The 138,863-nt window shown below is 49.4% G+C and overlaps 10 protein-coding genes across 10 annotated transcripts; all 10 read right to left on the bottom strand.

Moving 5' to 3' along the window:
- Nucleotides 1–39,390: 39,390 nt before the first annotated feature.
- Nucleotides 39,391–78,516, bottom strand: MUC12 (mucin 12, cell surface associated). The gene is made up of 14 exons (XM_054994579.1): nt 77,253–78,516; nt 75,573–75,601; nt 75,333–75,481; nt 75,089–75,301; nt 58,445–58,555; nt 56,674–56,792; nt 56,509–56,567; nt 55,883–56,034; nt 54,646–54,708; nt 54,220–54,382; nt 50,461–50,622; nt 50,101–50,198; nt 49,462–49,523; nt 39,391–40,034 (listed from the first exon to the last, which is right to left on the bottom strand). Exons 1-14 carry the CDS (start codon nt 78,459–78,461, stop codon nt 39,999–40,001), a joined length of 2,625 nt encoding a protein of 874 aa, XP_054850554.1. The 5' UTR covers nt 78,462–78,516; the 3' UTR covers nt 39,391–39,998.
- Nucleotides 78,517–78,693: 177 nt separating this feature from the next.
- On the bottom strand, nt 78,694–80,657 carry LOC129340034 (mucin-2-like). The gene is made up of 2 exons (XM_054994578.1): nt 79,252–80,657; nt 78,694–78,721 (listed from the first exon to the last, which is right to left on the bottom strand). The coding sequence occupies exons 1-2, from the start codon at nt 80,625–80,627 to the stop codon at nt 78,694–78,696; spliced, it is 1,404 nt and encodes a 467-aa protein (XP_054850553.1). The 5' UTR covers nt 80,628–80,657.
- Nucleotides 80,658–84,209: 3,552 nt separating this feature from the next.
- Nucleotides 84,210–85,152, bottom strand: LOC129338349 (mucin-2-like; the record flags this gene model as incomplete). The annotated part of the gene is made up of 1 exon (XM_054992499.1): nt 84,210–85,152. A coding segment is annotated over exon 1 (708 nt), but the record flags the coding sequence as incomplete, so codon positions are not given.
- A 1,467-nt stretch (nt 85,153–86,619) lies between these two features.
- On the bottom strand, nt 86,620–96,761 carry LOC129340033 (mucin-2-like). Its single transcript, XM_054994577.1, has 3 exons — nt 96,524–96,761; nt 95,755–96,421; nt 86,620–86,731 (listed from the first exon to the last, which is right to left on the bottom strand). Exons 1-3 carry the CDS (start codon nt 96,699–96,701, stop codon nt 86,620–86,622), a joined length of 957 nt encoding a protein of 318 aa, XP_054850552.1. The 5' UTR covers nt 96,702–96,761.
- A 249-nt stretch (nt 96,762–97,010) lies between these two features.
- On the bottom strand, nt 97,011–100,507 carry LOC129340032 (mucin-2-like; the record flags this gene model as incomplete). Its single annotated transcript, XM_054994575.1, has 3 exons — nt 100,087–100,507; nt 98,268–99,759; nt 97,011–97,940 (listed from the first exon to the last, which is right to left on the bottom strand). Coding segments are annotated over exons 1-3 (2,784 nt in total), but the record flags the coding sequence as incomplete, so codon positions are not given.
- Nucleotides 100,508–100,677: 170 nt separating this feature from the next.
- On the bottom strand, nt 100,678–105,700 carry LOC129340031 (mucin-2-like). Its single transcript, XM_054994574.1, has 2 exons — nt 104,488–105,700; nt 100,678–100,705 (listed from the first exon to the last, which is right to left on the bottom strand). The coding sequence occupies exons 1-2, from the start codon at nt 105,663–105,665 to the stop codon at nt 100,678–100,680; spliced, it is 1,206 nt and encodes a 401-aa protein (XP_054850549.1). The 5' UTR covers nt 105,666–105,700.
- A 6,896-nt stretch (nt 105,701–112,596) lies between these two features.
- On the bottom strand, nt 112,597–115,730 carry LOC129340030 (mucin-2-like). The gene is made up of 3 exons (XM_054994573.1): nt 115,727–115,730; nt 113,269–114,817; nt 112,597–112,600 (listed from the first exon to the last, which is right to left on the bottom strand). Exons 1-3 carry the CDS (start codon nt 115,728–115,730, stop codon nt 112,597–112,599), a joined length of 1,557 nt encoding a protein of 518 aa, XP_054850548.1.
- A 1,087-nt stretch (nt 115,731–116,817) lies between these two features.
- LOC129340028 (mucin-2-like) lies at nt 116,818–120,194 on the bottom strand. The gene is made up of 3 exons (XM_054994572.1): nt 119,442–120,194; nt 117,276–119,132; nt 116,818–116,850 (listed from the first exon to the last, which is right to left on the bottom strand). The coding sequence occupies exons 1-3, from the start codon at nt 120,108–120,110 to the stop codon at nt 116,818–116,820; spliced, it is 2,559 nt and encodes an 852-aa protein (XP_054850547.1). The 5' UTR covers nt 120,111–120,194.
- Nucleotides 120,195–120,689: 495 nt separating this feature from the next.
- On the bottom strand, nt 120,690–121,568 carry LOC129340027 (uncharacterized; the record flags this gene model as incomplete). The annotated part of the gene is made up of 3 exons (XM_054994571.1): nt 120,690–120,882; nt 121,060–121,332; nt 121,450–121,568. Coding segments are annotated over 3 exons (585 nt in total), but the record flags the coding sequence as incomplete, so codon positions are not given.
- Nucleotides 121,569–121,613: 45 nt separating this feature from the next.
- Nucleotides 121,614–123,800, bottom strand: LOC129340026 (mucin-2-like; the record flags this gene model as incomplete). Its single annotated transcript, XM_054994570.1, has 2 exons — nt 121,614–122,802; nt 122,851–123,800. Coding segments are annotated over 2 exons (2,139 nt in total), but the record flags the coding sequence as incomplete, so codon positions are not given.
- Nucleotides 123,801–138,863: the final 15,063 nt, after the last annotated feature.

Genomic DNA, 138,863 nt, shown 5'->3' with positions numbered 1-138,863 from the left:
TTGTTGCTGTTTTTTAGGGCTTTCTGCTGCCTTTGGTTTTCTATAGCCAAACCTTGGTAACTGACTTCTAAATGTTTAGCCTTCATAAAAGATGTTTTCGTAAGCTCTAGACTTTTCTGAAGCTGTTGTTTCTCACTTTCCAGTTCTTTGTTTTCAAATTGTAACTGAGCCATCTTGAGGTTCATACTCTTCAAAGATTCAACTGTTCCGAGTTCTAAATTCTCTTCCTCAATTTGTGTATTCTCTTTCTCTAAGGACTCTAGTTGAAATCTGAGGTTTCTCTGGCTAGTTAGAGTCTTTTTCGGCATTCTGTTTTCTATACTCAGATAAGAGTTTTCTTGCTGTGACGTATCTATTTTTTCACAGATTAGCTTCAGGTTAGTAACCCTTTTCTGTAACAACTCATTTTCCCATGCAAAAATGTTTGTTTCTGCATTCATCTCATTCTGCCTGGCCTCCTCTCTTATGTGCTTTAACTCAGGATCCTTCATAATTTTCTTTTTAAACTCCTCAGAGTTTTTATTTATGCCTCCTGCTTTTTCTTGGGACATTTCAGCAGTAACACTAACAGGAGTTTGTCTCTTTCTCTTTCCCTCCCGCAATGTATCAATTGTGTCTGTTGCTAGGATACCGAGGGGCTTGTCTTCTGCTCCCCTGGCTTCAGCTTGTAGCAAATCATTGGAGTCAGTGCATATTTGAATCCTTGCCTTTGTTCCCATTACATCTCTTCCCAATACTACCGGTATTTTCTGTTCTTTAATAACTGCTACAGGAAAATCTTCTTCTTTTCCTCTCCATTTAATTTTTAGCTGTGCTAGTGGCACTCTTTTAGAATTTCCCCACACACCTTGCAAGGATATTTGTTTGTCTGGAATCAGGTTTTTCTTATCAACAAAATCCTCCCTGACCGGTGTTACTGAGGCTCCTGTGTCTAGAATGGCTAAAGTATCTCTCCCATTTATTTGTACCACCTCTCTCAGTTCAGTATCCTGAGCAACCTTATCTGTCTTTACCCCACACAAGTAGACTGTTTCTTCAGTGTTTTTACTGGGAGTTTCATTTGGGTTTGTTGAGCCTTTGGAGTTTCTAGCATCTTCATCACTCTGATCATCTGAGTCAGTTCTAGTGACCCTCCTTACATGCTCAAGCGTTGTTTGCTTGGGTTGGTTCTTTCGACATTTGTAAGCTAAATGCCCTTTCAGACCACATACAAAACATCTTTTATCATTCCAGTATCCATCTTGGTTTCTTTCTATATTTTTATCCTGACTTTTTATAATCTCAGCTCTCTCAGATGTTCCTTTCCTTTCTCCCTCTTGTCTTTTACTTGATTTAAACTCTGATTTATAAGAATAGTCTTTCTTTTCATGGCAATCCCATCCTCCTCTATTAAGTGTTAATCTATCTGCCCATTCTGATGCTTGGTTGATATTCTCTGGAAGTTTATCTTTAACCAGAAGTCTAATCTCTGAAGGAAGGTGAAATAAAAACTGATCCAAAATCATTAGATCCCTTATTCCCTCTTTAGAGTTAGTTTTGGCAGATGAAATCCATTTATCAAAATAGTCTGTCAGTTTGGCACTAAAAGACTTAAATGACTTCTCTTTCTGAGGCACTAGGCTTCTGAACTTCTTTCTGAAGTAATCAGCACCTAGCCTAAATCTGTCATATACTGACTGCCTCTTTGTATTCGGCATAAACAACAGGCTTATCTGAGGGAAATGTGTTGTAGATCTCAGCCAATTCCCCTCTAATTAAGCTGGATAAATACTTCATATATTGTGTCTCTGGTATTTCCCAGTTCTGAGCAGCTCTCTCAAAAGTGGACAGGAAAATTTGTGGATCTTCTCCTGACACATACACCATAAAATCTTTTGGGGTAACTCGGGGTAAATCAGCTCTGGGCTCAGAGTTTCCCTCCTTTTTGTCCCCATTCTTAAATCTCTTTCTAATTGTAATCTTTCTGCTTCCAAACTGGTGTGTCTTTCCATCTCTTGAACTCTAAGTTCCATTTCAGCTTTCCACTTTTCCCTCTCAAACTGCTTTTGTTCTGCATCAACTTTCAGCTTTTCCCATTCAAGCTGTTTTTGTTCTGCATCAACTTTCAGCTTTTCCTTCTCAAGCTCGTTTTTTTCTCTTAGAAACTCTAAATATTCTGGACTAGGATTATATATTCCCTCAGGGTTTCTCTCAGATGCAGTACTCCTAGGCTCCACACTGCTTTGTATCAGTATAACTCTCAGTTCTTCTACACTTTTCCCCTCATGAGGTAAATTTAACTCACTGCACTTCTGAATGAGAGCCTCCTTTTTCATTCCCATAAACTCTGCCATTTTTCTCTTTTACTTGTAATTCCTTCTACAATTTTACTAAACTTCACCAGATTATGTTCTCTCTTATAAATCCTACTAGTTCTCTGTGTGTCTTTCCTTTATAACAGTTCTATATTCCTCATAGGATTTAACTGAACACTCTCTCTCTCTTTGGCTTTCTGTCCCCTCAGAATGCCTTTCCCTCGGAATGTTCCCTCCTCCCAGGCTATTATATCCCCCTTAAAATATTTTCTTCTCCTCAGGATCTTTGAGATCCCACCGCTATGCCTCCACTTGTTATGACCTTCACTTTCTTTGGGGTAGATTTTTCTTTTAATCTTTCCTTTACACCCTCTGGGTAGTTTGCTGCCACCAGGAATATATTATTCCAAAATATTTTATTCAAATTTCCCCTTTGGTAACGTGTTTAAGCGTCAGGCTCCTTCGTGGTTCTATGTGGCCCTGAGGATAGGAATGGGGTATAGCAATGACAGCTACTCTGGGACACAACAAAACGAAATGTTTATTTTTCAAGAAGCGTATTGGTTTCATAAAAGTAGTTCTTAGTTCTTAATGTTACTTCATTTAAACTCATTCACACAGATCTCTTCTAAGGCTTCACACACAGTTAGCCTCTTTCTCTAACTCAATATTTCTCTCACAGAAATATTAAACCTGCTCAGGGCACACACAGCCAGCCTCCCTTTCCCTGACTGAGTGTCCTTTCACAAACATGCTCAGTTCAGGGTCCACACAGGTCATATTTCTCTCATAAACACTTCAACATACTCAGGCAGCCCACAGCCAGCCTGCTTTCCTCTGACTGAAACCTTTCTCTCTTCCAGTTTAAACTACATTCACTCCGCCCACAATCTCAGTCAACCAATCATATCGCTCACTCATTCCTCTCTTTCACCCCCCACTCTTCACCTATCCCACACCAAGCATTTAAAGACACATGCACACATTTACTTGGAATCATTACAGTATCCTTTATTTTTCTCTAATAAATTACTAAAATACATATTTAAACAATACACAATAAATAACTACACAATGGCAGAAACCTTACAAAGCAAGAAGGAGGGAGTCGGGCCATCCTAGGCACGGCCCAGGAACCAGAAGTCTTGCGGCCCTTTTCTTTCCAAAGGACTAGAACTGCGTCTCATTCAGGACTTTTCCGGGTCCTCCTCCAACATCCCAGTGCTGAATTCCTCAGCAGGCTCCACAGGCAAGACCCAATTCCAAAGAGCTCTGAGGTCACGTGGATTTCCAAGGTGCAAGGTATGGTGATATTATTTTTAAAAGGTTTTGATATCAGCAGTGTTAGGCATCTTATTCTTCATTTTTCATTTCTAGTTTTCTAGTGGACCATTTCTAATACATCATTGGTCCACAGGACAGGCGAAGTTCCTTCAGGAAACAGGTCCCAAAGGAATCTAGTAAGGTTTGGATAGGGCGGCGCCATCCGTGCCCCTTCGCCCTATTTCCTTCTTCCCATAGCGTGTGTGGGACTCCTGCCGCTAAAGCGAAATTTCCAGAGTGGGTTTCATGGCAGGGCCCTCAGTTGCTCGCTACCCTCGGCTTCGGGAACTGCACCTGCAAAGAGAAGGGCAAGGTGAGGTGTGCTGGGCAGGCTCAGCAAAAGCGAGCTCCCACAGCAAGCAGAAATGGCTCAGTTGCAGCCCAGGAATCCTTCCCTTCCCACAAGAGACTTGCCAAAGCCAGCGTTGAGAGACTTCTCCAAAATGCTTGGCAAATAGGAGCTGGTTTTCAGGGCTGGACTGAGACTTGGATTGCTGGGTCAGGAAGCCGAGACAGCTGCATTCGGGGCAAAGTCACCAGAATTCTCTGTCTTTTTTGATTGGCACATGCATATGTGCTCTTATATGAATTTACCAAGCAAGAGCCCCAGCCCAAACAACAAAGAGAATATAGGGCAAAGGCAAGTCACCGGGATGGCCAAAGGGAACCAGCAGCGCTCCTCTTACATTCTTCAGCCTGGACTGCCATTATGAAATCCAGCTGAAATCTGCTCCTTTCCAGATGTTTCATCTCCCCTACTTGACCCTCCTTGATCAGACTCTTGTGTGAATAACGAGAGCCAGAAAGTAGATGCGAAACCCACAGCTTTGGGATTCCCACTTACTTGCACAGGGACTGGATAGAGTTTTGGCCCTAATAAGAAGAGACCTTGAAATGCCAGATGGGTTATCTTTGAATCTGATGCAACGCCCATCTCTTCACCCGCCACTCTGGGCATTTAACCTTCAGCCCCTTTTCTTTGTAGCAAATATCTCTATTTTCTTACTGTCCCAGTTTATTGACCGTAGATTTCTCTGGACAAAGTCAGTGCTCTGCTCATTGCAAAGCTATTTGTAAGATCTTTTAATACTCTGCATAAACAAAAGTTCTGCCCCGGGCTTCCAGAACTCGGGAAAACATCCAACATTTCTCCTTTCCTTCTGGGCTTTAGATTGAACTGAGGACATCTTCGGTGTCTTCTCCAAGTCACTCTAGAGATTGCCTTCTTCTTAAGCATGTCTCAGGCAATGATGAATCGCCAAATATCTATCTCGGGTCTTGCTTTCTTAGTGCTTTGTTATTTTTAATTTTAGAGATTATAGGGGAGTTTAATTCTGAGGATTTGGGTTTTATATTTTATTCTATTCTATTTAAAATTCTTTATTTTTTTTATACAATTTTCTTTGGTCGAAAAGTCTATGTCTTATATAGACCTGCCTGTTAATAAATACTTGGCAATGAACTGCGCAAAAGAAGTGGATTAAAATGCCTCCCACGTGGCTGCCACGTCTGTATGCATTTGTATTATGCTCATTTATCCTGTAGCCCTTGTCTTCACCACTGGAGTTTGTATTCCCTGTTGCTATTTATGTATTGGGAAAAAGAATTAAAAGATGCTTTAAAGAGAAAATGGAAGGCCTCTTGGAGAACAGGTGATGTGCCCGAAGACTAGAGGAGGGCAAATGTCATCCTGATCTTCAAGAAAGGAAGAAAGGACGATCCTGGGAACTACAGGCCAGTCAGCCTGACCCCTGTCCCAGGGCATCAATCTGCAGCAAAAGGCGTCAATCTGCAAATATCTAATGGACTACACGGTGCTATGGGGAACTCGGCAAGGATTTGTCCCCAACAGGTCCTGCCAGACCAACCTCATCTCCTTCTATGATTGAGTGAAAAGCTTACTGGATTGCGGAAATGTGGTTGTTGTAGTTTATCTGGATTTCAGTTGTTTCACACTCTTTAACATCACACAAGACTCACAGAACGAGGGCGCCTTCATGGCATGATTTCTGACGTCATCCCGTCATGATTCCATTTTCGTGGTGTGATGATGTCAGAAATCGTGCCATGAAGACGCCCTCGTTCCGTGAATTTTGCACAATGTTAAAGATTGTGAAAACGACCCAGTAAAGCTTCTCATGATGTTCTGATGAGTAAACTGGAGGACTGTGGACTGGACTCTAAAATGGTGAGATGGATAGGGAACTGGCCAGATAACCACACACACAGAGTAGTTGTCAATGGCGTCACGTCTGATTGGAGGGAGGTGCCCAGGGGAGTGCCACAGGGCTCGGTCCTGGGCCCAGGGCTAATCAATATTTTTATAAATGATCTGGATGAGGGTGTGAATGGATTACTCATTAAATTTGCAGATGACACCAAACTGGGAGGAGTAACAAACATCCTTGAAGACAAGCAAAGAATTCAGCAAGATATGAACACATTGGAAAAGTGGACAGATTTGAATAAGATGCAATTTTACATGGATAAGTGCCAGGTTCTCCCCCGTAGGTAGCCAAAATGCAAAGCATGCATATTTGATGAGTGATACACTTCTGGGTAGCAGTGTGTGTGAACAAGATCTTGGGATATGGGTGGATGGGAAGCTAAACATGAATATTCAGTGTGATGCAGCAGCAAAAAAGGCAAACACGATTCGGTTTCGTTTTCCCGGCCATGTCGGACGCTCCTCTCTGCAGGTCCAGGAGGAAGCGTCTGAGCACCCTGACCGGGCGGTTAACCTGCGAAGGCTAACCCGCAGGATCCTCAGTCAGAGGGTCAGGGTCCAGAGCACCGCGGGAAGAGCCCCCTGAAAACGATGCAGGGGGTAAATTGCCCGTTTGCTCCTACGGAGGCCGGCAGACATGCGCAGCACATTCCGTGCTGCCGGGCCATGGAGAACGGCAACAAGCAGATTTAATTTGAAAGTCTCTAAATAAGCGAATCCCTTCTGTTATTTCAAGGAGAGGGAAGGATTGGAGGAAACTGAAGCTTAATAGGGTTCGGATAAGTTCCCCTTCATTGAGTTTTGGAACTTAATTGGCGATCCCCCCCCCCCCCAAGATGGCAACGAAAAAGCAGAGTCCCGCTGTGGGAAAGTCGGTTTTGGCTGTGCTGCAGGGGAAGGGAGAAAATCTTGAAGAGGCTGTCAAACGGTCTGTTGCTGAAGCTATGAAGCCCTTTATTGATATGTTAAGTGAAATCGGAAAAAGGGTTGGCTCAGCTGAAAGCGAGGTGAAAACCATTAAAGACGCAGCGCTCGAGGCGGAGGAATCGGCTCGGGAGAATGCAACGCTCATGAGAACCGCAACTAAAGAAATAAAGCTTTTGGAAAATCAGCTAATCGGGTTGCAGGTGGACCGGGCTCAGATGACATTGCGTTTACAAAATGTTAAAGAGGAAGAAAGTGAAAATTTAAAGGATCTGGTGTTGGAGCTTTTGGCGGCATTCGCAGAGGCAACTAAAGAAGAGCTGAGAAGCGATATTGCAGAGGTCCATCGGACATCTTCAAAATATACGACGAAGCGTCAGCTGCCTCGCGAGATTTTTATCGTCTTCTCATCTAAGAAGATTCGGGACACCATCCTATATAATTCGATTAATGTGGACTTGGACTTTCTGGGTAATAAGGTAAAGATTTTGAAGGATATTCCATTTTTGGCTCGGAGAAGAAGATTTAAATATAAAAGGTTTGCGGCTCTTCTGAGAAAAAGTGATATAAAATATAAATGGTTATTTCCGGAAGGCATCTGGTTTAGATACAAAGACCAAACCCATAAGATAATATCTGAAGCACAATTGAGGAACTTTATACTTGATCATCAGGAGTTTGACCAAGAAGAAGATTTGAAGCCTGAAGGGGGGAGGGAGGAGGAGGAAGCGAGCACAGCTATTGTAGCTGCGCAAAGAGTATTGAGACCGAGATGCAAGCGGGGGAAGGAGACCTGAGCGTGATTGTACTTTGTGTTTTATAAGCTCTACCAATCTAATACTATACTAGAAAGTTTAACTTTGAATAATTGTAGCCTGAAGGGATGTCATAAATTGTAGTGTGTAGTATGTGATTATGTTGTTTTTTATTCTTTCCCCCTTTGTATTGTCAAAGGCTTTCACGGCCGGAGAACGATGGTTGTTGGGGGTTTTCCGGGCTGTATTGCCGTGGTCTTGGCATTGTAGTTCCTGACGTTTCGCCAGCAGCTGTGGCTGGCATCTTCAGAGGTGTAGCACCAAAAGACAGAGATCTCTCAGTGTCACAGTGTGGAAAAGATGTAGGTCATTTGTATCTACTCAGGAGGGGTGGGGTTGAGCTGAGTCACTCTGTAAGAGTTTCCCAGGGTGTGGAATGCTAATGGCGGGAGGCTTCACTGAGTCATTCTGTAAGAGTTTCCCAGGGTGTGGAATGCTAATGGCGGGAGGCTTCACTGTATCCTGAGGAGGTTCTTTTGCATATGGATTGGTGCTTGATGTGCTAATCTTCTCTGCAGGGCTATTGTCGGGTGTGGAGTGTTTTGTTGGCCTGGTGTTTTTCAGAACTGGAGCCCATGCTCTGTTCATTCTTAAGGTTTCTTCTTTCCTGTTGAAGTTTTGCTTATGCTTGTGAATTTCAATGGCTTCCCTGTGCAGTCTGACAAAGTAGTTGGAAGTGTTGTCCAGTATTTTGGTGTCCTGGAATAAGATACTGTGCCCTGTTTGAGTTAGGCTATGTTCAGCCACTGCTGATTTTTCAGGCTGTCCAAGTCTGCAGTGTCTTTCATGTTCTTTTATTCTTGTCTGGATGCTACGCTTTGTGGTCCCGATGTAAACTTGTCCACAGCTGCAGGGTATACGGTATACTCCTGCAGAGGTGAGGGGGTCTCTGCTGTCTTTTGCTGATCGTAGCATCTGTTGTATTTTTCGGGTGGGTCTGAATACTGCTTGAAGGTTATGCTTTTTCATAAGCTTTCCCATCTGATCAGTAATTCCTTTGATATATGGCAAAAACACTTTTCCTGTAGGTGACTGTTTATCCTTGGTTGTTTGATTCATCCTGGGTTTGATTGCTCTTCGGATTTCATTTCTGGAGTAGCCATTTGCCTGAAGTGCGTGGTTTAGATGATTAATTTCCTCATTGAGAAAGCGCGGCTCACATATCCATCTTGCACGATCCACTAATGTTTTCATTATGCCTCTTTTCTGTCGGGGGTGGTGATTGGAGTTTTTGTGTAAGTACCGATCAGTGTGAGTTGGTTTCCTGTAGACCTTGTGACCTAACTGAGAGTTTGCTTTGCGGATGACCAAGGTATCCAGGAATGAGAGTTTCCCCTCATTTTCTTTCTCCATTGTGAATTGTATGTTCAGGTGGATGTTGTTGAGATGATTCAAAAACTCCATCAATTCTTCCTCCCCATGGCTCCAAATGATGAATGTATCATCCACAAACCGGAACCATACACTGGGTTTGTGGGGTGCTGATTCTAGAGCTGTTTTTTCAAAATGTTCCATGTAGAAGTTTGCTATAACTGGGCTGAGTGGGCTCCCCATGGCCACCCCATCCATCTGTTCATAGAATTCGTTGTCCCATTGGAAGTAACTGGTTGTCAGACAATGATGGAATAAGGCTGTTACATCCTCTGGGAAAATCTGATTAATCAGTGCAATAGTGTCTTTTACTGGAACCTTGGTAAACAGGGATACAACATCAAAACTGACAAGTATGTCTTGTGGATTGAGTTTCAGAGAACTGATTTTGTTGATGAAATCTGCTGAATCTTTGATGTAAGACGAGGTTTTCCCGATGTGGTCCTGCAGGAGATCTGCCAACTTGTCAGTTTTGATGTTGTATCCCTGTTTACCAAGGTTCCAGTAAAAGACACTATTGCACTGATTAATCAGATTTTCCCAGAGGACGTAACAGCCTTATTCCATCATTGTCTGACAACCAGTTACTTCCAATGGGACAACGAATTCTATGAACAGATGGATGGGGTGGCCATGGGGAGCCCACTCAGCCCAGTTATAGCAAACTTCTACATGGAACATTTTGAAAAAACAGCTCTAGAATCAGCACCCCACAAACCCAGTGTATGGTTCCGGTTTGTGGATGATACATTCATCATTTGGAGCCATGGGGAGGAAGAATTGATGGAGTTTTTGAATCATCTCAACAACATCCACCTGAACATACAATTCACAATGGAGAAAGAAAGTGAGGGAAAACTCTCATTCCTGGATACCTTGGTCATCCGCAAAGCAAACTCTCAGTTAGGTCACAAGGTCTACAGGAAACCAACTCACACTGATCGGTACTTACACAAAAACTCCAATCACCACCCCCGACAGAAAAGAGGCATAATGAAAACATTAGTGGATCGTGCAAGACGGATATGTGAGCCGCGCTTTCTCAATGAGGAAATTAATCATCTAAACCACGCACTTCAGGCAAATGGCTACTCCAGAAATGAAATCCGAAGAGCAATCAAACCCAGGATGAATCAAACAACCAAGGAAAAACAGTCACCTACAGGAAAAGTGTTTTTGCCATATATCAAAGGAATTACTGATCAGATGGGAAAGCTTATGAAAAAGCATAACCTTCAAGCAGTATTCAGACCCACCCGAAAAATACAACAGATGCTACGATCAGCAAAAGACAGCAGAGACCCCCTCACCTCTGCAGGAGTATACCGTATACCCTGCAGCTGTGGACAAGTTTACATCGGGACCACAAAGCGTAGCATCCAGACAAGAATAAAAGAACATGAAAGACACTGCAGACTTGGACAGCCTGAAAAATCAGCAGTGGCTGAACATAGCCTAACTCAAACAGGGCACAGTATCTTATTCCAGGACACCAAAATACTGGACAACACTTCCAACTACTTTGTCAGACTGCACAGGGAAGCCATTGAAATTCACAAGCATAAGCAAAACTTCAACAGGAAAGAAGAAACCTTAAGAATGAACAGAGCATGGGCTCCAGTTCTGAAAAACACCAGGCCAACAAAACACTCCACACCCGACAATAGCCCTGCAGAGAAGATTAGCACATCAAGCACCAATCCATATGCAAAAGAACCTCCTCAGGATACAGTGAAGCCTCCCGCCATTAGCATTCCACACCCTGGGAAACTCTTACAGAATGACTCAGTGAAGCCTCCCGCCATTAGCATTCCACACCCTGGGAAACTCTTACAGAGTGACTCAGCTCAACCCCACCCCTCCTGAGTAGATACAAATGACCTACATCTTTTCCACACTGTGACACTGAGAGATCTCTGTCTTTTGGTGCTACACCTCTGAAGATGCCAGCCACAGCTGCTGGCGAAACGTCAGGAACTTTCCCCCTTTGTTCCCTTTTTCCTTGTTTTAATGTAGTGTCTTTTAGTAATTAAAAAATAATAATAAAAATTTTTTTAAAGGCAAACACAATCTTGGGGTGTATTAACAAAGACATCAAATCCAAATTGTAGGATGTCATTATCCCTCTATATACCACCTTGGTCTGGCCCCACCTGGAGTATTGTGTGCAGGTCTACAGACCTCACTTCATATAGGATGTGTACAAACTGGAACAGGTGCAGAGGAGAGCAACCTGGATGATCCAGGGCCCTGGAGACCCAGCCCTACCAGGAAAGATTGAGGGACCTGGGAATGTTCAGTTGGGAGAAGAGGAGGCTGAGGGGAGACAGGATCGCTCTCTTGAAGTATTTAAAAGGCTGTCCCTTAGGGGAGGGGAGGGGGCTGTTCCTGTGGGCAGCAGAGGGTAGGACTCGAAACAAGGGGTTTAGACTGCAGGAGGGAAGGTAACCGCTGGACATGAGGAAAGGCTTCTTCCCCTTAAGAGTAGCTCAGCAGTGGGATGGGCTGCCTGGGGCTGTGGTGGGTTCCCCCTCCTTGGCGGTCTTCAGGGAGCGGCTGGAGGAAGACGTGTCGGGGATGCCCGAGGCTGTTCCTGAAGCCTTGCAACTGTGAGGCCCCGTCCAACCCTCTGGCTCTATGAGGACGAGGACTAGAAGAAGAAATGGCAGCCGGAGAACAGGCAGAGCCCACGGTGGCCAGGCGCCTCCTCCCCTGGGACTCGTTTTTACCTCTGCTGGGCATCCCCTCCCCCCAAGGTCTCCCCTCACTCAGTAACTCCAGCGCTCCAGCGGGCCGCCTGCCTGCCCCCCTCCCACCCAGCCCCCAAGAGCTGAAGCCAGCTTGGCTCCCAGGGGACTGTTACATGAGTGGGTCTGCCCCAAGGCCTCCGGCACCCCTGGCCATACGCACCTTGATGGAGGAGTCCACTGCATCCAGCGATGGCCTGAAAACCTTGCTGCTGCTCTGACGTCCTGAGAACGAGAGAAGGCCCAAAGGCAGTAAAGATCAGTGGCCGCAGCAGAGCGAGGGAGCCTGGCTCATGCAGGGGAGGGGCTGGGCTCACTGGGAAAGTGCCGCGCAGTCTTTGGTGGCCCCTCCCCTTAAAAGGGTGGTCTCTGGCCGTAGGAGACCTGAAAGACCTCCTCCACTGGGGCCCCTTTGGGTCCTGCAAGGCCAGGTGGGGCTCTCGCTCCTCCTTCGCTTCGGAGCTACTGGGCCCGGGGCCGGCTGCATTGCGGGTGTAGAAAAAGCCCAGCCCACTGGCCTCTCCCCAGGCCTCTACTTTAGAGGGCAGCAGTCCCCTCTCTTCCTAGGTGGCTCAGGTTGCTGCCATTTGCTCGCTTTGGGCCTTCACAGCACTCTTCAGGAGGCAGAGAGGGAGAGAAGGGAAAGCAAGGGTCTCCATGCAAAGCCGCCCACGCCTGAAGCGGCTAACCACCTTGCATGCAGCTTGGCCCTGGGTCCTGCGGCAGAGGACTTGGGGAGACAGTGGCCTACACAAGCACAGCCCCCACCGCTGCCCCCCTTCAGGACCCTGAGTGCACTCACCGCCCCACAAGTCCGCGTCTTCATTCCGGAAGCTCAGAGCGCCAGAGGGCGTCCATTCGTCCCCCTCCTCGTACCAGGCCTCGGTGTCATCAGCCCAACTGCAAGAGCAACACAGTGAAGTTCCCACCAGGACCCAAAGCAGAGAGGAGGCGAACCCAGGGGCAGCCTGCTTCCACGCTTGTGGGGCCCATGCTGTGATTCCCGGCTCACCTCTGCCCCACCGCACCTCTGGGAGGGCCCAGGAACACAGCCCCGATCCCATCCCCTCAGAGGCCCCCGGGCTCCCTCCAAACCGCCCGCCAGGAGCAGGGTTTCGGCACCCCCCCTTGCCCCCAATTCTTACTGGCCTTCTTACTTAGATTGGGACTTCTTCCGCTTGGCCCTGAAGAGGAAGACGACCAGGAGGATGCTGATGGCTGCTAAGGCGGCCAGCCCCAGCCCCAGGCCCACCTCTGACTTCTGGACGCGTGACTGGCAGCGATGGTCCAGGTACCAAAAGGTGTCCAAATCATTGCAGCTGTGGGAGAAGGGCGGAGAGGAAGGTGAGAGAGCAAGAGGAAGGCCCCAGGGGGCTCAGAGAGAGGCCAAGTCAAGGAAGGGGGGGGCTACTTGGCACGCCTGCTGTTCAAGGGATGCCAAGCAGAGGCAGCGGAGCTGGAGAAAAGGCCCGGAGAAGGGTGGCTGTAGAGCCAGTGCCAGGCAGAGCAGCCAGGGCTTCCGGGAAGACCCGGCTCCAAACTAGGCAGCCTCGGAGGTTCAAGGACTCCCCTCCCCTCCACGGCCTCCCGCCCTCCCAGCCATGTCAAGAACCTCAGAGAGAAGGGAGCAAGGTGAAGACTGGGGGCCTCCCGTGACAGCGGTTACAGGTCTGGCCCAGGCACAGCCCTGCCCTGTCAGACCCAGCATGTGACTGAAGTCCTGTGCTCAGATTTAATCCTGAGGTTTGTGTCTGTGGGCCCAGTTTGGATCAGGCCTCAGGGAGCTGCTGTATTTATCTGTATTTGATGGAGGAATCAATTGTTATATTGTGATTTGAATGTGTATATGAATTATTTGATTTGCACTGAGCATTGAATGTAAAAAGATTTATTTAGTATATTTATAATCCTTTAGTACAGTTTCAGAGGAGTTAGCCGTGTTAGTCTGTGGTAGCAAAATCAAAAAGGGTCCAGTAGCACCTTTAAGACTAACCAATTTTATTGTAGCATAAGCTTTCGAGAACCACAGCACTCTTCATCAGATGCATGATACAGAGACTGGTCAAATATAGAAGAGGAGGGGGGAGGAGAGGAGGAGAGAGAAGATGCAGTTAGGGGGGGAGAGGGAGGGTGCAACCAAAACATTCCTTTGCTAGTAAATGTAAACATCTCCTTTTGGTGTGGAGATTAGTTGGCTTGTGTGAGGCTTCAAAGGAGTTTGCCGTGTTGGTTTGTAGCAGCAAAACAGCTAGACCATCCAATTCCAATGTAGTATAAGCCTTCGATAACCACAGCTCTCCCCGTCAGATGCATCTGACAAAGAGAACTGTGGTCCCCGAAAGCCCACGCCAGGTGCCACTGGGCTCCCCCAGATCCCGCCTCTGTAAAGGAAATCTGTTATCTGTGATAATGTGATAACCATTCATTGGGACCCATGGGAAGGAAGCCCTTGAGAGATTTCATGAGGACTTCAATAACTTTCACCCTACTATCAACCTAAGCCTGGATCACTCTACACAACAGGTACACTTCCTGGACACCACTGTACAACTACATAATGGACGAATAAATACCACCTTATACCGGAAACCAACAGACCGATACTCATATCTACATGCCTCCAGCTACCACCCTAAACATACCACTCGGTCTATTGTCTACAGCCAAGCCTTACGTTACAACCGTATCTGCTCCAATGCTCTCGACCGAGACTTAGAGCCAAAACACACGTTAAGAAAAACCTAGGTTCAGCACGTGTTCTCTTACCTCAAGGTTTGCCGGGATCTGTAGGAGTCCTGGAAGCTTAAAGTAGGCGTCCTGGAAGCTTAAAGATCTGTAGGGGTCCTGGAAGCTTAAAGTCCTGGAAGCTTAAAGGATCTGTAAGCGTCCTGGAAGCTTAAAGGCGTCCTGGAAGCTTAAAGCTTAAAATACAGGCGCCTGTATTTCCCTTTCCCTTTTTGCTGCTCTGTAAATGCTAAACTTTAAGCTTCCAGGACTCCTACAGATCCCGGCAAACCTTGAGGTAAGAGAACACGTGCTGAACCTAGGTTTTTCTTAACGTGTGTTTTGGCTCTTACACTTAAGAGATTTACAACAAGCATTTTTGGGACTACAGTACCCACCAAATGAAGTGAAGAAACAAATCAACAGGGCCAGACTAGTACCCAGAAACAGCCTACTCCAGGACAAACCTAAAGGAACTAACAACAGAACACCACTGGTTGTCACCTATAGCTCCCAGCTCAAACCCATCCAACGTATCATCAGTGAGCTACAACCCATCCTGGAAAATGATACCTCTCTCTCAGAAGCCCTGGGTGGAAGACCTTTCCTTGCCTACAGACAGCCCCCCAACCTTAAACGACTTCTCACTCACAACCATGAATCAGCCAGCAGAGTCACCAGCACAGGTACCAGGCCCTGCAACAGACCCAGATGCCAGCTCTGCCCCTATATCTACCCAGGGAATACAAGTACAGGACCCAATGGCATCAACTACACTGTCTCTGGCTCTTACAGCTGCTCATCCTCCAATCTGATATATGCCCTCATGTGCCAGCAATGTCCTTCTGCTCTGTACATTGGACAAACCAGCCAACCTCTACGCAAAAGAATAAATGGACACAAATCTGACATTAGAAATGGAAACGTCCAGAAACCAGTGGGAGAACACTTCAATCTACCAGGACATTCCATCAAAGACTTAAAGGTCGCTGTAGTTCAACAGAAACCTTTCAAAAACAAAATCCAACGGGAGGCTGCTGAATTGAAATTCATATGCAAATTTGACTCTGTCAAGCTGGGACTGGATAGTGACTATGAATGGTTATCACATTATCACAGGTAACAGATTTCCTTTACAGAGGTGAGGTCTGGGGGAGCCCAGTGGCACCTGGCGTGGGCTTTCAGGGACCACAGTTCTCTTTGTCAGATGCATCTGACGGGGAGAGCTGTGATTATCGAAGGCTTATACTACATTGGAATTGGATGGTCTAGCTGTTTTGCTGCTACAAACTAACACGGCAAACTCCTTTGAAGCCTCAGCCAACTGATCTCCACACCAAAAGGAGATGTTTACATTTACTAGCAAAGGAATGTTTTGGTTGCACCCTCCCCTTTCCCCCCCTAATTGCATCTTCTCTCTCCTCCCCTCCTCCCCCCTCCTCTTCTATATTTGACCAGTTTATGTACCATGCATCTGACGAAGAGAACTTGATTCCCGAAAGCTTATGCTACAATAAAATTGGTTAGTCTTAAAGGTGCTACTGGACTCTTTTTGATTTTAGTACAGTTTGTAATCCCCAAGAGTTTTTTGGTTGCTTCCGGTTTTTTCTTGGGGACGCCGCTTTGTATTTTTCCCGATCAAGGGATAGCAAGCAGAGGCTCAGCCCTGCCCTGTCAAACCCAGCATGTGACTGAAGTCCTGTGTTCAGATTTAATCCTGAGGTTTGTGTTTGTGGCCCAGGTTGGATCAGGCCTCAGGGAGCTGCTGTTTGCCCTGTTGGGGGAACTTGTGTGTACTGATCAGCATTTATTGATCAGTGTGTACTGATCAGCAGTTATCCCTTCGGGACAAACGGTGGCTCCCCGGGGACATGTCAGGTTGGGGGAAAGGCTACAGTTACCTGATGGGGTTGAGAATTATACCGGACCCTGGGGAGAGGGGTGTGTGTGCCACCAACCTTTTTTAAATTTAATATTTGCTTGCAGCACTCACGCTCTCCCATCTGGCGCAATGGCATCACTCCCAGAAGTGACGTCATTTGCCGACCCACTTCCAGGCACCCCGGGCTGGCCAGCCACTCCTGGGCGGTGCCGTGAAGCTTCAGGAGGCTGGCCTGGCCCCTGGACTGGCAGCCACTTCCCCAGGCCAGCGCCAGCAGCGTGCGGCCGCAGGAGGCTGGGTGGCCGGACTGGGCAATTGAAGGAGGGGGGCCAGGCCAGGAGTCCAGTATTTGGGGGACATTTTCCCCTGGATAATCCTCCGAAATACTGGACTGTGCAGATGAAAACCAGACACCTGGCAACCCTGGGAAAGGCACGGGGGGAACCTTAACACCTCCCCTCCGTCTCCAGGTGCCACCATCCTGACCCAAATTGGGCCTCTGTATGCTTCAGCATGAAGTTTATACAAGAACTCCCAACACAGCTGGGTGGGGGGGACCCAGAAACAGCCCAGTGTGCCCTCGGGCCCTTAGCGGGCCTGCCTGCTCCAGGTGAACTCCACCACGTGTTGCACAGGAAGTGTGCGTGCATTCCCTCAGGCACCGCCATTGCTGCTTGTGTGTGAGGCCACAGCCCAACCAAAGAAGCACTGCAGGGTCCAGTGGGGGGTGGGGGTGGGCATCTGTTTGGTTTTTGCAAATGTCATTCCCTTCAGTCATCTTTTGTGTTTAGCTGGAGCCAACTAGTTTGCATGAGGCCAGTTAGATGTCCAGTTGTTCTTCCTGCTAGGGTAAAAGGGGAGTTGCATGCTTAATGAACAGCGCTAGGGTTGATTATTGGCAGCCAGTTTTATTGGGGGGCAATTGACATTCTCTCCTCTTCTCAGGACGCTGTTGTTCTCCGATTAGTTAGACCATTACTTTTAGATCATCAGGATGTAAGGATGTGTGTACACTATTTCCCCCTATTTATTTCAGAAGCTAAAACACACACGTCTGTGATTCTTCATCCTCTGTGCATAACATGAAGAAAAGGGGCTGGGGGGGGGTCAGTCAGGCGCCTGAGTTCAAACCCCTCTGATGCCCCTGAGCCTCTAAGCTGCTTTCCATGGGAAATTAATGGTACAGCCTGCCCCCCCCACAGCCTGTACCACTTCAGGGGGCAGGAGGGAGTTTAATGACTCCCCCCAGGAAGGGAGCCTGCAGCAGAGAAATGCTGTAGTCTAGCCCTCCCGTGATGTGCTACGCTTTTCCAATATGCAGAGGGATTGTGACCCAGGTGGGCATTCAAATTTGTCATGCACTAAAACAAGGGGATGCCTGGTGTTCTCCCATGAAAAGCTGCAGTTACATTTCAAGCCGAAGGCCTGAGTCCAGGGACTCCTCTGTTGCATGCCCCCCCCCGCCCAATGAGTCACTTACTTGCACTGGGGGCCTCCTCCTGTGATGTGGCAAACTCCATGATTGCAGTGGATGGAGGCCGGACTGTCCTTGCTGCAGTCGGTGATGCAGCTCAAGGCACCCCCCACCACTTGGGGGTAATAGAAGTCTGCCCATTGAGGGTCAACCATAGTTTTGCAATACTCTGCAGAAGAGAAAATGATCACAGTGCATAAAATTAGGGAGAAAGAGTAGGGAAACCACATGTCTCTCTCACATGTATTTATTTATTAAAATATTTATACCCCACCTTTCCTCTTGGGGCAGCGTGGCACATAAATTCACGGCCACACGCTCGATGATGGCTCCGTCCTGGCACAAAGGACGTGCGTAGAGGTATAGGAGAATAGGGTTGCCAGGTGTCCAGTTTTCACCCAAACAATCTGATATTTCGGCGGACTGTCCCGGGGAAACGTTCACCGAATACCAGACATCTGGCCCCTCCCCCAGCAGCTCCATTGCCCAGACCGGGCGTCTGGCTGGCCTCCTGCAGCTGCACAGTGCCCAGAAGTGGGGTCAGCATGATGAGTGCTGCTCCCCTCCCCGAGGTCCAGTATGATTCCGACCCCATCTGGCAATCCTCTATGGGGATGAAATTTCTGCTGTTGGGCACTGGGGTGGCCCTACCTGGGTTCAGAGGCAGGAGTCTTCTGAAACCGAGGCTGCTAAGCCACACGCAGTACTCAAGCTTTCAACTTCCTTCACCAAGCAGGGGTTGAGCTAGATGGCCTCTAAGGCCTCTCCCAGCTCTTGAAACCTCTTACTCTGGTGTGGATTCCAAGTGAGCAGATTCCAGGCAGCTGCTCTCTCTGCCAAGGGGCCAGCCCTCTAGAGGGACCCTCCCGGCGGATTCAGTAGAGTCCGTCCCACCATGACAAGTTCCACTTGCCTGGGAATTATGTATTTATTTCTATTTTATTTTACTGCATTAATACCCCACCTTTCATCCCAACTGGGACACTAATCAGCTTAAATCATTCTCCTCTACTCCGTTTTATACTCACAACAACCCTGTGAGGTAGGTTGGGATGAGAGACTATGACTGGCCCAAGGTCACTCAGTGAGCTTTTGTGACAGAGTGGGGAATTAAACCTGGGTCACCCAGCCAGGAGTCAAGCCCCTACACCGTTCTTGCACTCAGTTGGGGTGTCACCTGGACTTTTTGGTGCTCACTTGTCTCCCCTTTGCAGAAGACAGAATAGGGAGCCAAGAGTGCAAATGGGGAACCTAAACGAGGGGCAAGAAGGACCCTCCCATTCCCAGGTCTTGGTCTCACCTTCTGCCGAAAAGGTGGAGCTTGAGTTGAGGACTGGGTTTGGCGGAACAGTGAAGCAAAGCTCTGGAAAGAGAAAGACGTGGCTGCTTGCATCGTGCTGCTGTAGGGGCTGAAAATGGTCCCTTGTATTTTCATCCCCAAACAATTTCTTTGCACCCCACAGAAGGATGGTGTTTAAGGAGACTTGCGGGGCCCCAAAAGGAAGATCACCCCTTCTCAGGATGGGACAAACGGATGCTAACAGGGAAGCCGTTCCAAGCTCCCATTGCTGAAGAGCAAAGCTGGGCTCGCCCCAATTGCGCAGGGAGAAAAGGCATCTTTGGGCTGGCCTGCCCGGATTTCGGGGTCCTCACGGGGGCTGCTGCTGGGACGTGCTTCTTGTTCTGCAAAGGGCTGGGGGAGCATTCCAGGGCTGCAATCCGGCAGCTCCTTCGGCGCCTTTCCTCACAGGAGCCCCACTGAGAGAAGAGGAAGGGGGGGTGCTCCTATGTGAGCCCAGGAATGATTGCTCCAGGGGTCAGAAGGGGCCGCAGACATAACCATGGGGAAACTCCGCATGCTTCCCACGCAGGGACGATGAAGAGCTCTGTGGGACTAGAAAGCCTGCGCTGGACAGCCGAAGCTGCTCCAATCAGCCTTGTACCCAAGTGCTCCCGATCCTCCTCGTATGAGTTCTGGGACAAGCGCCCGCATTTGACCCCTCTCCGGGTTCAAGGCACCCAGCATACGGCTGCAGGGGGCGCTTGCTCTGCTCTGAGTTCTGCACCTGCCTGGCTTTGCGGGTTGCAAGCACAAGGGAGGGGGCATCTCTCTCTGGTAGCCCCTCACTGGGACATCTAGGGGTTTAACCTTCTTCTCACAGTGCCGTGTTGGGATCAGAAATGAAAATGTGTAAAGACAAAATCCCTGCAGACCCTCAGATCTGACGGCAGATCTGCCCTCCTCCTGGCCCTTTTCCATGGATTTGTTCCAAGAGGGAAGAAAGAGCCGTACCAGGACCCTCTTCCGCCTCTGAACAGACAGTGAGGTGCCCAGAGAACTGACTGCTGTAAGGGCTGTGGAGTTAAACCAACCCTCTTCCGATCGCCCCAGAGAGTGTGGGGCATGGAAGGGAGGCAGTGGGATGAGAGACAGCGTGGGCATCCGTCATTTCCAGGACTCCTGGCTTCCATCTCCAGGGCACTTAAATGTTCAGAGATCTCCTGCAGTCCCAACGCCGTGGCAGACTATGGCTTACGCTGGGTGCAGTTCTTCTCGGTGGCGTTTGCGATCTGCAGCTGCTCTCGCACGGCCTCCGTCACATTGTGGACAGTCACTTCGATGAGGTTCAGGTTATTGCTCATACTGGTGTCAACGATGACTTGGTGGTCCACAACGATGCTGCCGGGCCTAACAAAGCAAGGAAGAGAAAGCTCAGCCTTTCCATTGCCACACCCGGGATTTTCAGGGGGGGGGGCGTTGTACTTGATGCCAAGGGCATGGGTGGAAGAATGTAAAGCACAAGGGGGAGCCTTGGGGAGGGGGCTCGGGATCCTCCCCATGGAGGAGGAAGCTCAGCTGACTCTCTGCTGAGGACGGAGCTCTGACTGGTTTCTGAATAAGGACACGCGGCAACATAGGAGTCCCGCAGCTACGGCACCAGGCCTCAGCCTCCCAGCCTAACCCTGAGAGCCCCACTGCGCTGATCAGCTCTCCAGCCAGTGGGCCCTTCCTCAGCCCTTGAACACCCTGGACTCCCTTCTTCTAAGAAACACAAAGTCGAAGCAGACCCCAGGGCAGGGGGCTAGCGGTGCCACACTGGAAGGGGCCGGCCGGGGGCCAGGGGGGCCCTTGGATGGGATTGGCATCTGCCTGGGGCACCCACCGCAGGCTCAGGATCACCGTCTCACGATAGCCAGGGACATCCTTATAGATTATGTCCATCTACAAGGCAGAGGAAAACATACAACGTAAAAGAAAGAAAGAAGATCCGTCATAAGGGAGGCGGGGTGGGGGTAGGGCGAGAGGGAGATGCCCTCGGGGGCTGCGGCTACCTCTTCCTTAAAGTTCTTCTCGAGGGCTTTGTAACCTGCTGAGCTGGTATCCTCGAGCTCCTCTGTGTAGACCCTGTTGGAGATCCTCACTTGGGCTTCAACTGTCACTGGGACCTTTACTGAAAGGGAGAAGGAGAATGATGGAGACCTGCAGAGCAGAAGCGCTCAGCCACCTCCCTGGGGAGGGGTACCAAAGGCACGGCAGACCCCCATCGGAGAAGCACCTGGACCAGCTGGGGGACGCCTTTTTCTCTTGTTTTCTAAAAGTTTTAAAATTTCAGAGACCTTTAGCTGAAGAATCCCTGCAAACACCGTGAGAGTCTGCCGATCGAATAAATCCCTCCTTAACGTTTCTCTTCTGGCCTGCTCTTTTCTTAGTTGATCCGTTTTGCGCTCGGGGTAGTTTTGTCTTGGAGGACTGTTTTTGCTTCGTTCTCAGGTGGCGGTGGGTTTTGTTTATGCTCAGTGTAGTGATATATGTATGTACCTGCAATCTGGGAGCAACCAACTTGTGTCGACCCCATCCAAGGAGCTTTCAAGACAAGCGAGGAGCAGCAGCGCAGTGGTGCATGTGGCTTAATAATGCTTCAAGCAGCATGTAGGGGGAGAGTATATCGCAACCAGTGTCTGCTACTTTGGAGGTGCTGTGCATTCTCCCAAATAAGAAGCCGGGGCCAGATGAACAAGGTGTCAGGTTCAGAATGCTTTCCTTTATGTTATGACCAAAGAGACTCCATTTTAATTCTTTTAGTGTTCTGAGTGCTCTATTCACAGGTGCCAAGACGTTCCCTAGCAGCTATCTCACAGAAGAGGGATGTTTTGACTACAGCTATTCCAGCCTTGGGAAACTTTCACTTTCTCAGCTTCAAAGGGATTGTTTTGAGAACTATGGGGGGAGGCTGGGCCTGCTGGGGCTTGATACTTTGTACCTTGTTCTTTGCCTATCATTCGTAACAATACACGTGTACCAGCCCAGATATTGCATCTGGGCCCGAGGACTATAATGGTTGTTTTTTTCAGTAAATCTTTTGAAAACAACAGACTCTTGTCTGATTGCAGAAGGTAGTCTGGATACAACTATTATTTAGCCACAGATCTGACACGGCCCAGCAGGATTGGGGGGCGGGGGGGGGGACTGCCAGGCGCCCAAGACTCTATTCAGCACAAAAACTGGGCCGGGGAAGGTGGCATTAAGTAGTGGGGGTGGGGGCAGCGCAATCTGCTCCCGGTGAAACTTACCCTCTGGCACAGTGACGTCTGGTACAGGGAATTCACACTTGGGCCCATAGAATAAGTTGTCACGACAAATGCACTTAATTCCGTCATGGAAACCTCCGTTGTAGCAAAGCTCTGGAAAAGAAATGGTTCCCCCAAACATTTGGTAGAAGTCAAGAACAAACACGCTCCATCCCCAAGCCTGTTCCACTGAGGGACCGCTTTAACTGTCAGGAAGTCCTTCCTGCCAAAAACTCTTTTGATTTAATTTCAACCCGTCGGTTCTGGTCCGACCTTCTAAGGCAGCAGAAAACAACTTTGCACCATCCTCCATATGACAGCCCTTCAAGTACTTGGAGATGGTTATCCTCTCACCTCTCAGTCATCTCCCCTCCAGGCTAAACATACCCAGCTCCTTCAACCTTTCCTCAGCGGACTTGGTCTCCAGACCCCTCACCATCTTTGTTGTCCTCCTCTGAACGCATTCCAGCTTGTCTCTATTCTTCTGAAATTGCAGTGCCCAGATGTGAACACAGTACTCTAGGTGAGGTCTAACCAGAGCAGACTAAAGCGATACCGTCACTTTGTGTGATCTGCATACTATACTTCTGTTGATACAGCCCAAAATCGCATTTGCCTTTTTTGCTACCACATCACACTGCTGACTCATGTTCAGCATATGGTCTGCTAAGACCCCTAGATCCTTTTCACACAATCTACTGCCAAGACAAGTCCCCCCCATCCTATAATTAGGCATTTGAATTTTCCTTCCTAAATGCAGAACTTTGCATTTATCTCTGTTGAAATTCATTTTAGCCCAGTTTTCCAGCCTGTCAAGAACATCTTGTATCCTGACTCTGTCTTCTACCATATTTTCTACCCATCCCAATTTAGTATCCTCTGCAAATTTAATAAGCATTCCCTCTGTTCCTTCATCCAAATAATTTATAAAAATGTTGAATAGAACAGTTCCCAGGACCGATCCCTGAGGCACTCCACTTGTCACTCTTCTCCAAGAGGATGAGGAACCGTTAACTAGCACTCTTTGGGTGCCATCCATCAACCAGTTACAGATCCATCTAACAGTAATAGGATCCAAACCACATTTTACCAACTTGTCAACAGGCATATTATCAAAAGCCTTACTGAAATCGAGATAAACGATATCTCCAGCATTCCCCTGATCCAGCAAGGGAGTAACTTTCTCAAAAAAGGAGAGAAGGTTAGTCTGACATGACTCGTTCTCGAGAAACCCCTGCTGGCTCCTTTCTAAATGCTCAAGGACTGGCTGATGATTTTCCAGGTCTCAGTAGTTATCCCAGAAGGCCTAGAGCTGGGCCGGCACTGCTTTCTCCATCATCGTGGCCAGTGAGGGCAGGTTGAAGACCGAGTGGTCATTGGCTGCATTGCTTTTCTAAAGGAATGGCTTTTTACGCTACCCGGATGTCAGGCGAGGGTGGCCGAGAAGTAACGTTTCTTGGCAAAGTCACCTCTGCTTCACAGATCTTCCAATGAGCTCTCTAGCCTGCTCTGTCTGAGCCAGAATGGGTTTTCCACCGGTGTTGTTCCGCTTGTCTCCCAGACATCTTCGGGTGACCCACCTCCATTGTAAACCGTAGGGCTGGGTTCCACCCCAAGGGCAGAAGACATCGATGAACGGCGACCTTATCAACATCTTCTGAGGGCTTCTTGTTCCAAGCTCCTAAAAAAGCCTCAATAGAGCATCTCTTTGGAACCCTTAAGAAAATCCCAGAGTGTGTTGAAGGCCAGCAGGACCCAGGACTCTCTGTGGGGCCTCAGTGAAGAAGGCCCTGTGCTGTGGCCACCTATCACTCCAGTGCACCAGCACAACCCAGTATTAATATAGCACAACAAGAGGCCCGGGACGACCCCCCCACAGCCCTGCCCCAGGCACCTGGAGCAGCACCGTCCACTGCCTTCGACCAAGATGCAGCCCCTGAAGAGAGGGAGGACGGGAGGAACAGCCGCAGTCAACCCGGTGAGAATTCCCAGGGAGACCTGTTGGCTTTGGACAGCCAGCCGGCATGGCTCCAGGTCACTGGGGCCAGAGGCACAGAGCCCGCGGAGGGAGCCGAGCGGGGGCGGGCGGGCGGGCAGGCGGTGAAATGCGGCACTCTGACCTTTCATTATTATTTATTAAACGTATAGTCCGCCCTCCCCGCAAAGGGGCTCAGGGCAGATTACAACATACAGATAAAATAAAGATAAATTGCAACAGGGCAATAAAATCACAAAGTTCGGAAACTTAAGTTCAGTGGCATGGCTGCTCAACCACGGTGAGGAAGCATTAAGTTCAAGGGGAAGGGACACAGGTGGGATACTCTCTTCAAGTCTATTTCTTACTAAAGGCAAAGAAGTCAATTTATAGCGAGACTGGAAGAACCATAGACATTTAATTTGTCAGTCCTTCATCAAGATCCTTTTTCAATGTCAAACAATAAATACACATGTGGGATATCTCTGGGGCTCTGAGGAATGATTCACAAAAATAAAGCAACTAGACTTTACACTCACCTGCAGTGGTTTTAAAGCTGGTAGGACTGGTGACGGCAGACGTGGTCGTGGAGGTGGTGGGAACTGCAGAGGTGGTTGTGGAGGTGGTGGGGACTGCAGAGGTGGTTGTGGAGGTGGTGGGGACTGTAGAGGTCATTGTGGATATTGCGGGCACTTCAGAAATAGTCGTGGATGTTGTGGGGACTGCAGACACATTCTTGGAGGTTGTGAAGAGTGGGGCAGCTGTGGAGTTTCCCACTGGGGTAGAGGTGATTTCTGGTGCAGTGGTACTTGTGTTTCCAATGGCTGCACTTGTTGAAACTGAGGGACCTGTGGTATTTCCAGCTGAGGAGGAGGTGGTTTCTTGCATAGTTGTACTTGTGTTTCCAATGGCAGTAGTTGGTGAGAGTGAGGGAGCTGTGGTATTTCCAGCTGAAGTGGAGGTGATTTTTGGTGCAGGAGTACTTGTGTTTCCAAGGGCAGTAATTGTCGAAAGTGAGGGATCTGTGGTATTTCCAGCTGAAGTGGAGGTGATTTCTGGTGCAGTAGTACTTGTGTTTCCAATGGCAGTAGTTGTCGAAAGTGAGGCAGCTGTGGTATTTCCAGCTGAAGTGGAGGTGATTTCTGGTGCAGTAGTACTTGTGTTTCCAATGGCAGTAGTTGTCGAAAGTGAGGGAGCTGTGGTATTTCCAGCTGAAGTGGAGGTGATTTCTGGTGCAGTAGTACTTGTGTTTCCAATGGCAGTAGTTGTCGAAAGTGAGGGAGCTGTGGTATTTCCAGCTGAAGTGGAAATGATTTCTGGTGCAGTAGTACTTGTGTTTCCAATGGCAGTAGTTGTCAAAAGTGAGGGAGCTGTGGTATTTCCAGCTGAGGTGGAGGTGAATTCCGGTGCAGTAGTACTTGTGTTTCCAATGGCAGTAGTTGTCGAAAGTGAGGGAGCTGTGGTATTTCCAGCTGAGGTGGACGTGATTCCTGGTGCAGTAGTACTTGTGTTTCCAATGGCAGTAGTTGTCGAAAGTGAGGAAGCTGTGGTATTTCCAGATGAAGTGGAGGTGATTTCTGGTGCAGTAGTACTTGTGTTTCCAATGGCAGTAGTTGTCGAAAGTGAGGGAGCTGTGGTATTTCCAGCTGAAGTGGAGGTGATTTCTGGTGCATTAGTACTTGTGTTTCCAAAGGCAGTAGTTGTCAAAAGTGAGGGAGCTGTGGTATTTCCAGCTGAAGTGGAGGTGAGTTCTGGTGCAGTAGTACGTGTGTTTCCAATGGCAGTAGTTGTCGAAAGTGAGGGAGCTGTGGTATTTCCAGCTGAAGTGGAGGTGATTTCTGGTGCAGTAGTACTTGTGTTTCCAATGGCAGTAGTTCTCAAAAGTGAGGGAGCTGTGGTATTTCCTGCTGAAGTGGAGGTGATTTCTGGTGCAGTAGTACTTGTGTTTCCAATGGCAGTAGTTCTCAAAAGTGAGGGAGCTGTGGTATTTCCAGCTGAAGTGGAGGTGATTTCTGGTGCAGTAGTACTTGTGTTTCCAAAGGCAGTAGTTGTCGAAAGTGAGGGAGCTGTGGTATTTCCACCTGAAGTTGAAGTGATTTCTGGTGCAGTAGTACGTGTGTTTCCAATGGCAGTAGCTGTCGAAAGTGAGGGAGCTGTGGAATTTCCAGCTGAAGTGGAGGTGATTTCTGGTGCAGTAGTACTTGTGTTTCCAATGGCAGTAGTTGTCAAAAGTGAGGGAGCTGTGGTATTTCCAGCTGAAGTGGAGGTGATTTCTGGTGCAGTAGTACTTGTGTTTCCAAGGGCAGTAGTTGTCGAAAGTGAGGGAGCTGTGGTATTTCCAGCTGAGGTGGAAGTGATTTCTGGTGCAGTAGGACTTGTGTTTCCAATGGCAGTAGCTGTCGAAAGTGAGGGAGCTGTGGTATTTCCAGCTGAAGTGGAGGTGATTTCTGGTGCAGTAGGACTTGTGTTTCCAATGGCAGTAGTTGTCGAAAGTGAGGCAGATGTGGTATTTCCAGATGAAGTGGAGGTGATTCCTGGTGCAGTAGTACTTGTGTTTCCAATGGCAGTAGTTGTCGAAAGTGAGGGAGGTGTGGTATTTCCAGCTGAAGTGGAGGTGATTTCTGGTGCAGTAGTACTTGTGTTTCCAAAGGCAGTAGTTGTCGAAAGTGAGGGAGCTGTGGTATTTCCAGCTGTAGTTGAAGTGATTTCTGGTGCGGTAGTACTTGTGTTTCCAAAGGCAGTAGTTGTCGAAAGTGAGGGAGCTGTGGTATTTCCAGCTGTAGTTGAAGTGATTTCTGGTGCGGTAGTACTTGTGTTTCCAATGGTTGCACCTGTCAAAAGTGAGGGAGCTGTGGTATTTCCAGCTGAAGCGGAGGTGATTTCTGGTGCAGTAGTACTTGCGTTTCCAATGGCAGTAGTTGTCAAAAGTGAGGGAGCTGTGGTATTTCCAGCTGTAGTGGACGTGATTCCTGGTGCAGTAGTACTTGTGTTTCCAATGGCACTCGTTGTTGAAAGTGAGGGAGCTGTGGTATTTCCAGCTGAAGTGGAGGTGATTTCCAGTGCAGTAGTACTTGTGTTTCCAGTGGTGGTCGATGTGAAAAGTGAGGCAGTTGTGACATTTCCCACTGAGGTGGAGGTGATTTCTGGTGCAGTAGTACTTGTGTTTCCAATGGCAGTTGTTGTCGAAAGTGAGGGAGCTGTCGTATTTCCAGCTGAAGTGGAGGTAATTTGTGGTGCAGTAGAACTTGTGTTTCCAGTGGTGGTCGATGTGAAAAGTGAGGGAGCTGTGGTATTTCCAGCTGAAGTGGAGGTTATTTCTGGCACAGTAGTACTTTTGTTTCCAACGGTTGCACCTGTCAAAAGTGAGGGAGCTGTGGTATTTTCAGCTGAAGTGGAGGTGATTTTTGGTGCAGTAGTACTTGTGTTTCCAAGGGCAGTAGTTGTCGAAAGTGAGGGAGCCGTGGTATTTCCAGCTGAGGTGGAAGTGACTTCTGGTGCAGTAGGACTTGTGTTTCCAATGGCAGTTGTTGCCGAAAGTGAGGGAGCTGTGGTATTTCCAGCTGAAGTGGAGGTGATTTCTGGTGCAGTAGTACTTGTGTTTCCAATGGTGGTAGTTGTCGAAAGTGAGGGAGCTGTGGTTTTTCCAGCTGAAGTGGAGGTGATTTCTGGTGCAGTTGTACTTGTGTTTCCAATGGCAGTAGTTGTCGAAAGTGAGGGAGCTGTGGTATTTCCAGCTGAAGTGGAGGTGATTTCTGGTGCAGTAGTACTTGTGTTTCCAATGGCAGTAGTTGTCGAAACTGAGGGAGCTGTGGTATTTCTACCTGAAGTGGAAGTGATTTCTGGTGCAGTAGTATTTGTGTTTCGAATGGCAGTAGTTGTTGAAAGTGAGGGAGCTGTGGTGTTTTCAACTGAAGTGGAGGTGATTTCTGGTGCAGTAGTACTTGTGTTTCCAATGGCAGTAGTTGTCGAAAGTGAGGGAGCTGTGGTATTTCCAGCTGAAGTGGAGGTGATTTCTGGTGCAGTAGAACTTGTGTTTCCAGTGGTGGTTGATGTGAAAAGTGAGGCAGCTGTGGTATTTCCCACTGAAGTGGAGGTGATTTCTGGTGCAGTAGTACTTGTGTTTCGAATGGCAGTAGTTGTCGAAAGTGAGGGAGCTGTGGTATTTTCAGCTGAAGTGGAGGTGATTTCTGGTGCAGTAGTACTTGTGTTTCCAATGGCAGTAGTTGTCGAAAGTGAGGCAGCTGTGGTATTTCCAGCTGAAGTGGAAGTAATTTCCGGCGCAGTAGTACTTGTGTTTCCAATGGCAGTAGCTGTCAAAAGTGAGGGAGCTGTGGTATTTCCAGCTGAAGTGGAGGTGATTTCTGGTGCAGTAGGACTTGTGTTTCCAATGGCAGTAGTTGTCGAAAGTGAGGCAGCTGTGGTATTTCCCACTGAGGTGGAGGTGATTTCTGGTACAGTAGTACTTGTGTTTCCAATGGCAGTAGTTGTCGAAAGTGAGGGAGCTGTGGTATTTCCCACTGAAGTGGAGGTGATTCCTGGTGCAGTAGTACTTGTGTTTCCAATTGCAGTAGTTGTCGAAAGTGAGGGAGCTGTGGTATTTCCACCTGAAGTTGAAGTGATTTCTGGTGCAGTAGTCCTTGTGTTTCCAAGGGCAGTAGTTGTCGAAAGTGAGGGAGCTGTGGTATTTTCTGCTGAAATGGAAGTGATTGCTGGTGCAGTAGTACTTGTGTTTCCAATGGTTGCACCTGTCAAAAGTGAGGGAGCTGTGGTATTTCCAGCTGAAGCGGAGGTGATTTCTGGTGCAGTAGTACTTGTGTTTCCAATGGCAGTAGTTGTCGAAAGTGAGGGAGCTGTGGTATTTCCAGCTGTAGTTGACGTGATTCCTGGTGCAGTAGTACTTGTGTTTCCAATGGCAGTAGTTGTCGAAAGTGAGGGAGCTGTAGTATTTCCAGCTGAAGTGGAGGTGATTTCCAGTGCAGTAGTACTTGTGTTTCCAGTGGTGGTCGATGTGAAAAGTGAGGCAGTTGTGACATTTCCCACTGAGGTGGAGGTGATTTCTGGTACAGTAGTACTTGTGTTTCCAATGGCAGTAGTTGTCGAAAGTGAGGGAGCTGTGGTATTTCCCACTGAAGTGGAGGTGATTCCTGGTGCAGTAGTACTTGTGTTTCCAATTGCAGTAGTTGTCGAAAGTGAGGGAGCTGTGGTATTTCCAGCTGAAGTGGAGGTGAGTTCTGGTGCAGTAGTACTTGTGTTTCCAAGGGCAGTAGTTGTCGAAAGTGAGGGAGCTGTGGTATTTCCAGCTGTAGTTGAAGTGATTCCTGGTGCGGTAGTACTTGTGTTTCCAATGGTTGCACCTGTCAAAAGTGAGGGAGCTGTGGTATTTCCAGCTGAAGCGGAGGTGATTTCTGGTGCAGTAGTACTTGTGTTTCCAATGGCAGTAGTTGTCGAAAGTGAGGGAGCTGTGGTATTTCCAGCTGTAGTTGACGTGATTCCTGGTGCAGTAGTACTTGTGTTTCCAATGGCAGTAGTTGTCGAAAGTGAGGGAGCTGTAGTATTTCCAGCTGAATTGGAGGTGATTTCCAGTGCAGTAGTACTTGTGTTTCCAGTGGTGGTCGATGTGAAAAGTGAGGCAGTTGTGACATTTCCCACTGAGGTGGAGGTGATTTCTGGTGCTGTAGTACTTGTGTTTCCATTGGCAGTTGTTGTCGAAAGTGAGGGAGCTGTGGTATTTCCTGCTGAAGTGGAGGTGATATCTGGTCCAGTAGAACTTGTGTTTCCAATGGCAGTAGTTGTCGAAAGTGAGGGAGCTGTGGTATTTCCAGCTGAAGTGGAGGTGATTTCTGGTGCAGTAGTACTTGTGTTTCCAATGGCAGTAGTTGTCGAAAGTGAGGGAGCTGTGGTATTTCCAGCTGAAGTGGAGGTGATTTCTGGTGCAGTAGTACTTGTGTTTCCAATGGCAGTAGTTGTCGAAAGTGAGGCAGCTGTGGTATTTCCAGCTGAAGTGGAAGTGATTTCCGGCGCAGTAGTACTTGTGTTTCCAATGGCAGTAGCTGTCGAAAGTGAGGGAGCTGTGGTATTTCCAGGTGAAGTGGAGGTGATTTCCGACACAGTAGTACTTGTGTTTCCAATGGCAGTAGTTGTCGAAAGTGAGGGAGCTGTGGTATTTCCAGCTGAAGTGGAGGTGATTTCTGGTGCAGTAGTACTTGTGTTTCCAATGGCGTTAGTTGTCGAAAGTGAGGGAGCTGTGGTATTTCCAGCTGAAGTGGAGGTGATATCTGGTGCAGTTGTACTTGTGTTTCCAATGGCGGTAGTTGTCAATAGTGAGGGAGCTGTGGTATTTTCAGCTGAAGTGGAGGTAATTTCTGGTGCAGTAGTTCTTGTGTTTCCAATGGCAGTAGTTGTCGAATGTGAGGGAGCTGTGGTATTTCCAGCTGAAGTGGAGGTGATTTCTGGTGCAGTAGTACTTGTGTTTCCAATGGCAGTAGTTGTCGAAAGTGAGGGAGCTGTGGTATTTCCAGCTGAAGTGGAGGTGATTTCTGGTGCAGTAGTACTTGTGTTTCTAATGGCAGTAGTTGTCGGTGAGAGAACGTTGGTATTTCCAGCCATGACGTTTGTTTCTGGTACAGAGGTACTTGTGTTTTGAATGGCAGTAATTGTAAAAAGTGAGGTAACTGTGGTATTTCCCACTGTGGTAGAGATGGTTTGTTGCGTAAAAGTAGTTGTATTTCCAATGCCTACACTTCTTGAAAGTGAGTGAGTTGTGGTACTTCCAGCCGAGGTGGCGGTTGTCTCTCGTGGAGCAATACTTTTGTTTTCTGTGGTTGTGCTTGCGAAAAGTGAGGCAGCTGTGCTGTTTTCCTCTGACGTAGTAGTTTCTTGTGCGCGCGTCTTTGTCTTTTCAGCTGCTTTGCTTGTGACAAGTGCAGGAGTTTTGCTGTTTCCAGGTGTGGAGTTTGCTTCTGGTGCGAAGACGCTTGTGTTGCCAAGAGGTACTCTTTTGAAGAGTGAGGGACCTGTTCTCCCTGGTTCAGACAAACTTGCGTTTTCTGCTGCAGTGTTGATTTCCGGATTGGGGGTATTCCTGGCTTCCATTGTGTAGCCTGTGAAAAATGAGGACATGTTAGTGGGCCCTGTTTGGTGTAGTGAGCCAATTTGATATTGAGGTTAAGAACAACGGGACTCTGATCTGGAGAGCTAGGTTTGATTCCCCACCCCTCTGCTTGCAGCTGGCTGGGGGACCTTGGGTCAACCAGCACTTTCTCAGCCCCGCCCACCTCACAGGGTGATTGTTGTGGGGATAATCCTACTATATAAAAGACTAACTGTGTTCCTGACGACTCACATTTAGCGCAGGCACAGTTGTGCCCTCCCCAGCCGTTCAGCTGGGAAGAGGCGGGACTGCCGAGCGCGGTGCCTGTGCTGCCAAGCTGATCAGCGGGCAAGGGGGGGGGGTGAGCCTGCTGCCTTTGCTGTGTCCAGCTGATCAGCAGGCTCCTTTGGCCTCTCCAGTTGATTGACCGGGGATGGGGTGGGAAGGGTGAGGGGCCCTTGCCAGCCCACCCAGCTGCCAGCCCTCCTCGGCCCGTCTTCCTGCCAGCCCTCCCCAGCCCCAGCTTTCTAGAGCCTGTTGTATTCCCACAACGGGCTTTGTTGCTAGTAATAACACACTTTGTAAACAGCGCTGAGTGGGCCTTGAGTTGTCCTGAAGCACGATATTTTATTTATTTATTTAGAACTTCTATTCCGCCCTCCCCGCGAGCGGGCTCAGCTATATAAATCGAATGTTGTTGTTGTTGCTATTGTCATGTTAAGTTCTATTTGTCAAGGCACTTTTGTTGCCAGTTTCGGGGCTTGTGATCGGCGAGGGAGATGGAGGATTGTCTGATGACTGACACTTCTTCCTCCCGGGGCAGAATTTCTGAACTTGGAGACGGCCCTTTCATCTATTTTTGTGCTGTTTGCTACATGGTGGAGCGGAGCTTATATTTACCATTCCACCGCTTGGGACAAGTGAAGCTTGGGACTGGTGAGTGCAAGTGTTGCTAGGCAGGAGCAGTTGTGCAAAGTGGGCATTAGCTTGTGAGTGCGCTGGCACAACGCTGGTGTCTGTTTGGGAGGGGCTTCGCTTGCCGACGGCAGTGCTAACGTCTAGCTGGGTGATGCTTGTTGCGAAGCTAGCGATGAGGACATGTGTGTGAGATGGGTGGCCGTGCCGGTCTTTGTTGTGCTGGCACGTGAGGTAGTGTGAGAAGTTGCACTGGTGTCTCTGCCTATGAAGGTGAAGGCTGTTGAGTGTGCTGTTATGGTGCTTGGGAAATTTGAGGCATGTCTCCTGGTCTGAGGCTGGACTTGCCTCGGTGTCGAGAGCTGGGACCCACGCCTGCCCTTACCCCAAGCCAGGGATAAGCGCTCACAGGGCTCCTGCTCTGTATCAAACAGAATTACAAAAGTGTGACTGAGAGACTGCTCTCATATCAACTTCTGGTAGCTGCCACCAGTCAGTCCCCGGCAGGTAAACCCCTCAAGCCCCTCCGCAGTGAACACACGTCGGTTCCAGCAGAATCAGCATTAGGATCTACGCAGTTCAGGCCTGTTCTCCATCATGGAGCTTGACAGAAGTGACAATTCAGCTCAAGCAGTCTATGTTATAGATGAGTTTTCCCACGCTCCATATGGCAGTTAGGTTTTGGCGCGCAAGCGTACAAGAGTTCTGTGAGAACCTACTTAGTTATGACTTCGTATTAGGTATACAATGCCTACTTCCCAGCATCTGGGAACAGGAGAGAAAACTAGAATCGAGACACGTTGAGGTCACGGCTAGCCGAGACTCGCATATAAGATAACAGGAGAGGCCCTTTCTGGGTCCTGAGGGAGTAACGTCTGCAATATGGTTGCAGGTGATCAGAGAGAGTCACACATCAGTTTAGTAAGAATGCAGTATAGCTTCTGCATATGGTGGCACAAGCAGTATAACCAACAATAATAAAATACAACAGACATGACATTACCAGTCCCTTTTATTTATCCCAAAGTACAGGCGCCAAAGGACAAATCTCCCGGCCTTTCAGGGAATTAACCAGAAAGTCTACCCTGCAAGGGCGGCTTGCAAGTAGAGTTTCTCAACAAAGTTTTACCTAGTAGGTGGTTTTGAGTCAAGACACTGGCTTCAGCCTTTTGAGGTCTAGGAGTCACGAACCACAACAGATTAAAAATAGAATTATTTGTTTGGTGCAAAGATATTCAAAAAGACCAGACGGTCTGTGGGGACAAAATAACAAAGGCTTTAGCGATAAGCGCTAGCTACACAATCCACGGCCACCATTAGGAACAGGTGCAAATGACTCTCTTCCATAGACACAAGCAGGACTGTCGGCCTGAGTCCGTCACAGCAGGCAACGGGAGGGTCGTAGGGGAGCAGCCGTCAGAATCAGAACCCCAAGAACTGACGCCACTGATGCTAGCAGGAACACGTGACGTGAGTGGGCAGAAACGAAACCAGTCGGCAGTCTTGGGGTCCTCCCCTCTCCCACAGGTGCTCGGGAAGGTTAGGCGGTGGAAGCTTTGCTAAGCAGCTCCCTCTTATCGCCAGGGTCTCTGTGCTCTGGTCTGCTAGCAAGCTACGTACACTTCCTTAGGCCTTTCCCCAGAACCAAAGATTTCCAAGATGGTCACAGTCTGAAAGAGAAGCCATTGTCTTTACACAGGGGACATCCAAATGCTTCTGGGGGTGGTTCTTGCAGGAGGTGCTGGGGGGGCGGGGGGCTTGCGTCTCCCATGCCGGCGCTTGTGGAAGGTGGCCCTTTGCTGGTGTCTCCTGGCCCTGGTGACCATACGGCTGATGTGCGTTGGCTGGGAGAGTGGAAGAAGGGCAAGTGGATTGCGTAGGTTGTGCAATGGCTGGTGCTGCCCTGATGCAGACTGAGGAAGTGAGAGCCGAGCTACAGGTGGCAGCAGCCGTGGGCCCATCCTGTGGCCCTCATTGCCGTTTTAGAAGCATTTGTGGTGGTTGTGATGTTGCCCCGAGGCCCCTATCCGGAGCACGTGCTTGGCCCCAGGAGCTCTTCTTTCTCCCCGCCCCTTTACAGGTGCCAAAACAGCAATTGGGGGCAGGGGTGGGGGGCAGCTCCTGGGGCCACCGAGCCACGCACGTGCTCTGGATTGGGGCACAACGGCAATTGTAGAAGAACTCCACAGGCTTCTAAAAGGGCGCAGCTGTCACTCGTCATTTGCCTCGGATTCTGTCCAGGCTGTTCCGCCCTTGCCTGCTTTTCTCCTCTGCCCTACAGGCCTCTGCTGTCCTTCTCTTTGGGTCATATCCTGCTTTTGGCCAGGGAGTTTCCTGGATCGTTTTCCCATTGTGGAGGTTGCCCCGCGCCTGGCTTCTGAGCTGCACTCATTCTTCCTCTTTCCTCCCAGCTTTCCCCAGCATTGAGTGGCCCTCTAAGACGGGGAGATGGCGCTGGGGGGGAGGGGGCAGGGTTGCATTTGGATGGGTTTCCAGAAGCACCTGCACAACGCAGGTGAGCCTGCAAGGAGCCCACTGCCCCCTCCCCGAGGACTGAGAGGCGCGCTCTCCCCCTGGGGAAGGGGGGCAAGGGAGGCCCACAGAGGAACCTGCGCTCAAGCAAAAGGCACCTCGCCTCCGACTGGGCTAAGCCAACCCCGAACCGCCAGGAGGGAGGGAGCGCGGGCTCTTCGTCTGAGCCGGATCTCAGCCAGGGGGTGTCGGGCAGGCTGTGGCTAGCTACGCTGGTCTGGCCCCAGTGCCCTGGTGCGGGGGAAGTGAGTTCTCTCAGTTGCCCCACTGCGAGGCGTCCCAGGTCCAAGTTGGGTGATGCATGGAGATTTGGGGGGTAGAGCCTAGAGAAGGTGGGCCTGGGGAGGGGAGGGACCTCTGTGGAGCAGAAGGCCCCCCATAGCAGCCGCTTTCTCCAGGGGAACTGATCATTGTGGCCTGGAGACCAGTTGTGATTCTGGGGGGATTGCCAGCCAGCGCCTGGAAGCTGGCAACCCTACCCACTGCTGTTTCTCTGCTCTGCCATGCCATGCAACCCCCCACCCCAAAGGAGCCCCTGCTGACTTGTACTGGGGCCCTGTGGGTGCTTCGGAAGGCCAAAAAAGGCACCTGGCGATCCAGCATTGCATGCCAGATAGGCCAAGTCCCCTTCAGTGCAAGCTGAAGGCCCCCCTGCTCCCAGCCCCCAGACTCTGCTTCCTCCTCCCTTCTCCTGGCCCACCCGGGGCTCAGAGGTCTTGATCAGAGGCCCAGCCACTCCCTGGCAGAGCCCTGGCATAGAAAAGAGGCACCGCTGCGCAGGTCCACCCCACATGCCTTCCTCCCTTCTGCCTAACCTGGCCCAGGGCAACTGGGTGGTCTCTGCCAGGTCACTGCAAGCTTTGCACTCCAAGGAGACCCTCTGAAAGGGGGGCAGCAGCCCCTGGAGAGGCAGGCGAGGATCAGTCCGGCTGCCAGAAGCTCTGGCAGTGGCCTTGGATCAGCGGGGCCGTTTCCCCAGGCCACAGCAGTGTCCCCGAGAACAGCTTGACTGATGGGGAAGGGGTTCGGGCTTGCCAGGTGGTCCAGCCAAGGACACCTTCTTCCCAGTTAATGGCTGGGGCAGGTGGTGCTCCCACGGAAAGGCCTTCTGCACGTTCTCAGAGGCACCCTCCCCTTCACTACTACATCCTATACCTTCCGGGCTCAGAAGCTGAGCCGCAGCCTCCACTCACCTGGCTCCACAGCCGAGTCAGCCAAGCCCCACAGCAGGAGCCACACCAGGGCTCCCTTCATCTTGCGCCCAGCTCAGCCCCAGAGGCCCAGGCTAGTGTTCGGAGAGGCAGCCCTTCAGCACCGTTTCACCTCTGCCAAGAGAAAGCTGTTTTCCTAACCGAAGCGAGGAGGAAGTTCTTTGGACTCATCAAGAGGCAGTCGGGGTGCACACTTTGCCCCCAGAGGCAGGAGGACAAGCCCAGCCTGTTGTCGCTTGTGGGAAGAAGGGAGAGGGGTTGATAAAGGGGTTGATTGGGAGGGAAGAAAGAGCCTCGCCGGCCTTGATCCGATGGGCTGGGCCAGCAGCTCTTCCGCAGGGAGGAAATGAGGGTGTCACCAGCAAACTGAGCGTGGTTTGGGACTGGAAATCACCATGGCTGCTGGAACTTGTGGCCGCCCGACAAGAGATCTGCAGAAGCCCTGCGGCCCCTCAGGCTGGTCTCTTTCAATGTGCCTTCCATGGAGGTCACACAGGAGAGACACAACTGGATTCCAGCTCATCGGATTCTGCAGCCTTTTCTCCTTCATAAAGGGAAGCCAAACTAACACACACAAAGGAAGAAAGAGCCCCGAAGGGGATGTGGGTGTGGGAAGTTGCCAGTATTCCCGGATGTGCCTGTGTCATCATCAACCTGTAACTAAAATCAAATGGCCTTCATCACGTCCCATTATAACCCCAATGAAGGGCTTTGCATGAGTGCGGGGGCCATGGGGGGGGGGGAATGCACGGCCTGCTCTATCAATTTACCTCACACAACGTATTCTATGAGGTAACAACATTTGGCCAGAATGGATACATACTGGTTTCTGGATGTGTGGGTTTGTTTTTACGATTCTTTGTCAAAGTGTGTATCGTTGGCCACTGAGGGAGGCCCCTGGGTTGAAACGCGTCCGGCCTTGCGTTGGTCATTTGACACGTTCGTCCGCTGCGTTTGGAACAGCGCACGTGAATCTTGCTCTGACTCTTGGTGCAGCCTGGCAATCAGGCCCCTTGTTTTTAATTTTATTATTGTGTACACTGCATAATAAATAAGGGTTTCGATTATTGCATCTTCAGGATATTTCGGGTTGAGTTTGGGATTTTTCCCTCCCTCTTCTTTTTTCTTTCTTGATGTCGCAGCGTCATCAGCACCTCACCCGGCTGATTCTCACGTGGGGCAAGAAGAAGAGAATGCAGAAGAGAACAGGACACCTTTTATTAGGACCAAGCAAATGGCGTGCAACAGTGGGCTGGCTTTCGGGTGCTCCAGAACGCTCTGCAGGCTGGATACCCGCCCCCCCCCCATACGTTTTAAAGGAAATGATGCTCGGATGGGATGTGCGAAGTCCTCTTGCCGTCCACTTCTGCATTGAGCTAGCGGCCCTGGAACAATGGCATTCCACCGAAGTGGGATTGTTTTATGGCTCCTTGGTCATAAAAAGGTGGGAGTTACTGATTACCTGTACCGGCTTTGCACCTAACGCCCGGGCACAGCGCGGAAGCAGAGGGCAGCAGCACCTGACAGCATCTCCTAGCCCCTTTTCCTTTTCCTTTAAAATGTTTTTGTGACATCCCGCCTGGAGGAGAATTCTGAAGACCTCCGAGGCTGTCCCAGGGCTCCGTGTCCTTTGGCTGGTCCTAATCAAAGGTGTTCTGTGGGCTGTTTCTGGGGTTTTGGACCGGTCCTTGGACCAGCACGGCTGACAACTTCTTTCTGCTTTCATGACGCAAGCAGACAAAACAGCTCAAGTTCCCCAAGGCGCCTGGGATCCTCGTGCCCCTGGTTTCCCACCTTCCTGGCTGTTTTTTGTGCTCTGTGAGCGCCACCCACATATTTGCCCTCACTGGAAGGCGCTGAAAGGGAGAGATTGGAGGTGGTGGGGGGAGTGATGATGTCTTTGGGGTTTGCTTTGGCCTAGTGTTGGGTGGGAGAGGCTGTGGGACAGTATTGCCGTTGGCGGGACCCGCAGAGATCCCAGCCAGCGCGTCTCCATCGGCAGCTGGAGGCAGAGCCCACCTGGAAGCAAGAGGGGCGTGCGGAAGGCCTGAGCCACGCTCCAGACTCCGTTCTCGAAGCGGCCCTCCAAGAATGGGATGTCAGTGCTAGTTGCTGGGCCTGCAGGGTTGGGCTGGCCCAGGGCAAGAGCAGGGGCCGCCTTCTGTCCTGGCCCCGAGGGGCATAAGGACCTCCCAAGAGCCCAGCTGAAGCAGGCCCGGGAGGACCCCCTGCGTCCCGTTCCACACACCAGCAGCAGACCACCCGCACCGGAGGGCCGGCAAACAGGGCGGAGGGGCTGAGGCCTTCCCCTGAGGCCGCCTCCCAGGACGGGGCTTCAGCGGTTTGGAGAGTGCTGCTTGCCTTCCCTGGGTTGTCAGCCGCCGCCGCGGGAGTGGCGCTTCAGCCCCTTGGCTTTTTCTTCCCTGTTTTGCCGGGCAAACAGGCGAGGGGCAAACCTCTTCTCTAAGGGGAGGGAGAGCAGAAAGGGACAGAGAAGACTGGATTCATAATGCTGCAAAACAACCAACTGAGCATGTTCCCGGGGACTTTTCTTTTGCCAGCCCCACCCCCTTAACTAATTGGTACCACTGATAAAGAAAAGGTGTCACGTACAACATGTGGATTTTGTATCTGTTATGACCTTCACTTTTTTGGGGGTAGATTTTTCTTTTAATCTTCCCTTTACACCCTCTGGGTAGTTTGCTGCCACCAGGAATATATTATTCCAAAATATTTTATTCAAATTTCCCCTTTGGTAACGTGTTTAAGCGTCAGGCTCCTTCGTGGTTCTATGTGGCCCTGAGGATAGGAATGGGGTATAGCAATGACAGCTACTCTGGGACACAACAAAACGAAATGTTTATTTTTCAAGAAGCGTATTGGTTTCATAAAAGTAGTTCTTAGTTCTTAATGTTACTTCATTTAAACTCATTCACACAGATCTCTTCTAAGGCTTCACACACAGTTAGCCTCTTTCTCTAACTCAATATTTCTCTCACAGAAATATTAAACCTGCTCAGGGCACACACAGCCAGCCTCCCTTTCCCTGACTGAGTGTCCTTTCACAAACATGCTCAGTTCAGGGTCCACACAGGTCATATTTCTCTCATAAACACTTCAACATACTCAGGCAGCCCACAGCCAGCCTGCTTTCCTCTGACTGAAACCTTTCTCTCTTCCAGTTTAAACTACATTCACTCCGCCCACAATCTCAGTCAACCAATCATATCGCTCACTCATTCCTCTCTTTCACCCCCCACTCTTCACCTATCCCACACCAAGCATTTAAAGACACATGCACACATTTACTTGGAATCATTACAGTATCCTTTATTTTTCTCTAATAAATTACTAAAATACATATTTAAACAATACACAATAAATAACTACACAATGGCAGAAACCTTACAAAGCAAGAAGGAGGGAGTCGGGCCATCCTAGGCACGGCCCAGGAACCAGAAGTCTTGCGGCCCTTTTCTTTCCAAAGGACTAGAACTGCGTCTCATTCAGGACTTTTCCGGGTCCTCCTCCAACATCCCAGTGCTGAATTCCTCAGCAGGCTCCACAGGCAAGACCCAATTCCAAAGAGCTCTGAGGTCACGTGGATTTCCAAGGTGCAAGGTACGGCGATACTTTTTTAAAAAGGGTTTTTTCAGGTTCTTTGATATCAGTAATTTTAGGCATCTTATTCCTCATTTTTCATTTTTAGCTTTCTAGTGAACTATTTCTAATACATTGTTGGTCCATTTTGCTTTTTACAGGACAGGTGAAGTTCCTTCAGGAAACAGGTCCCAAAGGAATCTAGCAAGGTTTGGAGAGGGCGGCGCCATCCGTGCCCCTTCGCCCTATTTCCTTCTGCCCATAGCGTGTGTGGGACTTTTGCCGCTAAAGGGAAATTTCCAGAGTGGGTCCCATGGCAGGGCCCTTAGTTGCTCGCTACCCTCGGCTTCTGGAACTGCACCTGCAAAGAGAAGGGCAAGGTGAGGTGTGCTGGGCGGGCTCAGCAAAAGCGAGCTCCCACAGCAAGCAGAAATGGCTCAGTTGCAGCCCAGAAACCCTTCCCTTCCCACAAGAGACTTGCCAAAGCCAGCGTTGAGAGACTTCTCCAAAATGCTTGGCAAATAGGAGCTGGTTTTCAGGGCTGGACTGAGACTTGGATTGCTGGGTCAGGAAGCCGAGACTGCTGCATTCGGGGCAAAGTCACCAGAATCCTCCGTCTTTTTTTATTGGCACGTGCATATGTGCTCTTATAGGAATTTACCAAGCAAGAGCCCCAGCCCAAAAAACAAAGAGAATATAGGGCAAAGGCGAGTCGCCGGGATGGCCAAAGGGACCCAGCAGCGCTCCCCTGACATTCTTCTGTAAACACCAAAGACCTGAAATTCCGTCGTACCAGTGGAGACCCAGAGCAGGAGGCTCTGGATTGGTGTTAGCTTTCTTCTTCCCTGAGCCATGATGGCCCAGGCCCTGTTTCCAGACAGGGCTGAGTTTAAGATGAAGAGGAATATTCAGAACACGCTAAAAACAATTAGCAGCATTTTGTTTCCGGTCCCCACTTGCCCCAGTAGCTAAAGGTAAACTGGCTGCCCCTGCACCGATAGCCAAAACATGCACACCAACAAACGGGCCGGGGGGGGGATCTGCATGTTTAGGTGATCCCCCCCCCCAGGTACACAGGAAAATACAACTTGGTGGACTGACCGAAAGCAGAAGGAGTGGGTAGCTGGGGGGGGGGGGATTCAGGGTCAATCTCCACGTTCGTGTTTGCTGGGCACTGCCCTTTTTGTCTCGGAGGGGCGAGGGGCCTCGCAGGCCTCCCTGGCACTCCCCGCATGCAAGGCCAAGACCTCCACCCAGCAGTTTTACTGACTATATGGACCCCAGCCTCGGCAAGCCCCAAGATGGGGCCCAGCCAGGCATCTTCGTTGTGGGCACTTTGGGCCGATCCTCTTTGGCTCTCCATCTTGAAGCTGGCTTAAAGTCATAAATGAATTCAGTCTGAAGAAGTGAGCTATGAGCTACTTCAGTATCTGAAGAAGTGGGCTGAGGACCACGAAAGCTCTTCCCCTACCACAAATTTTGTTAGTCTTATTGGTGCTACTGAACTCTTTTCTACTACTTCAGCCTGGACTGCCATTATGAAATCCAGCTGAAATCTGCTCCTTTCCAGATGTTTCATCTCCCCTATTTGACCCTCCTAGATCAGACTCTTGTGTGAATAACGAGAGCCAGAAAGTAGATGCGAAACCCACAGCTTTGGGATTCCCACTTACTTGCACGGGGACTGGATAGAGTTTTGGCCCTAATAAGAAGAGACCTTGAAATGCCAGATGGGTTATCTTTCAATCTGATGCAACGCCCATCTCTTCACCCGCCACTCTGGGCATTTAACCCTTTTCTTTGTAGCAAATATCTCTATTTTCTTACTGTCCCAGTTTATTGACCATAGATTTCTCTGGACAAAGTCAGTGCTCTGTGTCAGGTCTGACATATGTTTCCTATGTGTTCTAACCAGAGAGACTCCATTTTAATCCTGTCAGTGTTTTAAGCTCTTCTTTTGCAGGTGACAAGCAGTCCAGCAACACTTATCTCAAAGAAGAGGAATGTTTTGACTACAGCCCTTCCAGTTGGGTTGGGGCTTCCCCAGATCCTCCTACCACAAGTGCCGCATGTGCTAAGCTTTCCTCCATAGTACAGAGTCTTTCTTCTAATATTTGCATCCGTTCCGGGGCTGCCGTCACTCCCGATTCAGCATACTCTTGGGGAGTTTCTCTGGGAAGTTGTGTAGTTTCCATATACTCGGTATAAGACGCTGTAGCTCGAGGCCAAGGCCAAATTTCTCCCATGCCCTGAGCCCCGTTACCTTGTTCCCCGTTACCATTCGTAACGAAATGTCAGACTGTGGCTTATTAAAAGTTGCAATCCAGACTATCTCTTGCAATTAGACATGAGTCCATTGGTTTCAAAAGACTTTACTGAATATAAACAACCATTATAGTCCACTGGCCAAGATTCAATATCCTGGCTGGTACACGGATATTGTTACGAATGAAGGTAAAGGTTAAGGTACAGAATAAGATAGACTAGCAAATCCCATCCTCCCCCCACAGTTCTCAAAACACGCGGCTTGGAGCTGAGAGAATGAAACTTTCCCAAGGCTGGAAGGGCTGTAGTCAAAACCTTCTTCTTCTTTGAGATAAGTGTTGCTGGACTGCTTGTCACCTGCAAAAGAAGAGCTTAAAACACTGACAGGATTAAAATGGAGTCTCTCTGGTTAGAACACATAGGAAACATATGTCAGACCTGACACTCTGCTCATTGCAAAGCTATTCGTAAGATCTTTTAATACTCTGCATAAACAAAAGTTCTGCCCCGGGCTTCCAGAACTCGGGAAACCATCCAACATTTCTCCTTTCCTTCTGGGCTTTAGATTGAACTGAGGACATCTTCGGTGTCTTCTCCAAGTCACTCTAGAGATTGCCTTCTTCTTAAGCATGTCTCAGGCAATGGTAAAGATGAATCGCCAAATATCTATCTCGGGTCTTGCTTTCTTAGTGCTTTGTTATTTTTAATTTTAGAGATTATAGGGGAGTTTAATTCTGAGGATTTGGGTTTTATATTTTATTCTTTATTTTTCTTTATTTTTTTATTATTCTTTTTTATTATTCTTTATTATTATTTTTTTCTTTATTATTCTTTATTTTTTTATACAATTTTCTTTGGTCTAAAAGTCTATGTCTTATATAGACCTGCCTGTTAATAAATACTTGTCACAACAGAGAATCTCCCGTGTGGTATTATGTCTTCACAATTGTTTTAATAAAGGATATATTAATTGAGTACTGTTTCACAAATTTGTTTATACAGAGTAAGGGATGTAATAAACAATTTGTATATTCTTTTGTTTCTCTTGACACAACCATATACTACACCATATATTGCAACCTCCCTAGACCTCAATTATACAGGCATCTTATGCGTTCTAAAAACAATTCATTAAAGTGTCCCGTGCTCAAAGTGCTATCATGGATGTTATTAAAGTGCAATTGCTTTTGGCATCTTATGACACTATTTCTCATATAGAACTCGATTTGCCTTGCATACAGGTACAATACAGGTGCAGTATAAGGGTAATTCCAGACACTGTGAATGTCACAGATCAAAAAGACCTATAATCATAGGTACACGTAGTTGGTTCTGTGACTGCATTCTCTAACGGACGGTCCAGATCCTTGTAAGGTCCGTTTCCAAGCTTCTTTCTCAAAGAGCACAGATGCTGGAAAATACACATAACAATATAATACATTCCCAAATTTTAAAACATACAATAGTATATTCATATTACAATATACTCACTCAAAGATTCATCATAGTTAACCTTCCATATCCCTCTTTGATTTGTCAATTACTTCCATTTGTGTCCCATTGACTAACAGCTGTATTATCTACAGAAAGCCATCCACGCCCTAATCACACAATCTCCGTCCTTAAAGTAACATTGTTATTATCCCAGAAAGCAGGTGTAATCGTTGGCTATATTTAAGCCATTTGGCATAAGAGTGTTGAGTTTATATATCCAGAATGTCTCCTTTTGATGCAACTCCCTATTTGCTGCTATGTGTTCTTTCTTCCGAGTTTTAAATAAAACGGTGAACATTTCCCTTTCACTATGCTTTTTTTCTAGATAATGCTGGACCAAAGGAGCCTCTGCTACATTATTCTTAATCCTAGACTGATATTCACTGAGTCTCGTTCTAATGGAACGTGCAGTACTTCCCACATACAATAATCCACATGGGCATCTCAGGGCATATACCACTCCTTCCGTGCCACAGTTAACAAATTCTTGTGTGGTTTCAATTCCTAGTTGATTCAAGTCTTCTGTGGTCATTATTAGGGAGCACTGTTTACATCTACCACATCTGTACAGACCTCTTGGTAGTCCTGTACCCCTTGGGTCATTGTCATAGTTCAAGTCTGAATGTATGATCTGATCTTTAATATTCCGTGTCCGTCTAAAGGCTACTAAAGGAGGGGTCCCACAGTCCGGGATGTCGTTGACAAGTGGCCAATGTTTCAAAATTGCCCTTCTAATAGCATTGGCTTTATTGCTATAATCAAAGACCCCCACAATTCGTTCCCCTGTTGTTCGTTCCTTTGGTGTAATTAAATCTTCCCTGGCTGTTTCATCAGCACGTAGTCTGGCTTTAATTAAAACCCTATCAGGGTATCCCCGTTGTTTAAGATGTTCCTGCAAGATGTTACTTTGGGCAATATAATCAGACTCCCTGGTGGAATTTCTTTTTAGTCGTAAAAACTGACCCAACGGTAGATTAGCCCTTAGATGTCCTGGATGAAATGATCTATAATGAAGTAGTGAATTCTTGTCTGTTCTCTTCTTAAACGGTTTTACTGCCAAGGTTCCATCCTCCTTCTTGTATACTGTCACGTCCAGATAGTCCACGGACTCCCTACTAGTATTCCAAGTGAACTTGATGTTGGGGTGTATACCATTCATCCAGTCCCCCAAATTCTGAATATCAACATTCTCATTCATCACTAGGAAAAGGTCGTCTATAAAACGGACAAATATGATAATGTCTTTCCAAAATGGATTAATTGCAGGATTGCAAAAAAAATCCTTTTCCAACCATCCCATAAAGAGATTTGCTATACAAGGTGCTGCGGAGCATCCCATCGCAACTCCTCGGAGCTGAACATAAAAGTTGTCCTCCACTCTGAAATAATTATTTTCTAATATTATCTCTAACAGTGATATCAGAAAAAAGGTGGGTGGATGTAGAGTACTGCACGTTCCATTAGAACGAGACTCAGTGAACATCAGTCTAGGATTAAGAATAATGTAGCAGAGGCTCCTTTGGTCCAGCATTATCTAGAAAAAAAGCATAGTGAAAGGGAAATGTTCACCGTTTTATTTAAAACTCGGAAGAAAGAACACATAGCAGCAAATAGGGAGTTGCATCAAAAGGAGACATTCTGGATATATAAACTCAACACTCTTATGCCAAATGGCTTAAATATAGCCAATGATTACACCTGCTTTCTGGGATAATAACAATGTTACTTTAAGGTGTGATTAGGGCGTGGATGGCTTTCTGTAGATAATACAGCTGTTAGTCAATGGGACACAAATGGAAGTAATTGACAAATCAAAGAGGGATATGGAAGGTTAACTATGATGAATCTTTGAGTGAGTATATTGTAATATGAATATACTATTGTATGTTTTAAAATTTGGGAATGTATTATATTGTTATGTGTATTTTCCAGCATCTGTGCTCTTTGAGAAAGAAGCTTGGAAACGGACCTTACAAGGATCTGGACCGTCCGTTAGAGAATGCAGTCACAGAACCAACTACGTGTACCTATGATTATAGGTCTTTTTGATCTGTGACATTCACAGTGTCTGGAATTACCCTTATACTGTACCTGTATTGTACCTGTATGCAAGGCAAATCGAGTTCTATATGAGAAATAGTGTCATAAGATGCCAAAAGCAATTGCACTTTAATAACATCCATGATAGCACTTTGAGCACGGGACACTTTAATGAATTGTTTTTAGAACGCATAAGATGCCTGTATAATTGAGGTCTAGGGAGGTTGCAATATATGGTGTAGTATATGGTTGTGTCAAGAGAAACAAAAGAATATACAAATTGTTTATTACATCCCTTACTCTGTATAAACAAATTTGTGAAACAGTACTCAATTAATATATCCTTTATTAAAACAATTGTGAAGACATAATACCACACGGGAGATTCTCTGTTGTGACAATTACATTACCGTGTTGCTCTATTTTGTTGTACATGTTAATAAATACTTGGCAATGAACTGTGCAAAAAAAGTGGATTGAAATGCCTCCCACGTGGCTGCCACATCTGTAAGCATTTGTATTATGCTCATTTATCCTGTAGCCCTTGTCTTCACCACTGGAGTTTGTACTCCCTGTTGCTATTTATGTATTGGAAAATTTTTTAAAAGATGCTTTAAAGAGAAAACGGAGGGCCTCTTGGAGAACAGGTGATGTGCCCGAAGACTAGAGGAGGGCAAATGTCACCCCGATCTTCAAGAAAGGAAGAAAGGACGATCCTGGGAACTACAGGCCAGTCAGCCTGACCTCTGTCCCAGGGCGTCAATCTGCAGCAAAAGGCGTCAATCTGCAAATACCTGATGGACTACATGGTGCTATGGGGAACTCGGCAAGGATTTGTCCCCAACAGGTCCTGCCAGACCAACCTCATCTCCCTCTATGATTGAGTGAAAGGCTTACTGGATTGCGGAAATGTGGTTGTTGTAGTTTATCTGGATTTCAGAGTCATTTTCACACTCTTTAACATCACACAAGACTCACGGAATGAGGGCGGCTTCATGGCACGATTTCTGACGTCATCCCGTCATGATTCCATTTTCGTGGTGTGATGATGTCAGAAATCGTGCCATGAAGACGCCCTCGTTCCGTGAATTTTGCACAATGTTAAAGATTGTGAAAACGACCCAGTAAAGCTTCTCATGATGTTCTGATGAGTAAACTGGAGGACTGCAGACTGGACTCTAGGATGGTTAGTTAGATAGAAAGAGAACTGGCTGGATAACCACACATGCAGAGTAGTTGTCAATGGCGTCATGTCTGATTGGAGGGAGGTGTCCAGGGGAGTGCCACAGGGCTCGGTCCTGGGCCCAGGGCTTTTCAATATTTTTATAAATGGATGAGGGTGTGAATGGATTACTCATTAAATTTGCAGATGACACCAAACTGCGAGGAGTAGCAAACACCCTTGAAGACAGGCATAGAATTCAGCAAGATCTGAACACATTGGGAAAGTGGACAGATTTGAATAAGAAGCAATTTAACATGGATAAGTGCCAGGTTCTTGGAGCATGCATACGGGATGAGGGATACACTTCTGGGTAGCAGTGTGTGTGAACAAGATCTTGGGATATGGGTGGATGGGAAGCTAAACATGAATATTCAGTGTGATGCAGCAGCAAAAAAGGCAAACACGATTCGGTTTCGTTTTCCCGGCCATGTCGGACGCTCCTCTCTGCAGGTCCAGGAGGAAGCGTCTGAGCACCCTGACCGGGCGGTTAACCTGCGAAGGCTAACCCGCAGGATCCTCAGTCAGAGGGTCAGGGTCCAGAGCACCGCGGGAAGAGCCCCCTGAAAACGATGCAGGGGGTAAATTGCCCGTTTGCTCCTACGGAGGCCGGCAGACATGCGCAGCACATTCCGTGCTGCCGGGCCATGGAGAACGGCAACAAGCAGATTTAATTTGAAAGTCTCTAAGTAAGCGAATCCCTTCTGTTATTTCAAGGAGAGGGAAGGATTGGAGGAAACTGAAGCTTAATAGGGTTCGGATAAGTTCCCCTTCATTGAGTTTTGGAACTTAATTGGCGATCCCCCCCCCCCCCCAAGATGGCAACGAAAAAGCAGAGTCCCGCTGTGGGAAAGTCGGTTTTGGCTGTGCTGCAGGGGAAGGGAGAAAATCTTGAAGAGGCTGTCAAACGGTCTGTTGCTGAAGCTATGAAGCCCTTTATTGATATGTTAAGTGAAATCGGAAAAAGGGTTGGCTCAGCTGAAAGCGAGGTGAAAACCATTAAAGACGCAGCGCTCGAGGCGGAGGAATCGGCTCGGGAGAATGCAACGCTCATGAGAACCGCAACTAAAGAAATAAAGCTTTTGGAAAATCAGCTAATCGGGTTGCAGGTGGACCGGGCTCAGATGACATTGCGTTTACAAAATGTTAAAGAGGAAGAAAGTGAAAATTTAAAGGATCTGGTGTTGGAGCTTTTGGCGGCATTCGCAGAGGCAACTAAAGAAGAGCTGAGAAGCGATATTGCAGAGGTCCATCGGACATCTTCAAAATATACGACGAAGCGTCAGCTGCCTCGCGAGATTTTTATCGTCTTCTCATCTAAGAAGATTCGGGACACCATCCTATATAATTCGATTAATGTGGACTTGGACTTTCTGGGTAATAAGGTAAAGATTTTGAAGGATATTCCATTTTTGGCTCGGAGAAGAAGATTTAAATATAAAAGGTTTGCGGCTCTTCTGAGAAAAAGTGATATAAAATATAAATGGTTATTTCCGGAAGGCATCTGGTTTAGATACAAAGACCAAACCCATAAGATAATATCTGAAGCACAATTGAGGAACTTTATACTTGATCATCAGGAGTTTGACCAAGAAGAAGATTTGAAGCCTGAAGGGGGGAGGGAGGAGGAGGAAGCGAGCACAGCTATTGTAGCTGCGCAAAGAGTATTGAGACCGAGATGCAAGCGGGGGAAGGAGACCTGAGCGTGATTGTACTTTGTGTTTTATAAGCTCTACCAATCTAATACTATACTAGAAAGTTTAACTTTGAATAATTGTAGCCTGAAGGGATGTCATAAATTGTAGTGTGTAGTATGTGATTATGTTGTTTTTTATTCTTTCCCCCTTTGTTCCCTTTTTCCTTGTTTTAATGTAGTGTCTTTTAGTAATTAAAAAATTAAAAAAAATTTAAAAAAGGCAAACACAATCTTGGGGTGTATTAACAAAGACATCACATCCAAATTGTAGGATGTCATTATCCCACCATATACCACCTTGGTCTGGCCCCACCTGGAGTATTGTGTGCAGTTCTCCAGACCTCACTTCAAATTGGATGTGGACAAACTGGAACAGGTGCAGAGGAGAGCAACCTGGATGATCCAGGGCCCTGGAGACCCAGCCCTACCAGGAAAGACTGAGGGACCTGGGAATGTTCAGTTGGGAGAAGAGGAGGCTGAGGGGAGACAGGATCGCTCTCTTGAAGTATTTAAAAGGCTGTCCCTTAGGGGAGGGGAGGGGGCTGTTCCTGTTAGCAGCAGAGGGTAGGACTCGAAACAAGGGGTTTAGACTGCAGGAGGGAAGGTAACCGCTGGACATGAGGAAATGCGTCTTCCCCTTAAGAGTAGCTCAGCAGTGGGATGGGCTGCCTGGGGCTGTGGTGGGTTCCCCCTCCTTGGCAGTCTTCAGGGAGCGGCTGGAGGAAGACGTGTCGGGGATGCCCGAGGCTGTTCCTGAAGCCTTGCAACTGTGAGGCCCCGTCCAACCCTCTGGCTCTATGAGGACGAGGACTAGAAGAAGAAATGGCAGCCGGAGAACAGGCAGAGCCCGCGGTGGCCAGGCGCCTCCTCCCCTGGGACTCGTTTTTACCTCTGCTGGGCTTCCCCTCCCCCCCAAGGTCTCCCCTCACTCAGTAACTCCAGCGCTCCAGCGGGCCGCCTGCCTGCCCCCCTCCCACCCAGCCCCCAAGAGCTGAAGCCAGCTTGGCTCCCAGGGGACTGTTACGCGAGTGGGTCTGCCCCAAGGCCTCCGGCACCCCTGGCCATACGCACCTTGATGGAGGAGTCCACTGCACCCAGCGATGGCCTGAAAACCTCGCTGCTGCTCTGACGTCCTGAGAACGAGAGAAGGCCCAAAGGCAGTAAAGATCAGTGGCCGCAGCAGAGCGAGGGAGCCTGGCTCATGCAGGGGAGGGGCTGGGCTCACTGGGAAAGTGCCGCGCAGTCTTTGGCGGCCCCTCCCCTTAAAAGGGTGGTCTCCAGCCGTAGGAGACCTGAAAGACCTCCTCCACTGGGGCCCCTTTGGGTCCTGCAAGGCCAGGTGGGGCTCTCGCTCCTCCTTCGCTTCGGAGCTACTGGGCCCGGGGCCGGCTGCATTGCGGGTGTAGAAAAAGCCCAGCCCACCGGCCTCTCCCCAGGCCTCTACTTTAGAGGGCAGCAGTCCCCTCTCTTCCTAGGTGGCTCAGGTTGCTGCCATTTGCTCGCTTTGGGCCTTCACAGCACTCTTCAGGAGGCAGAGAGGGAGAGAAGGGAAAGCAAGGGTCTCCATGCAAAGCCGCCCACGCCTGAAGCGGCTAACCACCTTGCATGCAGCTTGGCCCTGGGTCCTGCGGCAGAGGACTTGGGGAGACAGTGGCCTACACAAGCACAGCCCCCACCGCTGCCCCCCTTCAGGACCCTGAGTGCACTCACCGCCCCACAAGTCCGTGTCTTCGTTCCGGAAGCTCAGAGCTCCAGAGGGCATCCATTCGTCCCCCTCCTCGTACCAGGCCTCGGCGTCATCAGCCCAACTGCAAGAGCAACACAGTGAAGGTCCCAGCAGGACCCAAAGCAGAGAGGAGGAGAACCCAGGGGCAGCCTGCTTCCACGCTGGGGGGCCCATGCTGTGATTCCCGGCTCACCTCTGCCCCACCGCGCCTCTGGGAGGGCCCAGGAACACAGCCCCGATCCCATCCCCTCAGAGGCCCCCGGGCTCTCTCCAAACCGCCCGCCAGGAGCAGGGTTTTGGCACCCTCCCTCCCTCTTGCCCCCAATTCTTACTGGCCTTCTTACTTAGATTGGGACTTCTTCCGCTTCGCCCTGAAGAGGAAGACGGCCAGGAGGATGCTGATGGCTGCTAAGGCGGCCAGCCCCAGCCCCAGGCCCACCTCTGACTTCTGGACGCGTGACTGGCAGCGATGGTCCAGGTACCAAAAGGTGTCCAAATCATTGCAGCTGTGGGAGAAGGGCGGAGAGGAAGGTGAGAGAGCAAGAGGAAGGCCCCAGGGGGCTCAGAGAGAGGCCAAGTCAAGGAAGGCGGGGGCTACTTGGCACACTTGGCACGCCTGCTGTTCAAGGGATGCCAAGCAGAGGCAGCGGAGCTGGAGGAAAGGCCCGGAGAAGGGTGGCTGTAGAGCCAGTGCCAGGCAGAGCAGCCAGGGCTTCCGGGAAGACCCGGCTCCAAACTAGGCAGCCTCGGAGGTTCAAGGACTCCCCTCCCCTCCACGGCCTCCCGCCCTCCCAGCCATGTCAAGAACCTCAGAGAGAAGGGAGCAAGGTGAAGACTGGGGGCCTCCCGTGACAGCGGTTACAGGTCTGGCCCAGGCACAGCCCTGCCCTGTCAGGCCCAGCATGTGACTGAAGTCCTGTGCTCAGATTTAATCCTGAGGTTTGTGTCTGTGGGCCCAGTTTGGATCAGGCCTCAGGGAGCTGCTGTATTTATCTGTATTTGATGGAGGAATCAATTGTTATATTGTGATTTGAATGTGTATATGAATTATTTGATTTGCACTGAGCATTGAATGTAAAAAGATTTATTTAGTATATTTATATGTCAGGGCTTGCCGCCGCTGCCGCTGCTGGGCGTGGCACTGGGCAGTCTGCTCCTGATGTCATAGGGGGGCCAGGGATTCTGCAGGACCCTGCTCTGTGGAAGGAGGGGCAGTATACCTCACCCAGACTCCCTCTCAGTCCACTCGCTGGCCTGCTCAACCTGGCCTGCTTGCCCCCTGTGTCCTTCTTCATCCCCTCCTTCCAGAACTCTCCTCCAAACCTCCACTCTTGCATTGCACCGCTCTCACTCCACATCATCACTCCTTACTCACATCCACCACCCCAGGGCTCTTCCCAGCCAGCTTTTATAGGGCTTCCTTCTACTGTCCCACCCCTCTTCCAGCCTGGTCTTGGGCTGCACCAAGCAGTTGCAGCTGGGGTAGCTGATCTGGCCCCACTGACCAGCACCAGCTGTGCCTTGTTCCCTGGCTGCCCAGCCTCCCTGCCTTGGCTGATTGCTGAAGGCCTGTCCAGCTGCAGTCCCCTGGCTAGCAGCCCGGCCTCCCTGGCTGAGCTGATGGTTGAAGGTGGGACCAGCTGCGGCTCCTTGGCTGGTTGCCCAGGGCTTCATGCAGAGTGCCTCCACTAGCCCCACCTGGAGTGGCTTGGCTTTTGGCAACTCCTGGGCCAGGCTACTATTTTCTAGCTGGGGCGTGGCTTTGGGTTTTTGGGGCTGCTGCTGCTTCTCCTCCTCAGGTAAGGCCTTTGGGTGGGTGACTGCTGGGCCCCCAATCCCTCTGCCCTTGCCCCCTTCCGCCTTGCTTAGTCCCCTTTCCTTCCCTAGGGGAGTGGGACTCGCTGGCCTCTCTCTGTCTCCCCCTGCCTCCTGAGGCCCTGGGCCTTTGCCCCTTGTCCCTGGCACTGACAGGTTCTGGCCCCATTTGCCCGTGGGAGGGGTTGGCCTGCTGTTCCCCGGCTGCCCCCTCTGCCTGCCAGTCAGACCGGTTGACCTGCTGTCAGCTGGCCGACCAGTTGACCTGCTGTCTGCTGGCTGACCAGTTGGCCTGCTGGCTGCTGGCTGCCCCCTCTGTATACCCGTCAGACTGGTTGACCTGCTGTTCCCTCTTACCAAGTCTGGGGGCTGGGACCCAGACCCCGGACATTATAATCCTTTAGTACAGTTTGTAATCCCCAAGTGTTTTTTGGTTGCTTCTGGTTTTTTCTTGGGGACGCCTCTTTGTATTTTTCGCATTCAAGGGATAGCAAGCAGAGGCTCAGCCCTGCCCTGTCAAACCCAGCATGTGACTGAAGTCCTGTGTTCAGATTTAATCCTGAGGTTTGTGTTTGTGGCCCAGGTTGGATCAGGCCTCAGGGAGCTGCTGTTTGCCCTGTTGGGGAACTTGTGTGTACTGATCAGCATTTATTGATCAGTGTGTACTGATCAGCAGTTATCCCTTCGGGACAAACGGTGGCTCCCCGGGGACATGTCAGGTTGGGGGAAAGGCTAGAGTTACCTGATGGGGTTGAGAATTATACCGGACCCTGGGGAGAGGGGTGTGTGTGCCACCAACCTTTTTTAAATTTAATATTTGCTTGCAGCACTCACGCTCTCCCATCTGGCGTAATGGCATCACTCCCAGAAGTGACGTCATTTGCCGACCCACTTCCAGGCACCCCGGGCTGGCCAGCCACTCCTGGGCGGTGCCGTGAAGCTTCAGGAGGCTGGCCTGGCCCCTGGACTGGCAGCCACTTCCCCAGGCCAGCGCCAGCACCGTGCGGCCGCAGGAGGCTGGGTGGCCGGACTGGGCAATTGAAGGAGGGGGGCCAGGCCAGGAGTCCAGTATTTGGGGGACATTTTCCCCTGGATAATCCTCCGAAATACTAGACTGTGCAGATGAAAACCAGACACCTGGCAACCCTGGGAAAGGCACGGGGGGAATCTTAACACCTCCCCTCCGTCTCCAGGTGCCACCATCCTGACCCAAATTGGGCCTCTGTATGCTTCAGCATGAAGTTTCTACAAGAACTCCCAACACAGCTTTAGCTTTGACAGGGACCGGGGGGGGGGGACCCAGAAACAGCCCAGTGTGCCCTCGGGCCCTTAGCGGGCCTGCCTGCTCCAGGTGAACTCCACCACGTGTTGCACAGGAAGTGTGCGTGCATTCCCTCAGGCACCGCCATTGCTGCTTGTGTGTGAGGCCACAGCCCAACCAAAGAAGCACTGCAGGGTCCAGTGGGGGGTGGGGGTGGGCATCTGTTTGGTTTTTGCAAATGTCATTCCCTTCAGTCATCTTTTGTGTTTAGCTGGAGCCAACTAGTTTGCATGAGGCCAGTTAGATGTCCAGTTGTTCTTCCTGCTAGGGTAAAAGGGGAGTTGCATGCTTAATGAACAGCGCTAGGGTTGATTATTGGCGGCCAGTTTTATTGGGGGGCAATTGACATTCTCTCCTCTTCTCAGGACGCCGTTGTTCTCCGATTAGTTAGACCATTACTTTTAGATCATCAGGATGTAAGGATGTATGTACACTATTTCCCCCTATTTATTTCAGCAGCTAAAACACACACGTCTGTGATTCTTCATCCTCTGTGCATATTCTGCTCTGCAACAATATTCATCCAATAACATCACGGCTGCCACCTCAGGCAAGCCTCAGGGAAACATGAAGAAAAGGGGCTGGGGGGGGTCAGTCAGGCGCCTGAGTTCAAACCCCTCTGATGCCCCTGAGCCTCTAAGCTGCTTTCCATGGGAAATTAATGGTACAGCCTGCCCCCCCCCACAGCCTGTACCACTTCAGGGGGCAGGAGGGAGTTTAATGACTCCCCCCAGGAAGGGAGCCTGCAGCAGAGAAATGCTGTAGTCTAGCCCTCCCGTGATGTGCTACGCTTTCCAATATGCAGAGGGATTGTGACCCAGGTGGGCATTCAAATTTGTCATGCACTAAAACAAGGGGATGCCTGGTGTTCTCCCATGAAAAGCTGCAGTTACATTTCAAGCCGAAGGCCTGAGTCCACGGACTCCTCTGTTGCATGCCCCCCCCCCCCGCCCAATGAGTCACTTACTTGCACTGGGGGCCTCCTCCTGTGATGTGGCAAACTCCATGATTGCAGTGGATGGAGGCCGGACTGTCCTTGCTGCAGTCGGTGATGCAGCTCAAGGCACCCCCCACCACTTGGGGGTAATAGAAGTCTGCCCATTGAGGGTCAACCATAGTTTTGCAATACTCTGCAAAAGAGAAAATGATCGCAGTGCGTAAAATTAGGGAGAAAGAGTAGGGAAACCACATGTCTCTCACACATGTATTTATTTATTAAAATATTTATACCCCACCTTTCCTCTTGGGGCAGTGTGGCACATAAATTCACGGCCACACGCTCGATGATGGCTCCGTCCTGGCACAAAGGACGTGCGTAGAGGTATAAGAGTGCAAATGGGGGACCCAAAGGAGGGGCAAGAAGGACCCTCCCATTCCCAGGTCTTGGTCTCACCTTCTGCCGAAAAGGTGGAGCTTGAGTTGAGGACTGGGTTTGGCGGAGCAGTGAAGCAAAGCTCTGGAAAGAGAAAGACGTGGCTGCTTGCATCGTGCTGCTGTAGGGGCTGAAAATGGTCCCTTGTATTTTCATCCCCAAACAATTCCTTTGCACCCCACAGAAGGATGGTGTTTAAGGAGACTTGCGGGGCCCCAAAAGGAAGATCACCCCTTCTCAGGATGGGACAAACGGATGCTAACAGGGAAGCCGTTCCAAGCTCCCATTGCTGAAGAGCAAAGCTGGGCTCGCCCCAATTGCGCAGGGAGAAAAGGCATCTTTGGGCTGGCCTGCCCGGATTTCGGGGTCCTCACGGGGGCTGCTGCTGGGACGTGCTTCTTGTTCTGCAAAGGGCTGGGGGAGCATTCCAGGGCTGCAATCCGGCAGCTCCTTCGGCGCCTTTCCACACAGGAGCCCCACTGAGAGAAGAGGAAGGGGGGGTGCTCCTATGTGAGCCCAGGAATGATTGCTCCAGGGGTCAGAAGGGGCCGCAGACATAACCATGGGGAAACTCCGCATGCTTCCCACGCAGGGACGATGAAGAGCTCTGTGGGACTAGAAAGCCTGCGCTGGACAGCCGAAGCTGCTCCAATCAGCCTTGTACCCAAGTGCTCCCGATCCTCCTCGTATGAGTTCTGGGACAAGCGCCCGCATTTGACCCCTCTCCGGGTTCAAGGCACCCAGCATACGGCTGCAGGGGGCGCTTGCTCTGCTCTGAGTTCTGCACCTGCCTGGCTTTGCGGGTTGCAAGCACAAGGGAGGGGGCATCTCTCTCTGGTAGCCCCTCACTGGGACATCTAGGGGTTTAACCTTCTTCTCACAGTGCCGTGTTGGGATCAGAAATGAAAATGTGTAAAGACAAAATCCCTGCAGACCCTCAGATCTGCCGTCAGATCTGCCCTCCTCCTGGCCCTTTTCCATGGATTTGTTCCAAGAGGGAAGAAAGAGCCGTACCAGGACCCTCTTCCGCCTCTGAACAGACAGTGAGGTGCCCAGAGAACTGACTGCTGTAAGGGCTGTGGAGTTAAACCAACCCTCTTCCGAGTGCCCCAGAGAGTGTGGGGCATGGAAGGGAGGCAGTGGGACGAGCGACAGCGTGGGCATCCGTCATTTCCAGGACTCCTGGCTTCCATCTCCAGGGCACTTAAATGTTCAGAGATCTCCTGCAGTCCCAACGCCGTGGCAGACTATGGCTTACGCTGTGTGCAGTTCTTCTCGGTGGCGTTTGCGATCTGCAGCTGCTCTCGCACGGCCTCCGTCACATTGTGGACAGTCACTTCGATGAGGTTCAGGTTATTGCTCATACTGGTGTCAACGATGACTTGGTGGTCCACAACGATGCTGCCGGGCCTAACAAAGCAAGGAAGAGAAAGCTCAGCCTTTCCATTGCCACACCCGGGATTTTCAGGGGGGGGGCGTTGTACTTGATGCCAAGGGCATGGGTGGAAGAATGTAAAGCACAAGGGGGAGCCTTGGGGAGGGGGCTCGGGATCCTCCCCATGGAGGAGGAAGCTCAGCTGACTCTCTGCTGAGGACGGAGCTCTGACTGGTTTCTGAATAAGGACACGCGGCAACATAGGAGTCCCGCAGCTACGGCACCAGGCCTCAGCCTCCCAGCCTAACCCTGAGAGCCCCACTGCGCTGATCAGCTCTCCAGCCAGTGGGCCCTTCCTCAGCCCTTGAACACCCTGGACTCCCTTCTTCTAAGAAACACAAAGTCGAAGCAGACCCCAGGGCAGGGGGCTAGCGGTGCCACACTGGAAGGGGCCGGCCGGGGGCCAGGGGGGCCCTTGGATGGGATTGGCATCTGCCTGGGGCACCCACCGCAGGCTCAGGATCACCGTCTCACGATAGCCAGGGACGTCCTTATAAATGATGTCCATCTACAAGGCAGAGGAAAACATACAACGTAAAAGAAAGAAGATCCGTCACAACGGAGGAGGGCTGGGGGTAGGGCGAGAGGGAGATGCCCTCGGGGGCTGCGGCTACCTCTTCCTTAAAGTTCTTCTCGAGGGCTTTGTAACCTGCTGAGCTGGTATCCTCGAGCTCCTCTGTGTAGACCCTGTTGGAGATCCTCACTTGGGCTTCAACTGTCACTGGGACCTTTACTGAAAGGGAGAAGGAGAATGATGGAGACCTGCAGAGCAGTACAGCCAGGGGTCACTTCATAGAAAAAGAGCTGCAGGAACTCATTAGCATAACTCATTCGCGTAACTCATTTGCATATGCCACGCCCCTTGACATCAGCAGAAGTGTGTCATTAGCATAACTGGTTTGCATATGCCCCACCCCCTGACATCACCTATCCTGGCTGTTTTGGATCCAATCCTGGCCATCCAGGGCCAAAATTGGGCCCAAAATGGCAAAAGGGGGCTGAAAATGGCCAGAATGGGGCGCAAAATGGTCAGTATTGGGCTGCTGCTGAGTGGGAGAGTGATCTACCACCCGTCAGAGGCCTGATCCTTGCCATTTCGGGACCAATCCTCGCTGTGTTGGGTATGATCCTGGCCATTTTGGGCCCGAATTGGGACATTTTGGCCCCAATCCAGGTCAAAATGGGCCCCAAATGGCCAAAAATAAGGTGGGTGGGGCCTCCTGTCATGTGACCGATTTTGAAGAACTACCGGAACTGCGTTCCTGCGCGTTCCCCCTCAAAATGAGCCCTGAGTACAGCCCAGCCACCTCCCTGGGGAGGGGTACCAAAGGCACGGCAGACCCCCATCGGAGAAGCACCTGGACCAGCTGGGGGACGCCTTTTTCTCTTGTTTTCTAAAAGTTTTAAAATTTCAGAGACCTTTAGCTGAAGAATCCCTGCAAACACCGTGAGAGTCTGCCGATCGAATAAATCCCTCCTTAACGTTTCTCTTCTGGCCTGCTCTTTTCTTAGTTGATCCGTTTTGCGCTCGGGGTAGTTTTGTCTTGGAGGACTGTTTTTGCTTCGTTCTCAGGTGGCGGTGGGTTTTGTTTATGCTCAGTGTAGTGATATATGTATGTACCTGCAATCTGGGAGCAACCAACTTGTGTCGACCCCATCCAAGGAGCTTTCAAGGCAAGCGAGGAGCAGCAGCGCAGTGGTGCATGTGGCTTAATAATGCTTCAAGCAGCATGTAGGGGGAGAGTATATCGCAACCAGTGTCTGCTACTTTGGAGGTGCTGTGCATTCTCCCAAATAAGAAGCCGGGGCCAGATGAACAAGGTGTCAGGTTCAGAATGCTTTCCTTTATGTTATGACCAAAGAGACTCCATTTTAATTCTTTTAGTGTTCTGAGTGCTCTATTCACAGGTGCCAAGACGTTCCCTAGCAGCTATCTCACAGAAGAGGGATGTTTTGACTACAGCTATTCCAGCCTTGGGAAACTTTCACTTTCTCAGCTTCAAAGGGATTGTTTTGAGAACTATGGGGGGGAGGCTGGGCCTGCTGGGGCTTGATACTTTGTACCTTGTTCTTTGCCTATCATTCGTAACAATACACGTGTACCAGCCCAGATATTGCATCTGGGCCCGAGGACTATAATGGTTGCTTTTTTCAGTAAATCTTTTGAAAACAACAGACTCTTGTCTGATTGCAGAAGGTAGTCTGGATACAACTATTATTTAGCCACAGATCTGACAGAAGGCCCAGCAGGATTGGGGGACGGGGGGGGGGGGGACTGCCAGGCGCCCAAGACTCTGTTCAGCACAAAAACTGGGCCGGGGAAGGTGGCATTAAGTAGTGGGGGTGGGGGGGTGGGCAGCGCAATCTGCTCCCAGTGAAACTTACCCTCTGGCACAGTGACGTCTGGTACAGGGAATTCACACTTGGGCCCATAGAATAAGTTGTCACGACAAATGCACTTAATTCCGTCATGGAAACCTCCGTTGTAGCAAAGCTCTGGAAAAGAAATGGTTCCCCCAAACATTTGGTAGAAGTCAAGAACAAACACGCTCCATCCCCAAGCCTGTTCCACTGAGGGACCGCTCTAACTGTCAGGAAGTCCTTCCTGCCAAAATCTCTTTTGATTTAATTTCAACCCGTCGGTTCTGGTCCGACCTTCTAAGGCAGCAGAAAACAACTTTGCACCATCCTCCATATGACAGCCCTTCAAGTACTTGGAGATGGTTATCCTCTCACCTCTCAGTCATCTCCCCTCCAGGCTAAACATACCCAGCTCCTTCAACCTTTCCTCAGCGGACTTGGTCTCCAGACCCCTCACCATCTTTGTTGTCCTCCTCTGAACGCATTCCAGCTTGTCTCTATTCTTCTGAAATTGCAGTGCCCAGATGTGAACACAGTACTCTAGGTGAGGTCTAACCAGAGCAGACTAAAGCGATACCGTCACTTTGTGTGATCTGCATACTATACTTCTGTTGATACAGCCCAAAATCGCATTTGCCTTTTTTGCTACCACATCACACTGCTGACTCATGTTCAGCGTATGGTCTGCTAAGACCCCTAGATCCTTTTCACACAATCTACTGCCAAGACAAGTCCCCCCCCATCCTATAATTAGGCATTTGAATTTTCCTTCCTAAATGCAGAACTTTGCATTTATCTCTGTTGAAATTCATTTTAGCCCAGTTTTCCAGCCTGTCAAGAACATCTTGTATCCTGACTCTGTCTTCTACCATATTTTCTACCCATCCCAATTTAGTATCCTCTGCAAATTTAATAAGCATTCCCTCTGTTCCTTCATCCAAATAATTTATAAAAATGTTGAATAGAACAGCTCCCAGGACCGATCCCTGAGGCACTCCACTTGTCACTCTTCTCCAAGAGGATGAGGAACCGTTAACTAGCACTCTTTGGGTGCCATCCATCAACCAGTTACAGATCCATCTAACAGTAATAGGATCCAAACCACATTTTACCAACTTGTCAACAGGCATATTATCAAAAGCCTTACTGAAATCGAGATAAACGATATCTCCAGCATTCCCCTGATCCAGCAAGGGAGTAACTTTCTCAAAAAAGGAGAGAAGGTTAGTCTGACATGACTCGTTCTCGAGAAACCCCTGCTGGCTCCTTTCTAAATGCTCAAGGACTGGCTGATGATTTTCCAGGTCTCAGTAGTTATCCCAGAAGGCCTAGAGCTGGGCCGGCACTGCTTTCTCCATCATCGTGGCCAGTGAGGGCAGGTTGAAGACCGAGTGGTCATTGGCTGCATTGCTTTTCTAAAGGAATGGCTTTTTACGCTACCCGGATGTCAGGCGAGGGTGGCCGAGAAGTAACGTTTCTTGGCAAAGTCACCTCTGCTTCACAGATCTTCCTTTTTTTTTAATAAAATTTTTTATTGGATTAGTTTATAATATCATTCAACACATACATTACCCCCTTGTAAGTCTGTTTCTAACCCCCTCCCTTTCCTCCCCCCTTTTTAGTTGACTTCCAACAGTTTTCCAACCCTTAGTCTATCTTGTTACTTAATTACTTAGTATCTCATATATTCTATTAAACACACTTAATACTCTTTTCTCTAAGCTTGTTAAATCTCTACTAGGAATATCTCTATAATAGAAGTTTCCCTTTAAATACCTCATTTAAACCATATATTCTACATAAGATAATGCTAGCATAATAATAAATATTAGCAATCAAGATATTAAAAATATAACATTGTATCCGTTTACTTTCCGTTTACTTTAACTCTTTACTTTCCACAATCATCCTGATTCTGATATTAGCTTAGACTCTAATATTCTATTACACACCCATCTTTTACTATTTCTTATTCTAAGCATACTTTAAGTCTATAAGATAACTGTTATACTCAAATATCCATTATATACTCTTTACTTAAGCTATATATTGTAAATAATATCCAACTAGCTTAATCTTATATATCCATAGTAAAACATCTATTATTTCATACTCTATAATTTTTAATTTTATCATAACCCCAATGGTAGCTTAGATTTTAATAATTAAATTCCCCCTTTCCCGGTAAAGTCACTTCTCTCTTCTTCTATTACATTTCAGTAATTCTCGAACTGCCACAGTTCCCCTTTCACGTCCCATTTTTTTTCTAGATATTGTTTCAATTTCTCCCAATCTGCATTAAATTGTCCTGAATCAAGATCTTTAAGTTTTCTTGTCATTTTGTCCATCTCAGCCATGTACAGCAATTTGTAAATCCAATCTTCTGTAGTTGGTATTTCTTGTACTTTCCATTTCTGCGCATATAAAAGTCTTGCTGCTGTAATCATATAAAATAACAATGTTCTATACTGCACTGGAACATCTTCCATTCCCAAGTTCAGTAGCAGCAATTCTGGGTTCTTATTTATTTGGGTTTGCAAAACCTCATTAATTACTTCAATTATATCTCCCCAGTATTGCTTCGCTACCTCACAAGTCCACCACATGTGATATAATGATCCTTCATGTTTTTTACATTTCCAGCATTTATTCGACATGTTAATATTTCCTAGCGCAATTTTCTTTGGTGTCAAGTACCAACGATAAATCATTTTATAGACATTCTCTTTAATACTTGTACATGTTGTAATCTTCAAAGTAGTTTTCCACAGGTATTCCCACGCCTCCATTGTTATTTCTTTGTGAAAATTTATAGCCCACTTCACCATCTGGACTTTTACTGTCTCATCCTCTGTAAACCATTTTAAAAGTACTTTATAAATCCTTGAAATTTCCTTTTTACCTTCTTGAAAAATTACATCTTCTAATTCTGAGTTCTCCATTCTTATTCCTCCTTTCAAACAATCCGAATTATAAAGATCTCTGATCTGTCTATATTGAAACCATCCATAACATGGAGACAACTCCTCCTCTGTTTTTATTCTCAATTTTGAAAATTCTACTCGTGTTATCTCCTTGTAAGTTAAACACTGCTGCTCATTATCGACAGTTCTCGGATCTATTACTTCATACGGAACCACCCAGGAAGGAATTCCATCTTGTAGTTAATTTTTATACTTCTTCCAAATCGTGAAGAGGCTTCTCCAAATATAGTGGTGTAAAAACATAGAGTCTGCTTTTACTTTATCATACCACAAATATGCATGCCATCCAAATATTTTTTTATATCCCTCCAAAGCCAGTAATTTGCGATTCTTCAGCGTCATCCATTCTTTTATCCATGCCAAACATATTGCTTCATGATATAGTCTTAGATTGGGCAGCTGCATTCCACCTCTCTCTTTGGCGTCCTGTAATACTTTCATTTTCACATGGGGTTTCTTGCCTGCCCACACAAAGTCCGATATTCATCTTTACTGCTGCAATTCTTCCCAACCATGACAAATTTAACCTATTCCATTTTATCAAGTCTCGTTCTATTTGTATCCACAATTTCTCATAATTATTCTTGAATAGATCTATATTTTTCACAGTCAGTTCAATACCCAAATATTTTACCTTATTTGTTACTTCGCAGTCTGTTATTTCCATTAGTTCTTGTTGTTTCTGTTTGGACATATTCTTACATAGTATCTTTGACTTCCTCTTATTTACAAAAAATCCAGCCAAGTCTCCAAATTCCTTTATTTTCTCCATCACCTTCGGCATATTCTCAATTGGATCATCCACAATTAACATTATATCATCCGCAAACGCTCTGACCTTGTAGAAAAACCCTTTTATTTTTATTCCTCGGATTGCATCGTCTTCCCGTATTTGAATCATCAGTATTTCCAAAACCAAAATAAACAACAATGGTGACAAAGGACAACCTTGTCTTGTACCTTTACCTATTGTCAATTTTTTAGTCACATCATCATTCACCACAATTGCTGCACTCTGGTCCCTATAAATTTCTTTCACTGCTCGTATGAACTTTTCTCCCATTTGCAGCTTTTCCATAGTAGCAAACATAAAGTCCCAGTTCAAGTTGTCAAATGCTTTTTCAGCGTCCACGAAGAAGAAACCAACTTCTCTATCACAGCGCTTGTCGTAGTATTCAATAGTGTTTATAACTGTCCTTAAGTTATCTTTGATTTGTCTATTTGGCAAAAATCCAGCTTGCTCCTCCGCAATAAATTCAGACATCCATCCTTTTATCCTCTCAGCCAAAATCTTCGCAAAGATTTTGTAATCATTGTTCAGCAACGAAATTGGTCTATAATTTTTAACATTGGTCAAATCCTGTCCCTCTTTAGGAATCAATGATATATTAGCTTCTCCCCAAGTATCAGGGATCCTCTGATCTCGCATAGCTCCATTAATCACTTCTTTCAGGAACGGCACCAGTTCATTAGCCATTACTTTATAAAATTTAGCTGTTAGTCCATCCGGGCCTGGTGCCTTTCCTAATTTTGTTGACTGGATTGCCTCTTTTATTTCCTCTTCCGTCACTTCCCTATTCAATTTTTCTCTCCAACCTTCAGAAATTGCAGGGAGCTTCATCTTTTCCAAATACCTCATTATAGAATCTTTATTCACTTCCTTTTTTTGGTACAGCTTTGCATAAAATTTTAAAAAAGCTCTACTAATGGCTACCTGCTCCAAATATGTCTTATTCTCCTCACAAATTTTATTTATGATTCTCTTCTCTTTTCTTCAGTTGCCACGCCAAATATTTCCCAGGCTTATTTGCACCCTCGAACGACTTCTGGTTCATTCTCTTAAGATTCCATTCCAATTCTTTGTTATTCATTGCCGTCAATTGTTCTTGTAGGATTTTAATATCCTGATATATCTTCTTTTTTCCTGGTCTCTTCTTAAGTTGTGTCTCTTTGGCTTTTATTTTCTCCATAATCTCTAGCCTCTTCTCCTCTTTTTTCTTTCTAGCTCTTGCATTTAAATCCATTAGTATACCTCTAGTCACTGCTTTATAAGTGTCCCATACCTTATTAGTCGAAACTTCCTTATTCATATTATGTTGTATAAAGAATCTGGTCTCTCTTCGTAACAATTCAATGTTTTCTTCTTCTTGCAAAAGATCTTCATTTATTCTCCATCCTTTTCTTTTATTTCTTTTCCCAAATCTCCACATGATTGGGTTGTGATCTGAGCCTACCATAGGCATTATTTCCACATCTTTAGTCCATAACGCTAAGTCTTTGGAGGCCCAGATCATGTCAATTCGTGATAAAGTAAAATGTCTTGCAGAATAAAATGTATGTTGTCTAGTTTTGGGATTCTGTCTCCTCCACACGTCTTCTAGAGTCTCTTGTTCCTTTATTGCAAAAAAGGACTTTGGTAGTAATCCTCTTTTCTTTTGTGCAGTTCCAGATTTCTTATCTTCATCCAAGTTAGTAACTCCATTGAAGTCTCCAGCTAAAATTATCTGATCGTAAGATAGTTCATCCAATTGTTTTCCCAAGTCCTCAAAAAAATTTTCTTTTGCTCCATTAGGTGCATATATTCCAATCACCAACAATTTCTTTAAATTCCACATAATTTCCACTGCTAAATATCTAGCTTCCACATCACTCACTACTAATTTTGGCTGCAATTCTTCTTTTATATACAACACCACACCTTTTTTCTTTTTTTTTGAAGCAGCCACAAATTCACTTCCCAATTTTGCAAACTTTAAGTATTTTATATCTTGCTTTTTAATATGGGTTTCTTGCAAACATACAATATCACATTTTTGTTTCAATAGCCAGTGGAAGATATTTTTTCTCTTATTAGGCGAGTTAAGTCCATTTACATTCCAAGATATTATTTTGCACTCCATAATCATAATCTTGTTGTTGGTAAGTCCTTTTCATTGTCCCTGATGAACTTTTCCATCTCCAATTCAGATCTGATGCGCTTTTTAGCTCCTCCAAATTCGAAGGACAGTCCTTCTGGTATTTCCCATCTGTATCTTATCTTCATGTCCTTCAAAATCTGGACTAAATCTTTATTTTTTTTCCGATCCAATAGCACCGATCTGGGCAGTTCCTTCATAATAATCACCGCCTTGCAGTCGACCTCTAATGGATCCTGGAATTGTTTACTCACAATCATTTCTCTTGTGTTTCTAGTTGTGAATTGCACAATCATATCTCTTGGTAATTTCCTCTGGGTCGCAAATCTTGAATTTATTCTGTATAACACATCTAGGAAAGCCGCAATTTTATCTTCCTCTTTCCCCAGGTATCCAGCCAAAACTTCTGTAATCTGTTCTTGGGCAGATTTTCCCTCAATTTCCGGCAAACCACGAAATCTCAGTTGTTTCTCCATATGTTTACTCTCTGCGACAGCCATTCTGCCTCTCATTGCCCTCATCTCAGTTCCTTGCGTGTCTGCTAAGGTATCCATTGCATTTTCTACTACATTAACCCTTTGCTGCGTGGCTTGCAAGTCGTTTTGTATTTTTTCCCATACCTTTCGTCAGTTCCGCCAGTTCCTTCTTAAGTGTCTCTTTAAACTCTTTCGCCATCTCTTGTATCATATCTTTAACTTTATTTCCTTCTGAAACTTTTTTATCCAAGCTTTCAATTGCTGCTTGCCACTTCTTTTTCGACATCGTGGGGCTAGCTTTACCTCGCTCCCACGAGTCTGCTCTTTTTCTTAACTCCGTGGCGTTTAACTTTGTATACTTTTACTTTTGAAAGTCCCGAATTTAATTTATTTCTTAAAAAAACACATTTACACAGTCCAAAATGTCGAGCGTCTTTTCTCTATGGTTATTTCAACTATACTTCTAATCCAAGATGGCCTACTTCCTCTTCCGCTGAAGCCACGACCTTTCCCTTCTTCAAAATGGCGTTCTTCTACTTCCTGTCACATAGAAAAGGCCACTTCTCTCCAGCTCCTCTATCGTTCTGACGTACTTCCCGTTCCTCTGCCACACACAGCAATTCTTGTGATGTTGAGACTTTCCCACAGTCCACTATCTCTTTCTCTCCGCAGGTATGTAAACAATAATCAGCTTTCTCTACTAACTCCATTATACATAGTCCTTTTTAAAAACTTTTTCTTGCCGGAATTTCCCCTCCTTGTAATCAATCTGTGGCAGTTTTTAAATTCGCTTTAGTACTTTGTTTCTTAAAGTAATCTGTCCCGTTTCAAGAGATAGTAATCTTTACCTTCTTAGTCATTTTCACGGGTTGTAATCACTGTTTCTGTATTCAATTCACTTCAAGTCCCCTTGTCCCTGTATGAAGCTTGGGCATGCAGGTCTTATGCCAACCAAATTGGCTCCAAAACTGCTGTAGAGATCTTGGCAAAACCTTTCTTCGGGTGGGACCTCAAGGGATGGGAGAGAGTCCGTTGCGCAGGACCCCCCCTCGCCTGAGATCAACGCGCCCTCAGGTTCTTGAGCATTCTACACCTGTTTTCCGCCTGAGAACAGTTGGCTACGGGCAAATCCTCGCCCCTGTAGCCTCCAAAACAGCAGCCCGGACAGCTCAGCTATTAGAGCTGCATTAGACCTTCATGGATCCCAAACCGGAAGTTGCCTGCTTCATAGCTCTTCCAATGAGCTCTCTAGCCTGCTCTGTCTGAGCCAGAATGAGTTTTCCACCGGTGTTGCTCCACTTGTCTCCCAGACATCTTCAGGTGACCCACCTCCATTGTAAACTGTAGGGCTGGGTTCCACCCCAAGGGCAGAAGACATCGATGAACGGCGACCTTCTCAACATCTTCTGAGGGCTTCTTGTTCCAAGCTCCTAAAAAAGCCTCAATAGAGCATCTCTTTGGAACCTTTAAGAAAATCCCAGAGTGTGTTGAAGGCCAGCAGGACCCAGGACTCTCTGTGGGGCCTCAGTGAAGAAGGCCCTGTGCTGTGGCCACCTATAACTTCAGTGCACCAGCACTACCCAGTATTAATATATCACAACAAGAGGCCAGGGACCAGTCCCCAGCCCTGCCCCAGGCACCTGTCAGAGACTGTTTAGCCTGAGTAACGCCATGTTTAATCCTGTAGTGTTTAGTCTTCCTCCCCTTTAGGTCCCGACACCTGCGAGGAGCCGAGTCCATGGGAAAGGAAACTGTCTTATTTGTCTGCTCGACCTTGGCCAGCTCTACGTTCCTCTGAGAAGCTTTGCTGTGTGAACTCAGGGGGGAGGCTGGGCTCGGGGAGTGTGAAATGTAACCACTTTTGTTTTATGATTCGTTCCTAACAATACTTTGATCAGCCAGGATCTCTAATCCTGGAATATGTACATCTGGACTTGAATGCTGTCTTTCACAATAAACCTTTTGAAATCAAAAGACCTTGTCTTCTCGCAGAAGGGAGTGAGGCAGACTAACAGTTCTGTAATGACATAGTCTGACATTTTGTTAGGAACCAAAAAACTTTGAAGTCTGCACCCCTCACCCAGGGAGGATGGATACCGAGGGCTCCTTGATTGATCTAAACGTCCCTGGACAGGAGGAGGATGACTCGACACCGTTGGTACCAATGAATGGAGTGGGGGAGACTCTGAATCCAGGCGAAGTACCTACCGATGCGGCCTCCGAGGATTCAAACGGAGGAGGAGCTTCTTCCCACCAACCAGACAGAAGTCGTGCCCGTCAGAGGAGTGGAGCAGGCTGATCGGGCAATAGATGGCGCACGACCAAAGGTGAGCAAACTTATCGAACAGAGTCAATTGATTTCGCTGCCGACACTGCGGTAGTGGGGCTCCTGGCCTAGAGAAGTGAGGGAGAGAAGAGCGGGGACCATGTTTTCCCGGTCGATGATCAATGTACGACGCACCGTCGGGTCAACAGAGCAAGAAGGCCCCAGCATCATCTGGGATCTAAGGAGAGCAGCTCGCACTCCTGAGGAAGCACGGGCCAGCAATCAACCCTGGTATAAGTGGAATGTAGGTGCGGGCCGCCTGGAAGAGTGAGATCCCAGAGATTCCGAGGATCTCCAGGATTGGGAAGCCACCCGTCAAGAACTCATGAGCTGGGATTACACGGACGCGAACTCTACCAAGGTTTGGGAGCGCGGACATACTCAGCAGCTAGAATATCGAACCCAAGTAGAGGATACAGGGATTTCTGCAGTTACTGGATTAACCAAAGGGATTTTAGCCAGCATGTCCGAAGAAGAGGAGCAACGTATGCAGGGTGGTGCAATGGTAGGTCCGATACAGCCCAGAGATAATAGGAGGACGTTTGGAGGTGCAGAGGGACCTGTGCAGCCATGGCCTATGGACTATGTCCCACCTAGGTAGTGCGAACCGTCGGAGCCTAGTGACCGAGGAGAAGATAGGGCAAATCAGGAAGCCGCAGAGTATTACCACCGTATGGAACGGCGGATGGACAGAATGGAGGAGGAATTAGCTCAAGCCATCTACCTTATTGGTGAGTTAGTTGAAGGGCAGAGGGAAGCGGCCGCTGCTCAAGTACAGCAAGTGCTCGCAGTGGCGCAGGGGCAAGTACCTACGCGTAGCCCAATATCGGTTGGCACACAATCCACTCCGGGATCCAGCATGGGCCCATTGCCGATACCATCACAGCAGCTGCCGGTCCAAAGTACGAGGGTGACGCCCGCCCCACAGCAGCCGGCTCCGCAGGTGTTACCAACCCCTCTGCCGACGCTACCGCCCCCAACTCAACCAGTGCCCATTCAAACAATTCCTCGGCAACAACCTCCAGCTCAAATCGTCCCTCTGCAACAACAGCTTTTTCCCCCTCCAAGAAGGGTGGCCCCACCACCGCCTCCTCGGGTAACTCCTAGGCAAGTGGCACCCCAACAACCACCTCCGATACAACCTCCACCTCCAAGACAAGTCCCTCCGGGAGCCATGGGGCCAGCTCCGAGAGCTCCACCACCGGGAAACCTACCCAGAGGACTAATACAAGGGCCGCTACCACCGCCCCCCTGGTGCAACTATTGCAGGACAGACGAAGGGAACCGGAGTTACCTTGGGGCTGGATTAAATTGGAAGCCACCTTTGACGGTGATACACAAAAGTTGGGATTCTTTGTAGTACAAGCACTCCAGTTTTTTAATTGTTGGGGACACCTGTTTCCAGACGAGGAGAGTAGAATTGATCATCTGGCATCAAGACTGGAAGGCAAGGCAGCCGAATGGTATGTAACGCTGTACAACTCTGGAGCGCCAGAATTGGACACTTTACAAAGTTTTATGGCTGCGCTGCGTGCTCAATACGAAGATCCTCTCGAAGAGGATCGGTCCTGCATGGAATTACAAACATTACGGCAGGGTACTCAACCGGTCCGAGATTATGTGGCCAAATTCAGGCAGTTACAAAGCAGGGAAACCCCGGGTAGTCAAAGGCTACAAAAAACAATACTGGGAATATACAGTCAAAGAAGTTTTTGATTTTTATAACAATATATTAGTGCAAAATGTGCAAAAGTGCAAAGTGTCAACAATAAATACAGTATATAATAAATACAAAGTAATAATTATACAAAGTCACAGTTGTTTGTCCATGTTTTTGTAATGTTCATAGAGAAACGTCTAGGTGAGAGCTGCAGTAGAGCCTTCTTAGGAATGTAGGCAGAAAGTCCCACAGGGAAGGGTGACCACAATCCAAATCAAATGAAAATATTGATGTGCCGACGGGATTATGCTTGCATATTATACCATTCCCGTTTCGTATACACAACTTCTTCCTGGGCACAGTTATTGGATGTATATCTTCCTAATGGTCTTCAATTAGAACAGCTTGCCACATGGTATTTTCATTACTGGCATGAACCACCATTTCAGCGCAACGGACATTGGTCCATTCATGCCAGTAATGAAAATACCATGTGGTGAGCTGTTCTAATTGAAGACCATTAGGAAGATGTACATCCAATAACTGTGCCCAGGAAGAAGTTGTGTATATGAAACGGGAATGGTATAATATGCAAGCATAATCCCGTCGGCACATCAATATTTTCATTTGATTTGGATTGTGGTCACCCTTCCCTGTGGGACTTTCTGCCTACATTCCTAAGAAGGCTCTACTGTAGCTCTCACCTAGACGTTTCTCTATGAACATTACAAAAACACGGACAAACAACTGTGACTTTGTATAATTATTACTTTGTATTTATTATATACTGTATTTATTGTTGACACTTTGCACTTTTGCACATTTTGCACTAATATATTGTTATAAAAATCAAAAACTTCTTTGACTGTAAATTCAGGCAGTTGGCGGCCAAGTGCCCTCACTGCGAAGAAGGGACTAAAATTGTGATGTTTAAGGGTGGCATGAACCCCTGGCTGCTAGATCGAGCCCTGATGCAGGATGATCCACCAACACTTCTAGGTTGGATCCAACTCGCATGCGAGATAGAAAGCCACATACAACAGGTACGATTAGTAGAACAACAACAAGCCCTGGGGGCAAGAAGAAAGCCAATAGTACAAAAAGGAGGTTGAGGGGGTCCCCCGAGCCGCGGGGCCAGGGATACTCGCTGGAGACAAGGACTATGCTTCCAATGCGGTCCAAGTGGACATTTTGCTGTGCAATGCCCTGCTCGCATACCAGTGCAATCGACCCCCGCTCTGGCCCAACCTATCCCTGCTCCAAGAGCAAGCCGAGGAAGGGGAATGCCAAAACACAACCAACCCAAAAAGGGCCTAGAAGCACAGGAAGTGTTAATGGAGCTCGATGTGCAACCAACGGAGGAAGAAGAGGAAGCTGCCAGCCCCCAGTCAGGAAACGAGATGGATCTGTTGTAAGGAGACCCGACCGACAGATCAAAAAGAAAATCACCCAATGAGAGGTGAGAGAAAAGGGGTCTATATTATTCCTACCAGTTATATTGGTGAATCCCAACTGGGGAACACATATCTGTGTAGAAGCATTAATTGATTCTGGATGTTCCAGAGACATTATAGCCCCAGCCTTAGTAAACGGTCTGGGTCTGAGAACTAGAGAACTGGAAAATCCTATCATTTTTGAACAAATGGACGGTTCCAACATGAATCCAGTAACGTTGGAAACCGAACCAATACCCACGGGTATAGAAAACCACTGGGAGAAAAGGTGCTTTGTAGTAAGCCAAGCAGCAAAGTACCCCCTAATCCTCGGCAGTCGTTGGTTATGGGATCATAACCCTAATATAACCTGGGCCAAGGGAACAGTAAAGTTCAACGATGATTATTGCAAGCATCATCACTGGAATCCAGAATAGGGAAGACCCAAACCACCCCTATTAGATGTCACGCTTCTAACACAAGAGGAGTTGAATCACATTCCTAAGGAATATAGAAGCCTGAAACAAGCTTTTAGTGAAGAAGAAGCGGACAGTCTCCCCCCCCCCCCATCGTGCTACGGACTGTGCCATCAAAATTATTCCAGGAGAAAGCCTACTCAAAAGCAAATTATACTCCATGAGTCCGTTAGCAAGGGAAGAACTGAGAAAGTTTATTGACAAAAATTTAAAAAGAGGGTTTATATGTCCGGCTAACAGCCCTCATGCAGCTCCGGTACTATTCATGAAAAAGAAGGATGGAGGCTTAAGACTATGCAGCAACTTCAGAGGAATCAATGCTTACCTCATCCCGCTCATCCGAGATCTACTCAACGTCGTGGTGCAAGGTAAGATCTTCTCCAAATTAGATTTGAAAGATGCCTACTTCCATGTAAGAATTAAAGAAGGAGATGAATGGAAAACCACGTTCAATACGCCATTAGGTCAATATGAATTCCTTGTCATGCCTTTCGGCTTATCTGGTGCCCCATCAGTATACATGTCCATGATCAATGAAGTGCTACATAGATACTTATATAAGGGAGTGGTTGTTTACCTAGATGACGTCTTAATTTATTCAAAAACAAAAGAGGAACATATAAAGTTAGTACGAGAAGTACTAACTACATTAATGTGCCACAAACTCCCTATAAAACTTTCCAAATGTGAGTTCCATAAAACAGAACTGGATTATTTGGGCTACCGCATATCAGGGCAAGGACTAAAAATGGATCCTGCCAAAATACGAGTGGTACAAGATTGGCAAACTCCTTCTACTCATAAACAATTACAATCTTTCCTAGGATTTGCCAACTTCTATAGAGACTTCATAGAGGGTTTCTCCCAAATTGCCCTCCCATTAACGGAGCTCCTGAAAACAAAAGATAAAGGGGAGCAAGCAAAGAAACCCTCCTCCAAATTGGATTGGAGCCCACAATGCAAACTAGCCTTTGAAAAACTCAAAGCTAAATTTACCTCTGAGCCTGTATTACAACACCCCGATGAAAATCACCCTTTCATAGTACAAGTCGATGCCAGCGATGCAGCAATCGGGGGTGTGCTGCTGCAAAAGGGGGAAGATGGGAAAGCCAAACCGTGTGCATACCTCTCTAGGAAATTCTCTGAGTCTGAACGGCATTGGAATGTATGGGAAAAGGAAGTCTTTGCTGTCAAAATAGCTCTCACAGTATGGCGTCACTGGCTCGAAGGGGTCCGGCACCCGTTTGAAGTTTGGACAGATCACAAAAACTTAGAAGCACTAAGAAGCCCGAGACGCCTTAACGCCAAACAACTCAGACGGGCAGACTTCTTTTCCAAATTTAACTTCACCCTCAACTTCTTACCAGGAAAAACTAACTTCTTAGCTGACGCTCTATCGCGCATGCCCCAACATCAGAGCAAGAGGGAGGAAACGATTGACACAGTATTCACTCCCCACCAACTAGGTGGCGTAGTTACGAATCGCAGGCAAACTGTGCAGAAGCAAGCTGCATAAAAGGGGTGGAGAGCAAAAGTGAAAAGCGAGGTGGAAAAGGAAGGGGAGGGAGTGCCCAAGGCAAAAATGTCTCAGACAGCGGAGGGAGACTGGATTAAGGATGACCGATTGTATATACCAGCCAGTCTGAGGAAAGAAATTCTGCAAAGTTGTCATGATGCCCGTACCACGGGTCATTTCGGCTATCTAAAAACCCTCCACTTAATACAGAGACAATTTTGGTGGCCTGGAATTTGCAAAGATGTATCCCAATATGTGTCATCCTGCCCAACCTGTATAAGTGCCAAAATCAGGAAGGGAAAACCACCGGGGCTTTTACAGCCGTTAGAAACTCCCAATAGACCATGGGAAGTAATTTCTATGGACTTTATTACAGATTTACCTCCCTCGAAGGGTTGTTCCTGTATTTTAGTGGTTGTGGATTTGTTTTCCAGACAAGCACACTTCATTCCTTGCACAACCATACCTACCGCCAAGAAACTAGCAGAAATATTTATGAAACATATTGTGAAGTTGCATTCTTTTCCTTCTAAGGTGATATCGGATCGCGGCGGACAATTTATTGCCAACTTTGGGAAGGAGCTACTACAATTAACCGGAATGGAACAAGGAATCAGTTCCGCATTCCACCCACAAAGTGATGGGCAATCGGAAAAAACTAATCAAATATTAGAACAATTTCTTCGCTGTTATATTAATTTTCAAGCAAGACAACTGGGCAGAGCTTCTTCATTTTGCTGAGTACTCATATAACAACGCAGTCCACAGTTCAACAGGTGAAATCCCTTTTAAAATTGTACATGGCTACTAAGGTAAAGCGTTCCCCTTTGAATTACCCCAGGGAAAACAACCCACAGGAGACCTTCATCAATGGTGGACTGCCCTTAACAATCAATGGACAGCTATACAAACCACCCTAAACAAAGCAAAAGCAGACTACAAGAAGTATGCAGATCGCCACCGTGCAAAACAATGGGAATTGCAACCAGGAGATAAAGTATATATCTCCACTAAAAACCTTAAAATAGACCAGACCAGACCAGCAAAAAACTCACTTTAAAATATTTGGGGCCGTTCCCTGTCAAGAAAATAATTAACCAAGTGACTGTAGAAGTCATTCTACCAAAAAACCTATGCCACGTCCACCCCACATTCCATGTTAGCCTACTGAAGAAAGCCCCTGCACCAGACAAGTGGCATCCATCACCAACCACACCCATTCCCACCATGATCAATGATCAAGTTCACTACGAAATTGAAGAAATATTAGACTCCAGAATCAGATGTAACAAACTCTTTTACTTAATTTGTTGGAAGGACTTTGAAGAAGGGTACAGGGAGTGGGTAGAATCAATACATGTAAAAGCCCCTTGATTACTCAAACGATTTCATCAAACCTATCCCAACAAACCGGGGGGAGAGGGGTCTTAAGGGAGGCAGAATGCCAGAGACTGTTTAGCCTGAGTAACACCATGTTTAATTCTGTAGTGTTTAGTCTTCCTCCCCTTTAGGTCCCGACACCTGCAAGGAGCCGAGTCCATGGGAAAGGAAACTGTCTTATCTGTCTGCTCAACCTTGGCCAGCTCCACGTTCCTCTGAGAAGCTTGGCTGTGTGAACTCAGGGGGGAGGCTGGGCTCGGGGAGTGTGAAATGTAACCACTTTCGTTTTATGATTCATTCCTAACAATACTTTGATCGGCCAGGACCTCTAATCCTGGAATATATACATCTGGACTTGAATGCTGTCTTTCACAATAAACCTTTTGAAATCAAAAGACCTTGTCTTCTTGCAGAAGGGAGTGAGGCAGACTATCAGTTCTGTAATGACATAGTCTGACAGTAGCATCTTCCACTGCCCTTGACCAAGATGCAGCCCCTGAAGAGAGGGAGGACGGGAGGAACAGCCGCAGTCAACCCGGTGAGAATTCCCAGGGAGAACTGCTGGCTTTGGACAGCCAGCCGGCATGGCTCCAGGTCACTGGGGCCAGAGGCACAGAGCCCACGGAGGGAGCCGAGCGGGGGCGGGCGGGCGGGCAGGCGGTGAAATGCGGCACTCTGACCTTTCATTATCATTTATTAAATGTATAGTCCGCCCTCCCCGCAAATGGGCAAAGGGAAGATTACAACATACAGATAAAATAAAGATAAATTACAACAGGGCAATAGAGGAGGGGAGAGAGGGAAAGAAGGGGACATATATCACAAGGGGACAGGATGCAATTAGCGTGGAGGCAACCCAAACATTCCTTTGCTAGTAAATGTAAACATCTCCTTTTGGTGTAAACATCTCCAGTTTGGATCAGGCATCTGATGAAGAGAACTTGATTCTTGAAAGCTTATGCTACAATAAAACTGGTTAGTCTTAAAGGTGCTACTGGACTCTTTTTGATTTTGCTACTACAGACTAACACGGCTAACTCCTCTGGATCTATAACAGGGCAATAAAATCACAAAGTTCGGAAACTTAAGTTCAGTGGCATAAAACAAGCTCTGCGATCTAACTTCCAATGTCCCAGGCTGGGATTCCACACAAAAGGGCTACAATGACCCTTTCTGGCATGGGAAAGATGTGATGAACGAAAGAGAGCAGGGACAGCTGGGCTTGGCGTTCCATGGATTGGCTCGGGATGGCTACTCAACCACGGCGAGGAAGCAGTAAGTTCAAGGGGAAGGGATACAGGTGGGATACTCTCTTCAAGTCTATTTCTTGCTAAAGGCAAAGAAGTCAATTTATAGCGAGACTGGAAGAACCTTAGATATGTAATGCGTCAGTCCTTCATCAAGATCCTTTTTCAATGTCAAACAATAGATACAAATGTGAGATATCTCTGGGGCTCTGAGGAATGATTCACAAAAATAAAGCAACTAGACTTTACACTCACCTGCAGTGGTTTTAAAGCTGGTAGGACTGGTGACTGCAGACGTGGTCGTGGAGGGGGAGGGAACTGCAGATGTGGTTGTGGAAGTCGTGGGGACTGCAGAAGTAGTAGTGGAAGTCGTGGGGACAGCAGAAGTAGTCGTGGAAGTGGTAGGGAATGCAGACGTAGTCGTGGAGGTGGTGGGGACCGCAGAAGTAGTCGTGGAAGTGGGGGGAACTGCAGACATCGTTGTAGAAGTAGTGGGGACTGCAGACGTAGTCGAAGAAGTGGTGGAGAATGTAGATGTACTCGTGGAAGTGGTGGGGACTGCAGACGTGGTTGTGGAGATGATCGAAACGGGAGAAGTAGTTGTGGAAGTAGTGGGGACTGCAGATGTAGTCGTGGAAGTGGTAGGGACTGCAGAAGTAGTTGTGGAAATGATCGGAACGGGAGAAGTAGTCGTGGAAGTAGTGGGGACTGCAGAAGTAGTCGTGGAAGTGGAAGGGACTGCAGAAGTACTCGTTGAGATGATGGAACCTGGAGCAGTAGTAGTGGAAGTGGTGGGAACAGCAGACGTAGTTGTGGAAGTGGTAGGGACTGCAGAAGTAGTTGTCGAGATGATTGGAACGGGGGAAGTAGTCGTGGAAGTGGTGGGGACCGCAGACGTAGTTGTGGAAGTGGTGGGGACTGTAGAGGTAGTCGTGGAAGTGGTGGGGACTGTAGATGTACTCGTGGAGATGATGGGAACTGGAGAAGTAGTCGTGGAAGTGGTGGGGACAGCAGACATAGTTGTGGAGATTATGGGAACTGGAGAAGTAGTCATGGAAGTGGTGGGGACTTCAGATTTAGTCGTCGAGGTGGTGGGGACAGCAGACGTAGTTGAGAAAGTGGTGGGGACTGCTGAAGTAGTCGTGGAAGTGGTGGGGACTTCAGATTTAGTCGTCGAGGTGGTGGGGACAGCAGACGTAGTTGTGAAAGTGGTGGAGACTGTTGAAGTAGTCGTGGAAGTGGTGGAAACAGCAGACGTAGTCGTGGAAGTGGTAGGGACTGGAGAAGTAGTTGTAGAGATGATTGGAACTGGAGAAATAGTCGTCGAGGTGGTGGGGACTGCAGAAGGAGTCGTGGAAGTGGTGGGGACTGCAGATGTAGTTGCGGAGATGATGGGAACTGGAGAGGTAGTCGTGGAAGTGGTGGAGACAGCAGACGTAGTTGTGGAGATGATGGGAACTGGAGACGTTGTCATGGAAGTGGTGGGGACTGCCGATTTAGTCGTCGAGCTGGTGGGGACAGCAGACGTAGTGGTGAAAGTGGTGGAGAATGTTGAAGTGGTCGTGGAAGTGGTGGGGACTGTAGATGTACTCGTGGAAATGGTGGGGACTGCAGAAGTAGTCGTGGAAGTGGTGGAAGCAGTAGACGTAGTCGGGGAAGTGGCAGGGACTGCAGAAGTAGTTGTGGAGATGATCGGAATAGGAGAAGTAGTCGTGGAAGTGGTGGAAACAGCAGACGTAGTCGTGGAAGTGGTAGGGACTGGAGAAGTAGTTGTAGAGATGATTGGAACTGGAGAAGTAGTCGTGGAAGTGGTGGAGACAGCAGACGTAGTTGTGGAGATGATGGGAATTGTAGAAGTAATCTTGGAAGTGCTAGGGACTGCAGAAGCAGTCGTTGAGATGATGGTAACTGGAGCAATAGTCGTGGAGGTGGTGGGAACAGCAGACGTAGTCGTGGAAGTTGTAGGGACTGCAGAAGTAGTTGTCGAGATGATCAGAATGGGGGAAGTAGTCGTGGAAGTGTTGGGGACCGCAGACGTAGTTGTGGAAGTGGTGGGGATTGTAGATGTACTCATGGAGATGATGGGAACCGGAGAAGTAGTTGTGGAAGTGGTGGGGACAGCAGACGTAGTTGTGGAGATGATGGGAATTGGAGAAGTAGTCATTGAAGTGTTGGGGACTGCAGATTTAGTCGTCGAGGTGGTGGAGACAGCAGACGTAGTTGTGGAACTGGTGGGGACTGTAGATGTACTCATGGAGATGATGGGAACTGGAGAAGTAGTCGTGGAAGTGGTGGAAACAGCTGACGTAGTCGTGGAAGAGGTAGGGACTGCAGACGTAGTTGTGGAGATGATGGAAACTGGAGAAGTAGTCGTGGAAGTGCTGGGGACTGCAGAAGTAGTTGTTGAGATGATGGGAACTGGAGCAGTACTCGTGGAAGTGGTGGAAACAGCAGACATAGTCGTGGAAGTGGTAGGGACTGCAGATTTAGTCGTGGAAGTGGTGGGGACAGCAGACGTAGTTGTGAAAGTGGTGGGGACTGTTGAAGTAGTTGTGGAAGTGGTGGGTTCTGTAGATGTACTCGTGGAAGTGGTGGGGACTGCAGAAGTAATTGTGGAAGTGGACGGGACTTCAGAAGGAGTCGTAGAGATGATGGGAACTGCAGAAGTAGTCGTGGAAGTGGTGGGGACTGCAGAAGTAGTCGCTGAGATGATGGGAACTGGAGAAGTAGTCGTGGAAGTGGTGGGAACAGCAGACGTAGTCGTAGAAGTGGTAGGGACTGCAGATTTAGTCGTGGAAGTGGTGGGGACAGCAGACGTAGTTGTGAAAATGGTGGGGACTGTTGAAGTAGTTGTGGAATTGGTGGGTTCTGTAGATGTACTCGTGGAAGTGTTGGGGACCGCAGACGTAGTTGTGGATGTGGTGGGGACAGCAGACGTAGTTGTGGAGATGATGGGAACTGGAGAAGTAGTCGAGGAAGTGGTGGGGACAGCAGACGTAGTTGTGGAGATGATGGGAATTGGAGAAGTAGTCTTGGAAGTGCTAGGGACTGCAGAAGCAGTCGTTGAGATGATGGTAACTGGAGCAATAGTCGTGGAGGTGGTGGGAACAGCAGACGTAGTCGTGGAAGTTGTAGGGACTGCAGAAGTAGTTGTCGAGATGATCAGAATGGGGGAAGTAGTCGTGGAAGTGTTGGGGACCGCAGACGTAGTTGTGGAAGTGGTGGGGACTGTAGATGTACTCATGGAGATGATGGGAACCGGAGAAGTAGTTGTGGAAGTGGTGGGGACAGCAGACGTAGTTGTGGAGATGATGGGAATTGGAGAAGTAGTCATTGAAGTGTTGGGGACTGCAGATTTAGTCGTCGAGGTGGTGGAGACAGCAGACGTAGTTGTGGAACTGGTGGGGACTGTAGATGTACTCATGGAGATGATGGGAACTGGAGAAGTAGTCGTGGAAGTGGTGGAAACAGCTGACGTAGTCGTGGAAGAGGTAGGGACTGCAGACGTAGTTGTGGAGATGATGGAAACTGGAGAAGTAGTCGTGGAAGTGCTGGGGACTGCAGAAGTAGTTGTTGAGATGATGGGAACTGGAGCAGTACTCGTGGAAGTGGTGGGAACAGCAGACATAGTCGTGGAAGTGGTAGGGACTGCAGATTTAGTCGTGGAAGTGGTGGGGACAGCAGACGTAGTTGTGAAAGTGGTGGGGACTGTTGAAGTAGTTGTGGAAGTGGTGGGTTCTGTAGAAGTACTCGTGGAAGTGGTGGGGACTGCAGAAGTAGTTGTGGAAGTGGTGGGAACAGCAGACGTAGTCGCTGAAGTGGTAGGGACTGCAGAAGTAGTTGTGGAAGTGGACGGGACATCAGAAGGAGTCGTAGAGATGATGGGAACTGCAGAAGTAGTCGTGGAAGTGGTGGGGACTGCAGAAGTAGTCGCTGAGATGATGGGAACTGGAGAAGTAGTCGTGGAAGTGGTGGGAACAGCAGACGTAGTCGTAGAAGTGGTAGGGACTGCAGATTTAGTCGTGGAAGTGGTGGGGACAGCAGACGTAGTTGTGAAAATGGTGGGGACTGTTGAAGTAGTTGTGGAAGTGGTGGGTTCTGTAGATGTACTCGTGGAAGTGTTGGGGACCGCAGACGTAGTTGTGGATGTGGTGGGGACAGCAGACGTAGTTGTGGAGATGATGGGAACTGGAGAAGTAGTCGAGGAAGTGGTGGGGACAGCAGACGTAGTTGTGGAGATGATGGGAATTGGAGAAGTAGTCTTGGAAGTGCTAGGGACTGCAGAAGCAGTCGTTGAGATGATGGTAACTGGACCAATAGTCGTGGAGGTGGTGGGAACAGCAGACGTAGTCGTGGAAGTGGTAGGGACTGCAGATTTAGTCGTGGAAGTGGTGGGGACAGCAGACGTAGTTGTGAAAGTGGTGGGGACTGTTGAAGTAGTTGTGGAAGTGGTGGGTTCTGTAGATGTACTCGTGGAAGTGGTGGGGACTGCAGAAGTAGTTGTGGAAGTGGTGGGAACAGCAGACGTAGTCGCTGAAGTGGTAGGGACTGCAGAAGTAGTTGTGGAAGTGGACGGGACATCAGAAGGAGTCGTAGAGATGATGGGAACTGCAGAAGTAGTCGTGGAAGTGGTGGGGACTGCAGAAGTAGTCGCTGAGATGATGGGAACTGGAGAAGTAGTCGTGGAAGTGGTGGGAACAGCAGTCGTAGTCGTAGAAGTGGAAGGGATTGCAGATTTAGTCGTGGAAGTGGTGGGGACAGCAGACGTAGTTGTGAAAATGGTGGGGACTGTTGAAGTAGTTGTGGAAGTGGTGGGTTCTGTAGATGTACTCGTGGAAGTGTTGGGGACCGCAGACGTAGTTGTGGATGTGGTGGGGACAGCAGACGTAGTTGTGGAGATGATGGGAACTGGAGAAGTAGTCGAGGAAGTGGTGGGGACAGCAGACGTAGTTGTGGAGATGATGGGAATTGGAGAAGTAGTCTTGGAAGTGCTAGGGACTGCAGAAGCTGTCGTTGAGATGATGGTAACTGGAGCAATAGTCGTGGAGGTGGTGGGAACAGCAGACGTAGTCGTGGAAGTTGTAGGGACTGCAGAAGTAGTTGTCGAGATGATCAGAATGGGGGAAGTAGTCGTGGAAGTGTTGGGGACCGCAGACGTAGTTGTGGAGATGATGGGAATTGGAGAAGTAGTCATTGAAGTGTTGGGGACTGCAGATTTAGTCGTCGAGGTGGTGGAGACAGCAGACGTAGTTGTGGAAGTGGTGGGGACTGTAGATGTACTCATGGAGATGATGGGAACCGGAGAAGTAGTTGTGGAAGTGGTGGGGACAGCAGACGTAGTTGTGGAGATGATGGGAATTGGAGAAGTAGTCATTGAAGTGTTGGGGACTGCAGATTTAGTCGTCAAGGTGGTGGAGTCAGCAGACGTAGTTGTGGAAGTGGTGGGGACTGTAGATGTACTCATGGAGATGATGGGAACTGGAGAAGTAGTCGTGGAAGTGGTGGAAACAGCTGACGTAGTCATGGAAGAGGTAGGGACTGCAGAAGTAGTTGTCGAGATGGTCGAAACGGGGGAAGTAGTCGAGAAAGTGGTGGGGACTGCAGACGTAGTTTTGGAAGTGGTGGGGACTGTAGAGGTAGTTGTGCAAGTGGTGGGGACTGTAGATGTACTCGTGGAGATGATGGGAACTGGAGAAGTAGTCGTGGAAGTAGTGGGCACTGTAGAAGTAGTCGTGGAAGTGGTGGGGACAGCAGACGTAGTTGTGGAGATGATGGGAACTGGAGAAGTAGTCATGGAAGTGATGGGGACTGCAGATTTAGTCGTGGAAGTGGTGGGGACAGCAGACGTAGTTGTGAAAGTGGTGGGGACTGTTGAAGTAGTCGTGGAAGTGATGGGGACTGCAGAATTAGTCAGGGAAGGGTTGGGAACAGCAGACATGGTCCTGGAAGTGGTGGGGACTACAGAAGTAGTTGTGGAGATGATCGGAATAAGAGAGGTAGTCGTGGAAGTGGTGGGGACTACAGAAGTAGTCCTAGAGATGATGGGAACTGGAGAAGTAGTCGTGGAAGTGGTGGGGACAGCAGAAGTAGTCGTTGAGATGATGGGAACTGGAGAAGTAGTCATGGAAGTGGTAGGGACTGCAGATTTAGTCGTGGAAGTGGTGGGGACAGGAGACGTAGTTATGGAAGTGCTGGGGACTGTAGAGACAGTCGTGGAAGTGGTGGGGACTATAGATGTGCTTGCGGAAGTGGTGGGGACTGCAGAAGTAGTCGTGGAAGTGGTCGAAACAGCTGACGTAGTCGTGGAAGAGGTAGGGACTGCAGAAGTAGTTGTCGAGATGGTCGAAACGGGGGAAGTAGTCGTGGAAGTGGTGGGGACTGCATACGTAGTTGTGTAAGTGGTGGGGACTGTAGAGGTAGTTGTGCAAGTGGTGGGGACTGTAGATGTACTCGTGGAGATGATGGGAACTGGAGAAGTAGTCGTGGAAGTGGTGCGAACAGCAGACGTAGTCGTTGAAGTGGTAGGGACTGCAGACTTAGTTGTGGAGATGATGAAAACTGGAGAAGTAGTCGTGGAAGTGCTGGGGACTGCAGAAGTAGTTGTTGAGATGATGGGAACGGGAGCAGTACTCGTGAAAGTGGTGGGAACAGCAGACATAGTCGTGGAAGTGCTAGGGACTGCAGAAGTAGTCGTTGAGATGATGGGAACTGGAGCAGTAGTTGTGGAAGTGGTGGGAACAGCAGACGTAGTCGTGGAAGAGGTAGGGAATGCAGAAGTAGTTGTCGAGATGGTCGAAACGGGGGAAGTAGTCGAGGAAGTGGTGGGGACTGCAGACATAGTTGTGGAAGTGGTGGGGACTGTAGAGGTAGTTGTGCAAGTGGTGGGGACTGTAGATGTACTCGTGGAGATGATGGGAACTGGAGAAGTACTTGTGGAAGTGGTGGGAAGAGCAGACGTAGTCGTTGAAGTGGTAGGGACTGCAGACGTAGTTGTGGAGATGATGGAAACTGGAGAAGTAGTCGTGGAAGTGCTGGGGACTGCAGAAGTAGTTGTTGAGATGATGGGAACTGGAGCAGTACTCGTGGAAGTGGTGGGAACAGCAGACATAGTCGTGGAAGTGGTAGGCACTGCAGATTTAGTCGTGGAAGTGGTGGGGACAGCAGACGTAGTTGTGAAAGTGGTGGGGACTGTTGAAGTAGTTGTGGAAGTGGTGGGTTCTGTAGATGTACTCGTGGAAGTGGTGGGGACTGCAGAAGTAGTTGTGGAAGTGGTGGGAACAGCAGACGTAGTCGCTGAAGTGGTAGGGACTGCAGAAGTAGTTGTGGAAGTGGACGGGACTTCAGAAGGAGTCGTAGAGATGATGGGAACTGCAGAAGTAGTCGTGGAAGTGGTGGGGACTGCAGAAGTAGTCGCTGAGATGATGGGAACTGGAGAAGTAGTCGTGGAAGTGGTGGGAACAGCAGACATAGTTGTGGAGATCATGGGAACTGGAGAAGTAGTCATGGAAGTGGTGGGGACTTCAGATTTAGTCGTCGAGGTGGTGGGGACAGCAGACGTAGTTGTGAAATTGGTGGGGACTGCTGAAGTAGTCGTGGAAGTGGTGGGGACTTCAGATTTAGTCGTCGAGGTGGTGGGGACAGCAGACGTAGTTGTGAAAGTGGTGGGGACTGTTGAAGTAGTCGTGAAAGTGGTGGAAACAGCAGACGTAGTCGTGGAACTGGTAGGGACTGGAGAAGTAGTTGTAGAGATGATTGGAACTGGAGAAATAGTCGTCGAGGTGGTGGGGACTGCTGAAGTAGTCGTGGAAGTGGTGGGGACTGCAGATGTAGTTGCGGAGATGATGGGAACTGGAGAGGTAGTCGTGGAAGTGGTGGAGACAGCAGACGTAGTTGTGGAGATGATGGGAACTGGAGACGTTGTCATGGAAGTGGTGGGGACTGCAGATTTAGTCGTCGAGCTGGTGGGGACAGCAGACGTAGTGGTGAAAGTGGTGGAGAATGTTGAAGTGGTCGTGGAAGTGGTGGGGACTGTAGATGTACTCGTGGAAATGGTGGGGACTGCAGAAGTAGTCGTGGAAGTGGTGGAAGCAGTAGACGTAGTCGGGGAAGTGGCAGGGACTGCAGAAGTAGTTGTGGAGATGATCGGAATAGGAGAAGTAGTCGTGGAAGTGGTGGAAACAGCAGACGTAGTCGTGGAAGTGGTAGGGACTGGAGAAGTAGTTGTAGAGATGATTGGAACTGGAGAAGTAGTCGTGGAAGTGGTGGAGACAGCAGACGTAGTTGTGGAGATGATGGGAATTGTAGAAGTAGTCTTGGAAGTGCTAGGGACTGCAGAAGTAGTCGTTGAGATGATGCTAACTGGAGCAATAGTCGTGGAGGTGGTGGGAACAGCAGACGTAGTCGTGGAAGTTGTAGGGACTGCAGAAGTAGTTGTCGAGATGATCAGAATGGGGGAAGTAGTCGTGGAAGTGTTGGGGACCGCAGACGTAGTTGTGGAAGTGGTGGGGATTGTAGATGTACTCATGGAGATGATGGGAACCGGAGAAGTAGTTGTGGAAGTGGTGGGGACAGCAGACGTAGTTGTGGAGATGATGGGAATTGGAGAAGTAGTCATTGAAGTGTTGGGGACTGCAGATTTAGTCGTCGAGGTGGTGGAGACAGCAGACGTAGTTGTGGAACTGGTGGGGACTGTAGATGTACTCATGGAGATGATGGGAACTGGAGAAGTAGTCGTGGAAGTGGTGGAAACAGCTGACGTAGTCGTGGAAGAGGTAGGGACTGCAGACGTAGTTGTGGAGATGATGGAAACTGCAGAAGTAGTCGTGGAAGTGCTGGGGACTGCAGAAGTAGTTGTTGAGATGATGGGAACTGGAGCAGTACTCGTGGAAGTGGTGGGAACAGCAGACATAGTCGTGGAAGTGGTAGGGACTGCAGATTTAGTCGTGGAAGTGGTGGGGACAGCAGACGTAGTTGTGAAAGTGGTGGGGACTGTTGAAGTAGTTGTGGAAGTGGTGGGTTCTGTAGATGTACTCGTGGAAGTGGTGGGGACTGCAGAAGTAGTTGTGGAAGTGGTGGGAACAGCAGACGTAGTCGCTGAAGTGGTAGGGACTGCAGAAGTAGTTGTGGAAGTGGACGGGACTTCAGAAGGAGTCGTAGAGATGATGGGAACTGCAGAAGTAGTCGTGGAAGTGGTGGGGACTGCAGAAGTAGTCGCTGAGATGATGGGAACTGGAGAAGTAGTCGTGGAAGTGGTGGGAACAGCAGACGTAGTCGTAGAAGTGGTAGGGACTGCAGATTTAGTCGTGGAAGTGGTGGGGACAGCAGACGTAGTTGTGAAAATGGTGGGGACTGTTGAAGTAGTTGTGGAAGTGGTGGGTTCTGTAGATGTACTCGTGGAAGTGTTGGGGACCGCAGACGTAGTTGTGGATGTGGTGGGGACAGCAGACGTAGTTGTGGAGATGATGGGAACTGGAGAAGTAGTCAAGGAAGTGGTGGGGACAGCAGACGTAGTTGTGGAGATGATGGGAATTGGAGAAGTAGTCTTGGAAGTGCTAGGGACTGCAGAAGCAGTCGTTGAGATGATGGTAACTGGAGCAATAGTCGTGGAGGTGGTGGGAACAGCAGACGTAGTCGTGGAAGTTGTAGGGACTGCAGAAGTAGTTGTCGAGATGATCAGAACGGGGGAAGTAGTCGTGGAAGTGTTGGGGACCGCAGACGTAGTTGTGGAGATGATGGGAATTGGAGAAGTAGTCACTGAAGTGTTGGGGACTGCAGATTTAGTCGTCGAGGTGGTGGAGACAGCAGACGTAGTTGTGGAAGTGGTGGGGACTGTAGATGTACTCATGGAGATGATGGGAACCGGAGAAGTAGTTGTGGAAGTGGTGGGGACATCAGACGTAGTTGTGGAGATGATGGGAATTGGAGAAGTAGTCATTGAAGTGTTGGGGACTGCAGATTTAGTCGTCGAGGTGGTGGAGTCAGCAGACGTAGTTGTGGAAGTGGTGGGGACTGTAGATGTACTCATGGAGATGATGGGAACTGGAGAAGTAGTCGTGGAAGTGGTGGAAACAGCTGACGTAGTCATGGAAGAGGTAGGGACTGCAGAAGTAGTTGTCGAGATGGTCGAAACGGGGGAAGTAGTCGAGAAAGTGGTGGGGACTGCAGACGTAGTTGTGGAAGTGGTGGGGACTGTAGAGGTAGTTGTGCAAGTGGTGGGGACTGTAGATGTACTCGTGGAGATGATGGGAACTGGAGAAGTAGTCGTGGAAGCAGTGGGCACAGTAGAAGTAGTCGTGGAAGTGGTGGGGACAGCAGACGTAGTTGTGGAGATGATGGGAACTGGAGAAGTACTCATGGAAGTGATGGGGACTGCAGATTTAGTCGTGGAAGTGGTGGGGACAACAGACGTAGTTGTGAAAGTGGTGGGGACTGTTGAAGTAGTCGTGGAAGTGATGGGGACTGCAGAATTAGTCAGGGAAGGGTTGGGAACAGCAGACATGGTCCTGGAAGTGGTGGGGACTACAGAAGTAGTTGTGGAGATGATCGGAATAAGAGAGGTAGTCGTGGAAGTGGTGGGGACTACAGAAGTAGTCCTAGAGATGATGGGAACTGGAGAAGTAGTCGTGGAAGTGGTGGGGACAGCAGAAGTAGTCGTTGAGATGATGGGAACTGGAGCAATAGTCGTGGAGGTGGTGGGAACAGCAGACGTAGTCGTGGAAGTTGTAGGGACTGCAGAAGTAGTTGTCGAGATGATCAGAACGGGGGAAGTAGTCGTGGAAGTGTTGGGGACCGCAGACGTAGTTGTGGAGATGATGGGAATTGGAGAAGTAGTCACTGAAGTGTTGGGGACTGCAGATTTAGTCGTCGAGGTGGTGGAGACAGCAGACGTAGTTGTGGAAGTGGTGGGGACTGTAGATGTACTCATGGAGATGATGGGAACCGGAGAAGTAGTTGTGGAAGTGGTGGGGACATCAGACGTAGTTGTGGAGATGATGGGAATTGGAGAAGTAGTCATTGAAGTGTTGGGGACTGCAGATTTAGTCGTCGAGGTGGTGGAGTCAGCAGACGTAGTTGTGGAAGTGGTGGGGACTGTAGATGTACTCATGGAGATGATGGGAACTGGAGAAGTAGTCGTGGAAGTGGTGGAAACAGCTGACGTAGTCATGGAAGAGGTAGGGACTGCAGAAGTAGTTGTCGAGATGGTCGAAACGGGGGAAGTAGTCGAGAAAGTGGTGGGGACTGCAGACGTAGTTGTGGAAGTGGTGGGGACTGTAGAGGTAGTTGTGCAAGTGGTGGGGACTGTAGATGTACTCGTGGAGATGATGGGAACTGGAGAAGTAGTCGTGGAAGCAGTGGGCACAGTAGAAGTAGTCCTGGAAGTGGTGGGGACAGCAGACGTAGTTGTGGAGATGATGGGAACTGGAGAAGTAGTCATGGAAGTGATGGGGACTGCAGATTTAGTCGTGGAAGTGGTGGGGACAACAGACGTAGTTGTGAAAGTGGTGGGGACTGTTGAAGTAGTCGTGGAAGTGATGGGGACTGCAGAATTAGTCAGGGAAGGGTTGGGAACAGCAGACATGGTCCTGGAAGTGGTGGGGACTACAGAAGTAGTTGTGGAGATGATCGGAATAAGAGAGGTAGTCGTGGAAGTGGTGGGGACTACAGAAGTAGTCCTAGAGATGATGGGAACTGGAGAAGTAGTCGTGGAAGTGGTGGGGACAGCAGAAGTAGTCGTTGAGATGATGGGAACTGGAGAAGTAGTCATGGAAGTGGTAGGGACTGCAGATTTAGTCGTGGAAGTGGTGGGGACAGGAGACGTAGTTATGGAAGTGTTGGGGACTGTAGAGACAGTCGTGGAAGTGGTGGGGACTATAGATGTGCTTGCGGAAGTGGTGGGGACTGCAGAAGTAGTCGTGGAAGTGGTGGAAACAGCTGACGTAGTCGTGGAAGAGGTAGGGACTGCAGAAGTAGTTGTCGAGATGGTCGAAACGGAGGAAGTAGTCGTGGAAGAGGTGGAAGCAGTAGACGTAGTCGGGGAAGTGGCAGGGACTGCAGAAGTAGTTGTGGAGATGATCGGAATAGGAGAAGTAGTCGTGGAAGTGGTGGAAACAGCAGACGTAGTCGTGGAAGTGGTAGGGACCGGAGAAGTAGTTGTAGAGATGATTGGAACTGGAGAAGTAGTCGTGGAAGTGGTGGAGACAGCAGACGTAGTTGTGGAGATGATGGGAATTGTAGAAGTAGTCTTGGAAGTGCTAGGGACTGCAGAAGTAGTCGTTGAGATGATGCTAACTGGAGCAATAGTCGTGGAGGTGGTGGGAACAGCAGACGTAGTCGTGGAAGTTGTAGGGACTGCAGAAGTAGTTGTCGAGATGATCAGAATGGGGGAAGTAGTCGTGGAAGTGTTGGGGACCGCAGACGTAGTTGTGGAAGTGGTGGGGATTGTAGATGTACTCATGGAGATGATGGGAACCGGAGAAGTAGTTGTGGAAGTGGTGGGGACAGCAGACGTAGTTGTGGAGATGATGGGAATTGGAGAAGTAGTCATTGAAGTGTTGGGGACTGCAGATTTAGTCGTCGAGGTGGTGGAGACAGCAGACGTAGTTGTGGAACTGGTGGGGACTGTAGATGTACTCATGGAGATGATGGGAACTGGAGAAGTAGTCGTGGAAGTGGTGGAAACAGCTGACGTAGTCGTGGAAGAGGTAGGGACTGCAGACGTAGTTGTGGAGATGATGGAAACTGGAGAAGTAGTCGTGGAAGTGCTGGGGACTGCAGAAGTAGTTGTTGAGATGATGGGAACTGGAGCAGTACTCGTGGAAGTGGTGGGAACAGCAGACATAGTCGTGGAAGTGGTAGGGACTGCAGATTTAGTCGTGGAAGTGGTGGGGACAGCAGACGTAGTTGTGAAAGTGGTGGGGACTGTTGAAGTAGTTGTGGAAGTGGTGGGTTCTGTAGATGTACTCGTGGAAGTGGTGGGGACTGCAGAAGTAGTTGTGGAAGTGGTGGGAACAGCAGACGTAGTCGCTGAAGTGGTAGGGACTGCAGAAGTAGTTGTGGAAGTGGACGGGACTTCAGAAGGAGTCGTAGAGATGATGGGAACTGCAGAAGTAGTCGTGGAAGTGGTGGGGACTGCAGAAGTAGTCGCTGAGATGATGGGAACTGGAGAAGTAGTCGTGGAAGTGGTGGGAACAGCAGACGTAGTCGTAGAAGTGGTAGGGACTGCAGATTTAGTCGTGGAAGTGGTGGGGACAGCAGACGTAGTTGTGAAAATGGTGGGGACTGTTGAAGTAGTTGTGGAAGTGGTGGGTTCTGTAGATGTACTCGTGGAAGTGTTGGGGACCGCAGACGTAGTTGTGGATGTGGTGGGGACAGCAGACGTAGTTGTGGAGATGATGGGAACTGGAGAAGTAGTCGAGGAAGTGGTGGGGACAGCAGACGTAGTTGTGGAGATGATGGGAATTGGAGAAGTAGTCTTGGAAGTGCTAGGGACTGCAGAAGCAGTCGTTGAGATGATGGTAACTGGAGCAATAGTCGTGGAGGTGGTGGGAACAGCAGACGTAGTCGTGGAAGTTGTAGGGACTGCAGAAGTAGTTGTCGAGATGATCAGAACGGGGGAAGTAGTCGTGGAAGTGTTGGGGACCGCAGACGTAGTTGTGGAGATGATGGGAATTGGAGAAGTAGTCACTGAAGTGTTGGGGACTGCAGATTTAGTCGTCGAGGTGGTGGAGACAGCAGACGTAGTTGTGGAAGTGGTGGGGACTGTAGATGTACTCATGGAGATGATGGGAACCGGAGAAGTAGTTGTGGAAGTGGTGGGGACATCAGACGTAGTTGTGGAGATGATGGGAATTGGAGAAGTAGTCATTGAAGTGTTGGGGACTGCAGATTTAGTCGTCGAGGTGGTGGAGTCAGCAGACGTAGTTGTGGAAGTGGTGGGGACTGTAGATGTACTCATGGAGATGATGGGAACTGGAGAAGTAGTCGTGGAAGTGGTGGAAACAGCTGACGTAGTCATGGAAGAGGTAGGGACTGCAGAAGTAGTTGTCGAGATGGTCGAAACGGGGGAAGTAGTCGAGAAAGTGGTGGGGACTGCAGACGTAGTTGTGGAAGTGGTGGGGACTGTAGAGGTAGTTGTGCAAGTGGTGGGGACTGTAGATGTACTCGTGGAGATGATGGGAACTGGAGAAGTAGTCGTGGAAGCAGTGGGCACAGTAGAAGTAGTCGTGGAAGTGGTGGGGACAGCAGACGTAGTTGTGGAGATGATGGGAACTGGAGAAGTAGTCATGGAAGTGATGGGGACTGCAGATTTAGTCGTGGAAGTGGTGGGGACAACAGACGTAGTTGTGAAAGTGGTGGGGACTGTTGAAGTAGTCGTGGAAGTGATGGGGACTGCAGAATTAGTCAGGGAAGGGTTGGGAACAGCAGACATGGTCCTGGAAGTGGTGGGGACTACAGAAGTAGTTGTGGAGATGATCGGAATAAGAGAGGTAGTCGTGGAAGTGGTGGGGACTACAGAAGTAGTCCTAGAGATGATGGGAACTGGAGAAGTAGTCGTGGAAGTGGTGGGGACAGCAGAAGTAGTCGTTGAGATGATGGGAACTGGAGAAGTAGTCATGGAAGTGGTAGGGACTGCAGATGTAGTCGTGGAAGTGGTGGGGAAAGGAGACGTAGTTATGGAAGTGCTGGGGACTGTAGAGACAGTCGTGGAAGTGGTGGGGACTATAGATGTGCTTGCGGAAGTGGTGGGGACTGCAGAAGTAGTCGTGGAAGTGGTGGAAACAGCTGACGTAGTCGTGGAAGAGGTAGGGACTGCATACGTAGTTGTGTAAGTGGTGGGGACTGTAGAGGTAGTTGTGCAAGTGGTGGGGACTGTAGATGTACTCGTGGAGATGATGGGAACTGGAGAAGTAGTCGTGGAAGTGGTGCGAACAGCAGACGTAGTCGTTGAAGTGGTAGGGACTGCAGACTTAGTTGTGGAGATGATGAAAACTGGAGAAGTAGTCGTGGAAGTGCTGGGGACTGCAGAAGTAGTTGTTGAGATGATGGGAACGGGAGCAGTACTCGTGAAAGTGGTGGGAACAGCAGACATAGTCGTGGAAGTGCTAGGGACTGCAGAAGTAGTCGTTGAGATGATGGGAACTGGAGCAGTAGTTGTGGAAGTGGTGGGAACAGCAGACGTAGTCATGGAAGAGGTAGGGAATGCAGAAGTAGTTGTTGAGATGGTCGAAACGGGGGAAGTAGTCGAGGTAGTGGTGGGGACTGCAGACGTAGTTGTGGAAGTGGTGGGGACTGTAGAGGTAGTTGTGCAAGTGGTGGGGACTGTAGATGTACTCGTGGAGATGATGGGAACTGGAGAAGTACTTGTGGAAGTGGTGGGAAGAGCAGACGTAGTCGTTGAAGTGGTAGGGACTGCAGACGTAGTTGTGGAGATGATGGAAACTGGAGAAGTAGTCGTGGAAGTGCTGGGGACTGCAGAAGTAGTTGTTGAGATGATGGGAACGGGAGCAGTACTCGTGAAAGTGGTGGGAACAGCAGACATAGTCGTGGAAGTGCTAGGGACTGCAGAAGTAGTCGTTGAGATGATGGGAACTGGAGCAGTACTCGTGGAAGTGGTGGGAACAGCAGACATAGTCGTGCAAGTGGTAGGGACTGCAGATTTAGTCGTGGAAGTGGTGGGGACAGCAGACGTAGTTGTGGAGATGATGGGAATTGGAGAAGTAGTCATTGAAGTGTTGGGGACTGCAGATTTAGTCGTCGAGGTGGTGGAGTCAGCAGACGTAGTTGTGGAAGTGGTGGGGACTGTAGATGTACTCATGGAGATGATGGGAACTGGAGAAGTAGTCGTGGAAGTGGTGGAAACAGCTGACGTAGTCATGGAAGAGGTAGGGACTGCAGAAGTAGTTGTCGAGATGGTCGAAACGGGGGAAGTAGTCGAGAAAGTGGTGGGGACTGCAGACGTAGTTGTGGAAGTGGTGGGGACTGTAGAGGTAGTTGTGCAAGTGGTGGGGACTGTAGATGTACTCGTGGAGATGATGGGAACTGGAGAAGTAGTCGTGGAAGCAGTGGGCACAGTAGAAGTAGTCGTGGAAGTGGTGGGGACAGCAGACGTAGTTGTGGAGATGATGGGAACTGGAGAAGTAGTCATGGAAGTGATGGGGACTGCAGATTTAGTCGTGGAAGTGGTGGGGACAACAGACGTAGTTGTGAAAGTGGTGGGGACTGTTGAAGTAGTCGTGGAAGTGATGGGGACTGCAGAATTAGTCAGGGAAGGGTTGGGAACAGCAGACATGGTCCTGGAAGTGGTGGGGACTACAGAAGTAGTTGTGGAGATGATCGGAATAAGAGAGGTAGTCGTGGAAGTGGTGGGGACTACAGAAGTAGTCCTAGAGATGATGGGAACTGGAGAAGTAGTCGTGGAAGTGGTGGGGACAGCAGAAGTAGTCGTTGAGATGATGGGAACTGGAGAAGTAGTCATGGAAGTGGTAGGGACTGCAGATGTAGTCGTGGAAGTGGTGGGGAAAGGAGACGTAGTTATGGAAGTGCTGGGGACTGTAGAGACAGTCGTGGAAGTGGTGGGGACTATAGATGTGCTTGCGGAAGTGGTGGGGACTGCAGAAGTAGTCGTGGAAGTGGTGGAAACAGCTGACGTAGTCGTGGAAGAGGTAGGGACTGCATACGTAGTTGTGTAAGTGGTGGGGACTGTAGAGGTAGTTGTGCAAGTGGTGGGGACTGTAGATGTACTCGTGGAGATGATGGGAACTGGAGAAGTAGTCGTGGAAGTGGTGCGAACAGCAGACGTAGTCGTTGAAGTGGTAGGGACTGCAGACTTAGTTGTGGAGATGATGAAAACTGGAGAAGTAGTCGTGGAAGTGCTGGGGACTGCAGAAGTAGTTGTTGAGATGATGGGAACGGGAGCAGTACTCGTGAAAGTGGTGGGAACAGCAGACATAGTCGTGGAAGTGCTAGGGACTGCAGAAGTAGTCGTTGAGATGATGGGAACTGGAGCAGTAGTTGTGGAAGTGGTGGGAACAGCAGACGTAGTCATGGAAGAGGTAGGGAATGCAGAAGTAGTTGTTGAGATGGTCGAAACGGGGGAAGTAGTCGAGGTAGTGGTGGGGACTGCAGACGTAGTTGTGGAAGTGGTGGGGACTGTAGAGGTAGTTGTGCAAGTGGTGGGGACTGTAGATGTACTCGTGGAGATGATGGGAACTGGAGAAGTACTTGTGGAAGTGGTGGGAAGAGCAGACGTAGTCGTTGAAGTGGTAGGGACTGCAGACGTAGTTGTGGAGATGATGGAAACTGGAGAAGTAGTCGTGGAAGTGCTGGGGACTGCAGAAGTAGTTGTTGAGATGATGGGAACGGGAGCAGTACTCGTGAAAGTGGTGGGAACAGCAGACATAGTCGTGGAAGTGCTAGGGACTGCAGAAGTAGTCGTTGAGATGATGGGAACTGGAGCAGTACTCGTGGAAGTGGTGGGAACAGCAGACATAGTCGTGCAAGTGGTAGGGACTGCAGATTTAGTCGTGGAAGTGGTGGGGACAGCAGACGTAGTTGTGAAAGTGGTGTGGACTGTTGAAGTAGTTGTGGAAGTGGTGGGTTCGGTAGATGTACTTGTGGAAGTGGTGGGGACTGCAGAAGTAGTTGTGGAAGTGGTGGGAACAGCAGACGTAGTCGCTGAAGTGGTAGGGACTGCAGAAGTAGTCGTGGAAGTGGACGGGACTTCAGAAGGAGTCGTAGAGATGATGGGAACTGCAGAAGTAATCGTGGAAGTGGTGGGGACTGCAGAAGTAGTCGTTGAGATGATGGGAACTGGAGAAGTAGTCGTAGAAGTGGTGGGGACAGCAGACGTAGTTTTGGAGATCATGGGAACTGGAGAAGTAGTCGAGGAAATGGTGGGGACAGCAGACGTAGTTGTGGAGATGATGGGAATTGTAGAAGTAGTCTTGGAAGTGCTAGGGACTGCAGAAGTAGTCGTTGAGATGATGCTAACTGGAGCAATAGTCGTGGAGGTGGTGGGAACAGCAGACGTAGTCGTGGAAGTTGTAGGGACTGCAGAAGTAGTTGTCGAGATGATCAGAATGGGGGAAGTAGTCGTGGAAGTGTTGGGGACCGCAGACGTAGTTGTGGAAGTGGTGGGGATTGTAGATGTACTCATGGAGATGATGGGAACCGGAGAAGTAGTTGTGGAAGTGGTGGGGACAGCAGACGTAGTTGTGGAGATGATGGGAATTGGAGAAGTAGTCATTGAAGTGTTGGGGACTGCAGATTTAGTCGTCGAGGTGGTGGAGACAGCAGACGTAGTTGTGGAAGTAGTGGGGACTGTAGGTGTACTCATGGAGATGATGGGAACTGGCGAAGTAGTCGTGGAAGTGGTGGAAACAGCTGATGTAGTCGTGGAAGAGGTAGGGACTGCAGAAGTAGTTGTCGAGATGGTCGAAACGGGGGAAGTAGTCGAGGAAGTGGTGGGGTCTGCAGACGTAGTTGTGGAAGTGGTGGGGACTGTAGAGGTAGTTGTGCAAGTGGTGGGGACTGTAGATGTACTCGTGGAGATGATGGGAACTGGAGAAGTACTTGTGGAAGTGGTGGGAACAGCAGACGTAGTCGTTGAAGTGGTAGCGACTGCAGACGTAGTTGTGGAGATGATGGAAACTGGAGAAGTAGTCGTGGAAGTGCTGGGGACTGCAGAAGTAGTTGTTGAGATATTGGGAACTGGAGCAGTACTAGTGGAAGTGGTGGGAACAGCAGACATAGTCGTGGAAGTGGTAGGCACTGCAGATTTAGTCGTGGAAGTGGTGGGGACAGCAGACGTAGTTGTGAAAGTGGTGGGGACTGTTGAAGTAGTTGTGGAAGTGGTGGGTTCTGTAGATGTACTCGTGGAAGTGGTGGGGACTGCAGAAGTAGTCGTGGAAGTGGTGGAAACAGGAGACGTAGTCGTGGAAGTGGTAGGGACTGCAGATTTAGTCGTGGAATTGGTGGGGACAGCAGACGTAGTTGTGAAAGTGGTGGGGACTGTTGAAGTAGTTGTGGAAGTGGTGGGTTCTGTAGATGTACTCGTGGAAGTGTTGGGGACCGCAGACGTAGTTGTGAAAGTGGTGGGGACTGTAGAGGTAGTTGTGCAAGTGGTGGGGACTGTAGATGTACTCGTGGAGATGATGGGAACTGGAGAAGTAGTCGTGGAAGCAGTGGGCACAGTAGAAGTAGTCGTGGAAGTGGTGGGGACAGCAGACGTAGTTGTGGAGATGATGGGAACTGGAGAAGTAGTCATGGAAGTGATGGGGACTGCAGATTTAGTCGTGGAAGTGGTGGGGACAACAGACGTAGTTGTGAAAGTGGTGGGGACTGTTGAAGTAGTCGTGGAAGTGATGGGGACTGCAGAATTAGTCAGGGAAGGGTTGGGAACAGCAGACATGGTCCTGGAAGTGGTGGGGACTACAGAAGTAGTTGTGGAGATGATCGGAATAAGAGAGGTAGTCGTGGAAGTGGTGGGGACTACAGAAGTAGTCCTAGAGATGATGGGAACTGGAGAAGTAGTCGTGGAAGTGGTGGGGACAGCAGAAGTAGTCGTTGAGATGATGGGAACTGGAGAAGTAGTCATGGAAGTGGTAGGGACTGCAGATGTAGTCGTGGAAGTGGTGGGGAAAGGAGACGTAGTTATGGAAGTGCTGGGGACTGTAGAGACAGTCGTGGAAGTGGTGGGGACTATAGATGTGCTTGTGGAAGTGGTGGGGACTGCAGAAGTAGTCGTGGAAGTGGTGGAAACAGCTGACGTAGTCGTGGAAGAGGTAGGGACTGCATACGTAGTTGTGTAAGTGGTGGGGACTGTAGAGGTAGTTGTGCAAGTGGTGGGGACTGTAGATGTACTCGTGGAGATGATGGGAACTGGAGAAGTAGTCGTGGAAGTGGTGCGAACAGCAGACGTAGTCGTTGAAGTGGTAGGGACTGCAGACTTAGTTGTGGAGATGATGAAAACTGGAGAAGTAGTCGTGGAAGTGCTGGGGACTGCAGAAGTAGTTGTTGAGATGATGGGAACGGGAGCAGTACTCGTGAAAGTGGTGGGAACAGCAGACATAGTCGTGGAAGTGCTAGGGACTGCAGAAGTAGTCGTTGAGATGATGGGAACTGGAGCAGTAGTTGTGGAAGTGGTGGGAACAGCAGACGTAGTCATGGAAGAGGTAGGGAATGCAGAAGTAGTTGTTGAGATGGTCGAAACGGGGGAAGTAGTCGAGGTAGTGGTGGGGACTGCAGACGTAGTTGTGGAAGTGGTGGGGACTGTAGAGGTAGTTGTGCAAGTGGTGGGGACTGTAGATGTACTCGTGGAGATGATGGGAACTGGAGAAGTACTTGTGGAAGTGGTGGGAAGAGCAGACGTAGTCGTTGAAGTGGTAGGGACTGCAGACGTAGTTGTGGAGATGATGGAAACTGGAGAAGTAGTCGTGGAAGTGCTGGGGACTGCAGAAGTAGTTGTTGAGATGATGGGAACGGGAGCAGTACTCGTGAAAGTGGTGGGAACAGCAGACATAGTCGTGGAAGTGCTAGGGACTGCAGAAGTAGTCGTTGAGATGATGGGAACTGGAGCAGTACTCGTGGAAGTGGTGGGAACAGCAGACATAGTCGTGCAAGTGGTAGGGACTGCAGATTTAGTCGTGGAAGTGGTGGGGACAGCAGACGTAGTTGTGAAAGTGGTGGGGACTGTTGAAGTAGTTGTGGAAGTGGTGGGTTCGGTAGATGTACTTGTGGAAGTGGTGGGGACTGCAGAAGTAGTTGTGGAAGTGGTGGGAACAGCAGACGTAGTCGCTGAAGTGGTAGGGACTGCAGAAGTAGTCGTGGAAGTGGACGGGACTTCAGAAGGAGTCGTAGAGATGATGGGAACTGCAGAAGTAATCGTGGAAGTGGTGGGGACTGCAGAAGTAGTCGTTGAGATGATGGGAACTGGAGAAGTAGTCGTAGAAGTGGTGGGGACAGCAGACGTAGTTTTGGAGATCATGGGAACTGGAGAAGTAGTCGAGGAAATGGTGGGGACAGCAGACGTAGTTGTGGAGATGATGGGAATTGTAGAAGTAGTCTTGGAAGTGCTAGGGACTGCAGAAGTAGTCGTTGAGATGATGCTAACTGGAGCAATAGTCGTGGAGGTGGTGGGAACAGCAGACGTAGTCGTGGAAGTTGTAGGGACTGCAGAAGTAGTTGTCGAGATGATCAGAATGGGGGAAGTAGTCGTGGAAGTGTTGGGGACCGCAGACGTAGTTGTGGAAGTGGTGGGGATTGTAGATGTACTCATGGAGATGATGGGAACCGGAGAAGTAGTTGTGGAAGTGGTGGGGACAGCAGACGTAGTTGTGGAGATGATGGGAATTGGAGAAGTAGTCATTGAAGTGTTGGGGACTGCAGATTTAGTCGTCGAGGTGGTGGAGACAGCAGACGTAGTTGTGGAAGTAGTGGGGACTGTAGGTGTACTCATGGAGATGATGGGAACTGGCGAAGTAGTCGTGGAAGTGGTGGAAACAGCTGATGTAGTCGTGGAAGAGGTAGGGACTGCAGAAGTAGTTGTCGAGATGGTCGAAACGGGGGAAGTAGTCGAGGAAGTGGTGGGGTCTGCAGACGTAGTTGTGGAAGTGGTGGGGACTGTAGAGGTAGTTGTGCAAGTGGTGGGGACTGTAGATGTACTCGTGGAGATGATGGGAACTGGAGAAGTACTTGTGGAAGTGGTGGGAACAGCAGACGTAGTCGTTGAAGTGGTAGCGACTGCAGACGTAGTTGTGGAGATGATGGAAACTGGAGAAGTAGTCGTGGAAGTGCTGGGGACTGCAGAAGTAGTTGTTGAGATATTGGGAACTGGAGCAGTACTAGTGGAAGTGGTGGGAACAGCAGACATAGTCGTGGAAGTGGTAGGCACTGCAGATTTAGTCGTGGAAGTGGTGGGGACAGCAGACGTAGTTGTGAAAGTGGTGGGGACTGTTGAAGTAGTTGTGGAAGTGGTGGGTTCTGTAGATGTACTCGTGGAAGTGGTGGGGACTGCAGAAGTAGTCGTGGAAGTGGTGGAAACAGGAGACGTAGTCGTGGAAGTGGTAGGGACTGCAGATTTAGTCGTGGAATTGGTGGGGACAGCAGACGTAGTTGTGAAAGTGGTGGGGACTGTTGAAGTAGTTGTGGAAGTGGTGGGTTCTGTAGATGTACTCGTGGAAGTGTTGGGGACCGCAGACGTAGTTGTCGATGTGGTGGGGACAGCAGACGTAGTTGTGGAGATGATGGGAACTGGAGAAGTAGTCGAGGAAGTGGTGGGGATAGCAGACGTAGTTGTGGAGATGATGGGAATTGGAGAAGTAGTCTTGGAAGTGCTAGGGACTGCAGAAGTAGTCGTTGAGATGATGGTAACTGGAGCAATAGTCGTGGAGGTGGTGGGAACAGCAGACGTAGTCGTGGAAGTTGTAGGGACTGCAGAAGTAGTTGTTGAGATGATCAGAACGGGGGAAGTAGTCATGGAAGTGTTGGGGACCGCAGACGTAGTTGTGGAGATGATGGGAATTGGAGAAGTAGTCATTGAAGTGTTGGGGACTGCAGATTTAGTCGTCGAGGTGGTGGAGACAGCAGACGTAGTTGTGGAAGTGGTGGGGACTGTAGATGTACTCATGGAGATGATGGGAACCGGAGAAGTAGTTGTGGAAGTGGTGGGGACAGCAGACGTAGTTGTGGAGATGATGGGAATTGGAGAAGTAGTCATTGAAGTGTTGGGGACTGCAGATTTAGTCGTCGAGGTGGTGGAGTCAGCAGACGTAGTTGTGGAAGTGGTGGGGACTGTAGATGTACTCATGGAGATGATGGGAACTGGAGAAGTAGTCGTGGAAGTGGTGGGAACAGCAGACATACTCGTGGAAGTGGTAGGGACTGCAGACGTAGTTGTGGAGATGATGGAAACTGGAGAAGTAGTCGTGGAAGTGCTGGGGACTGCAGAAGTAGTTGTTGAGATGATGGGAACTGGAGCAGTACTCGTGGAAGTGGTGGGAACAGCAGACAGAGTCGTGGAAGTGGTAGGGACTGCAGATTTAGTCGTGGAAGTGGTGGGGACTGCAGACGTAGTTGTGAAAGTGGTGTGGACTGTTGAAGTAGTTATGGAAGTGGTGGGTTCTGTAGATGTACTCGTGGAAGTGGTGGGGACTGCAGACGTAGTTGTGGAAGTGGTGGGAACAGCAGACGTAGTCGCTGAAGTGGTAGGGACTGCAGAAGTAGTCATGGAGGTGGACGGGATTTCAGAAGGAGTCGTAGAGATGATGGGAACTGCAGAAGTAGTCGTGGAAGTGGTGGGGACTGCAGAAATAGTCGTTGAAATGATAGGAACTGGAGAAGTAGTCGTGGAAGTGGTGGGGACAGCAGACGTAGTTTTGGAGATGATGGGAACTGGAGAAGTAGTCGAGGAAATGGTGGGGACAGCAGATGTAGTTGTGGAGATGATGGGAATTGTAGAAGTAGTCTTGGAAGTGCTAGGGACTGCAGAAGTAGTCGTTGAGATGATGCTAACTGGAGCAATAGTCGTGGAGGTGGTGGGAACAGCAGACGTAGTCGTGGAAGTTGTAGGGACTGCAGAAGTAGTTGTCGAGATGATCAGAATGGGGGAAGTAGTCGTGGAAGTGTTGGGGACCGCAGACGTAGTTGTGGAAGTGGTGGGGATTGTAGATGTACTCATGGAGATGATGGGAACCGGAGAAGTAGTTGTGGAAGTGGTGGGGACAGCAGACGTAGTTGTGGAGATGATGGGAATTGGAGAAGTAGTCACTGAAGTGTTGGGGACTGCAGATTTAGTCGTCGAGGTGGTGGAGACAGCAGACGTAGTTGTGGAAGTGGTGGGGACTGTAGATGTACTCATGGAGATGATGGGAACCGGAGAACTAGTTGTGGAAGTGGTGGGGACAGCAGACGTAGTTGTGGAGATGATGGGAATTGGAGAAGTAGTCATTGAAGTGTTGGGGACTGCAGATTTAATCGTCGAGGTGGTGGAGTCAGCAGACGTAGTTGTGGAAGTGGTGGGGACTGTAGTTGTACTCATGGAGATGATGGGAACTGGAGAAGTAGTCGTGGAAGTGGTGGAAACAGCTGACGTAGTCATGGAAGAGGTAGGGACTGCAGAAGTAGTTGTCGAGATGGTCGAAATGGGGGAAGTAGTCGAGGAAGTGGTGGGGACTGCAGACGTAGTTGTGGAAGTGGTGGGGACTGTAGAGGTAGTTGTGCAAGTGGTGGGGACTGTAGATGTACTCGTGGAGATGGTGGAAACTGGAGAAGTAGTCGTGGAAGTGCTGGGGACTGCAGAAGTAGTTGTTGAGATGATGGGAACTGGAGCAGTACTCGTGGAAGTGGTGGGAACAGCAGACATAGTCGTGGAAGTGGTAGGGACTGCAGATTTAGTCGTGGAAGTGGTGGGGACAGCAGACGTAGTTGTGAAAGTGGTGGGGACTGTTGAAGTAGTGGAAGTGGTGGGTTCTGTAGATGTACTCGTGGAAGTGGTGCGGACTGCAGAAGTAGTTGTGGAAGTGGTGGGAACAGCAGACGTAGTCGCTGAAGTGGTAGGGACTGCAGAAGTAGTTGTGGAAGTGGACGGGACGTCAGAAGGAGTCGTAGAGATGATGGGAACTGCAGAAGTAGTCGTGGAAGTGGTGGGGACTGCAGAAGTAGTCGCTGAGATGATGGGAACTGGAGAAGTAGTCGTGGAAGTTGTGGGAACAGCAGACGTAGTCGTGGAAGTTGTAGGGACTGCAGAAGTAGTTGTCGAGATGATCAAAATGGGGGAAGTAGTCGTGGAAGTGTTGGGGACCGCAGACGTAGTTGTGGAAGTGGTGGGGATTGTAGATGTACTCATGGAGATGATGGGAACCGGAGAAGTAGTCGTGGAAGTGTTGGGGACCGCAGACGTAGTTGTGGAAGTGGTGGGGATTGTAGATGTACTCATGGAGATGATGGGAACCGGAGAAGTAGTTGTGGAAGTGGTGGGGACAGCAGACGTAGTTGTGGAGATGATGGGAATTGGAGAAGTAATCATTGAAGTGTTGGGGACTGCAGATTTAGTCGTCGAGGTGGTGGAGACAGCAGACGTAGTTGTGGAAGTGGTGGGGACTGTAGATGTACTCATGGAGATGATGGGAACCGGAGAACTAGTTGTGGAAGTGGTGGGGACAGCAGACGTAGTTGTGGAGATGATGGGAATTGGAGAAGTAGTCATTGAAGTGTTGGGGACTGCAGATTTAATCGTCGAGGTGGTGGAGTCAGCAGACGTAGTTGTGGAAGTGGTGGGGACTGTAGTTGTACTCATGGAGATGATGGGAACTGGAGAAGTAGTCGTGGAAGTGGTGGAAACAGCTGACGTAGTCATGGAAGAGGTAGGGACTGCAGAAGTAGTTGTCGAGATGGTCGAAATGGGGGAAGTAGTCGAGGAAGTGGTGGGGACTGCAGACGTAGTTGTGGAAGTGGTGGGGACTGTAGAGGTAGTTGTGCAAGTGGTGGGGACTGTAGATGTACTCGTGGAGATGGTGGAAACTGGAGAAGTAGTCGTGGAAGTGCTGGGGACTGCAGAAGTAGTTGTTGAGATGATGGGAACTGGAGCAGTACTCGTGGAAGTGGTGGGAACAGCAGACATAGTCGTGGAAGTGGTAGGGACTGCAGATTTAGTCGTGGAAGTGGTGGGGACAGCAGACGTAGTTGTGAAAGTGGTGGGGACTGTTGAAGTAGTGGAAGTGGTGGGTTCTGTAGATGTACTCGTGGAAGTGGTGCGGACTGCAGAAGTAGTTGTGGAAGTGGTGGGAACAGCAGACGTAGTCGCTGAAGTGGTAGGGACTGCAGAAGTAGTTGTGGAAGTGGACGGGACGTCAGAAGGAGTCGTAGAGATGATGGGAACTGCAGAAGTAGTCGTGGAAGTGGTGGGGACTGCAGAAGTAGTCGCTGAGATGATGGGAACTGGAGAAGTAGTCGTGGAAGTTGTGGGAACAGCAGACGTAGTCGTGGAAGTTGTAGGGACTGCAGAAGTAGTTGTCGAGATGATCAAAATGGGGGAAGTAGTCGTGGAAGTGTTGGGGACCGCAGACGTAGTTGTGGAAGTGGTGGGGATTGTAGATGTACTCATGGAGATGATGGGAACCGGAGAAGTAGTTGTGGAAGTGGTGGGGACAGCAGACGTAGTTGTGGAGATGATGGGAATTGGAGAAGTAGTCATTGAAGTGTTGGGGACTGCAGATTTAGTCGTCGAGGTGGTGGAGACAGCAGACGTAGTTGTGGAAATGGTGGGGACTGTAGATGTACTCATGGAGATGATGGGAACCGGAGAAGTAGTTGTGGAAGTGGTGGGGACAGCAGACGTAGTTGTGGAGATGATGGGAATTGGAGAAGTAGTCATTGAAGTGTTGGGGACTGCAGATTTAGTCGTCGAGGTGGTGGAGTCAGCAGACGTAGTTGTGGAAGTGGTGGGGACTGTAGATGTACTCATGGAGATGATGGGAACTGGAGAAGTAGTTGTGGAAGTGGTGGAAACAGCTGACGTAGTCAGGGAAAAGGTAGGGACTGCAGAAGTAGTTGTCGAGATGGTCGAAATGGGGGAAGTAGTCGAAGAAGTGGTGGGGACTGCAGACGTAGTTGTGGAAGTGGTGGGGACTGTAGAGGTAGTTGTGCAAGTGGTGGGGACTGTAGATGTACTCGTGGAGATGATGGGAACTGGAGAACTAGTCGTGGAAGTGGTGGGAACAGCAGACGTAGTCGTTGAAGTCGTAGGGACTGCAGACGTAGTTGTGGAGATGATGGAAACTGGAGAAGTAGTCGTGGACGTGCTGGGGACTGCAGAAGTAGTTGTTGAGATGATGGGAACTGGAGCAGTACTCGTGGAAGTGGTGGGAACAGCCGACATAGTCGTGGATGTGGTAGGGACTGCAGATTTAGTCGTGGAAGTGGTGGGGACAGCAGACGTAGTTGTGAAAGTGGTGGGGACTGTTGAAGTAGTTGTGGAAGTGGTGGGTTCTGTAGATGTACTCGTGGAAGTGGTGGGGACTGCAGAAGTAGTTGTGGAAGTGGTGGGGACTGCAGAAGTAGTCGTTGAGATGATGGAAACTGGAGAAGTAGTCGTGGAAGTGCTGGGGACTGCAGAAGTAGTTGTTGAGATGATGGGAACTGGAGCAGTACTCGTGGAAGTGGTGGGAACAGCAGACATAGTCGTGGAAGTGGTAGGCACTGCAGATTTAGTCGTGGAAGTGGTGGGGACAGCAGACGTAGTTGTGAAAGTGGTGGGGACTGTTGAAGTAGTGGAAGTGGTGGGTTCTGTAGATGTACTCGTGGAAGTGGTGGGGACTGCAGAAGTAGTTGTGGAAGTGGTGGGAACAGCAGACGTAGTCGCTGAAGTGGTAGGGACTGCAGAAGTAGTTGTGGAAGTGGACGGGACTTCAGAAGGAGTCGTAGAGATGATGGGAACTGCAGAAGTAGTCGTGGAAGTGGTGGGGACTGCAGAAGTAGTCGCTGAGATGATGGGAACTGGAGAAGTAGTCGTGGAAGTGGTGGGGACAGCAGACGTAGTTTTGGAGATGATGGGAACTGGAGAAGTAGTCGAGGAAATGGTCGGGACAGCAGACGTAGTTGTGGAGATGATGGGAATTGTAGAAGTAGTCTTGGAAGTGCTAGGGACTGCAGAAGTAGTCGTTGAGATGATGCTAACTGGAGCAATAGTCGTGGAGGTGGTGGGAACAGCAGACGTAGTCGTGGAAGTTGTAGGGACTGCAGAAGTAGTTGTCGAGATGATCAGAATGGGGGGAGTAGTCGTGGAAGTGTTGGGGACCGCAGACGTAGTTGTGGAAGTGGTGGGGATTGTAGATGTACTCATGGAGATGATGGGAACCGGAGAAGTAGTTGTGGAAGTGGTGGGGACAGCAGACGTAGTTGTGGAGATGATGGGAATTGGAGAAGTAGTCATTGAAGTGTTGGGGACTGCAGATTTAGTCGTCGAGGTGGTGGAGACAGCAGACGTAGTTGTGGAAGTGGTGGGGACTGTAGATGTACTCATGGAGATGATGGGAACCGGAGAAGTAGTTGTGGAAGTGGTAGGGACAGCAGACGTAGTTGTGGAGATGATGGGAATTGGAGAAGTAGTCATTGAAGTGTTGGGGACTGCAGATTTAGTCGTCGAGGTGGTGGAGTCAGCAGACGTAGTTGTGGAAGTGGTGGGGACTGTAGTTGTACTCATGGAGATGATGGGAACTGGAGAAGTAGTCGTGGAAGTGGTGGAAACAGCTGACGTAGTCATGGAAGAGGTAGGGACTGCAGAAGTAGTTGTCGAGATGGTCGAAATGGGGGAAGTAGTCGAGGAAGTGGTGGGGACTGCAGACGTAGTTGTGGAAGTGGTGGGGAATGTAGAGGTAGTTGTGCAAGTGGTGGGGACTGTAGATGTACTCGTGGAGATGGTGGAAACTGGAGAAGTAGTCGTGGAAGTGCTGGGGACTGCAGAAGTAGTTGTTGAGATGATGGGAACTGGAGCAGTACTCGTGGAACTGGTGGGAACAGCAGACATAGTCGTGGAAGTGGTAGGGACTGCAGATTTAGTCGTGGAAGTGGTGGGGACAGCAGACATAGTTGTGAAAGTGGTGGGGACTGTTGAAGTAGTGGAAGTGGTGGGTTCTGTAGATGTACTCGTGGAAGCGTTGGGGACCGCAGACGTAGTTGTTGATGTGGTGGGGGCAGCAGACGTAGTTGTGGAGATGATGGGAACTGGAGAAGTAGTCGGGGAAGTGGTGGGGACAGCAGACGTAGTTGAGGAGATGATGGGAATTGGAGAAGTAGTCTTGGAAGTGCTAGGGATTGCAGAAGTAGTCGTTGAGATGATGCTAACTGGAGCAATAGTCGTGGAGGTGGTGGGAACAGCAGACGTAGTCGTGGAAGTTGTAGGGACTGCAGAAGTAGTTGTCGAGATGATCAGAACGGGGGAAGTAGTCGTGGAAGTGTTGGGGACCGCAGACGTAATTGTGGAGATGATGGGAATTGGAGAAGTAGTCATTGAAGTGTTGGGGACTGCAGATTTAGTCGTCGAGGTGGTGGAGACAGCAGACGTAGTTGTGGAAGTGGTGGGGAATGTAGATGTACTCATGGAGATGATGGGAAGTGGAGAAGTAGTCGTGGAAGTGGTGGAAACAGCTGACGTAGTCAGGGAAAAGGTAGGGACTGCAGAAGTAGTAGTCGAGATGGTCGAAATGGGGGAAGTAGTCGAAGAAGTGGTGGGGACTGCAGACGTAGTTGTGGAAGTGGTGGGGACTGTAGAGGTAGTTGTGCAAGTGGTGGGGACTGTAGATGTACTCGTGGAGATGATGGGAACGGGAGAACTAGTTGTGGAAGTGGTGGGAACAGCAGACGTAGTCGTTGAAGTGGTAGGGACTGCAGACGTAGTTGTGGAGATTATGGAAACTGGAGAAGTAGTCGTGGAAGTGCTGGGGACTGCAGAAGTAGTTGTTGAGATGATGGGAACTGGAGCAGTACTCGTGGAAGTGGTGGGAACAGCAGACATAGTCGTGGATGTGGTAGGGACTGCAGATTTAGTCGTGGAAGTGGTGGGGACAGCAGACGTAGTTGTGAAACTGGTGGGGACTGTTGAAGTAGTTGTGGAAGTGGTGGGTTCTGTAGATGTACTCGTGGAAGTGGTGGGGACTGCAGAAGTAGTTGTGGAAGTGGTGGGAACAGCAGACGTAGTCGCTGAAGTGGTAGGGACTGCAGAAGTAGTTGTGGAAGTGGACGGGACTTCAGAAGGAGTCGTAGAGATGATGGGAACTGCAGAAGTAGTCGTGGAAGTGGTGGGGACTGCAGAAGTAGTCGCTGAGATGATGGGAACTGGAGAAGTAGTCGTGGAAGTGGTGGGAACAGCAGACATAGTCGTGGAAGTGGTAGGGACTGCAGATTTAGTCGTGGAAGTGGTGGGGACAGCAGACGTAGTTGTGAAACTGGTGGGGACTGTTGAAGTAGTTGTGGAAGTGGTGGGTTCTGTAGATGTACTCGTGGAAGTGTTGGGGACCGCAGACGTAGTTGTCGATGTGGTGGGGACAGCAGACGTAGTTGTGGAGATGATCGGAACTGGAGAAGTAGTCGGGGAAGTGGTGGGGACAGCAGACGTAGTTGTGGAGATGATGGGAATTGGAGAAGTAGTCGAGGAAATGGTCGGGACAGCAGACGTAGTTGTGGAGATGATGGGAATTGTAGAAGTAGTCTTGGAAGTGCTAGGGACTGCAGAAGTAGTCGTTGAGATGATGCTAACTGGAGCAATAGTCGTGGAGGTGGTGGGAACAGCAGACGTAGTCGTGGAAGTTGTAGGGACTGCAGAAGTAGTTGTCGAGATGATCAGAATGGGGGAAGTAGTCGTGGAAGTGTTGGGGACCGCAGACGTAGTTGTGGAAGTGGTGGGGATTGTAGATGTACTCATGGAGATGATGGGAACCGGAGAAGTAGTTGTGGAAGTGGTGGGGACAGCAGACGTAGTTGTGGAGATGATGGGAATTGGAGAAGTAGTCATTGAAGTGTTGGGGACTGCAGATTTAGTCGTCGAGGTGGTGGAGACAGCAGACGTAGTTGTGGAAGTGGTGGGGACTGTAGATGTACTCATGGAGATGATGGGAACCGGAGAAGTAGTTGTGGAAGTGGTAGGGACAGCAGACGTAGTTGTGGAGATGATGGGAATTGGAGAAGTAGTCATTGAAGTGTTGGGGACTGCAGATTTAGTCGTCGAGGTGGTGGAGTCAGCAGACGTAGTTGTGGAAGTGGTGGGGACTGTAGTTGTACTCATGGAGATGATGGGAACTGGAGAAGTAGTCGTGGAAGTGGTGGAAACAGCTGACGTAGTCATGGAAGAGGTAGGGACTGCAGAAGTAGTTGTCGAGATGGTCGAAATGGGGGAAGTAGTCGAGGAAGTGGTGGGGACTGCAGACGTAGTTGTGGAAGTGGTGGGGAATGTAGAGGTAGTTGTGCAAGTGGTGGGGACTGTAGATGTACTCGTGGAGATGGTGGAAACTGGAGAAGTAGTCGTGGAAGTGCTGGGGACTGCAGAAGTAGTTGTTGAGATGATGGGAACTGGAGCAGTACTCGTGGAAGTGGTGGGAACAGCAGACATAGTCGTGTAAGTGGTAGGGACTGCAGATTTAGTCGTGGAAGTGGTGGGGACAGCAGACGTAGTTGTGAAAGTGGTGGGGACTGTTGAAGTAGTGGAAGTGGTGGGTTCTGTAGATGTACTCGTGGAAGTGGTGGGGACTGCAGAAGTAGTTGTGGAAGTGGTGGGAACAGCAGACGTAGTCGCTGAAGTGGTAGGGACTGCAGAAGTAGTTGTGGAAGTGGACGGGACTTCAGAAGGAGTCGTAGAGATGATGGGAACTGCAGAAGTAGTCGTGGAAGTGGTGGGGACTGCAGAAGTAGTCGCTGAGATGATGGGAACTGGAGAAGTAGTCGTGGAAGTGGTGGGAACAGCAGACGTAGTCGTGGAAGTTGTAGGGACTGCAGAAGTAGTTGTCGAGATGATCAAAATGGGGGAAGTAGTCGTGGAAGTGTTGGGGACCGCAGACGTAGTTGTGGAAGTGGTGGGGATTGTAGATGTACTTATGGAGATGATGGGAACCGGAGAAGTAGTTGTGGAAGTGGTGGGGACAGCAGACGTAGTAGTGGAGATGATGGGAATTGGAGAAGTAGTCATTGAAGTGTTGGGGACTGCAGATTTCGTCGTCGAGGTGGTGGAGAAAGCAGACGTAGTTGTGGAAGTGGTGGGGAATGTAGATGTACTCATGGAGATGATGGGAACCGGAGAAGTAGTTGTGGAAGTGGTGGGGACAGCAGACGTAGTTGTGGAGATGATGGGAATTGGAGATGTAGTCATTGAAGTGTTGGGGACTGCAGATTTAGTCGTCGAGGTGGTGGAGTCAGCAGATGTAGTTGTGGAAGTGGTGGGGACTGTAGATGTACTCATGGAGATGATGGGAACTGGAGAAGTAGTCGTGGAAGTGGTGGAAACAGCTGAAGTAGTCATGGAAGAGGTAGGGACTGCAGAAGTAGTTGTCGAGATGGTCGAAAAGGGGGAAGTAGTCGAGGAAGTGGTGGGGACTGCAGACGTAGTTGTGGAAGTGGTGGGGACTGTAGAGGTAGTTGTGCAAGTGGTGGGGACTGTAGATGTACTCGTGGAGATGATGGAAACTGGAGAAGTAGTCGTGGAAGTGCTGGGGACTGCAGAAGTAGTTGTTGAGATGATGGGAACTGGAGCAGTACTCGTGGAAGTGGTGGGAACAGCAGACATAGTCGTGGAAGTGGTAGGGACTGCAGATTTAGTCGTGGAAGTGGTGGGGACAGCAGACGTAGTTGTGAAAGTGGTGGGGACTGTTGAAGTAGTGGAAGTGGTGGTTTCTGTAGATGTACTCGTGGAAGTGGTGGGGACTGCAGAAGTAGTTGTGGAAGTGGTGGGAACAGCAGACGTAGTCGCTGAAGTGGTAGGGACTGCAGAAGTAGTTGTGGAAGTGGACGGGACTTCAGAAGGAGTCGTAGAGATGATGGGAACTGCAGAAGTAGTCGTGGAAGTGGTGGGGACTGCAGAAGTAGTCGCTGAGATGATGGGAACTGGAGAAGTATTCGTGGAAGTGGTGGGAACAGCAGACGTAGTCGTGGAACTGGTAGGGACTGCAGATTTAGTCGTGGAAGTGGTGGGGACAGCAGACGTAGTTGTGAAAGTGGAGGGGACTGTTGAAGTAGTTGTGGAAGTGGTGGGTTCTGTAGATGTACTCGTGGAAGTGTTGGGGACCGCAGACGTAGTTGTCGATGTGGTGGCGACAGCAGACGTAGTTGTGGAGATGATGGGAACTGGAGAAGTAGTCGGGGAAGTGGTGGGGACAGCAGACGTAGTTGTGGAGATGATGGGAATTGGAGAAGTAGTCATTGAAGTGTTGGGGACTGCAGATTTAGTCGTCGAGGTGGTGGAGTCAGCAGACGTAGTTGAGGAAGTGGTGGGGACTGTAGATGTACTCATGGAGATGATGGGAACTGGAGAAGTAGTCGTGGAAGTGGTGGAAACAGCTGACTTAGTCATGGAAGAGGTAGGGACTGCAGAAGTAGTTGTCGAGATGGTCGAAATGGGGGAAGTAGTCGAGGAAGTGGTGGGGACTGCAGACGTAGTTGTGGAAGTGGTGGGGACTGTAGAGGTAGTTGTGCAAGTGGTGGGGACTGTAGATGTACTCGTGGAGATGATGGAAACTGGAGAAGTAGTCGTGGAAGTGCTGGGGACTGCAGAAGTAGTTGTTGAGATGATGGGAACTGGAGCAGTACTCGTGGAAGTGGTGGGAACAGCAGACATAGTCGTGGAAGTGGTAGGGACTGCAGATTTAGTCGTGGAAGTGGTGGGGACAGCAGACGTAGTTGTGAAAGTGGTGGGGACTGTTGAAGTAGTTGTGGAAGTGGTGGGTTCTGTCGATGTACTCGTGGAAGTGGTGGGGACTGCAGAAGTAGTTGTGGAAGTGGTGGGAACAGCAGACGTAGTCGCTGAAGTGGTAGGGACTGCAGAAGTAGTTGTGGAAGTGGACGGGACTTCAGAAGGAGTCGTAGAGATGATGGGAACTGCAGAAGTAGTCGTGGAAGTGGTGGGGACTGCAGAAGTAGTCGCTGAGATGATGGGAACTGGAGAAGTAGTCGTGGAAGTGGTGGGAACAGCAGACGTAGTCGTGGAAGTGGTAGGGACTGCAGATTTAGTCGTGGAAGTGGTGGGGACAGCAGACGTAGTTGTGAAAGTGGTGGGGACTGTTGAAGTAGTTGTGGAAGTGGTGGGTTCTGTAGATGTACTCGTGGAAGTGTTGGGGACCGCAGACGTAGTTGTCGATGTGGTGGGGACAGCAGACATAGTTGTGGAGATGATGGGAACTAGAGAAGTAGTCGGGGAAGTGGTGGGGACAGCAGACGTAGTTGTGGAGATGATGGGAATTGGAGAAGTAGTCTTGGAAGTGCTAGGGACTGCAGAAGTAGTCGTTGAGATTATGGTAACTGGAGCAATAGTCGTGGAGGTGGTGGGAACAGCAGACGTAGCCGTGGAAGTTGTAGGGACTGCAGAAGTAGTTGTCGAGATGATCAGAACGGGGGAAGTAGTCGTGGAAGTGGTGGGGACTGCAGAAGTAGTTGTGGAAGTGGTGGGAACAGCAGACGTAGTCGCTGAAGTGGTAGGGACTGCAGAAGTAGTTGTGGAAGTCGACGGGACTTCAGAAGGAGTCGTAGAGATGATGGGAACTGCAGAAGTAGTCATGGAAGTGGTGGGGACTGCAGAAGTAGTCGCTGAGATGATGGGAACTGGAGAAGTAGTTGTGGAAGTGGTGGGAACAGCAGACGTAGTCGTGGAAGTGGTAGGGACTGCAGATTTAGTCGTGGAAGTGGTGGGGACAGCAGACGTAGTTATGAAATTGGTGGGGACTGTTGAAGTAGTTGTGGAAGTGGTGGGTTCTGTAGATGTACTCGTGGAAGTGTTGGGGACCGCAGACGTAGTTGTCGATGTGCTGCGGACAGCAGACGTAATTGTGGAGATGATGGGAACTGGAGAAGTAGTCGTGGAAGTGGTGGGGACTGCAGAAGTAGTCGCTGAGATGATGGGAACTGGAGAAGTAGTCGTGGAAGTGGTGGGAACAGCAGACGTAATCGTGGAAGTGGTAGGGACTGCAGATTTAGTCGTGGAAGTGGTGGGGACAGCAGACGTAGTTATGAAAGTGGTGGGGACTGTTGAAGTAGTTGTGGAAGTGGTGGGTTCTGTAGATGTACTCGTGGAAGTGTTGGGGACCGCAGACGTAGTTGTCGATGTGGTGGGGACAGCTGACGTAGTTGTGGAGATGATGGGAACTGGAGAAGTAGTCGTGGAAGTGGTGGGGACAGCAGACGTACTTGTGGAGATGATGGGAACTGGAGAAGTAGTCGAGGAAATGGTGGGGACAGCAAACATAGTTGTGGAGATGATGGAAACTGGAGAAGTAGTCGTGGAAGTGCTGGGGACTGCAGAAGTAGTTGTTGAGATGATGGGAACTGGAGCAGTACTCGTGGAAGTGGTGGGAACAGCAGTTATAGTCGTGGAAGTGGTAGGGACTGCAGATTTAGTCGTGGAAGTGGTGGGGACAGCAGACGTAGTTGTGAAAGTGGTGGGGACTGTTGAAGTAGTTGTGGAAGTGGTGGGTTCTGTAGATGTACTCGTGGAAGTGGTGGGGACTGCAGAAGTAGTTGTGGAAGTGGTGGGAATAGCAGACGTAGTCTCTGAAGTGGTAGGGACTGCAGAAGTAGTCGTGTAAGTGGACGGGACTTCAGAAGGAGTCGTAGAGATGATGGGAACTGCAGAAGTAGTCGTGGAAGTGGTGGGGACTGCAGAAGTAGTCGTTGAGATGATGGAAACTAGAGAAGTAGTCGTGGAAGTGGTGGGGACAGCAGACGTAGTTGTGGAGATGATGGGAACTGGAGAAGTAGTCGAGGAAATGGTGGGGACAGCAGACGTAGTTGTGGAGATGATGGGAATTGGAGAAGTAGTCTTGGAAGTGCTAGGGACTGCAGAAGTAGTCGTTGAGATGATGCTAACTGGATAAATAGTCGTGGAGGTGGTGGGAACAGCAGACGTAGTCGTGGAAGTTGTAGGGACTGCAGAAGTAGTTGTCGAGATGATCAGAATGGGGGAAGTAGTCGTGGAAGTGTTGGGGACCGCAGACGTAGTTGTGGAAGTGGTAGGGACTGTAGATGTACTCATGGAGATGATGGGAACCGGAGAAGTAGTTGTGGAAGTGGTGGGGACAGCAGACGTAGTTGTGGAGATGATGGGAATTGGAGAAGTAGTCATTGAAGTGTTGGGGACTGCAGATTTAGTCGTCGAGGTGGTAGAGACAGCAGACGTAGTTGTGGAAGTGGTGGGGACTGTAGATGTACTCATGGAGATGATGGGATCCGGAGAAGTAGTTGTGGAAGTGGTGGGGACAGCAGACGTAGTTGTGGAGATGATGGGAATTGGAGAAGTAGTCATTGAAGTGTTGGGGACTGCAGATTTAGTTGTCGAGGTGGTGGAGTCAGCAGACGTAGTTGTGGAAGTGGTGGGGACTGTAGATGTACTCATAGAGATGATGGGAAGTGGAGAAGTAGTCGTGGAAGTGGTGGAAACAGCTGACGTAGTCATGGAAGAGGTAGGGACTGCAGAAGTAGTTGTGGAAGTGGTGGGGACTGTAGAGGTAGTTGTGCAAGTGGTGGGGACTGTAGATGTACTCGTGGAGATGATGGAAACTGGAGAAGTAGTCGTGGAAGTGCTGGGGACTGCAGAAGTAGTTGTTGAGATGATGGGAACTGGAGCAGTACTCGTGGAAGTGGTGGGAACAGCAGACATAGTCGTGGAAGTGGTAGGGACTGCAGATTTAGTCGTGGAAGTGGTGGGGATAGCAGACGCAGTTGTGAATGTGGTGGGGACTGTTGAAGTAGTGGAAGTGGTGGGTTCTGTAGATGTACTCGTGGAAGTGGTGGGGACTGCAGAAGTAGTTGTGGAAGTGGTGGGAACAGCAGACGTAGTCGCTGAAGTGGTAGGGACTGCAGAAGTAGTTGTGGAAGTGGACGGGACTTCAGAAGGAGTCGTAGAGATGATGGGAACTGCAGAAGTAGTCGTGGAAGTGGTGGGGACTGCAGAAGTAGTCGCTGAGATGATGGGAACTGGAGAAGTAGTCGTGGAAGTGGTGGGAACAGCAGACATAGTCGTGGATGTGGTAGGGACTGCAGATTTAGTCGTGGAAGTGGTGGGGACAGCAGACGTAGTTGTGAAAGTGGTGGGGACTGTTGAAGTAGTTGTGGAAGTGGTGGGTTCTGTAGATGTACTCGTGGAAGTGGTGGGGAGTGCAGAAGTAGTTGTGGAAGTGGTGGGAACAGCAGACGTAGTCGCTGAAGTGGTAGGGACTGCAGAAGTAGTCGTGGAAGTGGACGGGACTTCAGAAGGAGTCGTAGAGATGATGGTAACTGCAGAAGTAGTCGTGGAAGTGGTGGGGACTGCAGAAGTAGTCGTTGAGATGATGGGAACTGGAGAAGTAGTCGTGGAAGTGGTGGGGACAGCAGACGTAGTTGTGAAAGTGGTGGGGACTGTTGAAGTAGTTGTGGAAGTGGTGGGTTCTGTAGATGTTCTCGTGGAAGTGGTGGGGAGTGCAGAAGTAGTTGTGGAAGTGGTGGGAACAGCAGACGTAGTCGCTGAAGTGGTAGGGACTGCAGAAGTAGTTGTGGAAGTGGACAGGACTTCAGAAGGAGTCGTAGAGATGATGGGAACTGCAGAAGTAGTCGTGGAAGTGGTGGGGACTGCAGAAGTAGTCGCTGAGATGATGGGAACTGCAGAAGTAGTCGTGGAAGTGGTGGGAACAGCAGACGTAGTCGTGGAACTGGTAGGGACTGCAGATTTAGTCGTGGAAGTGGTGGGGACAGCAGACGTAGTTGTGAAAGTGGTGGGGACTGTTGAAGTAGTTGTGGAAGTGGTGGGTTCTGTAGATGTACTCGTGGAAGTGGTGGGGACAGCAGACGTAGTTGTGAAAGTGGTGGGGACTGTTGAAGTAGTTGTGGAAGTGGTGGGTTCTGTAGATGTACTCGTGGAAGTGTTGGGGACCACAGACGTAGTTGTCGATGTGGTGGGGGCAGCAGACGTAGTTGTGGAGATGATGGGAACTGGAGAAGTAGTCGAGGAAATGGTGGGGACAGCAGACGTAGTTGTGGAGATGATGGGAATTGGAGAAGTAGTCTTAGAAGTGCTAGGGACTGCAGAAGTAGTCGTTGAGATGATGCTAACTGGAGCAATAGTCGTGGAGGTGGTGGGAACAGCAGACGTAGTCGTGGAAGTTGTAGGGACTGCAGAAGTAGTTGTCGAGATGATCAGAATGGGGGAAGTAGTCGTGGAAGTGTTGGGGACCGCAGACGTAGTTGTGGAAGTGGTGGGGATTGTAGATGTACTCATGGAGATGATGGGAACCGGAGAAGTAGTTGTGGAAGTGGTGGGGACAGCAGACGTAGTTGTGGAGATGATGGGAATTGGAGAAGTAGTCATTGAAGTGTTGGGGACTGCAGATTTAGTCGTCGAGGTGGTGGAGACAGCAGACGTAGTTGTGGAAGTGGTGGGGACTGTAGATGTACTCATGGAGATGATGGGAACCGGAGAAGTAGTTGTGGAAGTGGTGGGGACAGCAGACGTAGTTGTGGAGATGATGGGAATTGGAGAAGTAGTCATTGAAGTGTTGGGGACTGCAGATTTAGTTGTCGAGGTGGTGGAGTCAGCAGACGTAGTTGTGGAAGTGGTGGGGACTGTAGTTGTACTCATGGAGATGATGGGAACTGGAGAAGTAGTCGTGGAAGTGGTGAAAACAGCTGACGTAGTTATGGAAGAGGTAGGGACTGCAGAAGTAGTTGTCGAGATGGTCGAAATGGGGGAAGTAGTAGAAGAAGTGGTGGGGACTGCAGACGTAGTTGTGGAAGTGATGGGGACTCTAGAGGTAGTTGTGCAAGTGGTGGGGACTGTAGATGTACTCGTGGAGATGGTGGAAACTGGAGAAGTAGTCGTGGAAGTGCTGGGGACTGCAGAAGTAGTTGTTGAGATGATGGGAACTGGAGCAGTACTCGTGGAAGTGGTGGGAACAGCAGACATAGTCGTGGAAGTGGTAGGGACTGCAGATTTAGTCGTGGAAGTGGTGGGGAGAGCAGACGTAGTTGTGAAAGTGGTGGGGACTGTTGAAGTAGTGGAAGTGGTGGGTTCTGTAGATGTACTCGTGGAAGAGGTGGGGACTGCAGAAGTAGTTGTGGAAGTGGTGGGAACAGCAGACGTAGTCGCTGAAGTGGTAGGGACTGCAGAAGTAGTTGTGGAAGTGGACAGGACTTCAGAAGGAGTCGTAGAGATGATGGGAACTGCAGAAGTAGTCATGGAAGTGGTGGGGACTGCAGAAGTAGTCGCTGAGATGATGGGAACTGGAGAAGTAGTCGTGGAAGTGGTGGGAACAGCAGACGTAGTCGTGGAAGTTGTAGGGACTGCAGATTTAGTCGTGGAAGTGGTGGGGACAGCAGACGTAGTTGTGAAAGTGGTGGGGACTGTTGAAGTAGTTGTGGAAGTGGTGGGTTCTGTAGATGTACTCGTGGAAGTGGTGGGGACAGCAGACGTAGTTGTGAAAGTGGTGGGGACTGTTGAAGTAGTTGTGGAAGTGGTGGGTTCTGTAGATGTACTCGTGGAAGTGTTGGGGACCACAGACGTAGTTGTCGATGTGGTGGGGGCAGCAGACGTAGTTGTGGAGATGATGGGAACTGGAGAAGTAGTCGAGGAAATGGTGGGGACAGCAGACGTAGTTGTGGAGATGATGGGAATTGGAGAAGTAGTCTTAGAAGTGCTAGGGACTGCAGAAGTAGTCGTTGAGATGATGCTAACTGGAGCAATAGTCGTGGAGGTGGTGGGAACAGCAGACGTAGTCGTGGAAGTTGTAGGGACTGCAGAAGTAGTTGTCGAGATGATCAGAATGGGGGAAGTAGTCGTGGAAGTGTTGGGGACCGCAGACGTAGTTGTGGAAGTGGTGGGGATTGTAGATGTACTCATGGAGATGATGGGAACCGGAGAAGTAGTTGTGGAAGTGGTGGGGACAGCAGACGTAGTTGTGGAGATGATGGGAATTGGAGAAGTAGTCATTGAAGTGTTGGGGACTGCAGATTTAGTCGTCGAGGTGGTGGAGACAGCAGACGTAGTTGTGGAAGTGGTGGGGACTGTAGATGTACTCATGGAGATGATGGGAACCGGAGAAGTAGTTGTGGAAGTGGTGGGGACAGCAGACGTAGTTGTGGAGATGATGGGAATTGGAGAAGTAGTCATTGAAGTGTTGGGGACTGCAGATTTAGTTGTCGAGGTGGTGGAGTCAGCAGACGTAGTTGTGGAAGTGGTGGGGACTGTAGTTGTACTCATGGAGATGATGGGAACTGGAGAAGTAGTCGTGGAAGTGGTGAAAACAGCTGACGTAGTTATGGAAGAGGTAGGGACTGCAGAAGTAGTTGTCGAGATGGTCGAAATGGGGGAAGTAGTAGAAGAAGTGGTGGGGACTGCAGACGTAGTTGTGGAAGTGATGGGGACTCTAGAGGTAGTTGTGCAAGTGGTGGGGACTGTAGATGTACTCGTGGAGATGGTGGAAACTGGAGAAGTAGTCGTGGAAGTGCTGGGGACTGCAGAAGTAGTTGTTGAGATGATGGGAACTGGAGCAGTACTCGTGGAAGTGGTGGGAACAGCAGACATAGTCGTGGAAGTGGTAGGGACTGCAGATTTAGTCGTGGAAGTGGTGGGGAGAGCAGACGTAGTTGTGAAAGTGGTGGGGACTGTTGAAGTAGTGGAAGTGGTGGGTTCTGTAGATGTACTCGTGGAAGAGGTGGGGACTGCAGAAGTAGTTGTGGAAGTGGTGGGAACAGCAGACGTAGTCGCTGAAGTGGTAGGGACTGCAGAAGTAGTTGTGGAAGTGGACAGGACTTCAGAAGGAGTCGTAGAGATGATGGGAACTGCAGAAGTAGTCGTGGAAGTGGTGGGGACTGCAGAAGTAGTCGCTGAGATGATGGGAACTGGAGAAGTAGTCGTGGAAGTGGTGGGAACAGCAGACGTAGTCGTGGAAGTTGTAGGGACTGCAGAAGTAGTTGTCGAGATGATCAAAATGGGGGAAGTAGTCGTGGAAGTGTTGGGGACCGCAGACGTAGTTGTGGAAGTGGTGGGGATTGTAGATGTACTCATGGAGATGATGGGAACCGGAGAAGTAGTTGTGGAAGTGGTGGGGACAGCAGACGTAGTTGTGGAGATGATGGGAATTGGAGAAGTAGTCATTGAAGTGTTGGGGACTGCAGATTTCGTCGTCGAGGTGGTGGAGACAGCAGACGTAATTGTGGAAGTCGTGGGGACTGTAGATGTACTCATGGAGATGATGGGAACCGGAGAAGTAGTTGTGGAAGTGGTGGGGACAGCAGACGTAGTTGTGGAGATGATGGGAATTGGAGAAGTAGTCATTGAAGTGTTGGGGACTGCAGATCTAGTCGTCGAGGTGGTAGAGTCAGCAGACGTAGTTGTGGAAGTGATGGGGACTGTAGAGGTAGTTGTGCAAGTGGTGGGGACTGTAGATGTACTCATGGAGATGATGGGAACTGGAGAAGTAGTCGTGGAAGTAGTGGAAACAGCTGACGTAGTTATGGAAGAGGTAGGGACTGCAGAAGTAGTTGTCGAGATGGTCGAAATGGGGGAAGTAGTAGAAGAAGTGGTGGGGACTGCAGACGTAGTTGTGGAAGTGATGGGGACTCTAGAGGTAGTTGTGCAAGTGGTGGGGACTGTAGATGTACTCGTGGAGATGATGGGAACTGGAGAAGTAGTCGTGGAAGTGGTGGGAACAGCAGACGTAGTCGTTGAAGTGGTAGGGACTGCAGACGTAGTTGTGGAGATGATGGAAACTGGAGAAGTAGTTGTGGAAGTGCTGGGGACTGCAGAAGTAGTTGTTGAGATGATGGGAACTGGAGCAGTACTCGTGGAAGTGGTGGGAACAGCAGACATAGTCGTGGATGTGGTAGGGACTGCAGTTTTAGTCGTGGAAGTGGTGGGGACAGCAGACGTAGTTGTGAAAGTGGTGGGGACTGTTGAAGTAGTTGTGGAAGTGGTGGGTTCTGTAGATGTACTCGTGGAAGTGGTGGGGAGTGCAGAAGTAGTTGTGGAAGTGGTGAGAACAGCAGACGTAGTCGCTGAAGTGGTAGGGACTGCAGAAGTAGTCGTGGAAGTGGATGGGACTTCAGAAGGAGTCGTAGAGATGATGGGACCTGCAGAAGTAGTCGTGGAAGTGGTGGGGACTGCAGAAGTAGTCGTTGAGATGATGGGAACTGGAGAAGTAGTCATGGAAGTGGTGGGGACAGCAGACGTAGTTTTGGAGATGATGGGAACTGGAGAAGTAGTCGAGGAAATGGTCGGGACAGCAGACGTAGTTGTGGAGATGATGGGAATTGTAGAAGTAGTCTTGGAAGTGCTAGGGACTGCAGAAGTAGTCGTTGAGATGATGCTAACTGGAGCAATAGTCGTGGAGGTGGTGGGAACAGCAGACGTAGTCGTGGAATTTGTAGGTACTGCAGAAGTAGTTGTCGAGATGATCAGAATGGGGGAAGTAGTCGTGGAAGTGTTGGGGACCGCAGACGTAGTTGTGGAAGTGGTGGGGATTGTAGATCTACTCATGGAGATGATGGGAACCGGAGAAGTAGTTTTGGTAATGGTGGGGACAGCAGACGTAGTTGTGGAGATGATGGGAATTGGAGAAGTAGTCATTGAAGTGTTGGGGACTGCAGATTTAGTCGTCGAGGTGGTGGAGACAGCAGACGTAGTTGTGGAAGTGGTGGGGACTGTAGATGTACTCATGGAGATGATGGGAACTGGAGAAGTAGTCGTGGAAGTGGTGGAAACAGCTGACGTAGTCGTGGAAGAGGTAGGGACTGCAGAAGTAGTTGTCGAGATGGTCGAAACGGGGGAAGTAGTCAAGGAAGTGGTGGGGACTGCAGACGTAGTTGTGGAAGTGGTGGGGACTGTAGAGGTAGTTGTGCAAGTGGTGGGGACTGTAGATGTACTCGTGGAGATGATGGGAACTGGAGAAGTAGTCGTGGAAGTGGTGGGAACAGCACACGTAGTCGTTGAAGTGGTAGGGACTGCAGACGTAGTTGTGGAGATGATGGAAACTGGAGAAGTAGTCGTGGAAGTGCTGGGGACTGCAGAAGTAGTTGTTGAGATGATGGGAACTGGAGCAGTACTCGTGGAAGTGGTGGGAACAGCAGACATAGTCGTGGAAGTGGTAGGGACTGCAGATTTTGTCGTGGAAGTGGTGGGGACAGCAGACGTAGTTGTGAAAGTGGTGGGGACTGTTGAAGTAGTTGTGGAAGTGGTGGGTTCAGTCGATGTACTCGTGGAAGTGGTGGGGACTGCAGAAGTAGTTGTGGAAGTGGTGGGAACAGCAGACGTAGTCGCTGAAGTGGTAGGGACTGCAGAAGTAGTTGTGGAAGTGGACGGGACTTCAGAAGGAGTCGTAGAGATGATGGGAACTGCAGAAGTAGTCGTGGAAGTGGTGGGGACTGTAGAAGTAGTCGCTGAGATGATGGGAACTGGAGAAGTAGTCGTGGAAGTGGTGGGAACAGCAGACGTAGTCGTGGAAGTGGTAGGGACTGCAGATTTAGTCGTGGAAGTGGTGGGGACAGCAGACGTAGTTGTGAAACTGGTGGGGACTGTTGAAGTACTTGTGGAAGTGGTGGGTTCTGTAGATGTACTCGTGGAAGTGTTGGGGACCGCAGACGTAGTTGTCGATGTGGTGGGGACAGCAGACGTAGTTGTGGAGATGATCGGAACTGGAGAAGTAGTCGGGGAAGTGGTGGGGACAGCAGACGTAGTTGTGGAGATGATGGGAATTGGAGAAGTAGTCTTGGAAGTGCTAGGGACTGCAGAAGTAGTCGTTGAGATGATGGTAACTGGAGCAATAGTCGTGGAGGTGGTGGGAACAGCAGACGTAGCCGTGGAAGTTGTAGGAACTGCAGAAGTAGTTGTCGAGATGATCAGAACGGGGGAAGTAGTCGTGGAAGTGGTGGGGACTGCAGAAGTAGTTGTGGAAGTGGTGGGAACAGCAGACGTAGTCGCTGAAGTGGTAGGGACTGCAGAAGTAGTTGTGGAAGTGGACGGGACTTCAGAAGGAGTCGTAGAGATGATGGGAACTGCAGAAGTAGTCGTGGAAGTGGTGGGGACTCCAGAAGTAGTCGCTGAGATGATGGGAACTGGAGAAGTAGTTGTGGAAGTGGTGGGAACAGCAGACGTAGTCGTGGAAGTGGTAGGGACTGCAGATTTAGTCGTGGAAGTGGTGGGGACAGCAGACGTAGTTATGAAAGTGGTGGGGACTGTTGAAGTAGTTGTGGAAGTGGTGGGTTCTGTAGATGTACTCGTGGAAGTGTTGGGGACCGCAGACGTAGTTGTCGATGTGCTGCGGACAGCAGACGTAGTTGTGGAGATGATGGGAACTGGAGAAGTAGTCGTGGAAGTGGTGGGGACTGCAGAAGTAGTCGCTGAGATGATGGGAACTGGAGAAGTAGTCGCGGAAGCGGTGGAAACAGCAGACGTAGTCGTGGAAGTGGTAGGGACTGCAGATTTAGTCGTGGAAGTGGTGGGGACAGCAGACGTAGTTATGAAAGTGGTGGGGACTGTTGAAGTAGTTGTGGAAGTGGTGGGTTCTGTAGATGTACTCGTGGAAGTGTTGGGGACCGCAGACGTAGTTGTCGATGTGGTGGTGACAGCTGACGTAGTTGTGGAGATGATGGGAACTGGAGAAGTAGTCGTGGAAGTGGTGGGGACAGCAGACGTACTTGTGGAGATGATGGGAACTGGAGAAGTAGTCGAGGAAATGGTGGGGACAGCAAACGTAGTTGTGGAGATGATGGAAACTGGAGAAGTAGTCGTGGAAGTGCTGGGGACTGCAGAAGTAGTTGTTGAGATGATGGGAACTGGAGCAGTACTCGTGGAAGTGGTGGGAACAGCAGTTATAGTCGTGGAAGTGGTAGGGACTGCAGATTTAGTCGTGGAAGTGGTGGGGACAGCAGACGTAGTTGTGAAAGTGGTGGGGACTGTTGAAGTAGTTGTGGAAGTGGTGGGTTCTGTAGATGTACTCGTGGAAGTGGTGGGGACTGCAGAAGTAGTTGTGGAAGTGGTGGGAATAGCAGACGTAGTCTCTGAAGTGGTAGGGACTGCAGAAGTAGTCGTGTAAGTGGACGGGACTTCAGAAGGAGTCGTAGAGATGATGGGAACTGCAGAAGTAGTCGTGGAAGTGGTGGGGACTGCAGAAGTAGTCGTTGAGATGATGGAAACTAGAGAAGTAGTCGTGGAAGTGGTGGGGACAGCAGACGTAGTTGTGGAGATGATGGGAACTGGAGAAGTAGTCGAGGAAATGGTGGGGACAGCAGACGTAGTTGTGGAGATGATGGGAATTGGAGAAGTAGTCTTGGAAGTGCTAGGGACTGCAGAAGTAGTCGTTGAGATGATGCTAACTGGAGCAATAGTCGTGGAGGTGGTGGGAACAGCAGACGTAGTCGTGGAAGTTGTAGGGACTGCAGAAGTAGTTGTCGAGATGATCAGAATGGGGGAAGTAGTCGTGGAAGTGTTGGGGACCGCAGACGTAGTTGTGGAAGTGGTAGGGACTGTAGATGTACTCATGGAGATGATGGGAACCGGAGAAGTAGTTGTGGAAGTGGTGGGGACAGCAGACGTAGTTGTGGAGATGATGGGAATTGGAGAAGTAGTCATTGAAGTGTTGGGGACTGCAGATTTAGTCGTCGAGGTGGTGGAGACAGCAGACGTAGTTGTGGAAGTGGTGGGGACTGTAGATGTACTCATGGAGATGATGGGATCCGGAGAAGTAGTTGTGGAAGTGGTGGGGACAGCAGACGTAGTTGTGGAGATGATGGGAATTGGAGAAGTAGTCATTGAAGTGTTGGGGACTGCAGATTTAGTCGTCGAGGTGGTGGAGTCAGCAGACGTAGTTGTGGAAGTGGTGGGGACTGTAGATGTACTCATAGAGATGATGGGAACTGGAGAAGTAGTCGTGGAAGTGGTGGAAACAGCTGACGTAGTCATGGAAGAGGTAGGGACTGCAGAAGTAGTTGTGGAAGTGGTGGGGACTGTAGAGGTAGTTGTGCAAGTGGTGGGGACTGTAGATGTACTCGTGGAGATGATGGAAACTGGAGAAGTAGTCGTGGAAGTGCTGGGGACTGCAGAAGTAGTTGTTGAGATGATGGGAACTGGAGCAGTACTCGTGGAAGTGGTGGGAACAGCAGACATAGTCGTGGAAGTGGTAGGGACTGCAGATTTAGTCGTGGAAGTGGTGGGGATAGCAGACGCAGTTGTGAATGTGGTGGGGACTGTTGAAGTAGTGGAAGTGGTGGGTTCTGTAGATGTACTCGTGGAAGTGGTGGGGACTGCAGAAGTAGTTGTGGAAGTGGTGGGAACAGCAGACGTAGTCGCTGAAGTGGTAGGGACTGCAGAAGTAGTTGTGGAAGTGGACGGGACTTCAGAAAGAGTCGTAGAGATGATGGGAACTGCAGAAGTAGTCGTGGAAGTGGTGGGGACTGCAGAAGTAGTCGCTGAGATGATGGGAACTGGAGAAGTAGTCGTGGAAGTGGTGGGGACAGCAGACGTAGTTGTGGAGATGATGGGAATTGGAGAAGTAGTCATTGAAGTGTTGGGGACTGCAGATTTAGTCGTCGAGGTGGTGGAGTCAGCAGACGTAGTTGTGGAAGTGGTGGGGACTGAAGATGTACTCATGGAGATGATGGGAACTGGAGAAGTAGTCGTGGAAGTGGTGGAAACAGCTGACGTAGTCATGGAAGAGGTAGGGACTGCAGAAGTAGTTGTCGAGATGGTCGAAATGGGGGAAGTAGTTGCGGAAGTGGTGGGGACTGCAGACGTAGTTGTGGAAGTGGTGGGGACTGTAGAGGTAGTTGTGCAAGTGGTGGGGACTGTAGATGTACTCGTGGAGATGATGGAAACTGGAGAAGTAGTCGTGGAAGTGCTGGGGACTGCAGAAGTAGTTGTTGAGATGATGGGAACTGGAGCAGTACTCGTGGAAGTGGTGGGAACAGCAGACATAGTCGTGGAAGTGGTAGGGACTGCAGATTTAGTCGTGGAAGTGGTGGGGACAGCAGACGTAGTTGTGAAAGTGTTGGGGACTGTTGAAGTAGTTGTGGAAGTGGTGGGTTCTGTAGATGTACTCGTGGAAGTGGTGGGGACTGCAGAAGAAGTTGTGGAAGTGGTGGGAACAGCAGACGTAGTCGCTGAAGTGGTAGGGACTGCAGAAGTAGTTGTGGAAGTGGACGGGACTTCAGAAGGAGTCGTAGAGATGATGGGAACTGCAGGAGTAGTCGTGGAAGTGGTGGGGACTGCAGAAGTAGTCGCTGAGATGATGGGAACTGGAGAAGTAGTCGTGGAAGTGGTGGGAACAGCAGACGTAGTCGTGGAAGTGGTAGGGACTGCAGATTTAGTCGTGGAAGTGGTGGGAACAGCAGACGTAGTTGTGAAAGTGGTGGGGACTGTTGAAGTAGTTGTGGAAGTGGTGGGTTCTGTAGATGTACTCGTGGAAGTGTTGGGGACCGCAGACGTAGTTGTCGATGTGGTGGGGACAGCAGACGTAGTTGTGGAGATGATGGGAACTGGAGAAGTAGTCGGGGAAGTGGTGGGGACAGCAGACGTAGTTGTGGAGATGATGGGAATTGGAGAAGTAGTCTTGGAAGTGCTAGGGACTGCAGAAGTAGTCGTTGAGATGATGGTAACTGGAGCAATAGTCGTGGAGGTGGTGGGAACAGCAGACGTAGTCGTGGAAGTTGTAGGGACTGCAGAAGTAGTTGTCGAGATGATCAGAATGGGGGAAGTAGTCGTGGAAGTGTTGGGGACCGCAGACGTAGTTGTGGAGATGATGGGAATTGGAGAAGTAGTCATTGAAGTGTTGGGGACTGCAGATTTAGTCGTCGAGGTGATGGAGACAGCAGACGTAGTTGTGGAAGTGGTGGGGACTGTAGATGTACTCATGGAGATGATGGGAACCGGAGAAGTAGTTGTGGAAATGGTGGGGACAGCAGACGTAGTTGTGGAGATGATGGGAATTGGAGAAGTAGTCATTGAAGTGTTGGGGACTGCAGATTTAGTCGTCGAGGTGGTGGAGACAGCAGACGTAGTTGTGGAAGTGGTGGGGACTGTAGATGTACTCATTGAGATGATGGGAACTGGAGAAGTAGTCGTGGAAGTGGTGGAAACAGCTGACGTAGTCGTGGAAGAGGTAGGGACTGCAGAAGTAGTTGTCGAGATGGTCGAAACGGGGGAAGTAGTCAAGGAAGTGGTGGGGACTGCAGACGTAGTTGTGGAAGTGGTGGGGACTGTAGAGGTAGTTGTGCAAGTGGTGGGGACTGTAGATGTACTCGTGGAGATGATGGGAACTGGAGAAGTAGTCGTGGAAGTGGTGGGAACAGCACACGTAGTCGTTGAAGTAGTAGGGACTGCAGACGTAGTTGTGGAGATGATGGAAACTGGAGAAGTAGTCGTGGAAGTGCTGGGGACTGCAGAAGTAGTTGTTGAGATGATGGGAACTGGAGCAGTACTCGTGGAAGTGGTGGGAACAGCAGACATAGTCGTGGAAGTGGTAGGGACTGCAGATTTAGTCGTGGAAGTGGTGGGGACAGCAGACGTAGTTGTGAAAGTGGTGGGGACTGTTGAAGTAGTTGTGGAAGTGGTGGGTTCTGTCGATGTACTCGTGGAAGTGGTGGGGACTGCAGAAGTAGTTGTGGAAGTGGTGGGAACAGCAGACGTAGTCGCTGAAGTGGTAGGGACTGCAGAAGTAGTTGTGGAAGTGGACGGGACTTCAGAAGGAGTCGTAGAGATGATGGGAACTGCAGAAGTAGTCGTGGAAGTGGTGGGGACTGCAGAAGTAGTCGCTGAGATGATGGGAACTGGAGAAGTAGTCGTGGAAGTGGTGGGAACAGCAGACGTAGTCGTGGAAGTGGTAGGGACTGCAGATTTAGTCGTGGAAGTGGTGGGGACAGCAGACGTAGTTGTGAAACTGGTGGGGACTGTTGAAGTAGTTGTGGAAGTGGTGGGTTCTGTAGATGTACTCGTGGAAGTGTTGGGGACCGCAGACGTAGTTGTCGATGTGGTGGGGACAGTAGACGTAGTTGTGGAGATGATGGGAACTGGAGAAGTAGTCGTGGAAGTGGTGGGGACAGCAGACGTAGTTGTGGAGATGATGGGAATTGGAGAAGTAGTCTTGGAAGTGCTAGGGACTGCAGAAGTAGTCGTTGAGATGATGGTAACTGGAGCAATAGTCGTGGAGGTGGTGGGAACAGCAGACGTAGCCGTGGAAGTTGTAGGAACTGCAGAAGTAGTTGTCGAGATGATCAGAACGGGGGAAGTAGTCGTGGAAGTGGTGGGGACTGCAGAAGTAGTTGTGGAAGTGGTGGGAACAGTAGACGTAGTCGCTGAAGTGGTAGGGACTGCAGAAGTAGTTGTGGAAGTGGCCGGGACTTCAGAAGGAGTCGTAGAGATGATGGGAACTGCAGAAGTAGTCGTGGAAGTGGTGGGGACTGCAGAAGTAGTCGTTGAGATGATGGAAACTAGAGAAGTAGTCATGGAAGTGGTGGGGACAGCAGACGTAGTTGTGGAGATGATGGGAACTGGAGAAGTAGTCGAGGAAATGGTGGGGACAGCAGACGTAGTTGTGGAGATGATGGGAATTGGAGAAGTAGTCTTGGAAGTGCTAGGGACTGCAGAAGTAGTCGTTGAGATGATGCTAACTGGAGCAATAGTCGTGGAGGTGGTGGGAACAGCAGACGTAGTCGTGGAAGTTGTAGGGACTGCAGAAGTAGTTGTCGAGATGATCAGAATGGGGGAAGTAGTCGTGGAAGTGTTGGGGACCGCAGACGTAGTTGTGGAAGTGGTGGGGACTGTAGATGTACTCATGGAGATGATGGGAACCGGAGAAGTAGTTGTGGAAGTGGTGGGGACAGCAGACGTAGTTGTGGAGATGATGGGAATTGGAGAAGTAGTCATTGAAGTGTTGGGGACTGCAGATTTAGTCGTCGAGGTGGTGGAGACAGCAGACGTAGTTGTGGAAGTGGTGGGGACTGTAGATGTACTCATGGAGATGATGGGATCCGGAGAAGTAGTTGTGGAAGTGGTGGGGACAGCAGACGTAGTTGTGGAGATGATGGGAATTGGAGAAGTAATCATTGAAGTGTTGGGGACTGCAGATTTAGTCGTCGAGGTGGTGGAGTCAGCAGACATAGTTGTGGAAGTGGTGGGGACTGTAGATGTACTCATAGAGATGGTGGGAACTGGAGAAGTAGTCGTGGAAGTGGTGGAAACAGCTGACGTAGTCATGGAAGAGGTAGGGACTGCAGAAGTAGTTGTCGAGATGGTCGAAATGGGGGAAGTAGTCGAGGAAGTGGTGGGGACTGCAGACGTAGTTGTGGAAGTGGTGGGGACTGTAGAGGTAGTTGTGCAAGTGGTGGGGACTGTAGATGTACTCGTGGAGATGATGGAAACTGGAGAAGTAGTCGTGGAAGTGCTGGGGACTGCAGAAGTAGTTGTTGAGATGATGGGAACTGGAGCAGTACTCGTGGAAGTGGTGGGAACAGCAGACATAGTCGTGGAAGTGGTAGGGACTGCAGATTTAGTCGTGGAAGTGGTGGGGACAGCAGACGCAGTTGTGAAAGTGGTGGGGACTGTTGAAGTAGTGGAAGTGGTGGGTTCTGTAGATGTACTCGTGGAAGTGGTGGGGACTGCAGAAGTAGTTGTGGAAGTGGTGGGAACAGCAGACGTAGTCGCTGAAGTGGTAGGGACTGCAGAAGTAGTTGTGGAAGTGGACGGGACTTCAGAAGGAGTCGTAGAGATGATGGGAACTGCAGAAGTAGTCGTGGAAGTGGTGGGGACTGCAGAAGTAGTCGCTGAGATGATGGGAACTGGAGAAGTAGTCGTGGAAGTGGTGGGAACAGCAGACGTCGTTGTGGAAGTGGTAGGGACTGCAGATTTAGTCGTGGAAGTGGTGGGGACAGCAGACGTAGTTGTGAAAGTGGTGGGGACTGTTGAAGTAATTGTGGAAGTGGTGGGTTCTGTAGATGTACTCGTGGAAGTGTTGGGGACCACAGACGTAGTTATCGATGTGGTGGGGACAGCAGACGTAGTTGTGGAGATGATGGGAACTGGAGAAGTAGTCGGGGAAGTGGTGGGGACAGCCGACGTAGTTGTGGAGATGATGGGAATTGGAGAAGTAGTCATTGAAGTGTTGGGGACTGCAGATTTAGTCGTCGAGGTGGTGGAGTCAGCAGACGTAGTTGTGGAAGTGGTGGGGACTGAAGATGTACTCATGGAGATGATGGGAACTGGAGAAGTAGTCGTGGAAGTGGTGGAAACAGCTGACGTAGTCATGGAAGAGGTAGGGACTGCAGAAGTAGTTGTCGAGATGGTCGAAATGGGGGAAGTAGTTGCGGAAGTGGTGGGGACTGCAGACGTAGTTGTGGAAGTGGTGGGGACTGTAGAGGTAGTTGTGCAAGTGGTAGGGACTGTAGATGTACTCGTGGAGATGATGGGAACTGCAGAAGTAGTCGTGGAAGTGGTGGGGACTGCAGAAGTAGTCGCTGAGATGATGGGAACTGGAGAAGTAGTCGTGGAAGTGGTGGGAACAGCAGACGTAGTCGTGGAAGTGGTAGGGACTGCAGATTTAGTCGTGGAAGTGGTGGGGACAGCAGACGTAGTTGTGAAAGTGGTGGGGACTGTTGAAGTAGTTGTGGAAGTGGTGGGTTCTGTAGATGTACTCGTGAAAGTGGTGGGGACTGCAAAAGTAGTCGTGGAAGTGGTGGGAACAGCGGACATATTCGTTGAAGTGGTGGGGACTGTAGAGGTAGTCGTGGAAGTCATGGGGACTGTAGATGTACTCGTGGCGATGATGGGAACTGGAGAAGTAGACGTGGAAGTGGTGGGGACAGCAGATGTAGTTGTGGAGATGATGGGACCTGGAGAAGTAGTCATGGAAGTGGTGGGGACAGCAGACCTAGTTGTGAAAGTGGTGGGGACTGTTGAAGTAGTCGTGGAAGTGGTGGGGATTGTAGATGTACTCCTGGAAGTGGTGGGGACTGCAGAAGTAGTCATCGAAGTGGTGGAAACAGCAGACGTAGTTGTAGAAGTGGTAGGGACTGCAGAAGTAGTCGTGGAAGTGGACGGGACTGCAGACGGAGTCGTAGAGATGATGGGAACTGCAGAAGTAGTCGTGGAATTGGTGGGGACTGCAGAAGTAGTCGTTGAGATGATGGGAACTGGAGAAGTAGTCGTGGAAGTGGTGGGGATTGTAGATGTACTCGTGTAAGTGGTGGGGACTGCAGAAGTAGTCGTGGAAGTCGATGGGACTGCAGATTTAGTCGTGGAAGTGGTGGGGACAGCAGACGTAGTTGTGAAAGTGGTGGGGACTGTTGAAGTAGTTGTGGAAGTGGTGGGTTCTGTAGATGTACTCGTGAAAGTGGTGGGGACTGCAAAAGTAGTCGTGGAAGTGGTGGGGACAGCAGACCTAGTTGTGAAAGTGGTGGGGACTGATGAAGTAGTCGTAGAAGAGGTGGTGATTGTAGATGTACTCCTGGAAGTGGTGGGGACTGCAGAAGTAGTCGTGGAAGTGGTGGAAATAGCAGACGTAGTTGTAGAAGTGGTAGGGACTGCAGAAGTAGTCATGGAAGTGGACGGGACTGCAGACGGAGTCGTAGACATGATGGGAACTGCAGAAGTAGCCGTGGAAGTGGTGGGGACTGCAGAAGTAGTCGTGGAAGTGGTGGGGACTGCAGACGTAGTTGTGGAGATGATGGAAACTGGAGAAGTAGTCGTGGAATTGCTGGGGACTGTAGAGGTAGTCGTTGAGATGATGGGAACTGGAGCAATAGTCGTGGAGGAGGTGGGAACAGCGGACGTAGTCGTGGAAGTTATAGGGCCTGTAGAAGTAGTTGTCGAGATGATCGGAACGGGGGAAGTAGTCGTGAAAGTGGTGGGGACAGCAGATGTAGTTGTGGAGATGATGGGACCTGGAGAAGTAGTCACGGAAGTGGTGGGGACAGCAGACCTAGTTGTGAAAGTGGTGGGGACTGTTGAAGTAGTCGAGGAAGTGGTGGGGACTGTAGATGTACTCGTGGAAGTGGTGGGGACTGCAGAAGTAGTCGTGGAAGTGGTGGAAACAGCAGATGTAGTCGTGGAAATGGTAGGGACTGCAGAAGTAGTTGTGGAGATGAACGGAATGGGAGAACTGGTCGTGGAAGTAGTGGGGACTGCAGAAGTAGTCGTGGAAGTGGAGGAGACTGCAGAATTAGTTGTAGAGAAGATGGGAACTGTTGAAGTAGTCGCGGAAGTGGTGGGGACTGCAGAAGTAGTCGTTGAGATGATGGGAACTGTTGCAGTAGTTGTGGAAGTGGTGGGAACAGCAGACGTAGTCCTGGAAGTGGTAGGGACTGTAGAAATAGTTGTCGAGATGGTCGGAACGGGGGAAGTAGTCGTAGAAGTGGTGGGGACCGCATACGTAGTTGTGGAAGTTCTGAGGACTATAGAGGTAGTTGTACAAGAGGTGGGGACTGTAGATGTACTCGTGGAGATGATGGGAACTGGAGAAGTAGTCATGGAAGTGGTGGGGACTGCAGACGTAGTTGTGGAGATAATGAAAACTGGAGAAGTATTCGTGGAAGTGCTGGGGACTGCAGAAGTAGTCACTGAGATGATGGGAACTGGAGAAGTAGTCGTGGAATTGCTGGGGACTGTAGAAGTAGTCGATGAGATGATGGGAACTGCAGAAGTAGTCGTGGAAGTGGACGGGACTGCAGACCGAGTCGTAGAGATGATGGGAACTGCAGAAGTAGTCGTGGAAGTGGTGGGGACTGCAGAAGTAGTCGTTGAGATGATGGGAACTGGAGAAGTAGTCGTGGAAGTGGTGGGGACTGCAGACGTAGTTGTGGAGATGATGGAAACTGGAGAAGTAGTCGTGGAATTGCTGGGGACTGTAGAAGTAGTCGATGAGATGATGGGAACTGGAGCAATAGTCGTGGAGGCGGTGGGAACAGCGGACGTAGTCGTGGAAGTTATAGGGACTGTAGAAGTAGTTGTCGAGATGATCGGAATGGGGGAAGTAGTCGTGGAAGTGTTGGGGACCGCAGACGTAGTTGTGGAAGTGGTGGGGATTGTAGATATACTCATGGAGATGATGGGAACCGGAGAAGTAGTTGTGGAAGTGGTGGGGACTGTAGATGTACTCATGGAGATGATGGGAACTGGAGAAGTAGTCGAGGAAGTGGTGGGGTTTGCAGATTTAGTCGTCGAGGTGGTGGGGACAGTAGACGTAGCTGTGGAAGTGGTGGGGACTGTAGATGTACTCGTGGCGATGATGGGAACTGGAGAAGTAGTCGTGGAAATAGTGGGGACTGTAGAAGTAGTCGTGGAAGTGGTGGGGACAGCAGACGTAGTTGTGGAGATGATGGAAATTGGAGAAGTAGTCATTGAAGTGGTGGGGACTGCAGATTTAGTCGTCGAGGTAGTGGGGACAGTAGACGTATTTGTGAAAGTGGTGGGGACTGTTGAAGTAGTCGTGGAAGTGGTGGGGACTGTAGATGTACTCGTGGAAGTGGTGGAAACAGCAGACGTAGTCGTAGAAGTGGTAGGGCCTGCAGAAGTAGTTGTAGAGATGATCAGAATGGGAGAAGTATTCGTGGAAGTAGAGGGGACTGTAGAAGTAGTCGTGAAAGTAGAGGGGACTGCAGAAGTAGTCGTAGAGATGATGGGAATTGCAGAAGTGGTCGTGGAAGTGGTGAGGACTGCAGAAGTAGTTGTGGAGATGATAGGAGCTGGTGAAGTAGTCGTGGAAGTGCTGGGGACTGCAGAAGTAGTCGTTGAGATGATTGGAACTGGAGCAGTAGTTGTGGAAGTGGTGGGAACAGCAGACGTAGTCGTGGAAGTGGTAGCGATTGCAGAAGTTCTTGTCGAGATGATCGGAACGGGGGAAGTAGTCTTGGAAGGGGTGGGGACCGCAGACGTAGTTGTGGAAGTGGTGGGGACTGTAGAGGTAGTTGTGGAAGTGGTGCGGACTGTAGATGTACTGGTGGAGATGATGGGAACTGGAGAAGTAGCTGTGGAAGTGGTGGGAACTGTAGACATAGTTGTGGAGATGATGGAAACTGGAGAAGTAGTCGTGGAAGTTCTGGGGACTGCAGAAGTAGTCGTTGAGATGATGGGAACTGGAGCAGTACTCGTGGAAGTGGTGGGAACAGCAGACGTAGTCGTGGAAGTGGTAGGGACTGCAGAAGTACTTGTGGAGATGATGGGACCTGGAGAAGTAGTCATGGAAGTAGTGGGGACTGCAGAAGTAGTCGTAGAGATTATGGGAACTGCCAAAGTAGTCGTGGAAATGATGGGGACTGCAGAAATAGTCATTGAGATGATGGGAACTGGAGAAGTAGTCGTGGAAGTGGTGGGGACTGTAGATGTACTCGTGGAGATGATGGGAACTGGAGAAGTAGTCGTGGAAGTAGTGGGGACAGCAGACGTAGTTGTGGAGATGATGGGAACTGATGAAGTAGTCATGGAAGTGGTGGGGACTGCAGATTTAGTCGTGGAAGTGGTGGGGACAGCAGACGTATTTGTCAAAGTGGTGGGGACTGTTGAAGTAGTCGTGGAAGTGGTGGGAACTATAGATGTACTCGTGGAAGTCGTGGGGACTGCAGACGTAGTCGTGGAAATGGTGAAAACAGCAGACGTAGTCCTGGAAGTGGTACCGCCTGCAGAAGTAGTTGTGGACATGATCGGAACTTCAGAAGTAGTCGTGGAAGTAGTGGGGACTGCAGAAGTAGTCATGGAAGTGGTGCGGACCACAGAATTCGTGGAACTGTTGGGGACTGCAGAAGTAGTCGTACAAGTGTTGGAGACTGTAGATGTACTCTTGGAAGTGGTAGGGACTGTAGAAGCAGATGTGGAGATGATTGGAACGGGAGAAGTAGTTGTGGAAGTAGTGGGGACTGTAGATATAGTCGTGGCTGTGGAGGAGAATGTAGACTTTGTCGTAGAAGTGGTGGAGACTGGAGACGTAGTCGTGGAAGTGGTGGGGAGTGCAGAAGTAGTCGTGGAGATGATGGAAACTGGAGAAGTAACCATGGAAGTGGTGGGGACTGTAGATGTAGTCCTAGATGTGATGGGAACGGCAGACGTAGTCGTGGAAGTGGCGGGGGTTACAGAAGTAGTAGTTGAGATGTTGGGAACTGGAGAAGTAGTCGTGGAAGTGGTGGGGACTTCAGACGTCGTCGTAGAAATGGTGGGTTCTGCAGAGGTAGTCATAGTAGTGGTGGGGACTGCAGAAGTAGTCGTGGAAGTAGTGAGGACTGCAGACGTAGTCGTGAAGATGATGGGACCTGGCGACGTAGTCATGGAAGTTGTGGGGACGACAGAAGTAATCGTGGAAGTGGTGGGGACTACAGATTTAGTCGTGTAAGTGGTGGGGACAGCAGACGTAGTTGTGGAAGTGGTGGGGCCTGCAGAAGTAGTCGTGGAAGTGGTGGGGACTGCAAAAGTAGTCATGGAGATGATGGGAACTGGAGAAGTAATCATGGAAGTGGTAGGGACTGCAAATTTAGTCGTGGAAGTGGTGGGGACAGCAGATGTAATTGTGAAAGTGGTGGGGACTGTTGAAGTAGTTGTGGAAGTGGTGGGTTCTGTAGATGTACTTGTGGAAGTGTTGGGGACTGCAGATGTCGTCCTAGAAGTGGTTGGGACTGCAGATGTCGTCGTTGAGATAATGGAAACTGGAGAAGTAGCGGTTGAAGTGGTGGGGACTGCAGAAGTAGTCGCGGAAGTGGTGAGGATTGCTGAAGTAATCGTGGAAGTGGTGCGGACTGCAGACGTAGTCGTGGAAGTCGTGGGGACTGTAGATGTACTCATGGAAGTGGTGGGAACTGCAGAAGTAGTCGTGGAAGTGGTAGGGAATGCAGAAGTAGTTGTGGAGATGATGGGAACTGGAGAAGTAGTCGTGGAAGTGGTGGGGACTGCAGACGTAGTTGTGGAGATGATGGAAACTGGAGAAGTAGTCGTGGAAGTGGTAGGGACTGCAGACATCGTAGTAGAAGTGGTGGGGACTGCAGACGTATTCGTGGAAGTGGTGGGGACTGGAGAAATACTCATGGAAGTGATGGGGACTGCAGATTTAGTCGTAGAAGTGGTGGGGACAGCAGACGTAGTTGTGGAAGTGGTGGGGATTGCAGAAGTAGTCGTGGAAGTGGTGAGGATTGTATATGTACTTGTGGATCTAGTGGGGACTGCAGAAGTAGTCAAGGAGATGACGGGAACTGGAGAAGTAGTCGTGGAAGTGGTAGGGACTGCAGACATCGTCGTAGAAGTGGTGGTGACAGCAGAAGTAGTCGTGGAAGTGGTGGGGACGGCAAAAGTAGTCGTGGAGATGATGGGAACTGGAGAAGTAGTCATGGAAGTGGTAGGGACTGCAAATTTAGTCGTGGAAGTGGTGGGGACAGCAGACGTAGTTGTGGAAGTGGTGGGGACTGTTGAAGTAGTTGTGGAAGTCGTGGGTTCTGTAGATGTACTCGTGGAAGTGTTGGGGACTGCAGATGTCGTCGTAGAAGTGGTGGTAACTGCAGATGTCGTCGTTGAGATGATGGAAACTGGAGGAGTAGCGGTTGAAGTGGTGGGGACTGCAGAAGTAGTCGCGGAAGTGGTGAGGATTGCTGAAGTAATCGTGGAAGTTGTGGGGACTGCAAACGTAGTCATGGAAGTGGTGCGGACTGCAGATGTAGTTGTGGAGATTATGGGAACTGGAGAAGTAGACGTGGAAGTGGTGGGGTCTGGAGACGTCATCAGGGAGGTCGTGCGGAATGTAGAACTAGTCGGAGAGAGGATGGGCATTGGAGTATTAGTCATGGATGTGCTGGGGACAGCAGACGTAGTCATGGATATGATGGGAACTGGCGAAGTAGTCGTGGAAGTGGTGGAGATAGCAGACGTAATTGCGGAAGTGGTAGGGACTGAAGAATTGGTCGAGGATATGGTGGGGAATGTAGATGTACTCGTGGAAGTGGTGGAGAATGTAGACATTATCGTGGAAGTGGTGGGACCTACAGACGTAGTCGTGGAAGTGGTGGGGAGTGCAGAAGTAATCGTGGAGATGATGGAAACTGGAGAAGTAGCCGTGGAAGTGGTGGGGACTGCAGACGTAGTTCTGGATGTGATGGCAACTGCAGACGTAGTCGTGAAAGTGGTAGGGATTGCAAAAGTAATCGTGGAAGTTGTGGGGACTGCAGATGTAGTCATGGAAGTGGTGCGGACTGCAGATGTAGTTGTGGAGATGATGGGAACTGGAGAAGAAGACGTGGAAGTGGTGGGGACTGGAGACGTAGTCGGGGAGGTCGTGCGGACTCTAGAAGTAGTCGTAGAGATGATGGGAACTGGCAAAGTAGTCGTGGAAGTTGTGGGGAATGCAAACGTAGTCATGGAAGTGGTGCGGACTGCAGATGTAGTTGTGGAGATGATGGGAACTGGAGAAGTAGACGTGGAAGTGGTGGGGACTGCAGAAGTAGTCGTTGAGATGATGGGAACTGGAGAAGTAGTCGTGGAAGTGGTGGGGACTGCAGACGTAGTTGTGGAGATGATGGAAACTGGAGAAGTAGTCGTGGAAGTGGTAGGGACTGCAGACATCGTAGTAGAAGTGGTGGGGACTGCTGACGTATTCGTGGAAGTGGTGGGGACTGGAGAAATACTCATGGAAGTGATGGGGACTGCAGATTTAGTCGTACAAGTGGTGGGGACAGCAGACGTAGTTGTGGAAGTGGTGGGGATTGCAGAAGTAGTCGTGGAAGTGGTGAGGATTGTATATGTACTCGTGGATCTAGTGGGGACTGCAGAAGTAGTCAAGGAGATAACGGGAACTGGAGAAGTAGTCGTGGAAGTGGTGGGGACTGCAGAAGTAGTCAGGGAGATTATGGGAACTGGAGAAGTAGTTCTGGAAGTGGTGGGGACTGCAGAAGTAGTCAGGGAGATTATGGGAACTGGAGAAGTAGTTCTGGAAGTGGTGGGGACTGCAGATGTCTTCGTAGATGTGGTGGGGATTGCAGAAGTAGTCATAGAGATGATGGAAAATGCAGAAGTAGTTTTGTAAGTGGTGGGGACTGCAGAAGTAGTCGTGGAAGTGGTGGGGACTGTAGATGTATTCGTGGAAGTGGTGGGGACTGCAGATGTAGTCCTGGAAGTTGTGGAGAATGTAGACATTGTCGTAGAAGTGGTGGGGCGTGTAGAATTAGTCGTGGAGAAGATGGAAACGGGAGAAGTAGCCGTTGAAATGGTGGGGACAGCAGACGTACTCGTGGAGATGATGGGGACTGGAGAAGTAATCATGGAAGTGTTGGGGAATGCAGATTTAGTCGTAGAAGTGGTGGGGACAGCAGACGTAGTTGTGCAAGTGGTGGGGATTGCAGAAGTAGTCGTGGAAGTGGTGGGGATTGTAGATGTACTCGTGGAAGTACTGGGGACTGCAGAAGCAGTCTTTGAGATTATGGGAAATGGAGAAGTAGTTGTGGAAGTCGTGGGGACTGCAGATGTTGTAGATGTGGTGGGGACTGCAGAAGTGGTCGTGGAAGTGGTGGGGACAGCAGACGTAGTCGTCGAAGTGGTGGGGATTGCAGACGTAGTCGTAGAAGTGGTGGGGACTGTAGATGTACTTGTGGAAATGGTGGGGACTGCAGACATAGTCGTGAAAGTGGTGGGGATTACAGACGTACTCATGGAAGTTGTGGAGACTGCAGACGTAGTCGCAGAAGTGGTGGGGACTGCAGAAATAGTCGTGGAAATGATGGAAACTGGAGAAGTTGCCGTGGAAGTGGTGGGGACTGCAGACGTAGTTGTGGAAGTGGTGGGGACTGCTGACGTAGTTGTGGAAGTGGTGGGGACTGTAGATGTACTCGTGGAACTGATGGGGACTGCAGACATAGTCCTGGAAGTGGTGGAGAATGCATACATAGTCGTGGAAGTGGAGGGGACTGCAGAAATAGTCGTGGAAATGATGGAAACTGGAGAAGTTGCCATGGAAGTGGTGGGGACTGCAGATGTAGTCGTGGAAGTGGTGGGGATTGTAGATGTACTCGTGGAAGTGTTGGGGACTGCAGACGTAGTCGTGGAAGTGGTGGGGACTCTAGATGTACTCGTGGAAGTGGTGGGGACTGTAGATGTACTCGTGGAAGTGGTGGGGACTGCAGACGTAGTCGTGGAAGTGGTGGGGATTGCAGAAGTAATCGTGGAAGTGGTGGGGACTGCAGACGTTATCGAGGTTGTGGTGGGGACATCAGTCGGAACCTTGGAGGTGGTGGGTACTGCAGACGTAGTCGTGGAAGTGGTGGGGACTGTGGATGTACTCGTGGAAGTGGTGGGGACTGCAGACGTTATCGGGGTTGTGGTGGGGACATCACTCGTTACCGTGGAGGTGGTGGGTACTGCAGATGTAGTCATAGAGTTGGTGGGGACTTCAGTCATTGTCCTGGAAGTGGTGGGGACTTCAGACGTAGTCGTGGAAGTGGTGAGGACTGTAGAGGTATTCATGGAAGTGGTGGGGACGGCAGACGTAGTCGTGGAAGTGGTGGGGACTGTAGATGTACTTGTGGAAGTGGTGGGGACTGCAGACGTTATCGGGGTTGTGGTGGGGACATCACTCGGAACCGTGGTGCTGGTGAGTACTGCGAATGTAATCACAGAGTTGGTGGGGACTTCAGTCATTGTCGTGGAGGTGCTGGCGACTGCAGACGTCGTTGTGGAAGTGGTGGGTACTGTAGATGTATTCCCGGAAGTGGTGGGGACTGCAGACGTCGTCGTGGAAGTGGTGAGGACTGTAGAGGTATTCGTGGAAGTGGTGGGGACTGCAGACGTCATCGTGGAAGTGGTGGGTACTGTAGATGTATTCCCAGAAGTGGTGGGGTCTGCAGACGTCGTCATGGAATTGGTGAGGAGTGTAGATGTACTCGTGGAAGTGGTGGGGACTGCAGACGTAGTCGTGGAAGTGCTGGGGACTGTAGATGTACTCGTGGAAGTGGTAGGGACTGCAGACGTAGTCATGGAAGTGGTGGGGATTGCAGACGTTACTGGGGTTTTGGTGGGGACATCATTCGGAACCGTGGATGTGGTGGGTACTGCAGACGTAGTCGTGGAAGTGGTGGGGACTGTAGATGTTCTCGTGGAAATGATGGGGACTGCAAATGTAGTCGTGGAAGTGGTGGGGACTGTAGATGTACTCGTGGAAGTGGTGGGGACTGTAGATGTACTCGTGGAAGTGGTGGGGACTGTAGATGTACTCATGGAAGTGGTGGGGACTGCTGACATAGTTGTGGAATTGGTGGGGATTGCAGAAGTAATCGTCAAAGTGGTGGGGACTGCAGACGTTATCAGGGTTGTGGTGGGGACATCACTCGGAACCGTGGAGGTGGTGGGTACTGAATACGTAGTCGTGGAAGTGGTGGGGACTGTAGATGTACTCGTGGAAGTGGTGGGGACTGCAGACGTTATCGGGGTTGTGTTGGAGATATCTCTCGGAACCATGGAGGTGGTGGGTACTGCAGATGTAGTCATAGATTTGGTGGGGACTTCAGTCATTGTCTTGGAAGTGGTGGGGACTGCAGACGTCGTCGTGGAAGTGGTGAGGACTGTAGAGGTATTCGTGGAAGTGGTGGGGACGGCAGACGTCGTCGTGGAAGTGGTGGGGACTGTAGATGTACTTGTGGAAGTGGTGGGGACTGCAGACGTTATCGGGGTTGTGGTGGGGACATCACTCGGAACCGTGGAGGTGGTGGGTACTGCAAATGTAGTCATAGAGTTGGTGGGGACTTCAGTCATTGTCGTGGAGGTGCTGGAGACTGCAGACGTAGCCAAGGAAGTGGTGGGGTCTGCAGATGTATTCGTGGAAGTGGTGGGGACTGCAGACGTCATCGTGGAAGTGGTGAGGACTGTAGAGGTATTCGTGGAAGTGGTAGGGACTGCAGACGTAGTCGTGGAAGTGGTGGGGACTGTAGATGTACTTGTGGAAGTGGTGGGGACTGCAGACGGTATCGGGGTTGTGTTGGGGACATCACTCGGAACCGTGGAGGTGGTGAGTACTGCAGATGTAGTCATAGAGTTGGTGGGGACTTCAGTCATTGTCATGGAGGTGCTGGAGACTGCAGACGTAGTCAAGGAAGTGGTGGGGCCTGCAGATGTATTAGTGCAGGTTTTGAGGACTTCATTCATAAGATTGGAGATGGTGGTGTCTGCATTAGTAGTACTGGAGGAGTTTTCTTTTTTTGTCATGTTTTTGCGATCCACCTTATCTTCTCCATAGACATATGGCCTCAGGTCACCTCCTTCCACGTATTCCCATGTATCCAGATTCTCTTTTTTAAGGTTATGAAGCCCATTTTCCCCTCTGGACTCATCTCTGAAGTCACCTGTCAAAATCAGAAGGATAAAGGTGATTTGGGTACTCTTATTTCTCCTGATCTGTTTGTACAAGACCAACCGTTGCTTGTCTGGAAACTTTAAATCCCATGTCCCAATGTTTCTAACCTCCCTGGTAGCGTATTACAGAGGACATGGTCAAGCTCCCCATCCCCATTTTTATTTTTAATTCTACATAGTAAAGAACATAGACTTCAAACTTGCCCAAAATTCTATCTGTATGTTTAATTGGAGGAGACTGTGATTTTTCAAGATTTTACAGTTCTGCCTCTTTGTAATAAAGTTAGTTTATCATCAAGTACAAATGTTTTGTCTTCTCCAGCCATAACTATAAATTTGGAAATGTTTCCTGCCTTCAAAATCTAGAAAAGAACAAACATGCTGCCATCATAATATCTAAGAGAATTGCCTGAAGATTCTTTAAAGCAACTGGAAGGTCATTTAATAGTCTGGTCTAAGAGGTTGATCCAAACCAAGAACCCGCTTTATGGGGGTGGGCATTTCTAAACACGTATGAATGTGATCTGCACTAGGACTCTTACAAAACCAGCACTGACCACAACCTAATTAATACATTTCCACTGTTGGGGAGGGGGGGAGTTAAATGCTACTGACAAATCATCTTCATGACATTCTCCTTATATAGGAGTAGAAAAGAGCAAGAGTCCAGTAGCGCCTATAAGACTAACAAAATTTGTGGTAGGATATGAGCTTTCGTGAGTCACAGCTCACTTCTTCAGATACAGCTAGAAGATAGAGCCATCCTAGCTGTATCTGAAGAAGTGAGCTGTGACTCACGAAAGCTCATACCCTACCACAAATTTTGTTAGTCTTATAGGCGCTACTGGACTCTTGCTCTTTTCTACTGCTACAGACAGACTCACACAGCTGCCCATCTTGACCTGTCTCCTTATATAGTAAGACTGAAAATTATGAACTGAGCAAGAAGATATACTCTGAACCTCCTCAGGAAGCACCTGTCATTGTTTCATTTTCATTCAAAGGCCAGATTAGCCCTGGAATGGACCACATTCAAAATGCCATACGGGGTAGATAGCATATGCCGCCCTTCATGTGTGTAAACCTACCAATATAATACAAGGGCAAACAATGTAACAACAATATACCAAATATAACAAAATTTAATATATCAGTGATGAATAGAGGTTCAAAATTGAACCAAACATAAAATGAAGCCCCCAAACACAAGGGAGACACAGGCAGCAATACTCAGTGCAACACGGCAACGTTTTAAGGTGCAAGAAAAGTGCCGTGGAAATCTCTGAAGATCTTGTTTGAAGACAAAGCCTTTAAATCTTAATGATGCTTGACTTGTGTGTAGTTGTTGTGGATTGCCCTTCATGTGTCAGCAGTTTTTCAAAGCCAGTATAGCCTCTTTAAAATTCTTCTCTTGTGATCTGGAGGGACAAGAAGCTTTTCATCTGAGATACTCAAACACTGTCCCCGTAGTCTGCTTCCAGATTCACTCCCACAATACAATCACTGGGCCCAACAGCACCAGAGGTACCATCTCAGGTCATTCACTTGCTCATCTTCCAATATTAAATACGCCATCAAGTGCCAACACGCTCTACATGGGACAAAAAGGCCAGTCCCTTCACAAAACAATAAGTGGACATATATCTGACATTAAAAACCACAACTCACAAAAGTCAGTGTCCTCAAATAAAGAAGCTTCAAGGGCAAACTATACAATGAGATTGCTGAACTTGAGGTTATTGGCAAGCTCAGAATAAGTGTAAGAGGTCATACTTGCCCTCGTGATATTAAGGCTTATGATCACAGCAGTATCATAAGCCCCTCTGCTCATGTATTTAAACCACAGACAAGCTGCCTGGCCAGGCAGGAGATGGGAAAGTACTGGAATGTGAGAAGAGAAGTAAGACTAACTTAACCCCACACCCCGGAGTTTGTGCATAACCACAGAACAAGGGAGGTCTTCAGAAGTACTTGAATGAATCCATTCACACACCCTGCCAATGCTACCCTTTGCCCACTTTCCTATTATAGCCT

The sequence above is a fragment of the Eublepharis macularius genome, chromosome 12 (genome assembly GCF_028583425.1).
Source record: "Eublepharis macularius isolate TG4126 chromosome 12, MPM_Emac_v1.0, whole genome shotgun sequence".
NCBI lineage: Eukaryota > Metazoa > Chordata > Lepidosauria > Squamata > Eublepharidae > Eublepharis > Eublepharis macularius.
The sequence above is the reverse complement of the archived record's forward strand: the minus strand, read 5'-3'. Positions and strand labels throughout refer to the sequence as shown.

Coding starts and splice junctions, on each gene's coding strand:
- LOC129340033 (XM_054994577.1), bottom strand. CDS start 96,701: ATGTCTGCTGTTCCCACCACTTCCACTAGTACTGCTCCAGTTCCCAAT. Junction 96,422..96,523: donor TGTTCCCACCACTTCCACAA/GTACTTCTCCAG, acceptor CTACGTCTGCAG/ACCCCACCACTTCCTCGACT. Junction 86,732..95,754: donor ACTACTTCTCCAGTTCCCAT/CATCTCAACGAC, acceptor CTACTTCTGCAG/TCCCCACCACTTCCGCAAGC.
- LOC129340031 (XM_054994574.1), bottom strand. CDS start 105,665: ATGACTACGTCAGCTGTTTCCACCACTTCCACGACTACTTCTCCAGTT. Junction 100,706..104,487: donor CCCACCACTTCCACAACTAC/TTCTGCAGTCCC, acceptor CTACTTCTGCAG/TTCCCATCATCTCTACGACT.
- MUC12 (XM_054994579.1), bottom strand. CDS start 78,461: ATGTCTGCTGTTCCCACCACTTCCACGAGTACTGCTCCAGTTCCCATC. Junction 58,556..75,088: donor CAGCTTTAAAACCACTGCAG/GTGAGTGTAAAG, acceptor TTTCTTTTCCAG/AGCTTTGCTACAACGGAGGT. Junction 49,524..50,100: donor AGACACGGACTTGTGGGGCG/GTGAGTGCACTC, acceptor TCTCGTTCTCAG/GACGTCAGAGCAGCAGCGAG.
- LOC129340034 (XM_054994578.1), bottom strand. CDS start 80,627: ATGACTACTTCTCCAGTTCCCATCATCTCCACAACTACGTCTGCTGTC. Junction 78,722..79,251: donor ACTTCAACAGTCCCCACCAC/TTTCACAACTAC, acceptor CTACTTCTGCAG/TTCCCATCATCTCTACGACT.
- LOC129340028 (XM_054994572.1), bottom strand. CDS start 120,110: ATGACTACTTCTCCAATTCCCATCATCTCCACAACTACGTCTGCTGTC. Junction 119,133..119,441: donor CCACCACTTCCACAACTACT/TCAACAGTCCCC, acceptor ACTTCTCCAGTT/CCCATCATCTCCACAACTAC. Junction 116,851..117,275: donor TCTCGACAACTACTTCTGCA/GTCCCTACCTCT, acceptor TGCTCCAGTTAG/CATCATCTCAACGACTACTT.